Genomic DNA, 144,179 nt, shown 5'->3' with positions numbered 1-144,179 from the left:
AGCTGGAAACTGAATGATCAATCGTAACTGGAAAGCATTTTCTTAAAACACTACCAAATGTTATCACAGAAACTGATGTTACATGAATGACCTGAACGTATGCAAAGTCATCTACCTGACATGAGGAAATTTTTGAAAAAACAAATCAACAAAGTATTACAGTTTCACTGGAACAATGAATATCAGAACTAGAGTTTGACATTGTTTTACAGAAGGTGTATTGCTTTTGGTAAGGATATGTAACAATGTAAAATGTTCATATAATCAGATAATAAAGATGTGATCAGAACAAAACTTTATAAATGTTGTTGTAGCTGTGTTCAATGGTTTATTTCAGTTGTTAGATAGCACTATGTAACACAAATTTTGTTCCTGGATAGCATGTGTTATTTCTTAATTGCTTGTATTGTAAAAGTACAGAAAATGATCATTATTCCCTTCAAACGTTGCTTTTGTGACCTGGATAATGAAATTTAGAAATTAAACTATTTTCTATGTAAAAACGGGCAAATTTGCACGTTTTCAGTTACATAAGGTCTGAATAAAACAATACATGAATCAAGATTTACATGTATTTCAACTAAAGCTATACAAAAACGTTTAGAAGTGAGTAGTTTATCGAGATTTGCGACTGTAATGTAAATCACATTCTCGTACCAACCCCTAAATATAGTCTCCCATCATGTTTTTGTTACACACTCCTTGGTAGAGGCGTTCAAAGTCCAGTATATCTTGGTGGAAGCGCTCGCCTTGCTCCTACGAGTATGCTCCCATTTTCTTCTTGAATTTATTAAGACGAACGTCAAGAATATGGACTTTCATGGACATCCTGCAGCCCATTTTGCCGTAGTTCTTCACCAAAGTCTCAATCAGTTCCACATAATTTTCGGCCTTGTGATTGCCCAAGAAACCCCGAACCACTGCAACAAAGCTGTCCCAAGCTTTTCTATCCTTCCTACTGAGCTTCTTGGGGAATTTTGTGCACTCCAGGATCTTCTTTATTTATGGTCCAACGAAGACACCAGCCTTGACCTTTTCCTCAGACAGCTTAGGGAAGACTCCTTATCAAGAGCTGTGACAAATTGTTTCATAAGACCCAATTTTATGTACATTGGTGGGAATAACACCTTCTGGAGATCACACTTGGCATTGTGCCTCCCCACAGAGAACTCTGTCCGTTGTGGCCAGTGCTTCTTGTTGTAGTGTGCTGCTGTATCCCTGCTGCTCTAAAGGCAAAGATAACAGGGGGAATCTTGGTAAAGCCTCCTTGGAGACCCATCAGGAATGCTACCATTTTGAAATCTCCTATAATCTCCCAGCTATACTCATCATACTTCAAGACCTCTAGCAAGGTCTTGACGCTGTTGTATTCCTTTTTGAGGTGCACAGAATGAGCCAGGGGAAGAGACAGATACTTATTCCCGTTATGGAACTGCACAGCTTTGAGGATTCTGCAACATTCTAGAAAGTTCTTGAAAATTCTCTATCAGCTATTCAGCACTGAATCTTCCTGAAATGTTCTGAAAAATGGGAAAATTTGAAAATTTCGTTATTCTGGCCAAAAAAGAAAAGTTTGAAGAGAAAAATAGCTCTTTTCCATTTACTTTAGGCATAATCAGTTTGGAAATAACACTTTCTGTCCAGGAACGAGAAAAAGTAAACATTTTGTTACATAGTGTAGTTCAAACTGTTTCTTTTACTCAGGCTTCTTCAAAGTAAAAAGATTGCACCAGTTTTACTTACCTGGAAAAATCTGTTTTAGTTAACATAATTACAGCATTGAACACATCATCAATTGAAAGCAACTGCTGTAACGGATTTTGCTGTTGTACATTTATTTAATGCCTTCACTTGTTTCTGCATAGTTTTCTTTTTGTATGTGACGTATATTCTCGATTGTTCTCGACGTTTGTAGAACACTAGTGTGCGTAAGAATAAACAGTGTACTAAATGTGTATATGATACTAGCCGTTGCAAGCGAACTTTGGTGAAGGCTCTATAAACTCGCTTGATTCGTATAAAAATAATGCGCCAAGAGAAAGAGTATATTATTGGACGGCTAGTCAGTGTACTATAGACCTATGAAGTTATAACTGTGGTTAGGCTAGTCAGTGTACTATAGACCTAGGAAGTTATAACTGTGGTTAGGCTAGTCAGTGTACTATAGGCCTATGAAGTTATAACTGTGGTTAGGCTAGTCAGTGTACTATAGACCTAGGAAGTTATAACTGTGGTTAGGCTAGTCAGTGTACTATAGACCTAGGAAGTTATAATTGTGGTTAGGCTAGTCAGTGTACTATAGACCTAGGAAGTTATAACTGTGGTTAGGCTAGTCAGTGTACTATAGACCTATGAAGTTATAACTGTGGTTAGGCTAGTCAGTGTACTATAGACCTAGGAAGTTATAACTGTGGTTAGGCTAGTCAGTGTACTATAGACCTAGGAAGTTATAATTGTGGTTAGCGTTTCATAATCGCGAAACTACAGGCTTGGACCAGGAACGTTTATAGATTTTGAACATTACAAACCGCGTTACTCCAATAAATATGGTTACTGCGACAAACAGAGTACTATATAATGACAAACTTTCAAACAAATCACTATGGTTACTCCGACACACGAAAATAACGAAAACCTTTGAAAGATAACAGATATGTTACTCCATTGATTATGGTTACTTCGGAAGAAGGGCTATTACACAATAAAAACTTTTCAAACACCACAGATAAGTTCCTATAACCCCTACGTTTACTCCCACATACGAACTGTTATATAGTGAATATGTAAATTTAAAACAAAAAAAAAGCAAAGTACATGCAATTAGGTAGTTGTAATTGTCTTATATTAGTAGACTCGTTTAATTATTATATATAAGACCAGAGAATTGAAAGCATAGAATATAACAATCCAAGAGTAGATGGTATTTTTGTATGATTAAAGAATTACAACAGTAACACATGTTAAAGAAAGATACATTAAACACAGATATGTAGCTATTATAATATTAACCTATTATAATCTTTATGACCAATCACAAATGTTCTAAACAGCATATTGTCTGATTTTGATGGATGTCACATTTAAAATATTCGGGTCTCAGCCTAACGTGTATTAACAATTCTATGGATTACGCGAGAATTACATGAACGCAATGCACAGTACTCATCCCTAAACTTTGAAGTGACAGTCTATAGGGAAGGCAGTTAGTCCAGACCGTCCAACTCCAACTAATGGGCTACTTTTATCAGACCAAATATTGGAATTTAAACGCTTGTCTTATGACGCGCTCACTGCTTTGAAGTACGAAGTACAAAAATTGTTGGCGGTAACGGGTCGCGAAATTCTCCACTGTAGTCCAGTAACTAACCACTGACCAGTCAAAGTATAGCGATAATTACATGTAATCTGACAACTGTAAGTATCATATAAAATCACATCATGGTTTTTGTTTTAATAGTTTTTATATTTAATCAGAAACATTTCAAACATTATGTGTATATTCCAAACTCCATCATACACTTAGGCTAAAGTAAACATGATTTTATCTAAGGATCCAAAATAATTACTTTATTGGGAAAATCATCTGTGTGATCCAAAATAATTACTTTATTGGGAAAAGTATCTGTGTAATCTAGGTATTAAAATACTATACAAGTATATAAAATCAACCATCATTACGTACAATGTAATGGATATGCTAACAACTATAAACAACACAAATAAAAATAAACTGCTACGAGAAGTGACCGCTATTCTACTATAATCATCAAGATAGTCTGGTTATCAAAAACAAAGTTTTATGGAATTAAATATAATATCTTCATTTCACCAGTGTTTTAGAACATTCACATCAAAAGCACTCCACTTCTGTTCTCAAACAATACATATTGTTATTTTTAATATAAGGACAACAGAAAAGGCTAAATTCACTAACCTGGGCCCTTTGAAACCATGCATTTTATATTATAAACGTACTATAAGCACTTAATAACCAGATTCAGTGTTGTGTACCTTATATTTTCTTTCTTTCTTCTTTATATGCTTTATGTTTGTTATAAAACTACCATAAAAAACAATGTTTTGCCAATTTCATTGTGCACCATACATTTTACTTTTTTATTGTAAAGTTTCCATAAAAACACGTTATATCTTATGTATTTCTGTTTTTTGTTTCTCTTCCTTTCCAGATTGTTTGCAAAACTCATACCAACGACTTTCTGTATTCAGGTTAACAACAATGTTTACGCCTGGAATGGCCGGGTGGATTAAGGCGTTCAATTCGTCACCTGAGGGTCGCGGGTTGGAATCCCCCTCGCGCAAAACATGCTCGCCCTTTCAGCCGTGGGGACGTTATAACGTGATGGCCAATCCCATTATTCGTTGGTAAAAGAGTAGCCTAAGAGTTGGCGGTGGGTGGTGGTGATTAGCTGCTTTCCCTCTAGTCTTACACTACTAAATCAGGGACAGCTAGCGCAGATAGATCTCGTGTAGATTTGCGCGAAATTCAAACAACAAAACAAACAAACAAGACTTTCTGTACTGTCTTTCTCAACTAGAGGTTTTGTTTTTGTACGTAGTGAAATTATTTTAGTGTTACGTTAACATGTGAAAATAATACGATAAGAAAATGTCGACAAACTGTTAACTTCAATTGTTAAAAATACATCCATTCTTTGCTTTTGAATTCTGACAAGTTGCCACATTTGTATTGATATATAGCGAAATTTCTAATTCAATCTATCTATATATATATGTATACATATTGTCAAGTTTAAAACTGTCCATATTATTACATTAATACTAATCATATCTAATTATTATATTGAGTACGATTTTTAAAATTTATAAACGTGATAAATTTTCGCACAATATTAAAATATTTCTTATCGTGTTACACGTTCCTAATTATTTATGTGTATTTTATAATCATCATGAATCTTATTTGTTATTTCCCCTTTCAAAGAGAAAATAGGTCTAACTGTTAAATGTTAAATCTTCTAAGAACAAAGTAAGTTCAGAGGAGGCCATCTACCTATACTTTTATTTTATTTCATCTATGATAGAATGAACTGTGTAAAAAAGTGTCTGATATTTTTCCGTTTCAGACTTTCTAATCCCTTACAAATGGCCCGTCATGGTCAGGTGGGTTAAGGCGTTAGACTCGTAATCTGAGGGTCGCGGATTCGAATCCTCGTCATACCAAACATGCTCGCCCTTTCAGCTGTGGGGGCGTTATAATGTGACGTTCAATCCCACTATTCATTGGTAAAAGAGTAGCCCAAAAGTTGGCGGTGGGTGGTGATGACTAACTACCTTCCCTCTAGTCTTACACTGCTAAATCAGGGACGGCTAGCGCAGATAAGCCTTGAGTAGCTTTGCGTGAAATTCAAACAAACAAACCCTTATAAATATATTTATATCATAGTTTGCTTAAAATAAATACATGAATGATTTGTATTGAATCTGTGAGGTACTCATAAAATAAGTAAAATAATTAAATTTAAAAGCCTTAGTCTCCCATTTGGCTAAACAAAGAGGCTTTGAGTTTTTAACTAAAAACATATTTTTTTTCTAACGGCACTTTAACTTGTGATATATATCTTAATCTACTTTACCAGCTGTATATCTACTCTGAATCCAATGTTTTGAGAAAGAGGAGTTTATTAACAGGTGGGTTTCCCGGTACAAGAAATATTATGTTCGATTTACTTAGAAAATTACATGTAGAACATTCCATTCCCGTTGCTTTCTTCTAATAAAATGCTAATCTCTAGGTAGAAAAATGGTCTTTCTTGGTTTTTGTAATCCATGAATTCTTCGATCTCGGTTTGGGAAAATCCCTAGAGCATACGAACTTATATGACGTGAACCAAGGAATGTCTTGCCTTTGGGATGGGAGCCCGAACTTCACAAACGTGGTGATGTTGACATCTTTAAGGGTTTGTTCTTTTCCGTGAATTGTTTTTGTAAGAAGTCAGAAAACAAACCTGTTTACGACACAACTGGCCGAATATATAAAGATTGATATCTCAGAAAGAAAGAACTTAATCAAGAAATACCCAAGTACATTTTGGAATATATTAAGATGTTGCATATTGAAACATTGCTTTGTTATCAGTGAAATCAACAGTACTTTGAAGTGTAGCATTTGAATAGAATATGACACATTGTACTTGGTATTTTCTACCTAAATCGTATGTGCATATGCACTAAACGGCCAGGTTAGACTTGTGGTTCAGATATAGCCATCTTTGATTTTGAACTACTGAACAGAGGGAAGATAACCACTTAATAGCACCTATCAACACAATTAATATGTATGACATTGAACTGAATAAGAGGACTGAATATCAGTGCAGAGTATGTTCAGTAGTATACCACGGTTTGAACCGTGAACGTTTAAATTCACAGCTACAAGGCCGTGCTTGGCCTTAATTCTTTTAAGAATTCCAACTATTCATGAGTTGGTGAGTTAATAAAGTTAATGTGTTGTAAGGCATTGAAGGTACTCGCACGAACTTATTTATTGCTAGTGAAAATGTGAATGTATTCATAAAACCATTTTTCTTTTTGTGGTTTCTATTCGCATTATCTATCTGTGTGTGTATATATATATATATAGTAGAATTACTCACCTGTCTTGTGCCTTGACGTAAAATGTTAATGTGAAAAAATGACCAAATCAATTTTGATAAAAGTAGGTAATGGAACTTGGTTAATCGTCCAAACATCGAGGTTAAATTGAAACGTTAGTAACGTTAAGGACGCACGTAACAACGGAACCACGGTTAATCGAGCGTATTCGTTAAACATGCACGGCGAATGAAGCACACGTGCGTCACACGTCATACCTCATAAGGCGATGAATTAAATGGCACTGGAGCATTTATTCATTTCTTATTTTCTGTAACATCAAAAACTGTACTTAATCTTCGCATGTGAATCTCTAGATCTCGATTTCGTAAAACTCTATATTCGTGGTGTGAGCGATATTAAAATAAAATTTTGAGTTGCCTTCTCATACATACAGTTCATGCTCACAGGCTTATGAGCGAAAAGTTATTTAAAAATTCTATGACTAACAAAAATATCGTATCATTAATAAAAGTAAACGAAAACCTGAATTGAGAAACGAGTATAGAATTGTCAGAACAATCATGTAATTAATTAAGCGTTTGAATGAGACATCTGGTACGAAACGCGAAAGAAACCGCAAAACGCAAAATGAAAATTTATATGTATCGTTGAATAGCTCTAATGAACATTCAAAGCAATATTGATGAAGATCCATTTACACACTGCGAAGTAGTCATGCGAAATTACAATAAACAGTATTATTATATTTATATAGATCCACAGCAATAATTAACGTGAATGGAGGCAAGATAGGTTAGAAATAAAATAAAACAAAGCATGTATTTTGAAATGAAATCACATATAGGAAAAAAATGGTATACAGACAGTTTCTCAGTAGTTCAGTTAAAAATGAAACAGACTTGTAAGTTACAACAAACTATAGGTGTTCGTTAAATACTACAAGTATGTTTTACCTTCAACTTTAGAAAAAAATATCTATTCAAGCTATTACGTTCATCAGAATCATTGACACAACTTTAATAATGCTTTTCAAAGAATACATAAAAACATGTTCAAACAACTTTACAAATAAATATAAAAATATTTTACTCTCTTCCCCTAAGAAAAAAACACCGTCGCAGATAAAATACTTTAAAAATCACGCATGGATTTTTTTGTTTTTTTGAATTTCGTGCAAAGTGACACGAGGGCTCTTTGCGCTAGCCGTCCCTAATTCAGCAGCGTAAGACTAGAGGGAAAGGAGCTAGTCATCGCCACCTATCACCAGCTCTTGGGCTACTCCTTTACCAACGAATTGTGGGATTTACCGTCCCATTATAACGCCCTTATGGTGAAAGGGCAAGCATGTTTGGTACGATGGGGATTCGAATCCTCGACCATCAGTTTACGACTCGAACGTCTTGACCCACCTGGCCATGCCGGGCCACATAGATTTTTCAACACCTGATGTATGACCGAACCTATTCGTGTTTGAAAAAAATATTTAATCTTGATTGTTATTTTCTGGAGCAATAAATTTTATTATCTTGATATTAAGAATCGTGTGAAAATACTGTAGAGAATGTTTGGTACTTTACAAAAATAACTTAAAAATTTATGTAGAAAATAAGATTTTCAATAGTACAGATTCTTTTAAGGAACAATTAGATTTATCTTTCTTAATTTTTAAACTTTGAGGTTGTCCATATAAATGTATATGTTGACAACTTCGGTGTGTTGTTATGTGTTCTAATGCACTGTTTAGTAGAAGCGTGTTTTATAAAAACGAATTTTATCGCTCATCATTTTGTTTTGAATAATTTATACTCACTATAAAGATATTAAATTCGTAGATAAACGTATGAAATCGGTAAATGTGCAGCAAAATTGTACACAAAAACCATTTCAATAGAAACTGATTACATTATATTTTGAGTGCCATTATCTGATAGCATAGAATAATCTGTGCTCACTGGATGGGATACTTATTTTTCTTTATTCCACGAATAACATATACGGGAGGAGGATGGGTGGTGGTAACTCACTGCATAATTTGTTCCAGTAAAAATTCATCAAAAGTAGAAACTATTCCCAGGATAAATAGGAGAATGTATCAAATTCAATCCAGAACTCAATAACTTCCATGGTCGTAAGGCAAGCTCTGAATCTTGGCTGTAATGGTCACCTGTGGCGCACATTCTGTTGCATCGATTGGTCAAATCAACTTTACTCCATCTCAACTCTAATTTCCTTCATGTATCTTTGATATAACAGTATACTTTTTCTCTGGTGGTGGTGAAGATTTTTCATTGTTTGTTGTTAAATACAAAAAACAAAACGGGTTATATATCAAACAACTTAATATCTGGAATAGGTAATGGTTATTTTATCTCAACGTTTATTAGTTTGGTAGAGCTAGGACAAAATACGTTGTTTTTATGTTTAATATCCGAGCGTCCCACAGTTTTGGAAGACCTGGAATAGAGAATGGTTATTTCATAACAACGTTTATTGGATGGTAGATTTACAATAAAGTTATTTCTAATTTTGAACTGATAGACAAGAGTGAAGGTAGCTTGTCAATAACATCTGCCTCCAACTCTTGGGCTATATAAGGGGATTATATAATTATTTTTACAGCGCATTTACAAACTCAGTTACGGAGTGCATTTTTGTGACAACAGAGTTCGAACCATGAATTCTAAGATTCATAGTCCAATATGTCAGCCACGAGCAACGCCCGACCATGTTTACCTTTATCTAACTGAATCGTGCAATCTCGTGACATCTTTAACTCTTCTCTAAGGGACTTCAATGTGTAAACATACTAGTATAGAAGACCATGTGTGGTTGTGTGTGTTTGTGTGTTTTTCTTATAACAAAGCCACATCGGGCTATCTGCTCAGCTCACCAAGGGGAATCGAACCCCTGATTTTAGCGTTGTAAATCCGGAGACACACAGCTGTACATAGAAGACCAAAATTATGTTGCTCATTTTAAGTAAGTATTTTAAAATGATGCCTTGCAGTTTTAAACATCTTTGAGGAGTATCGTTTGTTGAGTAGATAATCATAAAATACCTGTGCTTTTCTGTGGGGTTCGCAGACACCACAATGCACCAATCAAGTTCATGCACTATCCCCAATTACTTCTATAACTGCTCCAAGAAGTTGAGTTTCGTACCTGAAAAAAACAGAGGAAATACATGTTTTCTTTCCTGAACATGTGTGCCACGTTTGATCCCGCTGGATAGGGTTATGAACATTGTTTCAAATATGGGGTCTCGAAGATCCGAGGTGAGTCAGGAATACAAAATACGATGCCACATTAGGGTTCAATAACCCTGAAAACCTACTTGTAGGTCTCCATCGTACCTTGGTGAACTTCCGGGTGCATTTTACCTCCCTTTGGTAGAAATGTCACAATATATACATAAGGACCCTCCTAGCCTGCATGCAAAGTTTAGTCCTACTAGTTCCAAAATTATTGCAGGAATTCACGGACAAATAAATTCACAAAAATACAACGTGGATTATTTTACAGAAAAGCAAATCATAATTTTTTTAGAATTTCCACATTGGCGCTCATAACTTTGAATTTATGTACTAGATGAATGGTAACTAGTCGTCAACGCGAACCGCCAGCTCTTGGACCGCTCTTGCGTGATCGAATAGCGCAGCGTACACTATTATTACGCACCTAATAATGCGAGTACTTGCGGCAACTTGACACAAACCATGAACCCTCGACTTCGCAGTCTGGATATGCTGACCATTAAGCCACGCCCTATCTTCAATGCAATAAACGCTATATTAATTTTACTTGGCTTACACATTTTTTTCATTTTAGCAACAAATAGTAGTATTGGCCACACATTATAACGTCCCCACGGCTGAAAGGGTGCGCATGTTTAGTGCGACGGGGATTTGAACCCGTGACTCTCAGATTACGAGTCGGACGCCTTCACCCACCTGGCCATGCTGGGTCCCGCCCCTAAAAGATAAAATGACAAAAAATACATGATGTCAGAAGTCAGTAGAAACGAAAAGTAAGCGAATTATGAGACGCATTAGCTCACCAATCGGTTATTAACGAAAAACTTAGTCATTATTCTTGTATTATTTCACGGATTTCATCAGGTTAGATGATTAATTTAGTCCTATGTTTATGCAAAAACATTGATAACATAATTAGTTATAGCAATAATGATTAAAATTATTCTAGATATTTTTACTTATAAGTTAAACGAAACTGATTTTAAAGATAAATGGAGCGTATCAATACTTTTAAGAAAGAGTTAAAAACAATTGTTTGTTCACGGGATCGATGCAGTTCATAAATGCACAGGTCCTTAAAACACATTTAAACATTCGTATGTTTGTAGTTGCGCATATCCAATAGCAAACGCTGATAGAAAATTAAAATATGGCTTAAAAATCATGAACGATAGAAGGTTAGTAATTATTTCCCTTATAAAATGAACGAAACAAGTATAAACAAATCCCGATGTAATATTCACAAATTACAGAAAATAGCTAATAAAAACCGATTTCTCAGCCTCTGTGCATAAACGTGAACGATAAATGTGCATAACCAGTTTTTAAGACGCAATATGTCCTGCGCTGGGCCAGCTGTAAGTCTAGGGATTTACAACGCTAAAATCACGGGTTCGGTCACCCTTGGTGGACATAGCAGACAGCCCGATGTCGCTTTGTTATAAGAAAAAACATAAACACGAGGCACAATACATATTTCCCACACACATTTTGTAAAGATAAGTGATGGACAGCCGGATGTGAAGAATAAAAAATAAGAGGGAGTCCTCAATAGCCGCTGCATTTGAAATCAGTTTAGGCAGGATTGAAGTTAATTAATCGGTGATACTTCTTTTTTTTCCTTCTTATTAACTATATTTTTTTAATTAGGAGTACTGAGCGTTAGCACACGTATACACAATTCAATTTTATTATTAATTAGAATTTCTGTTAGCTTATCTTTAAATTGAAATTATTTTAGGCTTGGTTAGAGCAAATTAATCTATGAGACCTCGGGCGTGGTTAAATACATCAATCAAAAGGGTTTGATCTCCTGAATCTAAAACCGTAGCTAGATCTCAATTCGATCAAGATATGAAAGAACTATGAGCTAAATATTTGTATTTGAAAAATTCAGAGCCATTCTACAAGCCGCCATGCGGCGGCTGAAAATAGAAATCAGACTCTAACAACTAGCTGTAAAATATATTTAGGTATATAAATTACCACATCTAATAAGATGAATTATAAAGTAGTGAACTATCAACGATGAAAAATAAGAGTGTGTATGTGAATGTTTGTTTGTTTTTAATTTCGCGCAAAGCTACTCGAGGGCTATCTGTGTTAGCCGTCCCTAATTTAGCAGTGTAAGACTAGAGGGAAAGCAGCTAGTCATCACTATCCACTGCCAACTCTTGTGTTACTCTTTTACCAACAAATAGTGGGATTGACCGTCACATTATAACGCTCCCACGGCTGAAAGGGCGAGAACGTCTGTTGCGACAGGGATTCGAACCCGTGATCCTCAGATTACGAGTCGAGTGGCTGAACCACCTGGTCATGCCGGGCCATTGAAAAATGAACCTGTGCCTGCTACTACGTGACTGAAATCTCGCATTGTTGAACACATTTTAATATAAAAAAATCTGGGAGAAAATGTATAACATTTTTTTTTTTATAAACTTGTTTCAGAAAATCTAAAATTTGTAACTTCGACATTAAGTGTCTGTTTGCCCCAAGTAATTTTGGAATAAGTCTGAAGTTTTATTACGCTAAAATTCTGGTTCGATATCGCACGATGATCAGAACCCTTATGTAGCTTAATGCTTTGTAAAAAATACAAACAAACAAGTGTTTGTTTTATTAGGTTTTTGTTTTTTTAAGTTGAACGTTTTATAGGAACACTTAATAATTAGCTGGAGTATCCGTCCTCAGAACAGAAATCATGTAAACGTATGAGAAGTGAAAAGATATCTTTGGACTTAAAATGTTGAATTTCCTTTTCGTCATTGTGAAAAAAACAACAACACGAAAAACGTTCATAAAAACTGCAAAGCATAAAATCCGAAACCGCAAACTGTATGTATCTCTGCATGGACCCAATAAACCTTCATCAACAGGAGACAGAGAAGCGGTGAAAAGTGGCAAATTATGCCCCGAGAAACGGAAAATACAAAACTGTAAGTTTATATGTATGTTACCATTGCCCAATGAAATACCATATCTATGTACTTGTACTAAGAGTATGTCATAAATGTTCTGTTTGAATGAACATACTGATCAAATGTAAAGTCTGAAATAATTGATACCCCAAACAATGTCTTAACTATATAGAAAGAAGCTAGCGTTTCACATGCTGGAAGAAATAAATTTAATAGCACTTTACAGATAAACCCTCATAAAAACAGTGTCTAACACTTTATATTAAGTTTTGTTGTCATGTTAAAAAGCTCAAAGGATTGTCCGTAAAGCGGAGAGTTCCCGTAAAAGCTAATGGTGGTTGGACTCTCCAACAAATTGCTGCAGACTTTAAATGCTTTCCTAACACTGTCAAATACACCACAGATCATGAGACTGAAACAGGTATATTTGAAAGTAGGAAAGGAAGAGGCAGAACACCTAAACTCAATGATACTGATGTTAAGTATCTTCGTCGATCGAGCCTTCGAGATAAGACTGCCACTGATCTCAAGCATGAGATAAACATTCATGTTCCAAACGATAGAAAAGTGTTCAGATCTATAGTATCAAGAAAACTCAATGAGAATGGAATATTTGGTCGTGCAGCAATTAAAAACTTTTAATTCGACCTCTAAATGTTGTCAAAAATCCTAAAATTTGCTAGAAAGTACAAAAACTGGACGATTGATGATTGTAAAATAGTATTACAGACTGATGAGTCCAAGTGTGAAAAATTTGGGTTCAAAGCGTTGGTTGTATGTTCGGCAGAAGGAAGATGAATGATATTTACGTTAATTCATATCACTTACCCAAAGGGGGAAGGCAGCGTGAACTCGAGCACTTCCACTGAGTTTCTGTTGTACCAAATTTGAAGATGATGTAAAATGATTGATGTTTCACCCATGATTTATCTTCCACTGTTCTTTGAAATTGGCCTAAAATCTTTATTTGTTTTGAATATTCGCGCAAAGATGCACGGGTGCTATCTGCTCTAGCTGTCTCTAATTTAGAATTGTGAGGGAAGGTAACTAGTTATCATCACCCACCGCCAGCTCTTGGTATACTCATTTACCAACCAACAGTGGTATTGCCCATTACATTATAATATCCAACGACTGAAGGAGCAAGTACGTTTGTTATAATAAGGATTCGAACCCCCGACCCTCAGATTACGAGTCGAGCGCTCTAACCACCTGGTCATGTCAGCTGGAAAAATAACTTTTGACGTGTCCTAACATTTTGTACATATACTGAATATATATTTTTATTATAATACCTACTCTTGTTGAATATAAGGTAAACAAACCCTCATGCCGTAAACTGTATTATTTAATTTGAATGTTTTATAAAGTGATATGCTTAATTCATTACTATGCAATTCATACAACCTATCAATAATCCTTGGACCATAACCTATTTTACTAGCTACATGTTTTAAGAAATTTAAATCCATTTTAAGTTGTAGATGTATGTTTAAAATAGAAAAATTTAAATCATTTTCAGATGTTTGCTTCAACTATAGTTTTATTTGAAATAGATAAGATGCCAGCTAATCTGCACATGTTTATTTTAAGCATGGAGCTTTTAAAGAAACAAATACAGGTTTATGTTATAGGTTTGTGTTAAGTTTCGAAACATTTTATGTTGTGTGGGTCTGTTTAGAGCTGTTGTATCTGTTTAAAAATATAATTTGACAACATTTATGCGTCTTTTTCAAGAACCCTTTAGTTTGAGAAAAGAACTTAATACCACATGCATACGTTTAATTTCAGACAATGGGCTGTTAAATAAGATGGCCCGACATGGTCAGGTGTTAATGTTGTCGGCTCATACTCTGCGGGTCGCGGGTTTGAATCCCCGTCACACTAAACATGCTCGTACTTTCAGTCGTGGGGGCGTTATAATGTGACGAGTAATCTCACTATCCGTTGGTAAAAGAGTAGCCCAAGAGTTGGCGGCAGGTGGTGATGACTACCTGCCTTTCTTCTAGTGTTACACTGAAAAATTAGGGACGGCTAGCGCAGATATTGCTCGTGTAGCGTTGCGCGAAATTCAAAACAAACCAAACTCTTAAATAATAGAATCTGTTATCACTTGAACATACAAGTTACACCAAATTTTTTTTTTTCCAAAAGAAAATTGCAGTGTGTGAATCTGCTTTAAACAAAGAATTTCAAAAACATTTATATATGTTTGTTTCAAGCATAATATGTTTGAAAACAGAACGTGACAATAAGGGTAAGCGTTTTATCAAAAATGTTCTGTTTGGAAAGCAAAACTTCAAAACATTTGAATGTTATTGTTTTCTGTATTGGTTTATTTCAAGAAGACTGTCTGACAGCTTCAGGATATGTTTGTTTCAATAATGGGCCCGTTTAAAAAGAAAACTTGAAAACGTTGTATAGGCTTACTTTAAAGAGAGAAGTTGATAAATATCAGGTTTTATATATCGACCGGATTCTTTATAGTAAGTATCTGTGACTTGTTGGCAATGTAATTGAACAACAAACAAACAGCTCACAGATATCTTGTTTTAGAATAAAATATTAAGACAAGTCAAATGTGTATACGTGTTGATTATCACAGTTGTATCTAGAAGTTTAGATAGTTTTCTCTTTCCGTCAAAATCCACATTGACTGGTTCAATTACTTTAGAACACAATTTGCAAAATGAATTCTTCTTCTTAATATGCTACTACAATACAATCTTTGATAAGTCAACTTTAAAAATTGCCACTATACGGCCTTCATAAGTAAACTCACAATCAGCCAAGGTCTACTTTTCGAAGCAACTTTTCGACGCGTATTTATACATCGACAGAGGTCGAGTACGTTCCACATACTATTAGATTTGCGATGATTGTTTGTTTGTTCGTTTTAGAATTAAGCACAAAGCTGCACAAAAAGCTATCTGTACCCTGCTCGCTACAGGTATCGAAACTCTGTTTTTAGTGGTAAGAGTCTGCAGACATATCACTGTGCTAGTGGTGGGCAGCTTGCGATGAAATATCGCTTCTAAAAATAACTAAATTTAACACTCGCATTAAATCCACTTTGAAACAATAGCATATATCTGACAATAAAACTACATCTTCATTTCAAGCAAGAGCATGATTGGAAATAGAACTTGATAAAATGTTGTATATGTCTTTTTCAAATGTGAGTCTCTTGCAACTGTTTATAAACGTCTATTTCAAACATAAGATTTAAACATCTGTCTGTTTTCAAAAGAAAACTTCACGATATTTGCATAATTTTGTATCAAGCATGGCTCCTTTCGAAAACAAGATGTTGAAAACATTTTATGTTTTTTTTTTAAAGCATGGGTCTTTGTTTAAGACAGAACCTGACAACACTTGTATATATTTGTTTCAATAGAGCGTTTCTTTGGAAAATAGAATTTACCAGCTCTACTTGTTTCTTGAATGAACATGTTTGAAAAAAAAAAAGAACTTCAGTAGAGTTTCACACGTCTTTTAGGCTTAAGGGTATGTTTCGAAGGATATTCGACGATTCTTGTATATGCTTTTTCTCAAACATTAGTCTGTTTGTGAAAAATAACTTAAACAATTAAAAAGTGTTTTTCTCAAACATCGTTTTGAAACGTAAATAAAACTTGATAATCCTTCAACAATTTTTGTTTGAAGCACGAATCTACTTCAAACAGACTTAGCAGCAAATTTCTGTGGGCTTGTTTAAAGTATACCTATTTATCAATGGTCAGCTACGGGTGATCGTGTAGCTGTAACATTTTCAGTTATTTACATGTATATGATAAAAAGATAAGCCTTACAACACTGATATAAGAAAACGCATAAAAATTCAGATATACAGAGGAATATTTGGAATTTGGTATGACTCTATGTAATTAATTACTTTTCTACGATTTCCTCAATAACTTTCACCCTACTATAAAATTCACTATTACACACTACAAATAATTAAACACTTTATCCTTAATTTTCAGATTATTCTAAAGGATGGGAAACCTGAAACAAAAATACACTGTAAGCTTTGTGAGAAACATTACCACTTACATCACCCAATATGTATTAAAAGTGCGACTATTATTGGAAAATTAAACCGTATCAGTATCCATAAATATTCATTTCTAAGATTTTACGAAGCTATGAAATCAGAGTCCACAGTAACAATCCAGGAACATTACCAAGTGAAAAAACAAAACCAAAAATGATTCCACGTGATTTTTTTACATACATACGTTAACCCTAAAAATGCAGCTCGCATTAAACAGACATGTGTACAATCGGGTCTTGACATCAGAGTTACAGAGAAACCAGATAGAACTTTGTATAATATGTTAGTAAGATCAGCTTTACAACCTAAAATATGCAATAGACTCGCAGACAAATGTACAGGTTGTAAATCAGGTTTAAGAGGAAACCGTAACCACAAGAATGTATAAATACAGTTTGACAGCTAGAATTTGTGGTTCTATGTACATCGGTAAAACAGACAAAACTATTTGGGATACAACTAACGATCATCTATGAGTTCTTCACATTAGTCAATGAAGCCAATGGTTGATAATTTGTTGGCAAACACTTTATAACTGATATTTAATATCTCACAACAAAAAACAAACATTCTTACCAACTGCGAAAGCTTTTTAGAGTAAAGAAGCCCTGTTATTTCAGAGTATAAGTGACAGTTAAACAAAATAATTCATTTTGGAAGTGTTATTTATTACTTTTTGTACTTGATTTGTGCAATAAAATGTTTTATATGAGTTTTATATAGCTTAAATTCGTTTGTTTGCATTAATTTCTGTTTCATATTGTACAACAACATAATTTTACAAGAATTATGCTGGAATATTTTCGCGTGAAGTCCACCTCATTGCAGTTTCGAATTATTTTGAAATCATACAAACAATTGTGTTTTCTAGAGTAATATTTCACGTTTTATTTGCCTTTCTAACAATGAATACAACTCCTCAGTTTACACTGCAAACTTTAAACTCAACTTCTACAACTTGTTGTAAGCATGGGTGTGTCTAGAAACAAAACTTGACAACTCTTGAATGCATATTTTCCTATGCTTAGAAATATGAAGTTAAACATAATTCTTCATGTATGTATGAAACATGGGCGTATTTCAAACTAGAATTTGACAAGGCTTCTACAAGTTTGATTCTCGTATGGGTATATTTTATGATGATAATTTGATATCATTTATATATTTCGGCATCAAGCATGCACATGTGTGAAAATAAAAAGTTAAGAAGTTTTGTTTTAAGCATGGATTGTTTTAGATAATATTGTATACTTTTAAAAATAAGAGAACTTGACAATGTTTGTGGATCTTTGTTTTAAAGATGGATATGTTTAAAGAATGGAATTTGACAATAGTTTTACTTATTTCTTCCCTCTATGAGTCTGTTTAAAAAATTGAATTTGAAACAATTGTATACGTTTATTTCAAACATGGATCTGTTTGAAAATAAGAATTTTATAATAGTCATATATACTACACTCAACTATAGATCCGTATCAAAAATACAGTTTGGCAACACTACCACATGTTTGTTTGAAAACAAACAATTTCAAACGTGTGTATTAAGGTTTTGAGGAGCATGGGACTGTTTGAGAGAGAGAGAGAGACCTTCGTCGAGGCAATAAATTGTTTCAAGTATGGCTATTTTCAAAAACGGCCCGGCATGGCCAGGTGGGTTAAGGCGTTCGATTCGTAACCTGAGGGTTGCGGGTTCGAATCACGGTTGCACCAAACATGCTCGCTCTTCCAGCCGTGGGGGCATTATAATGTTATGGTCAATTCCAATATTTGTTGGTAAAAGAGTAGCTCAAAAGTTGACAGTGGATGATGATGACTAGCTGCCTTCCCTCTAGTCTTACACTGCTAAATTAAGGACGGCTAACACAGATAGCCCTCGAGTAGCTTTGCTCGAAATTTCAAAACAAACAAACACTTTTCAAAAAGACATCTTGACCACATTTTAAAATCATTTATTTTCAAACATTGGTCTTTTAGATAAAATAACTTAAAAACAATTGTTCGTTTTTTGAAGCATAAGTGCGTATCAAAATTGAAACTTAACATTTCCTCACGTTTATTACAATCGTGACTTGTTTCTGAAAGATAACAAAGCGGCTATACAAGTAATAGTCATAAAAGTTTTATCAGAAAAAGGCCTGTTTCAAAAAACGAACTTCAGCATACTTTACATGTTGTTTCAAGTATATATATATGTATGTGTAAGAGAACTTGACAACCTTTAAACGTATTTGTTTCAAGTGTGGTTGTTTTTGTTTTGTTTTTTAAATTCGCGCAAAGCTACACGAGAGCCATCTGCGCTAGTCGTCCATAATTTTGCAGTGTAAGGCTAGAGGGAAGGCAGATAGTCATCATCACCCACCGCCAACTCTTGGGCTACTCATTTACCAACGAATAGTGGGATTGCCCGTCAGATTATTACGCCTCCACAGCTGAAAGGGCGAGCATTTTTGGTATGACGGGGATTCGAACCCGCGACCCTCGGAATACGAGTCGAACGCCTTAACCCATCTGGCCATGCCTGGCCAAGCGTGATTGTGTTTGAAAACAAACACTTGGCAATATTCATTCATGTTTGTTTCAAGCATGGGGTTTGTTTCGAAATAAAACTTCATAACACTTGTACATGTTTAATTAAAGTTTTGTTTAAGAATTAAACAACCAGTACGTTTTTGTGACCTGATTAGTTATAAACTACATTTTGCCAGGTTTATTCACAATCATTACTTGAATACATTGAACGTTGGTGCGAAACATTTACGTATGTTGAATTATACACGGACTTTTCTCAACGTTAAAATACTTTTATTTGCGGACTTTAGGAATTCTTTCCGGAGTCTTCATCGGGCAACAATATAACGAGAGATAAAAATTTATTAAATTGTGGAACTATATATAATTCTGCATCTTAATTTACCTATGTTATGAGGCCGTTACGTGTTATATATAGTAACAAGAGCGACACCACATCGTTAGGCATTATAGCATACAGACGCACAAAAAATGTTCAATATGTGAACAATTAAAATAAATATAATTTTACGCCTGAATTCAGATTAATGTTATGCCTTCGTAATAAAGAGAGCTTTTTTTTATTTTTCTTCTGTTTGCACCAGAACATGATTTTATCGGAAAACGAAACATAATTTTTATGTTACAAGTTCTTCCTTTAATTCAATTCAAAGGCCCGGCATGGCCAGGTGGGTTAAGGCCTTTGATTCCTAATCTGAGGGTCGCATGTTCAAATTCCGGTCGCACCAAACATACTCGCCCTTTACACGTGTTTAATATCAACATTGTCATATTTCAAAAACAGAACATAAGATTATTTGTAAACGTTTGATTACAGCATGAACCTCTTTGACAAAGAGAGCTTGACAACAGTCATACATATTTATTTTAAGCATGTTTATAAGATCAAAATGAATTAATAACTTTGAGTGCGAGTTCATGAAGTAAGAAGGTGACTTTGTGAAGAAAGACCTTCAGAAACTTTACCCTTTAAATTGCAAACAGTCATTTCAGTTGGAAAAAACAGTGAAGAAAGTATTGCCATGTTTTAAATATCATATACGTATTTCTATTGTAATGTATTTTTCGTACTGCTAGATATTATTTACGTAGTTGGGGTTCTAAGATCACATAGTAAGAATATTATCGATTATTTCTTATTACTCGTATAAGGACATAACTGATTGAGAAACGCCTCACTGTAGTAGAATTAAGATGACTCTACACGTAACTAAAGAGCACTCGGAATGTTTTGGGAATACTTTCATAAAGGAATTAAATATTCCATAAACATTACAAGTGCTGCCCTCCCTCCAAGCAGGTGTATGCACGTATGTGCTACCGTTCCATACCAGCCTTGAGTTACTGAGAAGGTGGAATCCTTAAAACCGGTTTAATTCAAAGAAGGGAACCAAAACATACTACAGAACAAGTATTCAAAACATTTATTTTTTCAGAAAATGGCGAAAAAAATGTTAACAGAAATTTACTTAATTTTATTGAAGTTAAAAAACAAAATTTCTTTTTACTACAAAAAACCACCAATTAAGACATTCTTTCTACATAAAGATGATAGTGTTACAGACATAACAAAAGTTACATTTAGTAAATCCACTTCTAAATGCAAAAAAAATCTTGCTTTTCGTCATTTTCTTTCTTGTTTTTTTGAGAAAAAACAACAACTTATTGTTCATACCATCAACAGTTACTACTCCATAGAGGGAGATTTTTATTTTAATTCATATGTCATGCAGATTCACAATGAATTATTTTAGATTCTCATGACGTGTTCCGTTATGGCTTAATTTCGAGGTTAGATTTTATAAAACTCAAAACCCTTACTTTTTTAGGAAATCATGCGAAGTTCTATTTTATAACATGAAAAATATATGTTTATAATTGAAAATAATGTGTTTATTTGTGCTAATTTATTTACCTATAAAATATATTGTTAGTTCCATATTTTCTATAAGTGAATACCAATAATTTGATTAAATAACAATTTACGACGCAACATTTTCTCTTCCTATTTTTCTAACATCAGTTATTCAAGCTAAATAACTTAAGAATCGTCTGGTCATATTTTATTGAAGTTAGTTATCTCGTTTCTTTCAAATACAGATGATAAGTTTTAACTTTTTCAGCAACGACTTCTTTAATTCGATAAGAATAATCGTTTGGAGTTCTCTCTTCATTTGAAATTCTGTCATTCTTTTGAACTTAGACCAAATCCTTTAATAAAGTAATTCTATCAGTTGATAATTTAATTAAATACTATTATAAAGGACACAAATATTTGTAAACAAAGATTTCGTCTTCATACATTTAAAGAATATTGAATTAACTTTTTAACTCATATTTGTATTTTCTATTTATGGCAAAGCTGCTAACTCCATCTGTTTCAGTTCCTAATTTGGTACTGTTGAAAATGGGTAAGGCAGAAGTAGTACCCTACCACACACGTCACTGAACTGACTGCCACTCTTGTAATGCACTCAAAGCTTAAAATATAAAGGGGTCTTTGAAGTGTTCAAGAGATTCGAACCCGACACCCACATAAGTGTCTTGTAGGATAACTGGTACCAAGACCACTGTGTTTGTTTATCTAGGATATGTGTTATTCAAGAAACAAAAAAGAAGCAAACTGGCTGATGCCAGAAAAGGATTTGAGCGTCACTTATCCACACCTATTCTCTTTCCTATGATATTATTGGACTTCATGACTTTATGTGTTTTTCTACTCTATTGTTTTTCACGATTTGATCATTTTCATGAATTAAACTAATTAGAACGATTTCAGTTGTGATGAATTTTCTTTAACGCGATTTACTTGTTTGGGTATACGACATTCGTTTTTGCTTAAATGAAACAACCGTGTCGAGGGTTTGAATCTCCGTCACACCAAACATGTTCGCCTTTTGAACTGTGGAGGCATTATAATGTTACAACCAATCGCACCATTCGTTGGTAAATGAAGTAGCCCAAGAGTTGGCGGTGGGTGATGATGACTATCTGCGTTCTCTCTTGTCTTACACTGCTAAATAAGGGACAGCTAGTTCAATAGTCCTCGTGTGGTTTTGCACGAAATTTAGAAACAAACAAACAAAAATTGTTAACCGTTTTGAAGCAGTTGGATGTAATCCTTATCCCTCGCGAATCAGTACCTTATATTTTGATAAACACGTTTACACATATTCATATTTTGTCACAAGTAGTGTATTAGACTATTCAGTAATTTTTATTATTAAACAAATATCCCTCCCAGAAAAAAACAACAACATTTGATACATGTTTTACGAAATTCTCTTGCCCTGGATATAAGCGACGTTAATTTGAATTTGATAATTATAACAACTATCCATTCATCATGAACCTAGAGATACGTACTTTAATAGGTGCTTCGTGTAAAACAGTGGAAAATTTATTTCGTATGGTTAGGATATAGAAATATTGACTTCTGTTGCTCTCTAACAATCAATACAACATTATTAGATGGGTAACAGTATGCTTGAACAAAACTAATTTAGGCTATTAACTCTTACCGTGTGGGAGTATCTAGTATTGTGAATTGTTATAGGTTTATGCGTACATTGAAGATTCGTGGTTTTGATACTACATTTTTTAACATGTAACAATGCTTGGTACATCGAATATGAACCTTACATTAAATCTATATTTATATCGTCTTGTTTCTGAGCCACTTCAAACAACAACAAAAAAGACATTTTGAAACTTCTCATGATGTACTTTCTAATCATGATATACTAGGTTTGTGACCAAATCAATAGTTTCATGGAAAGGAATTTTGAAATAAATCTAAAAGTTTTCTATAAAAATAGGCCTGAGCACACTAACAATTTAATTCGCTTTTTAATAGAAATGGTGAAACTCTCCTTAAGAGTACATCCAGAAGAAATAAATTATTTTAGAGAAAAAGATTAAAAACAATTCAGTTTACGACTGGAGGTATTAATGAACCTCAAGGGTTCATCAGCTTTATGTGTTTTTAGTAACAAAGAAAGAATGGCATGAGGACGGTTAGGCTACAAATCATCGGAACCTTCTTTCAACTGTGTATTTTATTAATCTATAAACCTTTGATCCTCTTCCAGTGGTGGGACTTTAAAAAATATTTAGTTCGATATTATAGAATATATTCACTTTCATTTATATAATCAACTTCATTAAATACGACCACTATATATATCCTATATTAGGCTTAGCGATAACAACACTTTTAAGAGCTAACATTTCATTCAGGGTTAAGTAAAGTTCTTATTTTTTACGATGGTTGTATTTGTTAAAAATGTCAAGTGGAATACATCTCCGAATATTAACAAAGGCTAGACCACTTTCAACCTAGATACGTTTCCCTTTTAATTGATATAGAAGCCTTTGAAAAAAACAACAACATAAAATTAAATGAATTGAGACCTTGTTCACTAATATTCTTCGAAATGCAACTGTTAATTTGATCATAAACCTAGAATATCATGATCAAAAAAACGTTAAAGATATTCCAAAACCATTTTAAATATTGAAGTTCGGTATTAAGTAACCGCACTTCAATTTCAATAATAATGAAAACAAAGGGATGCCTTTCTAAAATAATATTGAAAATTTAGGAACTTGCAGGCATAGCATGGCTGGGTGGCTCGGGCGCTCAATTCGCAATTTGCGAGTCACGGGTTTAAATCCCCGTCTCATCGAATATGCTCGCCTTTTTAGCTGTGGGGATGTTATAATGCGACTGTCAATCCCATTATTCATTGATAGAAGAGTAGCTCAAGAGTTGGTGGAAAGTGGTGTTGACTAACTGCCTTTCCTCTAGTCTATCACTGCTAAGTTAGGACGATTAGCGAAAATAGTCCTCATGCAGCTTATAAAGTTGCACTTGATAAGCATGTCTTTCAAGTTATCCTACAGAAACCTTTAAGGCACATGTGAAATTGCAGGCTATAACTTTTGAATGAATTAGTTGCTAAATAATTTTCTTGATTATAAATTTATATTAAAATCTGTCTAAGTATCAATTCTATCGACATTTGAAAAATTTGACTCTAAGCGCAATTTGAGTGGTGGTGGTATATGACAACTCAAATATCATTATGTAAATTATGGAAGTTTACTTTATAAGTTTTAATAGATTTGTTAATTAAATTTCTGTTTTAATTTGGTAAGATAGTTGTTTCGCATAACGGGCTATTTATATTTTACCCCCATGGATACCGACATCCAAGTTTTTGTATCCTTGCTGCTGAACCACTAGAAGGGAGAAAATTCCGTCTTAGATAACATTAGTGTTAAAATATTACTGTGATGAACATTCACTTTGTGAAGCACGTAACAAACAATTTGTTTGTATGTAATTGAGCACAAAACGAGGACAGACAGTTGTCCACTAGTTGTTTGATCAAGCATGTCCTTGTGATTATGTAACACAAACTGTCTAACTTTGGGGCGTGGATATGCTAAGAAAAAAAGGCCAGACCTCACTATTCGGTCAAACAAGAGTATTACAATAGACAGCGATAATTTATATCGAGTCCTTGCCTTTCCCTTAGAATATCAGTTTAAAAATTAAGGACGGCGGTGGACAGATGAGATTACTAAAATATTTACTGGACTTATGTATTTCAGTAATCTGATCTTGAGAATAAATTCTATTCCAAACAGTAACATCAATAGTAATCTCACGTTTCATACAATACATGTCTTATTATAATAACATCAACAGCAACCTTGTGTTTCATACAGTACATGTCTTATTATAATAACATCAACAGCAACCTTGTGTTTCATACAATATATGTCTTATTATTATAACATCAATAGTAACCTTGTGTTTCATACAATATATGTCTTATTATTATAATATCAATAGTAACCTTGTGTTTCATACAGTATATGTCTTATTCTAGTAATATCAATAGTAACCTTGTGTTTCATACAATATATGTCTTATTCTAGTAATATCAATAGTAACCTTGTGTTTTATACAATATATGTCTTATTCTAGTAATATGAATAGTAACCTTGTGTTTCATACAATATATGTCTTATTCTAGTAATATGAATAGTAACCTTGTGTTTCATACAGTATATGTCTTATTCTAGTAATATCAATAGTAACCTTGTGTTTTATACAATATATGTCTTATTCTAGTGATATCAATAGTAACCTTGTGTTTCATACAATATATGTCTTATTCTAGTGATATCAATAGTAACCTTGTGTTTCATACAATATGTCTTATTCTAGTGATATGAATAGTAACCTTGTTTTTCATACAATATGTCTTATTCTAGTAATATCAATAGTAACCTTGTGTTTTATACAATATATGTCTTATTCTAGTGATATCAATAGTAACCTTGTGTTTCATACAATATATGTCTTATTCTAGTGATATCAATAGTAACCTTGTGTTTCATACAATATGTCTTATTCTAGTGATATCAATAGTAACCTTGTGTTTCATACAATATGTCTTATTCTAGTAATATGAATAGTAACCTTGTGTTTTATACAATATATGTCTTATTCTAGTAATATGAATAGTAACCTTGTGTTTTATACAATATATGTCTTATTCTAGTGATATCAATAGTAACCTTGTGTTTCATACAATATATGTCTTATTCTAGTGATATCAATAGTAACCTTGTGTTTCATACATTATGTCTTATTCTTTGAATCGCGATGACATTTTGCGTATTTTTGTTTCTCAACAAGTGTGGACACACAACCCTCATCTACTTCAATTGTTGTTGGTTTTTGCGATCTTATGTGTTTTGATTTGACTAATTTACTTCGTTGTACCTAAGTTTTATGTCAAGTAATTTTGGTGGTCGTAGTTAATTCTTTCTTTAATTTTAAGATTATATACCATGATTCCATCATTCTGACAAAGACGTTATAACAGGATAAAATGATTGATTACCACTACGATTAAACTCCTAAGAATAATAGCATGTTAAACAAAGCAAGTAGTTCGACGCCAGCGTGTTTTTTATTTGTTTTCTGCAGATGGGCCACCAACAACGAAACTACAGCTTGAAACAATCACACCAACAACGAAACTACAGCTTGAAACAATCAAGACGATAACTTAATTTCAAACGTTTTTCAAGTAGACACGTCATCTCAGTAGACTGGTCTATAATAAGTTCTCAATGAAGGTCTCTCTCGTTTTCTTTTTTTATGCATTACCAAATACGTTTCTTTAGCCAACTGAAGTTACGTCTGTAGGTGACTTTCAACTTCTCGATCTTGACTTCAAACAGGATCTCAATAATTTATTAGTAATATATCATTTCTGCAGCCCCGAGACGAGAACTTCTTCGCTGGAGGTCCGAGACTGGTGGGAACTGATAGATTTGGTTTGGCCCCACCCTTCATTACGCCAATAGCAACGCTGTCAAAGCTCTAAAGAACGGCTACACAAACCGTGACTTACGTAGATGTAAACTTGCTTGTAAATCGCTATGCTGAATACGAAATGCGCCACCTCCTTCCTTCATCTGGCCTGTCTGCAAGCCAAAAACTCATAGAAACCTTCGTAGCAGAATGGAAAATAAGGAGACAGACATCAGACAGCAGGCTGGTTTTGTCAGTCAATTTGGAACGGGAGTTACTCCAGCGAAGACCTAGGTCAGACCTCCCGCCGTAGTCCAAGTCCCTGCAGTGTGGCGACAGACACATTCTTTTCTTATTCATTAATCACTCGGTTGCTGACACAATTTCTATGTATCACGAAGCTGCCATTTCTCAGGAGTAATCTTTAAAAAGCACCTGTTGTTGCAAACCTTTCAGTAATTAGAGTTTCAGAGGGTAAAAAAAGAATAACGTTCACACGAATTTTACAATAATATTTAAATCACACACACTGATAATATTCGAAAGGTTAAAAGTTTATTTGTATCAAATTAACAACTTACAAAATTTGAATAAAATTTTATATGGTTATACGTGACGAAAATAATTAAATTACGTTTTTGTTTTGAAGCATAAAGATATCGTACAATATTTATTTGGTTTTATGAGCCATAGCGATATTACTGGATGCTGGAAAATTATTTAGTTTGGTACTATTTGCACAAAATAAAAATCACGTGTTATTTGCAAATTAAAACTGTGTGCAAAACCATTCATAAAATACTGCTCTGTTTTTTGCTTTTCTCGCACGAATCAGTTCATGGATTAAGTAGTAGTAAAACGTATTAGGCCCGGCATGACCAGGTAGGTTCGACTCGTAATCCGAGGGTCGCGAGTTCGAATCCCGGTCGCACCAAACATGCTCGCCCTTTTAGCCATAAGGGGCGTTATAATGTGACGGTCATTCCCACTATTCGTTGGTAAAAGAGTTGGCGGTGTGTGGTGATGACTAGCTGCCTTCCCTCTAGTCTTACACTGCTAAATTAGGGACGGCTAGCGTAGATAGCTCTCGAGTAACTTTGCGCGAAATCCCAAAAATAAACAAAGAAACATACAACTTATTAATTAGTTTATGAGTTGGGTACTTACACTGAACGTAACGGTGGCGTTTTCAATCTCATATTGTAAATTAGCTTACAGCACTGCTATTAAAAACGAAACAAAACAAAAACGTGGCTTGAGTAATAAACTCCGCACATCCCAAACTGTCCAGACTCAAAATATTAATTTAAATAAAATAAGTCTTCTTTTCTTCAGTGCTTTGTGTACAATGTGTGAGCGTGTCTTATTCATAAACTTAACACTACCATTACAACACCAGTCAGCTTTCCTCCACATTTACCTCACCTCACGATTTGCCTCAGACACCTTAATTGACGATAATTTTTCACGGCATAATTGCCCAAAATGACATGGTGTGCTTCTCGTGATTTACAACCTTGGCAAGTTGCGCACGGCGACACCCTTCATTACCCGCCACGATGCCCGATAATTTCCACAAGCTGGGTGGTACCTTTTGCAACCCTTTCTTTTCGTACAACTGTCAGCTGGAAGATGAAAAGAAGACGATGAGACATATTATTTATTGAAGAATCGATTTATTTTTTTGTTAAGAAAATACAATTGTTTTTGAACGTTTACTGGTAAATGCATCGGATCATAATTGGAAAATTTTTTTCAGTAACGTAATGTTTCCATGAGAACATCTGACCATGCTTTTCAAAAATACCTATATTACCGAAGTTTATAAATTAATATTTCAATTTAAAATACACATGCAGCTAGTAAATGAAATATCTAACGTTAAATAGAAATTAAAGAGCCTCACAGAGAATTTTTCGTATTTTTACGCTATAGTATAGTTCAACTAAGGAGCAGAGATTTTTCAGTATTTTGTGGAATTCAAGAGAATAATTTACATTAAATATTTTGTTGGCACAGAGGAGTTGAATCTCCAGCAAATGATTATTTATTCGAGACTAGAGTATCAATCGCAATACGCATGAAACTGTGCTTAAAGAGAAGTTACAAATGGGTGTAATTGTGTGAATAGAAGAATTACAAATGGGTGTAATTGTGTGAATAGAAGAACTACAAACGGGTGTAATTGTGTGAATAGAAGAATTACAAACGGGTGTAATTATGTGAATAGAAGAATTACAAATGGGTGTAATTGCGTGAATAGAAGAATTACAAATGGGTGTAATTGTGTGAATAGAAGAATTACAAATGGGTGTAATTGTGTGAATAGAAGAATTACAAATGGGTGTAATTGTGTGAATAGAAGAATTACAAACGGGTGTAATTATGTGAATAGAAGAATTACAAACGGGTGTAATTGTGTGAATAGAAGAATTACAAACGGGTGTAATTGTGTAAATAGAAGAATTACAAACGGGTGTAATTGTGTGAATAGAAGAATTACAAACGGGTGTAATTGTGTGAATAGAAGAATTACAAACGGGTGTAATTGTGTGAATAGAAGAATTCCTGATTTTAACATTGTAAATCCGAAGGCTTACTGCTCTCTCAGCGGAGAAAACTTACAAATGGACTTTTAAATATCATGAGAACTGTACAGAGAAAGATCTTACTATTATAAGCATAGCTATAAAACACGTAAAATTTATATCCTGGCTTCCAGAGAAAACTTTACAAATTCTATCAGTAATGTCGCAAAAGACATATGAAATAATTAAACCAAAATTAATGGAAATTCCAAATGAACCACAATGCTTTTGTGATTAGAATTGCTTGGCTCTTTTACTTAAATATATTTCAAGGCACATATTACACTATTTCTTTTGAACTGACTGCCTGGATCACATTCTTCAACATTACTCAAAACTTATGTGAGGGTAATGGAGAAGTGGAAGCAGTTTCTAGATAGAAATCGAACCACATTTTACAGAGCCTCCAAATCTTCTGTTGATAAATGAAACAACTTTGAGCAGAACAACGTGCAAGTTGGACACATAAGATAAGATTTTTTCTTTTGTATCAGACAGGACATTTATGGAATATTTGAACTGAAATGTCATATACCATATTACCATATTTGTTCTAGAAAAATTCTTACTTTACCTAACATATTCATAAATTAGATATTTGCAGAATTATTTTTCCTTGGAAAATTCCTTATAAAGAAAAAAAATTACGATCGAAGCCCAGAAAATCACAATCAGTTAAGAACTTAATAGATTTTATTTGCTAATTGAAAACAATTTTAGAAGCCCAAAGAAAAGCTTATAAACACAAAGTAGTGATTTTTTATTTTGCAGAAATAACAGTGAAGCTCAAAGCAAATCCTAGGAGTATCGTGAGTTTTGTTCCTATGTCAAGATTATAAAATGGTGAGAAAAGAATGATTTTTTCTTGAATAATAAATTATTTAAATCTTTACAAGAAAGTGACCAGTTTAAACAGATATTAACCTTTTATATGGTTTTTATCATAGCAAGGTCAAATAGAAACAAAACATTGAAAATAATTTCGATGAGTTATCTGTAAATGGGCGTGACATAAGTTAAATATCTGTATAATCATTATAAACTATGTAAACGACCCAAATATCGATTCACGACTCAGACTGTGTCACTTTAAACAGTTTGACACATCACACACGCCTCAGGTGTTCTTGGGTTATGGGGCGAAAACATCGCTAGCAGCAGGTGTATCCGACTGATGACCTAGAGTAGAGTAGTCATACAAGCTTGTTGTATTAAAATTATCTATTATTAACTGTATTTATTATTATAAAATTTTAGCAGCTCTTGTTGTAGAAGTTGTTAAATAAATTTTAATGTTAAGCAACAGAATCGATAACAAGAAAATATCGAAAAAAAACTTGTTGTATATGTGAGATTGCTCGGTTTAAGAGTTATTTAAATATATTTTAAATATATACACAAATTCCTTGAATTTTAATTTTTTTAATATTAAGTTATTATTTGGTCTATTTAGTGACTTAACATGTAATGGATATTTAGTTTTCGTAAAAAGACTGACATAAGTTAATTATTTTAAAAACAATTTCGTTACGTAATTCTCTACGAGTTGTACGTTGTTTATTCATTTTAATGTCGTACTAGGGTCTTTTGTAATATTGTTGGTATCATCTTACTCGAAGCTTCTGAGTTTTTCTCAATATGTTTAATATTGTTGTTTCTTGATAATTAGACGTTTCTTTTTTGTCGCGTATTATAAATACTTGTAGATACAGAGTGTAAGTAAGAAGAAAAGAAGGTTAGTAAAAGTTATGTTAGTTATAATGAAGTTAGACGGTGTGATTGTCAGCTTACCAGTAACACGCGATTATTAAAGTGAGTTTCACAGTTTGTATTGTAACATCCGGTATAAAGAAGAATAATTTATCTTGTCAAAAGGTGTTCTGAAGTGATTCAATCTGCGTGTGTAGACTTTGATGAAAAGGAGACAATAATTTAAAGCTCTGGATACAACTGTAGTAACGAGCAGTGATAATGGTAATTTTGAAGTTTCACAGCTGTATTGTAATAACAGAGATAGATAAGAATAATTCGTGCTGTTAGTGGGTTTTAAAATAAATAAACTAGACGATGCGGATTTTTGACTTAAAAGATAATTATTTGAATCTCTGGATATAACTGTGGTAACGCACTGGGTGACGTAAATGAATTTATTACTGATTATATTGTGATAACAGATTATAGAAGAAATATTTCGTCTTGTTCATTAGATGCTAAGGTAATCAAACCAGACTGTGTGGGCATTTTATGAAAAATATAATTATTTAAGCTCTATATTACAAGTGTAGTAAACGAAATTGTAATGCATTTTTGTGCATAATTTTGACTTGTTTTGAATAAATAAGTGAATTGTGTGCTCTCCGTTCATTGTTGAAATTTATGTCTAACAGATCACAAACATTTACTGTACAGAATCCGACCCTATGTAAAAGCTTGAAAAAGTGTGAAAACGTGTACAACATAAAAATTATATAAATATATATATATTTACATACTATCTCAACACATTACTAAGTACAAAAATTACACTTAATTTCATAATTTGTTGTAATATTCAGAAGTAAAGACTTGTACAAACAAGGTGTTAAACGCGAATGCTTCTATTCCCCCATTCCCACATACATGAAGTAAAGATGGGGATCTGTCACCTTTGCAGTCCGATAAAATGATTTCAGAGATACCATTTTAGAGAAATATTTCTAATGACTCATTGTTTTTTAGTTTTGAAAATACGTAAAGTCGTATCGTGAAGGGCGTGATACTGATACTTTGAGTGACTTCATAGGTGCTTAAATACAAGAAACTTTGTGAAAACCATGTTCCTCTGACAAGAAGTGTTAAAATTGTTCTGTACTAGTAATGAAAATTCAGATGATTTTCTTTGTCTATCTTGGAACTGTGCGTGCATCTTACTATTTAAATAAAATTCAGGCCGCATTTAATGAAGGCTTAACTAATGTTAAGCCTAAGACAAGTGCATTTATAGATTTCGGAGTTTGTGATCAGAATCTTCTGTGTTATTCCAGCAATCCTGTATTCAGATGAGCGCTATTGTATTAAAGTTACTAATTTGACCGCTAGTAACTTAAAAATAACAGGTACGAAGTAAAAAATATTGGAACCTGCTATGCTATTACTTTAAACCAAGTAAACTTGTGCACAATTGTTCGTTAAAGAGTTTTCACAAACTTAACGATTTTTTTACATAGAATCGTTTAAAACATTTTTTTCTATTCCAAACTAGAAAAAAAATTGTCGGTATAATTTGTTGATGTTCCTAATTCTCAAGACAAAACTTTTAAAATTTGAACAGTTTTCATACATATATAACAGACGAGATAAGAAAGTATTTTTTTATATATCTAGAACTATGAAAGATTTAGTTCGTCTTTGATAAACATATATATGAATATTGAGAATACGGTTCGTATAAAACTATCTTTAGTTTCCAAATAATAATAATATAGAAACAACCTTTCTTTTTTAGTGAACGTTTCATCATTGTGGTTCTTTAGGGTTAGCATATGTATTACTGACTTGTTATGACTCTAATGGTTTACAGAAATTACAAAATATGTTTTGTTCTGAGTTTCGCGCAAAGCTACTCGAGAGCTATCTGCGCTAGCCATCCCTAATAGCAGTTAGCAGGGTGTGTGTGTGTTTTCTTATAGCAAAGCCACATTGGGCTATCTGCTGAGCCCACCGAGGGGAATCGAACCCCTACTTTTAGCGTTGTAAATCCGGAGACATCCGCTGTACTAGCGGGGGGAGGGCAAGACTAAAGGGAAGGTTATTAGTCAACACCACTCACTGCCAACTCTTGAGCTACTATTTTACCAACGAATAGTGGGATTGACCGTCACCTTATAACGCCCCCACGGTTGAAAGGTATGACGGGGATTCGAACCTGCAACCCTCAGATTAAGATTCAAGTGCCTTAACCACCTAGTCATTCCGGGCCTAATTTAAAAGAATCTGACAACAACAGAACAGCCTTACAGTATGAGTGTATGGAATGAAATATTTTAGTAACAATGATATAGAATATTTGAGATGGAACTTCAGCTGCTGAAGATGATGGTAAAATAATGAGGTTCTATAGTTACCTGAAATGATTAAATTACAAAGACAATATCAGGAGGAATGAGACAAAAAAATATAAAGATAAATTAAAAGAAGACCAGAAACTAACAGAAAATTAAAAGTAAAAAAAAAAAGTTTATTGTTTGAAATTAATCACAAAGTTACACAATGAGTTATCTGTGCTTTGTCTCATCGGGTATCGAAATCCGTTTTCTAGTATTGTTAATCCACAGACATACAGTTGTTACCCTTGGGAGGTAGAAAAAAAAGAAGAAGTGATGGAAAGTCAAGAAAGATGTTAGAAGAAAAAGAATTACCCTGCAAAAAAAGAATTAAAATCAAAAAATAAGTCTGATGGAAGAGAAGATGAGTGAAACTATTGGAGTGATTACAACAATAAGATTGAAGAAGTACTGTAATGATAAAATTGAAGATGTACAGCAAGACTGTAATAACTGAATTAGTAAATGTGAAATTATTCAGCCACACTTTCTGGATGGCTTTGAAGTTCCAACATAAAATATTATACACAACTAGATGTGAAATACGAGAATTTATATGGTCTACACCTATTACCACTGATGCTGCGCCAGCTGCTCTTGAAGAACCTTCCAGTTTGACACTACCATACCAAGTTTTTGAATTTAGCTGGTAAGTTCAACTATAGCCTACCAAGAAAACCAACAAATTATGATGTAAAATACAATAAGAGTCACATAAACCACTGTTAGTAATAATTCCAGGATGCGTAAAATAATGAACAACCGACTATCAGGCTTACTGTTCATTTAAAAGGACCAGCTTTCTTAACAAAATCCAACCTTCCAGTTGAGTATTGATAGCCACCTAAACAAACAGGATTGGAGTGCCACACCAGAAAGAAGTATCCAGAATAAGTTCTTGTATAAGATACAGAGAAAAAAACACCTTTATCCAAAGATGCAAAAGATCTGAAACGCTTGCCCAGTTATTTCACCTGTAAGCTCCTTTTGAGATGGTGAATTACTTGTTACGTTACAAATTTATAGACGTGTAACAGCAAAAGATATAAAGACCAGTCTGAAGCATAGCAAATGTACATCTTTACAGAAACGCTTTCATGCTAAAAAAACTATTAACGGGTTGATATAGAAGTAAGTAGAATAGTAGATCCAGCAGTAATGAAATATTAAGTTCCCCTAACAATAATATAAAAGAACTGTTTAGATAGATAATTAAACCGAACTGAGGAAATAAACCACAAGATAACAGATCTTTCTAGTGTAATAAGAAATGACATATTACTAGGAACTGCAGACTTTGTGGAATATTAACTTTCAAAAGATACTAGAAAATGGAACTGTTATCATTTTGGGAACTTTGCATTACAGCCAATAAGGTAAGAAATTAAAAACTGTTGTCAAGACAAGGAAATAGATCCCTACAGTATCAAAGAAACAACATAGAGCTAAGAAGAATTTATGAAAACAGGAATCAGTTCGACTTATAATGTAAAATTCAGCAGAAAATAATCCATCTACCACAAATGAGAAAATAACTTTATTATTTAAGGAAAATCGTCACAGTCTTACTGATAGAAAATTGTTCAGTATGTTGATTGAGTTTATTTCCATAATTTCCTCTCTCAATTTGTTACTGAAAGATGGAAAATTCACTCTAGGAATAAAGACAAAAGATGGATTGATGTGAAAAGCAGGTGGACATAAATTTCTCTATGCCTCCTGATATTCGGGTGATTAACATCAGAGAAGAGTGAATTCTGAGAACTGAATTCATGCGAAAACATGGATGAAAGGTCAAGCTAGGTTCAAATACTTTTATGAAGTATGATCAGAAAAATCTTTGTGCACTACACGGCGTTACTGCACTTGAGGTTGAACATCCAGAAGGAAAATAGACATTGATCATAATACTACTAAGAAGTGAGGTATTCATATAAGAAGCTGATAACAATAATACTTCATCTAGTGAAACCAAATACTGATAAACTAATTAGTTATCGTTATGTTAGGATTTGGCTTTATATTCGTAAACTAATTAGTTATCGTTATGTGAGGATTTGGCTTTATATTCGCTAAAAACATTTAAGGAACCAAACCGACGATAGAACACGTTCCAACAATGTTATCTACCAATAAACTTGTAAACCTTGCTGAAGAATTATAAAGTTCATCGTATTTCGGTTTATTTTAAACATTAGTTTAATCATAGCCTGCTAATAGAAAGCTTCTCATGTACGTAAAATCACACCAAACAAAATCTAAGGCCACACTCTAATATACAAAGCATTGTTATTTTATTTAGCCTAAAGAGGAATTCCAGTTGATTTACTGAAAGTGCCTGATAATTATAAAGTAAAATGCATTTAAAATTACACACCAGTTTCTCGAGACGAAACTTAAGTTCAGCTATATATTAGTTCCGTTGATGTTCTATTCATTTTTTGGGATAAGGTAAATATGGTGTAGAGGAAAATTGTAAAGAGTTTTAAATTGTGGTGTTCTTACCTTGAGTGCCGATAAATAAATATCAAAAAGCAATAGTAATCAGTGATGACGAGAAAACCCACTTGTAGAGAAAAATATGTATGTTAAAAACGTCTGGTTTGGGTTGAGAAATTTTTTATGTAGAAGGTCAAAACGTTGTTCGCTCCTCTACATAAAAAATTTTCTCAACCCAAACCAGCCTTTTTTACATATATAAAATGTAATAGTGTGTTTAATTTCCAAATTTCGCTAGCCTTTTGCAAGACTTTCCTATGAAGGAGTAAAATTGCCTATATGAAATAAAAGAAAACTTCTTATGAAAAGGAAAACTCAGCCATAAACTGCTTTACATTTTTCGCTGATGAAACGGAAGTAAAAGTCTTAGCGCGTAGAGCAACCCACCTAGTTATGTTAGTCTTAATCTTTGGTCTTCGATCTACCTTGTCTTAAGTTTTCCTTTGTTTGAATAACATTTCGAGTATACCAACACAATCCATACAAGATCCATAGCATATAGTATGGTTTAATTTCTATTTGATTTTCTAAAGTTAGAATATTTTGAAATACGTACACGCCAAACTTCAGCAAGGAGGGGAATATAAGATTAAGATGTTTATTTCAATGTTGTTCTGTGATTCAAGACAGCGTATTTTCAAATGATTGACATTTTTAGCACCCTTAAACTTTATATTCATAGTTTCAGGCTTAAGCATGACATTAATAAAAAGAAACACATTAAGTGTTTACTTAGTAATCTGTTAGATATTTGTGAAACTAAAGCTCTTAGAATTTTATTTATTGCCTTATTAGGGTTATCGGCTAAAACGTTACATTTAATTAATTTAACTTAAATAATGATGTCAAACATAATCAAAACATCTAGCATGCAAAAATATCATGCTAAAGAGTGAAAAAGTTTTTAGTAGCATTTGTTGCGCCCTTGTAGCATATTTTGAACATCTAATCTGTGACAAAACTTTGTTATAATGTTTCTCTGAACTATACTAACGTTACACACTTAAAACAAAAACAACGATAACTAAAACGTCCAAAAATTTAGAGACAAGAACAGGTAAAATCAAGTTTAGTTTTGGTAACTTCTTGGGTGGCTCAGCTGTAAGCTTCAGGGCTTTCAACGTTAAAAATCTGCATTCGATACTCGCGGTGGTTATAGCGCGGGTAATCAATTATACAGCAACAAACAAGTCTCAAAACACTGGTGCAGTTTTGAACTTATTTTACTTTATGATTTTCAGGGTCTTTTATTTGATTAATTAGGATTTCCCATGAAGTCAAAGATTAAATCATAGTAAAAAAAATGGAAAAAAGCTTTGGGTATTTGTGTGTGGCCTTCGAGCTTATTTAATAGTTATCATACGGTGTTATGTACTTCAGGTGTTTTACGCTGGCAGGTTTATGATTAAGCTAGTGAATAACATGAAATGTAAATTTAATCGGTTATATATTCTTCAGCAAGCTTCAGTTCGTCGCTAGATGACATCTTTTATGAACATGTTTTGTTAATTAGGCAGGTCGAGGAAAGTAAATATATAAAGATACAAATTAAATTTCAGAATATCATTTTTATTATTCAATAAATGTTGAACTCCTAGGCCCAAAGTATTTAATATGTCAAACTGACAAGAGTATATCTCCGACATGAAATAATTAAGGTTAGTTTTAAGTAACTGATTGATAACCGACCGAGTTTATAATGAGTTATACTTGCTAATTTACTGATGTTATATCACACCTTAGACAGTGATGGTACTAATCAAATTTGTAAAATAACAATTGACGGATAAAATCCATCGAAAGGACTTCCTCACAACTTGTTTATTCTTAGTGATTCATTTACTTTCTTGAAGTTGCATTATTTTATTATTTTAAATGTAAACCCGTAAGAGAATAATAATTTAACTAACTTAGAAATTAAGCGCCATTCTATTGTTTGAGGCTATCACAGATTTATTGGCTCAGCAAACAATCTATTTCGATCAAAGGTGAAGTTAAATAAAGATATAACTCAAACAAGTTTCGTTTTAAAGTATATCATGACCAGGCAGACATTTCGTTGATATCACTAAGTTATCACGTAACAACATATTAGTTGCTAAGGTGGAGCCACAACAGTTAAAAAAAGTTCGAATTACTTGGCTCTTATTTCTGCCCAGTTCTCCAGGATATAATGTACATGTAAATATGTGGTTCCATATCCTCCAGGTTATAATGTACATATAAATATGTGGTTGGATTGGTACAACAATATTAGTCAAAAATATGCGATACAGCAGCATAAAACTAGAGTAGCTGGAAGAGCAATAGATTCAGCTTACTTTCGTGGATGGTGTACAGTTGTTGATTCATTTACCCAATTCAGGTTCAAAATGTAGGGTTATTTTATCTTTTCTAAGTTTTCCACATTTTGCCCTTTAGTATGCTCAGGGAAAAGAGGAAATTTGAAGATTACAAACATGTATAATAATATAAATATTCCTAAAGGCTATACTGTATATGCAGATCGATTTCTCAAGAATGTGCTTTGAATATTTAAACTGAATCGATTCTGTTAAGTAATAAAATGAAGTAGAATTCAATTTAATGTTCCCCGCCAGTACACCGCTAAGTCTACGGATTTACAACCCTAAAATCAGGGGTTTGATTCCCGTCGGTGGACTCAGCAGATAGCCCGATGTGGCTTTGTTATAAGAAAACACACACACATGTAAGTTAAAAAAGTATTATTCTATCTTATTTTTGAAAGTCTTTCGTCTGGTATTATATATATTTATTCTCAACAAAGTATCATAAATATGAGATACGCAACTAGAAACTAAATTCAGCTATAGAATTAAAGATTTGAAGAAATATTTTAGTACTAAGACTAAATACTTAAACCATTTGATTATCCCTTCTACTCATAGATGTTGAAAATCTTCGTGACGTTAATGTAAGTCTTAGTGAAATAACAGCATATGCTTAGTTTCAATCTTGGTAAGTTAGAAACTAGTTTAACCAGATATTTTCTAAAATAATAGCTCTTTATTAATTTATTTTTGTTTTATTTATGTAGAAAAAGTGTAAGTTTAGGTGGCAATGTGTTTTGTAGTACTTGTAGTAATTCTCGCGTAATACATTTATTCAAAATAATTATCTTTTTTTCTCCTCATTTAATCTTAATGAGATTCAACATGGAAACCGTGGTTAATAATTAAAGGTTGCAGTTTATGCAAGCAAAAATGTAGAAATGAATGTTTTATATATATATATATATATACGTATCAAATCATTTTTCTGGGCTACCAAATTAGTGTTAAGTTGACCTAAAAGTTACTTATCTTAGAAATTGATTTTTATTACATATGTTACGAATATTACCAAAAAGAAAATAATGGACATAAGACACTTTTTCCAAGAGAAGTAGTGCTGTTTAATTCTTGATTGAATTTATTTTGATGTGTGTGTGCGTGTTTTCTTATAACAAAGCCACATCAGGCTATCTGATGAGTCCACCGAGGGAAATTGAACCTTTGATTTTAGCGTTGTAAATGCGTAGACTTAAGGCTGTACTAGCAGGAGACGAATTTATTTCGATAAGATAAACTTGTAGTCACAGCAAGAAATGTGAGTTCATTGCCATTCCATTCAACAGTGTTAAACATACTAGATACTTGTGCTTATATTTTTAATAAAATATAATAAACTTTTTTCTTTAGCAGTTATTATTTTACATTGTGTCCACATCTTTCATGAGAAAACATTATTTAACCTAGGTAACAGTATCTTAATTTCGAAAAATTTGTTAAACTATTTTAATTAAAGAAGCATCCACCCTTTTTCTTTCAGAGGATATTCAATTTATGCCCCAGTTGAAAGAATGTTCTCTTACCCAACGTTTAAAACAAAAATTTTTTACCCTGATAAGAAGTACAGTAAATCCTCTTATATTTGATGGTACAATAATTTTTCAAGTGCAACTTTCGTTTCGAATGTTGCCTCAGTACCTGTTATCTTCTGACGTAATCATTGTTGTCACTACCTCGTCAATGGAAGTCGAGAAAAGAACCACAACGAAATTATATAAACAAAAGTCTCAACTCCTGTCATATATCCTTTAAGCTTCAAGTAATACATGCATGACAGGTTTGTTTTGCCAATCATAAGAACTGTAATGTTTATTATTTCCAAATAATAATCAGTCAAAATATAATCGGGTAAAACCTTTTCAATTTTTGGGAACAATTTGAGCATTATTGCTAACTCTTAGGCTGTTCTTATTTTATCGAATAGCAGTATTTATCTATCACTTTCTACAAATGATAAATATTGTTATGTTACATTTTTTAATAAAAATTATATTTTGGTTAGCCAAATTAAGTGATTACTGGGGAAAGATATTGTTGCCAAAATATAATATTTATTTTCTAAATTATTTTTAGTTACAGTTAACAGTATTTACAAACGTCACCTATACCATACAAAATAAAAATTAGTAAATCAGTTGAAAGATAGTTGGCCTTTTTTTCAAGATCGGATTAACACACGAGCCTACAGGGCCCATAGGTTCTTCATACCTTGGGCCTAGGAAAAAAAGCTATATCAATTGAAAAATAGTAATAATTAAAATACAATAAGCGCACGTTTTCTCAAACACTCACAGTTTGTTCTGTACGAATCTTATTACAACCCTTATAGCTTGAGAAGTGGTTTGATCACAAAAAATTCAACCTTATGAGATAGTAACATACATCGTAGACAGAAAGTGACGATGTGATGAATTTGTAATATTTAATGACGGAGGAAGCAAACAAGATGCTACACTCTAGCGCTCTAGGAATTATTAATAAGGTCCCGCTTTTTTTTTTTCACATGTTGAAATTCCAATACTGATGGTTGAATCGTATATAGCTGGTTAGAAGAGGTGAATTGTACAGAATGAATTAAAAACCTGATTAAACGTATAAAACTGGGTAAAAATACGACAATGAATTTGAGCATGTTTGCATTGAAATTGACATAAGCTTCTTCTCTTAGCGGTGAAGTACATATACTAATGTTGTGTAAGATTAGGCAAATTATGTAGTGATGTGAGAGATAAACTCATGCTCTAACTATTAAATAAAAAACCCTTCCTTGATCTTAAACCAGTTAGTTCATGAGATATAGTTATAACAAATTATTGGTGATTATTGCCCGATATTGTTATTTTTATTGAAAAAATTTTAATTTAAGAAAATTGTGTTTTTTCAGAATTAGTTTTTTTATTCTTTTGCTCTATTTTCTAGTTTCTTTAGTTATTGAAATTAATAACATTAATATATGTGTTGTATTGTTTTTAACGTTTGTATCACGTTCTGCCCAAATACGGATTTATTAACTGTTTTTCCTTTTTTTAAAAAAATAAAACTTGTATTCCAGTTGCTTAATTTTCTTTTTAGATTTTTGTTGTTGTTACACTTTAATAAATTGGTTTTTGGTCTACTCTCATTGTAGCAGCAATTTGTTCTAGTGTGTTACATGTTTAAAATAAAATCATTAACGTGTGTATTTTAAATTTATTCTGTAAAGTTATAAAACCTCAAATATCGGTTATTCTCTGAACTGAACTTTTTGATAATTTGAATAAAACGTCCAGACAATAATATGAATTTCTGAAACAGCTATTATTTGGATACTAGATTTATTTCTATACAACGCTACGTTTCTAACAATGAAACATTATGACGTAAAACATTTATGTTGCAAATAATTTCATATTCCGAATACATCCAATCAAGTAATTTGGTTTTTGATACCAGTTCAAATCTAGTTTTATACGTAATTAACTTAATATAAATATGATGGCACTCGTGACATTTTGTTAATGTCAGGTTAACTGTTTGTTTTCAGTGCTTTCACGTTTTTTTAACTTTGATTTTTCTCTGTATTTAATATTTAACTATTTTTGAAGTTTATTTCTTGTACTATTTCTTTAATGTATTTATTTAATTTGATTCTTTTCATTTTACATGTCTCTTACATTTGGTCATTATTTTCCTACCTGTTTGTCCAAATATAGAAACTTTCGCAGTCTAAACATTCTACTTTATAAGTGTGTAATTACCACAGCTTTTGTTATTATATAACTAGTTTATTTGCGTTTTTACTTTTTACATGCAATTTGTGCTTTTTGTTTAATTTTACCTCAATGTTTACAATTTTTCTCCAATAACCACAGTAAATAGTATTGATCCAGAAAAACATTTCTTGTCTTTATCTTCTTGTGTATTTTGGTCAGTTCTGTTGTTATTATTGTATGTGTTAATGTTTTCTTCAGTTCGTTGTTTTTTATTATGTCATCTATTACACTTACAAAGTACTAAATTTATTTTAAAACATTTTCTGATGTTGATGTGTTTCATGTTTTCATAGGTGTATAGTCTCATCTTATTGTACATTCCTCCAATGTTCCAATTTTTACTTTTGATCATGATTTATCCATCGTGATTCTTCTGTTAAGGAATTTTTCAAACTAAACGATTCTTCTTTTTAATGTCCACGTTTAAAATGTTTAAACAACTATTAGAAATTCCTCGTCTTCTGGTATGAAGTTTAAGATCTTATGTTGTTTGTTAATGTGTTTAGAAAACTACGTCATTTCGTCTTCTTCGTTAAAGCCACATAACAGGTGGTCACCAGAAAAGTGGTAGAAACAGTTATATGAACAGTCTCTGTCTCCATGGTGATGAGGATTTACGTTGGTAACACTGGAAATAGTGGTTGACATCCCATTTATAGACTTTCTCTTTACACAAATATTTTTTCAAACGTAAAACAGTTACTAGTTTATAATTCCAGTAGTTCTTTTCTATATTTTCTAAGTTTATTTTTATATCATGTTTTCATCACTGTCTACTTTGTTTAGTGCTAGTGCATTGGCTTCACCCATTGATATTTAAGTGTGCATTGATTCTGTGTAAAAGATACATTTTTTGCAACTAGAGTTTTCTTTTTCACTGTTTGTTGCATTAAAAGAATTGGACACGATACTTTTCTCAGTTTTGTGTATGTCGTTTAAGGATTTATAACTGAGCCTATCAAACGTTGATACGATTACTCTCACTGCGAAATATTTTTAACGTATCTTTGATGTTTCACATAACTGTAATACTCTTTCATCTGTATTTAAAAATAAATAAATAAGGGACATCTTTGATTAATTTCTTGTCTATCAGATGTTTCAAACATGCGCTTAGATTTCTTTCTCGTGTATCATGAAGGTTGTTGTACTTTTTCAAATTTTGTAACGCTTTCAATCATTTCATATTTTGCTTCGTATTTTGTTTCTGATATTATCACAACAGTGCTGCCTTTATCAGTTTTTATGATTAATAATTCTTCATTTTTTTATGGTTGTACATTCTTTAAATTCGCCTCCCCCAGTAGTACAGTAGTATGTCTACGGACGTAGAACGCTAGAAATCGAGTACTGATACCCGTGGTGGGAAGAGAACAGATAATAAACGGTTTGTACTCGGTGGGAAGAGAACAGATAATAAACGGTTTGTACTCAATTACAAACCTTTAATTTCTTTCTTTCATTTTTATTTATATTTCGTTTTAATTTGTTCTTGTTTTTCATTAGAGACTCTGATTTTACCGAAAATTCCCTTAAAAATTAATTCATTGTTACTATTTTCGTTTTCTTTGGAAAGTAGCTCGTAATTTTAGATCAGTTTATTTTATACTAATGTTGTTTAGTTTCTTCTAGTGTGTGATTTATTTCCTTAATAGTTGTTGTTTTTTTTTTTCCTTATCCGTTTATTTGTTTATCACGATTAACTTCCGCTTAATTTTCGAACACACTTATTATTTTTTGAACTGGTAATTTTCTTGGCATTACGACGAATTTTAAACCTTACTTGTGTTATGTACGGAGCATCAAATGATTATATGAACATCAAAGATACATAAAGAATCTTTCTCAATAAAACCAGTCTTATCAGCGTGTTATATTTTTAGTTAAAAATTATGTAAATTACAAATAAAAGGAAAAACGTGAAAGCGAAAAAAATCAGAGTTAAAATCTAACATTAATAATACACCAGAGCATCATTATATTTGTATTAAGCTAATTATATCTAAAACCAGAGGGAACAAGTATTAAAAACCGAATTATTTAATTGGATGTATTTGCAGTTGAATCTACTTCTACATAAACAACCTCGTACAGAAACTGAAAGAGAAAACAAACCTTTCGAGGCCAAACAAGCTCATATTGAAGCCGAAAGAGAAATTAGGTTGAAAGAGATGGAAATTAGACTCAACTCCGAATGACCAAGGCAAAATGACAACTCTGAACTTAATCAAATATTAAAGTACCACAATTTAATGAAAATTAAGTTGACAAATATTTTCAATATTTTAATAAGTTTGCCTAAACAATGAAATGACCCACTGAAAAATGGTCATTATTGTATATCAAGTGATTTAATTGGAAAAGCACAAGAAGCTTATTCCGCTCTCTATCTAGAAGATTGTATAGATTGTGATGTGATTAAAGCAATTATTCTCAATGCATACGAGCTAGTGTCAGAGATTTATCGCCAAAAGTTTCGAGGTTATCGCAAGCAGGATAGTCAAACTTATATGGAATTCGCTTAACAGTTTTGACAAATTAAGACAATTAATTATTTCTAATTAAAGAATTCAAACGTTGTGCAAGTGACGACTTCAAAATATACTTGAAACACTGAAGGAAGCAGATACTCTTTCTGATTATTATACTTGAAACACTGCAGGAAGCAGATGCTCTTTCTGATGATTATACTTTAACAAATAAAACAGGTTTACATTAAAACAAATTCCTTTCATTTCAAAAAAACAAACAAACTTGTATCTGTTCAATCCACTAAAGTTGAGGATTCATTTAAAAATATACCTCCTTAGTTCATAACATTTATGCAGTCGGGATAAAGGCACGTGTTTGTAAAAAAAAATCTGGTCATATTATAACCAATTTTTGGTGTTTGAAAAGGAAAAGGAGGAAAACTCTCAGTTCATTGGTGTTCACAGATGGACGTAATTTAAAAAATTAAGACAAAAAGGAATGATAGACACATATTCAGAGGATAACATTATGGATTTCTATCAGAATTTGTTTGGATCCGACAGGGATCTTGTGAATAGCTGTCCTACTGACAATTTCTTGGTTAGTTATAATAATAGACGTGAGAAATCTGGTCCAACTGGTAAAGTTATGTTGGACAGAAGTTAACTGATCACCGTGCAGGAAAACTATCTGCAGATATCTTCACTATTTAAATATGCACTCCCAAATAATAAAATGGCGAAAGTTCCAAATGGTTAGTTCTTCCAAAATGGTATGCTTATGAGGAAAAGGAAACCACTAGGTGTGCCAGTCTCAGAGGACTATAGTTTAGCAAATAATTATATCCAAAGCATATGATTCTGAAATGGCCCAGTATGGTCAGATGGTGAAGATGGTTAATCTGAGGCTCGCGAGCTAGAATCCTCGTCACACTAAATATGCTAGCCCTTTTAGCCATGTGGTCTTTACAGTGTTTGGGTATTCCAACTATTCGTTGGTAAAAGAATAGCTCAAAAGTTGGTGGTGGTTTGTGATGACTAGCTGCCTTTCCTCTGGTCTTACATTACCTATTTAAGGATAACTAGCGCAGATAGCCCATGAAATTCAAAATAAACAATCATTCTGAAATATTGAAAGTTGTCCATGAACTCCTCATAGCAAGTCACTAAGGTAACAACAAGACATGTGACAAAATTATGAGACATTTCTAGCGGCCAAAAATTAAGCAAAATGTTTCTCAGTTTTGTAAAACTTATCACGTTCGTCAATTGTTGAGAAAACGTAACTATAAATTCTTGTTACTCCTTTAAAATTTATCTTTCGAAGAACCCCTCAGTCATGTGATTGTTGATTGTATTGGGTCTTTACCAAACAGATAACATTTTTATTTAAGCATTTTCACGTGTGTATTTAGAAATGCCTATAAGTTGTATTGTTAAATGTGTATTGCTATATTCCCGCTATTCACTAAATTTATAGTAGATTTTCAACTGTAAGAATAAACAATATACTATTTGTGTTTGTAGATATCAGTGATTTCCAGTATTGTTGCCAATTGAAATTTCGAGAACTTCGCTTAACGTTTGTAAACCGACACACCAAAATACAGTATATATTGTTAGCGTACTATACTATAAACCTCTCTAGCTGTATATGTGATTAACGATTATTAATCAGGAAGCTATTATTTAACTCCAGCATTAAACGCTAGTATTTCTACGAAACATTATATAAATAACTTCAGCAGTAAAAAAAATCCCGTGTGATAGGTGAAAAGCTAGCTAGCTACCCATTAATTGAACTGTACCGATATCACCTGAAAATTAATTCTCGCATCGTGAACCTTCGATAAAGTATTTATTTACAGACCAGATAGAAGTCTCAATATTGTTTGTAAGTTTGTATAAGTTTTGTACATAAATCATTATTTTTCATAACTATTTGAAGCAACCGTTATTATAAATTGTATTATTATTTGAATATTAAAACTGTATTGAGATAGAAAGCTGTGTGTATCATACTTGTTGGTAAATACCATAAATTTGATCTCTACATTTAATTAACTTCGGTTTCAGGGTATCTGAAATCTTAATACATAAGATAATAAATTCATAGCAAGTTGTTTTTAAATTTTTGTTAAAGCATTGAGTAATGTTGTAAACATTTTACCAAGAGTAGGTCTGGAAGAAAAACTGACACATCAGGAAAGTCTATCAGGGAGTTCGAGGTTTTCCACTTGAGAGAATTACCATAGATATAGTTGGTCGTCTGTTCAAGACTGAGAAAGGTAATTAGGGCGTGTTGATTATTATAAGTTAATTCATTTAGTAGGCAGAAGCTCATCTATTAGTCAACTTGCTTCGAACTGGTCATTACTGATATGTTAGCTGAACAATAGGTAATATGATTTTATTCATCTGTTAGGATCTAGAGAATTTATGAGCTCACTTCAATAACCAGTTCCTCCTATTGTTATGGGGAGAAAATTCATACTCCAGCGTCTTATTCTGAATCATATTGTTTATAATAATAGGTGTGTAGACTATCAAGTATGCGACTAAATTGATTGGGAAGAGCAACTACTGTACCTTACGAAAGTGTGCTGTGAAACCGAACAACAGTCGACTGAATTTCTTGATGCTTGGATGAGACATATTTTCTGTTGTATCTGATATACAGTTCCTTGCAAAAGTGTTCACCACCTACCAATAATGTCACGTTTTGATGAAATACAAAAAATGTAAACAACTGTTTTTAATGAATTTTGTTTTGTTCAAAACTGTATTGATGAAACCTAACACTATTATGTGTGAAAGAGATGAAATATTAGCAAAACCTGCAAATAAAGGATATATATTAAAATTTCCTGATTGCATAAGAATTCAGCTTCCTAATTAATTATTGGTGGAAACACATCTGGCAACAATATTTTGATAGGTTTTCACCAATTTTGCACAGTGAAATACTGTAATTTCTGTTTATTCTTCCTGGTAAACTTGATCCAATTCAGAAATATTCGTTGAGAATCATTGATGCACTGCAATCTCGAATACTATAATTTAAAAGAAATTTCTGCAGTTATTGGAGCAAAAAGGAGACACACAAACTATTTCCTGAACTGAAGCGATAAATATCAGAATGAATAAAATTTTGATGATTCTCCTCTAATTTACTTTCCACTGTTTTTTTGAAAGTATTAACTTTCAAACTTACTGACTTTGTATTAACACAGTACTGTATGTTTCGAAAACTATGTCTGTTTTAGTGTATGCTTTTAAAGCATAAACGATGTTGATATGAGCAACTATGGTTATAGGATTTGTTGCTGAATATTTATTTTACATATTACAAATATGCAGCAATGGACTAAACCACAAATAAACATGCACCATAACTAGAGTTAAAACACAAACAACGAACTTATTAAACCTTAAGTCACAAGTCAAAAATAAAAACTTTCAAACAATTAAAGTACAAAATTTACGTGTCCCTAAAACACAGTTAATATGTACAGGACCTGATACTAACAAAAAACACCATAAATGTCAGAGTTAATAACTCAACAAAGAATGGAAGAAAAAGAAGAACCAGCTGAAGAAACAACGTAATTTCAAAACATTAACAATATCAAGTAATATCTTTCAACTATTAACTATATCTCGTAAACTAATTTATCAAAACACATGACAGGGATCTTATTCAGTTGTTATATCACGAGATGATATTTGATGTAACCATGAATTTACATAGCATTTTGCAACATTAATATTACTTATACTTTGCCTCTAGCGCAGTGGTTCTTAACCTTGTTGGAGGTACTGAACCCCGGAAGTTTCGTACTTGCATTCACTGAACTCTTCGTAATTGGAAAAATAAAATATGATTTTTTAAATTTCGAAACATAAGTAGATATTTTATTAGTGCACAAAATGAACCATGCATCAGTTGCACACAATATCACTGTGTTCAAAGAACAAAACCAACAAAACATGAATTTCACACAAAAACAAAAACATAACTCAATGAATATTTACTGCAAATCAATGTGACTTTTGTTGTTGCCTTTCAGAGACAAGTTCAGAAATGTGCAGCTTCACCTTGGCAAGTGCCACTCTCATATCATTTTCGCAACAAAATCCGTTCCTTTTCTTCGTTTTATGTCTACCATCCTCGAAAAGGATTACTCGCAAAGATACGTTGTAACAAACGGTATGAGTATATCTCAAGGGCTTTCTTAGCAATAAGAGGGTACGTTATGATCTGGTGACACCAAAACGTTGAAAGCGTTGTTGTTCTGAAAAGTTTCTGTTGAACCTGGCTCTGCTGAAGTTCAATGATTTCGTCGAGGTATTCATCATTGACATCTGCTGTCGCAACACTAAACGTGAATGGCTGTCTCACCCATGCTGGATATGACTCTCTGGTGGGGAATATCCGTCGAGAGACCTTACGAGCTCATCTAATTTATGGTGTTTTTTGTTAGTATCAGGTCCTGTACATATTAACTGTGTTTTAGGGACACGTAAATTTAGTGCATAGCAATTGCTTACTTCAATTCCCCGTGTACAGAAATGTCTCCGATTTCAGACACATTTTCAATCTTACTTACACAGTCGTCCAGCAGGGGAATGTTTGCGAAGTTATCATTCTCTGTTCGTCGTTTCCATAACGGTAGCTTTTTTGGAAAGCCTTCAGGTTTTCTTCTGCTTCGATAACGTTGACTCCACCGACCTGCATCTGTTGATTGAGATGATTGGGAGCATTGAAGATATCGGCTATGTACGCCAAAATGAGAATGAACTCAGATTTTTCGAAGCAATCTGCATGACAATGTTGATGCTCTCACAATAAACAGGGCTAATTCCACACTATGGCAAAAACACGATTCAGCACTTTTCCCGGGATAACCACCGAACATTAGAATGGTACAGAAGTACCTCGAATTCATTGCCCATTTTATTACATATCTCTTTGAAAATGCGGTGCTTCAGGGCACTATTTTGCACAAAGGTCACACATTTTACTACAATTTTTAATACTTGTGCCAGTTTTGAAGGCAAGGTTTTTGTTGCCAACGCATGCCTGTGCAGAACACAGTGCATCACAATGATGTGTGATGCATCGGCTTTCACCAGCGCACCAAAACCATTGTTTCGTCCAAGCATGACTGGAGCTCAGTCCAAACAAACTGCAGAAACCAAATCCCACGAAAGATCGTTGTCTCTGAAGAAGTCATCCACAAGTTTCTTCACGTTGGCTGCCTTAGTTGTTGTTGTAAGAGGCAACAAAATAAAAAAAAAATCATCTTTTATCTCGTTGTTCTTCACATAGCGCACGAATACAACAAGCTGGCTTAGATTGGAAACGTCGGTGGTCTTGTCGAGATGAAGGCTGAATTTTGCTGGGCTTGAAATTAGATCTGCAACTTCTTGAGCCAAGATATTACCGCTCATGTCATATATTCTGCTGCTGATGGTGTCATTTGAAAGAGGAATTTGGGATAAATTATTTTCAGCAGCTTTTCCCAGATTGATATTCGCCATCTTCAATGCAGCTGATTTTACGAGTCCTTCACCAATGGTGTGCTGTTTGCTCTGTTTTGCGATCAAGTACACAACTTCGTACGATGCTGTGAGGATCGGTTTGTCGATGGGTACAAAGCCGAAAATGATGGCCAAGTGGAGCATCACGTCACGAATCATACGAGTTGGATGAACGGAACGGACACACCCACAGTGTGCGTGTATTGACCTCCGCCAAACCCCTGAGACTGACTCACTGAACCCCTGGGGTTCGCTCGAACCCGGGTTAAGAACCAGTGCTCTAGAGGAACTGGTGTCAGGTTCTTAATTCATACAAACTTAAAATTCACCTGATCAGCTGAAAGGCAAGTTAGGGCTTAAATGTAATTGAACATTTACAGCTTAACTAAACGATAGAAGGAATAATAAAGGAATAGAAACACACCCACAACGAGATAGGAATATAATTCCCTACTTCACAATGCATTAGTTAATATATGGCATTCAGATATATAAACATGTATGTTTATACATATATGTCTTACATTATATATGAACTAGTTAATGTGCATTTAGATTTCATATGAACCTAATTGCATAGAATAATTCTATTTTTCATGCAAACGTAAAATCTGATTTGAGTATTAAGATATGTGTTTGGTAAATTCCACACAAAGTAGCTCATTTCTCAGGGAGAAATAAATATACAGTGCGTATTGTGTTTTCTCAATGGTAGTAATATTTTAAAGATTATTCGTGTGATTTTGTTCCATTGAAAGATAAACACACAAGTACTGAAAAATCCACATTTAGCAGCTGGTTGTTTGGCGTTTCATGGAGCAAAGCAACTGGATTATCTGCGCCAAACAACCAGTAAAAAATAAAAATTAAAGTAAAATTATTAAGACACGTGAAAAGGAATCATGTTGAAAAATAAAATGTTTGAATTAAAAACTTAAAAAACATAAAAATTAAAACATTTGTAAGGTAGACAGTGTCCAGTATCAGGGGTAAACCTGTGGACAAAACATGTCTAAAACGGTGCCCTTGCTCCCCGCTAGTTCAGCGGTATGTCTCCGGATTTACAACGCTAAAACCAGGGGTTCGATTCCCCTCGGTGGGCTGAGCAGATAGCCCGATGTGGCTTTGTTATAAGAAAAAACACACACACATGGTGCCCTCGTTACGACTCTGAACGATGGCACGACAGTAAAATGTGGACTATTGTAACTTGAGTGTCACATAGACCACATAATGATTTAAAAACTGTGACCAATAAGTAGTCTAGTTAGAACAACTTCCTTTTTTCAATCCTTACTGAAATAAGACGGTCAAAGTCCAACGGAAAGCTTTATCTAGAAAAACTTGTTATCTCGTTGCTCACTCCAGACTGACTGGTACGTCGCCATGTTTTGAATACAGTACCATTGTCCATGTACGGAACAGGTATGGCAGTAACAGCGCCAGAGCAGACAGATTTGTGTCGGCGAGCTTGTTCTCGCAAATACCAACGTGGCATGGTACCCAGAAAAATTGGATAGAAGTAGATATTAAAGAAAAATGGGTCAATCGGTTTTAAATATCGGAGAGAACGGGGTGAGAACTAATGTGAACCATTCCAAGGCCAGTAGAGAGCAAAGGAAGTTTCTGTGTTCACTACCAAATCACAACAAACCATGACAGAGTTTATAGATTCACCTGATTTCGAACCATCCATATAAATGGAAATGGAAGAATGGTTTGAAAGATGTTCTGAAAATACAAGACGGTATTTCCAATCGATAGTATCTGCCTTCCTCAGGCGACTCAAAGAAAGGTCACACTTAGGAATGGTAAAAAGCCATGGTGAAATGGGCTGACCAGTGGATATAGCAATGTCATTAAAAGACAGAACCAATATGAAGGTTAAAAAAAAACTATGGCAAACCGTCTGTTTTGATAAAGTATGACCCACTGAAGAAAGAAAACATAACTCCAAATGGAATGCTGTGGTAAGGATTGAAGCTTTGAAGCATATAGTAACAAAATTGAAAATGATGGAGATGTAGAGGAAATTCATGAGACTCTGTACAAACTCTGGACTGGAGAAGTGCGTAAAGCCTACGTGCAGAGCCGAAGCCAATGATGAATGGGGTTCAACATCTTCAAGGCCGAGGTCCTGATAGAGCCGTAGACGAGAGACACATAGTTCAGTTTTGATCGAATGAGGACACGATAGATCTTTAACTAGAACAATGATCTGCTCACCAAGAGGTGGAAGAGAAGATACAGAGGATATACAGTGCCCTTATACACTTGACTTGTAGCTGCTTGATATGTGGTATAAAGGACAGTTTACGGTCAAAGATAAGCCCCAAGAACATTGCCTCAGGTACTACAGAAAGCAAAATTTCACCAACATGGAGTTCAGGATTAGGATAAATACTCGGTTGACGGCAAAAGTGCATGCAAACAGTTTTAGAGAGAGAAAGATTAAAATCGTTTGCAATCGAATGAGGGCAGTCTGTAGCTGCCACTCAATAAATCTTATGTTCGACGACTGACACGAAATGTGGAAGTCGACGACATACAGCCCATTTGTAATGGTAGGAGGGAGTTGTTCACTGATGACATTAATCTTTATCCTGAATAGTGTGACACTCGAGGCACAGCTCTGAAGGACTCCAAGTTCTTATAGGAAAGAACGGGAAAGTGTCGACCCCACATTGAGTTGAAATCGCTGGCCCATTAACAAATGTTTAATAAAAATGGGCAAGTGGCTACACAACCCATATGAATGGAAGTCTCACAAAATGCAATACCTTTGCATGGCATTGTAAGCTTTTTCAATGTAAAAGAATACTGACACAAGAAAGGCTTCTATGATCAACGTTTCAAGTCAAATAAGGTGGTTCACAATGGAACGCTGTCGAAAGAACCCACGCTGGGTAGGCGACAGGAGATTCTTTTATTTGAGGAACCAAACAATACGAGCATTAACCATCCTCTCTAAGGTTTTACTGAGAGAGCTCGTTAAAGGAATTGGACAGAAGTTTGGAGGAATCTGAGGATTATTCCCACTGTGAACGGGCAATTATAATTTTCGGTTTGAAGTTCGTGCAAAGCAACACGAGGGCTATCTGCGCCAGCCGTCTCTTGTTTAGCAGTGTAAGACTAGAGGGGTGTGTGTTCTCTTATAGCAAAGCCACATCGAGCTATATGTTGAGTCCATCAAGTGGAATCGAGCCCCTGATTTTAGCGTTGTAAATCTGGGGGATAAGACTAGAGGGAAAGCATCTAGTCATCACCATCCAGCACCAACTCTTGGGTTACTCTTTTACCAATGAATAATTGGATTGATCATCATATCATAACGGCCCCACGGCTGAAAGACGAGCATATTTGGTGTGACGGGGATTCGAATCCGCGACCCTCAGATTACAAGTCGAATGCCTTAACGACCTGGCCATGCCGGGTCAGTCTGAAAGGAAAGAGGCGATCACTCTACCCAACTCTTAATGGCTAAGAAGATGGAAGATGAAATAGAAGTGCTAGTTACCTGTCAAAAGCTTTTGCCAAAAACATCAAAGATGCTCTGAGCATCAGCAACTTTCTGGCCATTACAGAGCAAGATCGAGAGGAGGACAGAATTATACTGCCCACTGACCTCCCGAATCCTGTCTTATATGATTGAAAATAGTGATAGAAGGGATACTGGTTGAGAATTTAATCCAAGATCCCTTCTGTCCCTTTCCTACAGTTTGCAATGTTGGAAATCTATAAACGTTCGCGGTCAAATATCCGTACTTTTCCGATTAGTAAGCTGTAACGGATTTACCATTGCACATTCATTCTAGTGCCTGCGCTTGTTTTTGCATAGTTATCTTTTTCGCGTGCGCCGTATATTATTGGCTGAGTATTGCGCAAGTACCACCTGTTCCCGAAATTTGTAGAGGGTTTTTGAAAGTGAAAATCAACACTACTTGGCGCGAAAATATTGTCAAAATTTCTAGAAACTCGCGTGATTTTTATAAAGAAGAGATTATTATTTGTCAGCTACATTCAGTACGCTGTAGGCCTAGGAAGCTATATTTGTAATTAACGTCTATTAATCAGAAAAATACAGAATTTCACCAGGAACGTTATACACTTTGAACAATATAAACCATTCAGGTTCAGTGAATTACTTCGAACGTTATTGTTTCTATGATTACATTAAATATCTTCTTCAATAAGAACTGAATTTGTAACCAGTGTGAGGCTAGCCAAGAAAGGCGTCGTTAACTTAAGTGAGGTGCAACAGTATCAACGAAGAATTAATTTGCTCATCGCGAACTTAGATCATCAATAAAATATCCAATTGTATACTGTCTATAAGATTCAGTATTGTCTGTAAGTTTGTAAAACTATTGTATGTAAACCATCATTTCTATTAACTATTAGTAGTAAATGTTTTTTTATAAATTGTATTGTTTTTGTTTTTATATTAAAATGTATTAGTGTCAAAAAAGAAATTTGTGTGTATTAATCTTGTCAAATAACATAAACTCAATACATATTGATATTTAATTAACTACTAAGCTCAAATTCAAGTTCCCTGCTGGTACAGCGGTAAGTCTACGGATTTACAACGCTAAAATCAGGCGCTCGATCTCCCTCAGTGCACACAGCAGATAGCTCGATTTGGCTTTGCTCTAGGAAAACACACACCCTCAAATTCTAATTGCTGGTTATTTGAGATAATAATACATTATAAACTGAAGACTCGCCCAAAATAAATAATAATACATAACAAAGTGTACATCACAATTATAGCTTCCGAGAAAAAGATTTCTCTTACTATCTCTCGGTTAGCTTTTATACCAATTAGGCAAGATTCTTGAACGTTCAAAAATATTTGAAGATACACTAGTGTTTTTGTAAAACATATATTGCTCATTCCTATTGTCGAGAATCTTCTAGAAATTTAGAAAATAGGTGGGACCTGCGAAATACACATCCACCAATGTATGCCACATCAAACTGAAATAAACACAAATACCAAAAGATATAACAGTAAATCCATTACACATTATAACCTCAGTTGACGAAATACAAATACTGTGGAACATCTAAATTGCTTGAGTTGTTACAGAGCGTCTTATCGACTTCAGATAGAGTAAGTCCTATATCCGACCATGATGCTTCGACGACTAAACAAGCCACTGGACAATTTAACCAAGCTATAGAATCAACAAAACGAGAGTTACTACCACCACCATTCTACAACAAAAGGTGTCAAATTTAGACCTTTTAGACATTAAATAAATCTAACTGGTGCTAAAGACGAGCCGCTTCGTGATGACGTTAACGTGAAAATGACCTAAGAAGAAGGTCGAAACGTTGTTCACTGCTTTATTATTAAAAGTGTTAACACCCATACCAGCCGTTCTGAGATACACTGGAGCCGTTTCGTTTTTGCGCGAGAGTGTTTCAAGGTGAAGAATAAAACGTTAGGCTACAAGAGTTGAAATTCGACATTCTTGAAAATATTTTGTCATGTCAAAATGAAAGAAATTTTCTGTTATTTTATTGCAAATATGTAACGTCTTTTTATGTTAAATCTCACTTTATCACTACAGTTTTTCATTTAAGTAATTGAACTTCATTTTTAAATATGTTTTCTCAACTTAAATGATTGTATTGGAAATATGCAATTTTTTTTTCTAATATAACCTGCGGCAAGTTATTTTCCAAATAAAATACTATTTTGTGTTTGTTCATTTATTTTCAATAATAAAAAGTAAACACATTTTCAATAAACCGGAGAACTGTTGTTTCATTTGTACTATTGGGAGTACAATTTTAACACATTTTAACAGTTTTGTATCATACATAGTAATAAAAATCAACATGAATGATTCACAATTGTTACCCTAGAACACACGATAATAGTAAAAAGAAATGACTGGATTTTTTTTTCAGTTTTCTTTACTTCCTTATCTTTGTCTAACGACAGCGAATTTAATTTTATTTTCGAAATTGTGTCATTTTCTCTGTAAGTTTTTATGCCATTGTCGTTGTTGTCTGATAGCTCTTATATCTCAGGTAAGAGGACGACCTTTCGCAGATATGTAAAATTAGACACTCACAGATAAATAATTTGGATTATTCTTCTGGACCCCTAGAGTAGACACTCTCCAGAATTGTGAATCTCATTCTAAGATCCAAAGTATCTTGTGAAAATGTTTCTTCCTCTCATTGTACCGTTTCGGTGTTCTGCTTGAATGACACGATAAAACATATCAAAATATATGATTTAGAGCAGACCAATAGATCAATAGCAGTAAAAGACTAACTAGTTGCTTGAAAATAATTATAAACACCAGTATTGAAGAGAGAAAGGTTGTGATCCGAGAGCGACCCCTCCTATTAATATCAGTACTTACCCAGAGGGGATTATGTTTAGTAAATTCCACCAGGATTTAAAAGGGAGACGGCAACTGTTCAAGGTCTGGTTGATCATAGGTCTCTCCAGGATACAGGTAGAGAGAACAGACAGTGATGGTATGACCAAATAAAACATGGATGGCTACAGCTTGCAAGGGGGTAGAGTGGTAGAGATAGAGTGGGCACACACTTCCGTGCATCGTCCACCACACAATCTGTTATTGTGGTACAAAGAAAAATATCCAAACTTCTGGCACTGAAATCATCAGAGAGGGTTTGGAATTATGTCCCAACTTTACAATTTAAGTATCTTGATCTGATAATGGAAGGTGGACGTGGGGATGTGAACGTTAAAGTAATTACATTTGTAGGTATCATTATTACGTCTTTGCGAGTGGAGATTCGGCGCACTGCATAAATGTCTTGGAGGGGGGAATCAGCGAGAATCTTCGACTCGGGAATTTTCCTTAAATCCCTCTCAAATATAACTTGTTCAGAAGAATTCAAAGTTGCGTGGAAAGTAATCTCAATGGGAATATCTCTGCTGCTCTTTGAATTCAGGAAGAATTTAGTACGTTGTGATGAAGATGTTTCAACCAAAATATCTCCAGATCGTAACTTCCTTACTGACTTGGGAGAGCCAGCAAGATCATTTAACCCCTTTTGAATAAAAAAAGGGAGACATTTGTCCTAAAGATTTTTCGAATAAGGAATACATAATTAGAAATCTGACTGTGACAGTGAATGTACAACAGTCTTCCATGAGTGGCCGTTTTCCAATAATCTGTCTTTCTTCTCAATTTCTTCATTTTTATTTTCATTGTTTAAAGGGAATACATCTTAGTGTTCACTGTCTCCATCCATCATGGAGCCCTACAAGGGGCATATTACAATGCCAAACAAGTACATTGCAACAATGCCAGAGTTTCGTGAGCACTATACCCAAACACCAGCATCAGCCAAAATGTTCATAACACCCGTTGAGAACGTCCAAAACTGGCACTCGGTTGGCCCTAGCTCAAATGGACCAGGCAATTGACCCTATGAGGCTCACCCCAAAGCTATTCGTATAGAGGAATTCAAGGTCAAAGTGGTGTGTTAGAGTTGACCCTTGAACCAGCAGGATTCTTTCCTTCCCTTCACTGTTCGCCACGCACAGCAAATACATGAGTGGATGTTTAGATCGCAGAGAAGGTAAACTGAAAGTACAGAACCTTCTCTGGGAGGCCCCATCATCACGTAACGGAATCCACATCGAGAGGCTACATTTAGCGAGAAACGTGAAGAACAAACTTTATCGTGTTGGTGAAGATGTATTTTACACTTGGGGATATTTATATATTTTATAGTTTAATGAAATCGCGAAGACGTTTTCCTTCAAAATGAAAGAAAACGTAGCTTACTTATTGCTTTCCAGTAATTTTCATTTACAAAATGTTTGCTTTACCAAACTGACGTGTTTCTGGCTTTGTAGACATTACTAATTTTTGTCTCTATAATATTTTTGAACTATTAATATAGTTCTTATGAATGAAAACTTTTTTAATATAATGTTAAGAAATTTTGTGTGTTCACTATGTAAATATTACCAGGTTCATTCCTTAATTCAGGCATAATTTTACTAAGTTATATGAATTATATTTAATATGCCAGAAGGTAAGACAGAGTTGTGACAGACAGGTTATAAAACGTTTTTTGTTATATGCTTTAGCCACTGCCTTCGAAATAGTTGGCTTAATTCCACTTATTGTGGTAAGATGTTGGTTTGAATCTTTACTCACCACTGCTTTCCACACTGGACATTGATATCTGTCTTTTACGAGATCAGGTAATGGTGAAAGAACTTATCAGTAATTCTATTGGAATGTAGTGGGAAGATTAGGACTTATGTAGCTGTATGTACATTTTTCCATATAATTTATGTTGATTGCAAATTTTACAATGCTTCAGATAAGCAGATTATTACAGTACTTTTACTATCAACTATAACTCTTCTGGAAGAATTCAAAGTTGCATGGGGAGTTTGGTATGTTGTGATGATGTTTCCACCAAAGTGTTTCCAGACCGTAACTTCCTTACAAACTTGGGGGAGCCAGCAAACCCCTCTAATCCGTTTTGAATAAGAAAGAGAGGCGCTTGCCCTAAGGATATCTCGGATAATGAATACGTAATTAAAAATCGTGGTACAAAATCTAACAATGACAGTAACTGTACAACAAACTCGTCCATGCGTGCTCGTTTTCCGATAAATTGTTTTTATCAGTTTCTTCATTTCTATTATTTCATTGTCTTATGGATGGGGTATCCATAATAAAGGGAATACATTTCAGTGCTCACTTACTTATAATAACAGTTATTATAATAGTTGTTACAAGTAACTGTTTATATACACCAGTTCTAAAATTTTTACAGACAATACTGAATCTTATATCAAGTCTAGAACTAAATATTTCACCGAATATCCAGGTTCACGATGAGCAGATTAATTCTGAGTAGATATTGGCACACCTCGCTGAAGCTAGCTAGCTTGATTGGCTTCATGCGGCTGACTTTTACGGATGATGATATTTAATGTTCTCGTGGAAATTGTAACAGCTGAAATAATTCACTGAATTTGAACGGTTGGTAATGTTCGAAATATATAAACGTTCCTGGTCAAATTCTGTAGTTTTTCGATTAATAGGTAATAATGACAGTTATAACTTTCTAGGCCTATATCACACTGACTGTAATCTTTCAATAATAATAATAGTACTTGCCTCTCGGCGCGTCTATTTTTACATACCAATCACGCGAGTTTCTAGAATTTTCAACAATGATCGAGCACACCAGCGTTTCCATAAAACAAGTATTGTTGCATTTTTATACTCACAAACTTTCTACACATTTCGAGAACAGGCGGGACTTCCGCAGTACACAGGCTACATTATACGTCACAGGCAAAAAAGAAAACTATACTGAAACAAACGTAAGCCCTAAAATAAATATATAGCAGTAAATTTGTTATACCATGTTATGTTAAAATTGTTTTTGACATTTTATGATATTACTGAAAATATTTAATCACTTTATTAAGATATGATCCTTCTACGACACAAAATGTAATTAACTGACGAACTAGCGTCAAGCATCCTTTTCATGGCGAATTAATTACGATTGTAAAATTAGCTAATAATTTAGTATGAAAATCTTTAAACAACAAGTTTTAATTGTTGTAACGTCTTTTTTAGAATCAATTAATTATTGTTAAGTATCCTTTTAGGACGAAATAATTATAAATGAATTAGTGTTAAGCGTCCTCTTTACAATGACTTAATGAATTAATTATCAACATAATGAGATATGTGTTGTGTGATTGATTCATGGTCGCCTGCCATGGCGGCCTAACAACGTATCCCTACCATGTGGCATATTTTGGAACTATGACTTTGCCATATTTTATTGCATCACCTCCTTCCTCTACCTCCATATGCATGAGGCGCCCTCTTGTCGTGCATCTGAAGTAAGACCTTAACTACTAACACTAAAACCAAGTTGAGAGAAGTTGAAAATCATCTTACTATATGTGATGCATTTGAAATATCTTTTGTGAGCAGCATATATAACTAAAACAAAATATTACTTTACTCAATTAAAAGAAATACGCCAAGATTACACAGCATTCAAATTAAACTTAAAATGGATTTTCCAAACGCTAGTTGATCTTGAAATTATTCTATTTTTTTAGTTACGGAAATTAAGCTCATGCTTAATTCTGTATTAATGTCGTATTAGTTTGTTTTCGGCTAGTAACTAGCTTTGTCTTAATACAATGGTGATTAGATAATCACTTCGTTGGTATATTTTACACATCTTGATAAGATACAGAATAACGGTTTTATGTCACGAACAGATGCAGAGTATAAGTTGCTTTCATATGAAACTGTAGCACACTTTTCATGGATTAAAGTCCTTGTACTTGCTTCTAAAAGGTTTGTATACATCTCAAGGCAGCCACAAGCACTTATACGACAAGAAGTCCAAGAACTGAAATTTCAAAGTGGACAGCAGTTTTTGGTTCTGCTACCTTCAGTGAACAACAAACTCACCTTCCAGTGAATAGGACCTTTGAAGTTCAAGAAGTGGTCAATAGAAAGGACTATAACTATGAAAGAGGACGAGACGACTAAGATCTACCACGCCAAACTGTTGAAGTATTTCAAGAGAAAAGAAAACCTAATGGATGCAAGTACTGAGGCAGAGATGGATATTGCAGGTGTGACTGTCATAGAAGAGAAAGACTTATTAGACCTAAGGTTGCTAACTGGAGATGAGAATACATAGTCAGCAACAACAGTAAGACACTTACTGACAAGTATAATAAAGAGCTACAAGATCTATAGTGCGAGTATTAAGGTGTCTTCACAGATAAAGCAATGCAGACATTGTGGACTTCAACAGAGTTATATATATATATAAAAGAGTCGGTACCAAAATACACAATCAAAATCTTTATTCAACTAAATGCAGACAAAGAACAAAAACAAAGCACGGACAAGTGCCTTCCATAAATGTGTTGAGCGGAAGAAAGAGTGTGTGAGAGAAAACAGTTATTAGTTATTTCTCATTAGTTATCATATGCAAAAAAATAAAAACTGAAACCTCCTTTAAAAAGAAAAATAATATTAAGGGTTAAATCTCTTAAAATCAAGAAATAAAAGTGAGAAATTGGACAAATTCTGAATGGAGTTTAAATTCTGCCTAAAGTTTCAGTAATAGGGAAAAACCTAGCATTTAAAACAAAACAATTTATACATAAACAAAGTCAGGCAGCTCACGGATTGCATCTTACTCACGTCATCCAAGACCACTTTCACCTAAACAAGGCAATTTGGAAACCATTTCCCGATTCACTGAACAAAAGTAAGTTATCTATTTTGAAAACCACTTATCAAGTTAAGCCATTTTTCTTGCCAGAAAGCATGCTTAATGACCAATCTGAGTAATCCTGTTTCCATGCACTCTGCAGTGACGATAACTTAGGTGCTTTCTTTATTAACAAGAGTCGAAGAAAAACATTTTACATATCAACTGAGCATATTTATGGTACCGTCCTGTACAACAAGGTTCTTTTTTCAGTACATTACAAGGAAAAAATTAAACTACTTTTTTCATAGCTTAAGTTTCACTAAAACCTTTAATGACTAGTTATTTTATTAGCAAGCATCGTTTAAAAAATCATTACAATATTCACTTAATTAAATTTAATTCAATATGTACAAATGTTACATAAATTCTATTAACCTAAATCCCTATTTTCCATGTTACATTATTCGTCACCTTGATTCGGAAGTTAAACTTGGAAATGGACAAACACTACGTGCATTCCTTATCTATAACAAAATGAAATATTTGATTTTTTCAACCTGAACGGCACAATATATGATTCATGGGTCAAGCAACCTGATCCAAAAACCCAAGCTTCATTCATAATTTCCTTAAACTATAATTGAAGATGAGGAAGAAGGCAAGCAGGTCACTAATATCAACTGCTCTGCACCGGAAAGCGGGACTAAATGTCATATCTTTATAACCAATCCACGTGAAATATATTCAGCAGCATATCGTGGACTGTAATCTTGAATGTTTCAATATAATGCTGGGTATGCTAACCAATCAACCACGGCATTCAATAATTTGTTTAAAAGATAATCTAAAGTATTGACTGCCTGGGAATAACTCAACATTTCGTTGTGAACGTTTCAAATTGCTACTTCCTCTGTTCTTTTTTACCTCTCAGGAGAAACATATGAGATAAAATGAACTTAAATATTTTAACAATATTGTTATACTGTTTCTCCTGTATTATAATACTTTGTATACACGTATGTCAAAATAAACATGATATATAGAAAAACACACTGAAACTCTTAGAAAATTCTTATCAGTTACTTTATCAACGTATATGTTGATAAAAACGATATATTTTATCTTACATGAGATCATAACAACTATTCTTTAACGGCATATATTACACTCGTTGGCCCAAGTGGCACAGTTGTACGTCCACAGACATATCAAAAATAAAATAAAATATACATATACGGGCATTATTGTGTTGAAACGGGTAAGTGACAACAACGTTTGGATAGTGAATCTTCGTTAGGTCGTGTGACTCCATATTGTAGCAGTAGTAGGTTGTTTGGAAAACCAAAACTGGTCCTCAGATATCCTATGACCCATCTTCGTTCCGGACGTGGTAATAATTTATTGAAACAAGAAATTATATGGATGTGCAAGTTTTATCGTGGGTGCATGTGTAAGTTTACACACACCAAAAAAGGTCATCTGAAACCGTTAGTTAAAGCTGAAAAATCCCTGAATGTGGGAGATCCACTTAATCTCACTCCCTAAACAATCGGACTCTGTCTGATGGATGGTCGTTCAGGAATCTGTAAATCCAGTGTCTGGACTGGGATAATATATCTAATACTCGAGAATTTGCTCTCGGCGGAAACGAGTGTGCACGAAAAAAAAACACACTTCCACGGTTTTGGCGAGGGTTTCAGTGTGTTATATATAAATCAGAAAAGTCAAGTAAACAGATTTTTTTCACCCCTGAACTTCTGAACCAATCACGCTACTGGATCAAAGACCCAGTGAGGAACACACACATATATACTACAGAGCTTCCACTTTACAGCTTAATCACCTTTCGCGAGCGGGGTGAAGAGAACCCGAAGTTTCTGACAACCCCGTAGGGGCTTGAAAGTTTTTAAACTATAATTACTACCAAGATGTTGGCGTCTTTTATCTAAGTTGCATCTTCCTGTTTTATACATAATACACTAAATAGTCACAACCGTCTCTGAACGCCCGAAGGAATACCCCAGATATCTGTAAAAGAAAGTGGAAGTCACAGAACCTGTCAGAGATTCCCGTTAGTGCTACAAATGTCTTTTGCTACTTATTGTTTTAACAATAGTCTGTTCATATACAAATATTGTTTGTAAATCAATAATGTTTTCTTAACTTATTCGGTGAATAGGACTCCATTTACTCACATAAAGATTTCTTCAAACATGAAAATGATTCGTATTTAACGAACAAGTAATCACGAAGAAAATCATTCAGGTTTTCAAAATACATTATAACAGATTATAATAAATTGTGAGTTTATTTTGTTAGTTTCAGCTTCATGTAAATATTTTATTTGAATTTTTAGGAGAATATTTAAAAAATAGTTGACTGGACAGATTTCTCATATTATATGCACTTCTAAATACTAAATCTTCTATTGTCACAAAGGCTAGAAAAAGCAAAAGAAGTGTGTTTGTAACTAATGTGAACAAAACTTATGGAAAGACGGGAAAATTTGCACGTTTTTCAAATTAGACTTTTTGTTTTTAGATATTTTTATTCAAAATAGTTTTTATCCAAATTTTTGACTTTATAAGTATAATTGACAAGTGTATTTTTATGTACTGTTAAGCACATATATTTCGAAGTAGATGTTTTCTTAATATTTACAATTCGTTATCACAAAACAGAAAATCATTTTTCTTGAAAAATTACTCTTTAGTTCAATGGGTAGAATTCATTTAGGATCTAATGGATTGTAAGCAGTAAACGCTAACTTAATTGACATAATTAATTAGGCATATAAAATTCTGTTAGGGTTGACCGGCATGTAATCAATTGAAGTCGAACTTAATTAAAGACATTTTTACTCATATTTGTTATGAAACGTTGTTTACAAATATCAACAGCTTAGCATGTCGCAAAATAATTTTTCCATCTTATTTTGAATATAAGAAGTAAGATTGAAACCGTGATTCAATATACTGTAAATGAAGTTCATTGTAACATTGCTTGTTTTCAGTTAGATTTTGTATAATCTATTTTTAGTTTTATTTTTCTTATGTTGCTATGATGGAAATAAAATAGTTTGATGACTAGTTAACGAATAACTCCTAAAGCCCAAATGGTTTGGGAGACCCATATATGCTTTCAATTGAAAGATATATTTATCTCTCCCTATTACAGACTTCACTAGATTTTAATGAAATAAACCACAGTATCGTATCCACCTGGTTCATTTGAATTTAGAGAAAGTGAAATTAGTCTGCTCTTTACGTGACATTCAATCCTTTGGGTAACAATACGTGAAATCTAGCTTATAATAAGAGAGTAACTTGTGACATGCTCAATACGTGATTCCTGAAATTCTTTCTCAGTTACTTGATCTCTTGGAATATTTATAATCGTCTGACACTCAACAAATTAACTAATCAAATGGAGCTTTTCAGTTATAACATAAGCAGAAATAAAGTAACTGCAGGTTCTGTGAAGAACACACAATAGTTAAAGATTGGGACCAATCTGCTACTACGAGAGAGGTCCATAGATCTCTAAAGCATCATTCTATATTACTAAGATAACAGCAGTATTATCAAACCATACACATATTTTGGGTACAGTAGAGGGTCTGGTACTGACCTATCCTCAGCAAGATCTTCTTTTTATCCTGGATATTGATGCCAGTAAAAGTAACCAGTGGAGCGTTGTTGCAAGAACAGAAGGATCTGACATGTTTTATTACACACATTGTCAGTGGATCCTGAACTGACAAAATAAGAACCATATGATTTAAGAATTGTAACAAATTCTACTACTCCTACCTGTACGGTTGGACGTTTATCATTTCTGTGGCTATAAAAGACTGAAATGGCTTATGACCTTAACAATTTTACTAGGTAAGATTATGTTACACTATGTTAAGAATGTTAAACTATGTGCACTATGAAGCTGTGTAGGTACCAAAACAATGACCCCACATCACATAAACCTGGATGATTTTAATAGTGGCTAGAAATTAGGAGCTCTGTAAGAAGCAGGAAAAGGACCCAGGTCTAGATTGGGTACTACTTGCTGGACAGCTAGGTGAATTCTGACTTATTTAGTTTGGTGCAAACAGCATACATAGATACACGCAAATGCTTGCGTGAGCAGTTAAAAGAGCAGTATATGTTGATGCTATAAAATCGCATAAATATGATGGTCAGCATTTGAACTAGCTAATAGTTCAAAGTCAGGAGGCGCTTCAGACTTTGCATGATGAAAACTATTTAAGTACATAAAGTTGTCACTTTGACACTGTTTGTAGCTTATGTGTTATCTAAACAATGGATATCAAAATATGAATAGAGGTTCGTGTGAATCTAGAGACTATCCTCTAGAACCAGATAAATGTTTTCCTTGGATGTTTGGTTTGGTTAAAACATATTTTACCATACCATTGTCAGATTAATTGTTTGGATGAATTGGTTATCTAGTACAACCACATGCATGCGAAGGCTATGAAACTTGAATGTACTGATTAGGTTGAAGTCCTGCCATGTGTCTCGTTAGTATTTAGGGAGACAAAACCAAAACAACACTTATTGATATTTAAGTAAGAGGCACTGTTTTTCTACATAATATATATAGTTCACATTCCAGTTCAGATATACCAATGTCTCTAGGAATGCGTCAAGTGGCTGCAGAATATATTGGTAAATCCGATGATAGGTAAATTGGCCACACGTCAAAAAGCTATGCCAAACACGACAACGAAGAAATTCTGGACACTGAATGTGCATTTGGCATGTATAAGCAGTGCATAACAATTTTGATTCTGGATCAGTTGTTATCTCGTCCTTAGATATGAAAGTCTATCAAATTATGAATCGAAGCAGTTACATGATAAACAAAAGCATGAGAACATATTCATAAGATAAGCCATTTCTTCTTAATAAACGTTTCTCACAAGAGTTAGACCAGGAATCAGAGATTGGGAATACTTAGTGATCAGAAGGCATTAAGGCCATTGTTTTGTATAATCCAAATACAGCTGATAAAGATAGCCTAGACTTGTATATGCCAATGTATAATGAAGTAAGCTGTTAAGAAAATTGACAACAGTATCACGAATGGTCTCAAAATCAGCTGATGAAAATATAACAACATTTAGAATGGTATTAGGAGTCAGACGGTACTTGTTAGATTAATGTTCAAAGGATGTTATAGCTTTTAACTTCTTGGTTACCGAGTAAATTTGATGGTAAAATATCTATCGATGTGTAAAGTTGGAAAGGCAGGTGACTACGTAATGAACAGATAAACAGCTGAGAAGATGATGTAATATTTACTTTCGTAATGATTGCTAGGCACTCTGGTTCAATAAAACGCTAAAAGGATTGTGAAATCCGTGATTTACGTGCACTTAATAGGATTTTATTGTGAACGTTGACAGATATGTACTTGAAAAGCTCTCAAGGGTATTTCATGTGTGATGTGCACAACTTTACTTTGCACTTACATACATAACCATACCTTTAGGTTTAATAGGACTGTAATAATCTTCCAAAAGTGCAGTAAGGCAGCTATGATCTTAAACAGAATCAGAAGTAACTCGAACTGTAGTAACTCGTGTAGAAAATACTCTTAAGTGTTGGTATATTTTACGTCAAATAAGTGTTTTCTTTGCAGTTTCCTTACATTACCTGTATATTTCACATACTGTAATTTACAACACAAACTGTGACCGAAGGATTATGGATTGCAGTAAATTTCTACTGAATTTTGCCTATAAATGTAATATTTTCATGGAGTATCAATTACATCATATTTGTGGCTCATAAATGATGGTAGGTGGCATTGCAAGAATAGTAAGTAGTTGGCATAACAGTGAGTATTGTCTACTGTATGTGTATCATTGCTTATCTATAAAATGCTATAGTTATGTTTAATGTATTTAATATGTACTGTTGTTTAATATATGGGTAAGTAGTGCATATGTATTACATTTGACATGTCTGTTCGATTACAAACATGTAAATATAGTTTGTTTGTAATTAAGCACAAAGTTGCACAATGCCCATCACGGATATTCGAAACCCAGATTCTAGCGTGTAAGTCCGCAGATATACCGCTGTGCTACTGGAGGGTATAAATATATGGAAAACACAATATGCAGACAATGAACCTCTCGTTTGACTCAGCAGATAGCCCGATATGGCTTTGGTATGAGAAAACACTCACTCACTCACTCAGACAATGAATGATTACAGCCTGGATAATATAACTTATTGTGTTTAGTAAACACCGTCACGAGTATTTAAGACTACATTGGAAGAATACCATTTTGTGCTTATATGGTATAGAAGTATGTTTGGTTAAATTTCAACTATTTGTAAGCATGTGGTTTTTTATTAAAAGTTTGAAAATTGCTATTGAGTTTACACTATGGCAAGTATAAAACATGGTATACCTGGTATTTATATTCGTGATGGAAGGGAATATGATTGTTTAGATGATTGAATACGCTAAATTTGTGCCAGTGAAGTGTATTTCCTATTACAATATTGTTTCCATTCGTTTTCATCCAGAAAAAACTGTTTTGTAGAAATGAATCATTTTCGAGTTTTGTGGATAATATTGAATACCTTCTAAGTTCTTAATCTGCACTTTCATTACATATTGGTTTGGTTTCATGAATGTCATTTTACACAAGTAAATCAGTTCTAGTGGTTCTTTGTTTTTGCTTTAGCTTTATTTAATCATGTAACACAGGAAATTTGGAGCTTGATGTAGCCTTGCATTTTCTATTTATCCTCTAGAGACTAGAAGATGTGACTTGTGCTACTATACTTAGTAATCAGGTTTCAGTAAGAAAAATAAGAACAATCCAAGTAGTTTTAACTATTTGTCCATGAGCCCTGGAACCCCATTCTAGCAACCAGGAAATGATAAGAGTTCTATTATGCAAGCAGAAGCATGCTACCTACGGCTATGAATATTGTGCTTCAGTTCCACTATGAATTCTCAATAAAGAATAAAAAGACATCTCGTTACTCACATATAAGTGTGCATTCTGAGTTTGGAGAAATATTAGATATAATATCTGAGACAGACCGATTTATGGCCTATTCTTGCAAAAACTCTGTATGGCCAACTTTAACACTATGCCATTCGTCTAATTCCTGACCAGTTATGACTGGTTAAAGATTGAAATGACTTCATATTATATATCCTGACTTTTGTTATAAAGTCTTATTCTTGGCTACTGGCTTTCTTCATTTTTATCCTGATCTACTGGCTTGTTTCCACTATGGAAGATTACCTACTACTGACCATTAAAGAGTTCGAGAACATTGATTCCTCAGTATCCATGAGTTCACTAAATAAACTGCTAATCACCCAGCAACTGATCATGAAATGACACCCTGCTTTCCTCTTGAGGTAAATCCCCGTACATGGTGAGGGGATCTCCTAGAGAGGTTCTGTACTTTCTGTTTACTTTATCTGTGATCTAAACATTTACTCACTTGTTTGCCGTACGTGGCGAATCTCTGGTGGTTGATAACTTCAACCTCAACACACCACTTTCGTCTTGAATTCCTGTAGACGGTTGACCTTGGGGTGGTCTCCCATGGTCAGTGGGATGGTCCTGTTGGGCATGGATCAACTGAGTACCAGTGTTGGACGTAATCAATGGGTGTCGGGTGTCGCGGACATTGTGTCTGATGTGAGTGTTTGGGTAAAGTGTTCACAAAACCATGGTGTTGCTGCACTTTCTCTCTTAGGGTTTCACAGTGGCAGAGTTAAGTGGGCGCTAAATCTCTCTCTCTTATTTTGTTATGGATCTCCAAGTATAAATAAAAATAAAATAAATACAGCTCATTGGTAAACGATCACGTCTTGACGATTCTGAGCAGCAGTTTTCACCTTCTTCTACACCTGTACCTCAGTTTCTTATACTACATTCTTTATCAGACTGAAGAGGCTTGTTGGCTCTACTAAGTCAGTCCAGAAGCTACGTTTGGGGGAAATCTTGGTAGAAATATTCACACGAAATACAATGAACACCTCTTGCATTTGAAAGCCATTGAGGATATACCCATTGAGGACACTTCTCAAGCTACTTGGAATTACTCACGAGAAGTTATTGCTGAGAGGGATTTGAAGAAGATTCCCAAGTCAGACATCCTCGTTGGTTTCTCCACCAAAAGAGTTTCTGCAGTGAGGCCTATCTTCACTTGAAAGGATGGAATTATGCTGCCTACCAATATTCTAATTTTGACGTTTATATCACCATGGTCACCTGTCACCGTCAAAGAGGATTATCTGAACTCTAAGGTACATCAATATATTCCATGTTTCAAGTTTCAACAGTTCGGTGACTTGAAGACATCATGCCATAATTCTTTGACATTTTACCATTGTAGTGGCAAAGGCCATAATGCTTACGAGTGCCAACTATCTTTCACTTTTCTTGGAGGGTTGACAGTGATCCATGGGGTAATGATCATTTTCCTATCATTTTAAGTGAGACTAGCCTTGGTCGATGCCACCCGACCAGCATGCCTTGATGGAAGATGGACCAGACAAACAGGACATTTTTAGAACTTGATCCTGCTATCGTCTGTATGACATTGATAGACGACTGTGCAGCAGTAGTGATTGACTTTATTGTCCAAGTAGCTGCTGGATCTATTCCTAAGACCTTGAAAAGTTTCCGTGGTATCTTTATACATGGTGAAGTAATACCTGCCAAAAGGCATGGAGGGCTCAAAAACGGGCCTGGGATACCTACAAAAAGTATTCAACACTTTCAAATCAAATTACTAATAATAAATTCACAAATAAATTCTGTTCTACTACCAGTTTAAAAATCATGTGGGACAATAATTGATACGTCAGTGGAAAGTAGTTCTCTCCACTCTTTGATACTACCCTCCAATGGCCAAGAAGTTGTTGGTACACAGAGCATCGCCAGTACTCTCAGCGAAAACTTTTCGTGTACGTCTACCACTTCTATTTCATCTCCACCTTCATAGTCATCTCTTTCGTTTTGGACTGGTCATCTCTATAACTAAAATCGCTGTTTTATACTAGTGCAGGGGTTCCCAACCTTTTGGCACTCGCGACCCCTTACCTAAAAGTTTAAAACCCATGTGACCCCCTACTTAGGGCTTACTATCAGCAGCTTAATTTTTATTTTATTTTCTGTGAAGGAGAGGGAAAGAAACATCTAAAAATATTTAAAAATTCTGTAATTATTTATTAGCAAATTAAATCACATTGGTTCAACCTGAATTCACAAAAAAAACATATATTTCTTAAAATAATATTAACATAGGTTTGAACAGCTATCCAACCCAGCTAGTGAGATGCTTGATGTTGCATTTCAGCAGCAAGCTTTGAAATTCGTTGCCGAGCGTTTGTTAGAGCCAGTCTCATGTCATCTCCAACATCCAATCTGTTCCTATTCTTTGTTTTTATATTGACAAGAGTGGAAAATCCTGCCTCACACAAGTAGGTAGAAGCAAATGGAACAAGGACACGTAAAGCTATCATGCTGACTTTGGAGTATGACTGATACATAGCGCACCAGAACTGAGTCACGGATTTCACCTTGAAGAGATCACGAGCTAAAGAGTCGTTCCTTAGATCCAGAAATCCATCTTGGATATCATCTGGGATGCTGGGTACATCAAGTTCAGTACAAAATGGGTTCCTTACCAGGGTCTCCTGTTCCTGTGATAGCTCAGGGAAGTAACGCTTGACTTCCTTTTCTAGAGACTGAAGATGTTCGGTAATCTCATCCTTGAGGAACTGATCTAGTTGGATCTGAGACTGATCCGTCACTCCACAAAGTTTTTCAAACATAGCGATGTTTCCAAGATTGGTTTTCCGACGCCAGTTCTGCAGTTTAGAGACAAAGAACAGAGACTACCTTAAAAAAAAGGAGAACATGTGTTTCCCTTCCTTGAAGCTTCAAATTGAGCTTGTTCAGCTGGTCAAAAGTGTCGGCTAGGTACGCAACACTTTTATTCCATGCTTCATCTTCGAAGTGAGCTACAAGATCTTTCCTTTCTTGAGTCTCCAGGAATAGCTTTATTTCATCTTTCATTTCAAAGACAAGATTAATAACGTTTCCTTTCGACAACCAACGTACTGCTGTGTAGAAGAGAAGGACTTCGTGGTCAGCATTCATGTCTTTGCATAGTTCTTTGAATAGGCGAGTGTTGAGTGCTTGAGTCTTCACATAATTTACAATTTTGATTACAGATTCAAGCACTTCTTGCAGAGAGGCAGGGAGAGTCTTATTGACGAGAGCATATCGGTGAATCATGCAGTGGATGCCCTTTGCTTGAGGTGCTAGCTTCTTCACTCTCGACTGGAATCCTGATTTCGATCCCAGCATAGCCGGTGCCCCATCCGTACAAACCCCAGACACGTTTTCCCATTGAAGATCTTCGTCTTGAAAAAAAGTTGAAACTTTTCCATGACATCATCAGCTTTTGTTGTGGTTTCAAGTGCACTGCATAATAAGAATTCGTCTTTGATGTCACCTGATTTAATGTATCTCACGAAGACAAGCAACTGAGAACATGAACTTACATCTGTTGATTCGTCGAGCTGAAAGGAGAACAAAGGGGAACCCTTGATTTCAGTCAAACCCTGTTCCTTCACATCCATAGACATTTTAGAAATGCGCCTCTGTATAGTATTATTTGACAGGGATACTTGCTGCATCTTCTTTGCACTGGCTTCTCCAAGAATAAGATTTACTGCTTTCATCATGCAGGATTTAAGAAGTGTTTCTCCAATCGTTTGAGGCTTTTTTTGTTTAGCAGTTTTGGAAGGCAATATCATATGAAAGCTTCCACTACGACTGCACTCTGCTGCTGAAACGACCCACTTCTATCGATTCTTTGGACTTTTAAGACACCGTTCAATCCGTTTGAAGAAATCCAAACCCTTCTTTGCGTGTTCTGGATGTTTCGTCTCAAGATGACGCTTGAGTTTTGATGGTTTCATTGACTCTGCACTCAGGACAGCATGGCACAAAACACACTGTGGTTTCTCGATGCCGTCGTTGGCGAGCACAGTGGTGAAGCCAATGTTGAGGTAGCATTCTGAGTATCTGTGCCGTTTAGCCATGGTCACAACTCACCTCTACTGCTTACTTATCTCCTTGTTAAAATAAAATAAAAATGTTGAATAATGAACGCTTTGGCAACTGTAGATCTTACACTGACTACTTGTGGTGGGTGCAGGTAGAGTAATGATGGGGTAAGTATTGGAAGGGAAGGGAGCGTGGCCAGTCGCGCGATTCGTCATCCATCAATCAGCAACGGACATATGACTCACGTGTCGACAGCGAGCACACACACACTTAATCACAGCTAAACAGACACACAAGCATACGTACATGAGCGTGCACTCACATACTCGCTACTCACTAGTACACACATACATACAGTTGCAGACACATACACATTCACACAGGCACATTCACTCGCAGACACGCATACATACACCCATAATATCACCTAATGACATTGAACTAACGTAGCACACGTTTTGCTTTGCACCGAAAAAAAAAATGTAAGAGCATGAAAATGTAATTGATGAAATAAAATTAATGTTATCCCAAGCTACTTCTAACAAGGCTACGCGACTCCCCTGCCAAGGCTTTGCGACCCCCCTGCCAAGGCTTTGCGACCCCCTGCCAAGGCTTCGCAACCCACCGGTTGGGAACCCCTGCACTAGTGAAACTCAATCTGGCAACACATCAGTTTGGCCTTATGATATTCACTACGAGATGCTGTACCATTTTCTCCTGCATCTCTTGTTATTCTTCTAGTTGTTTTAAACCAGATGTGGCAAGATAATGCTTTTCCTCTTGCTTGACATTGATCTATTATTCTGCTTTATCTAAGCTTGAGAAGGATCCCAAGATTCTTTCTAATTATCATTCAATTGCTTTTATGAGCTGTCTCTTAAAGATCTTAGAGAGAATGGTTTATCTCGTTTTGTTTGGTTTCTCGAATCAAATAACCTACTCTTACCCAGCCAGTGTGGGTTACAACGACAGCACTTCACCGTGGACCACCAGATTTGTCTTCAAACGTCGATCAGAGAAGCCTTTCTCAAGTGACAAGATCTTGTTTCTGTATTCTTTGACCTTGAGAAGATTATGATACTTCATGGAGGTACAGGATTTTGCGAGACCTCCACTATATAAGATGTGTGGCCATTTATTAACTTTTGTTCAAAACGTTTTAATGGACTGGTGATTTCAAGTCCATGTAGGCTCAATGCTTTTCTCTCTCTCCTACAGGAACTTGGAGTTCCTCAGGGCCGTATTTTTAGTGTCACACTTTTCAGTGTAAAGGTTAATGCAAGCACTACACAATTTCGTTCTACTACTGCAAACTAGCTCTTGGCCGACGATTGAGCATAAGGTTTATTGAGCAGCACCTTCACACTGTTGTTTTTTATTGTCACTGAGGAAAACATCCTGGGATTTATTTTAAAACAAAACTGACTTTCATTCCACAAATCAAGCAGGAATTTGAAAGTATACAAGGGCACTGAACATACTCCATATCCTCTATTCCACCTCTTAGGGAGTGCATTGATGTTCTATTCTAAATATCTATCGTACTAGTATTCGATCCAATGTGAACTATACGTTTATGATCTATATTTCTGCCAGGACCTCAACCCTGAAGATATTGGACCCCATTCACCATAATGGGTTTTTGTTCTGCACAGAGGTTTTCTGCACCTCTCCAGTATATAGTTTGTACACCAAGTCTCACGAACCTCCTCTTCGTCTCTACTGCTTGCAACTTTCTTTAGTGTATGCATCAAAAATTCGATTATTACAACAGCAACCCACCTGGAGTTGTTTCTTCCTTCCTTAGTTGGTTGTGCTTTTCAGAATAGACAGCCTGCTACGCTTAATTTTGTTCTTTGTGTCCAGGCACATCTGGTTGAATTAGGTCTGTCCTTGGATGACTTTGCTCTCTTCACTGGACAGCCCATTCTGCCATGGCTTATTACCATCCCTACCTGTGACCTTTATTTGAGTCACCTGAGAAAAGTGGATCTTCCCAATTGGAAGTACCAGCTTATATTTTTTGAACATCTTTTGAACCATCCTCCCATTCCCATTTAAACAAATAGTTCAAAATAAGGTGATTCTGTGGACTCAGTCACAGTTTGTTTTGGTTTAGTGGTTGCACACAGGATTCCCTCTACAAGTTTGGTTCAAGATAAGTATTATTCCATTTCTCTTGCTTTAGGTCACGTAGAAGCTATACAATACACCAACTGTACTATTTATACCGATCTTTTTAACTCTCTACTGGTCCTGGAATTGCTTCACGTTTGTTCTCACCCAGTTATTGTCGATATTCAAAACGGGCTGGCCTGTTTTTCGTCTTCTGTTCCTATCTAGTTTTTCTGGATGTCATGTCACGTCAGTATTCGCGGGATCGAGCTCGCTGACATTGCAGCTATGTTCATCTGCTTTGGTGCTATCTTATCTGTGCCTGTCTTATATACGAAATGGCATGGCTGTGCGCCAGGTGGCAGTTGACATGGAGAGAGCAATGTGATAACAAACTTTTTCAAATCGAATCTTCTATTGCCCTTTGACCATTATGTTTCCATACGGATTGAAAGGAGGAAGTTGTCCTGCCAAGACTATGCATTAGTCAGGTTTTAATTCATTGTTCTCTTTTATCTGGGACTAATGCACCAATGTGTAGCCTTTGTGACACTCAAGTCACAATAGCCCAAGTTTTACTGTTGTGCCATCGTTACACCTCTGAACGACGGCATCATTTTAGACATGTGTTTTCAATGGGCTTACCTATATTTGCTGGACAGTTGGAGATGGAGACCTATCCACCTTACTCGTGTTTTTAAATGTTTAAGGGTCGTTGGTCTTTTTTCTATTTACGTTTTTACCTGCATTTTGAAGTTTTTAGTTTTACCTTGATTAAGTTTTACATTTTACAACGATTTTACTTTACGTCTTTTTTACTGGTTGTTTAGCACAGATAGCCTAGTTGTTTTGTGCCAATAAGTGCTAAACAACAGATACCCATTTTTAGTAATATTCTCTTTCATAACACCGCTAATTCCTTTCAGTGTAATTTTGGTAAGTAAGGTTTGGATAAAATGCTAGTTTTTTTTTTTTTACTTTGATGTGGCAGTTGTAGGTGGAGTTTCCACTTCATAAAATACTAACTGCAAAATTACAGCCTTCTTGGAGAGAACCACCATCTGGTGTTTGGCAGGTATTGGATAGAACACATCAACTTTCACTGGTTGAAAACTTGTCTACTGCTTTTATTATTGACAACTATCTTTGGAAGATGATGTTCTTCATATATAGTGGTGTCTGTTAGATAGTAGTCACTTTTACACCCAAAAGCAAAACAGGCAGAAATCATAGAAATCTGCTCTTTTATTGAGAAAGTTAGAGGTAGTTAAAACTCTTTAGTTTATTCTATAATAGGTAAAATGTCCATTGGGTTAATGAGAAAAGTTTACCTATCTACTTTGACTAGTTTAAACAATACCCCATAGGTTGATTCCCTTAGCAGTGTACCATTTTTCTGAAGTATTAGGTGACACTTCAAGCATGATACGCTTAAAGGGGTTTCTGGGATAATCCTTCATCTTCTGATTTTTCTAGCTACAGTATATGTTATTTTGTTAATCAGTAGTCTCATTATATCTGAATGTCAATGAAGACCTGATACTGACCCCTTAATTAAGATAAAAACTGCTTACTATTGACAGCCATCTACAAGTTAAAAGAAATTCCAATTCTGTATGTGAAACAAAGTGAAACCATGGGTACCCCATTGTAGTTTGCTTCATCTAAAATTGTTTCTCAAACTAGTTGAGCATACAACTTATTATTATAGATCTGGAAGAAGTGTACAGTTCTGTAATAATTATCAGGTTAACAATCAAGTTCAGTATGGAATACTACCTTTTTCATCATTGAAATGGTATTGTTATCCTTGTGATTATAGATACTAACACTCGTCATACTGGTATATTTCATCGATCATTCCACTTACTGAGTGGTGTTATTCTTAAACATAATTATATGTACTACGACCTTAATGAACTAAGAAAGTTAATGCAGTGGTTGCTTTGCAAGATATAGATTTTTGATATTTATTTGTTACATGTTAGATATATCATTTTCAGATGGCTAACTTGAGTCAATAAGCACATTGATAAAGTCTGTCAGCAGTCACTGACTTCTTGCTGCGTTTTTTCACATGCTCTTTATTCAAATGTTTGATAAAGTTCTCGATCAGCAGCCTCAGACGCTTCTCAAGCCAAGTGTTTGTGCAAGGATGCAGTGCAACAAAAGTAATAATAGTTATACAGATATTTTCCATTATTCCTTAACACATTATATTAACCAACATTTTAACTGATAACTTCACAGCCATCTCTACTTACAAACATGCACCAGAATAAACTATGCATTATAAAAGTAATTATTTATGCAAAAATAATTTAGTTTGGAAGAAGAAAAAGAGATTGTGTTTGATTTATCAATAGATGAAACAGTATTGGAATCCATTTACAGCATTCCAAGGAAAATTAATAGTATATTAGAAAACAATATGACATCTATATGCACTCGTACAATTCATTGTTCCTGAATATTTATTATTTGGTTAGTACAGAAGAATCTTGCTGGTATTATCGAGGAAGACATTTCTATACCATGCAGTCGTTTTAGGATAATATTCCCAAAAAATCAATACAGTTCATCTGCATGTGTGTCCAAGTTCTTAACAGGTCACAGTTTTTTCTTGCATACGTGTTCTATATAACCTAGAACTATATGAAAGGTTTCAAAACGTCCATTCACCTGCTGGAAAAATGATTCGAGCTGGTGGATAATATTTCCCAGCTACAACCCCCTCTTCTCATTACCATTCTAATCATCCAGTAATATGGCTCTAAAGTGCTGGATGAGATATAGTTTAGAAATTTCCACATAAGGTTTCGCAGCACTCAGGCTTAGCTGTTTATAATTGAATTTATCGACTTTGCTAGAATCATCAGTTAAAATAGTTTGATGCTAAATGGCAATATCTCAGATGGTTTCCAGTGTATTAAAAGAGAGCTTTCAAGGATCTGAAGTTTTATAGCCTTGTCTTTACTTCAGGAGTTATTTCCTGTTCCTAGCCATAAGTTTCTCTACATTGAAAACCCATGTGGTGATCATTAGCTGCTTTCCTTCTAGTCTTAGCACTACTAAATTAGGAATGGCTGGTGCTGATAGTCCTCATGTAGCTTTGCACGAAATTAAAAAACCAAACAAACAAATAAATAGAAAGAAAAACGTTCAAACAGAATGAACATGTAGGACAAAAACATTTCACTTAATAAATGTAGAACAAGACTGGAATGAAAACAGAACGTGAACAGTATAACTAAAATTATATATTTTCACATACATATACAACACTCCTCACTCTTAGGGTCAGCTCTGCAGTCTGCTGAACGAGGATTTCAATGAGCACTTAGGTGTTTCTCCACAAAATTACCTTCGTTGAAAACTTTCTACGATATTGAAGTCTGACAAGTAGGTGAAAAAACTCAATATCATGAATCGAACACGCTCAAGAAGCAAAGATTTCTAACATTTCTGTCTTCCCACGTGATCGTCAGATCGGTAATCAACTAAAGTTACAGTGTTACTAGACCTAGCAACTGCATATAGAGCTAGAAATATTCTCTACTTATTCGAGAAGTATCAGCAGCACAAAATTAAAAATATGCATATTACTGGCTGGGATTCAATGTAACCTTGAGACTAGACACATCCACCTAAACTAAAAGTATAACAATTACGGAAAAAAAAAGGTTGATGGACTTCAGCTGCAACAACATTACTAGCGCCAAATAAAAGGTTTAAACTTCAACATGATGTTAATTTAAAATTGTCTCGATGTCGTTTATCAATATTGTTTTTACGAAAGTCCTTTTCAAAAAAAATCGTGAGATATGAGAACTGGTCCATCTGTCTAATATATACTATAATAAAACTTAGTTTTTGTCTGTTCTGAAAAGACACGTGTACCTTACCATCTAAATTCACATATCAATGGACGTAAACAAAAGGCATATATGTAAATATACTTTAGTAGATATTTTGAACAACAATATATTAAAAAAAATTAAAGTTTTTTAAAAGCCTAAGTTTAATCGTAGAATAGCATTATAAGTTTATTTATTGATAATATTAAGGGTGTTGAAGTTTAACAATAAGTAAACCAAAGCAAAAAGGAACCCTAATTATTGTGTTAATTTATCACTTTATCGATGCAGCATCCATGCAGCAGTTATTAACATTAGGCTTAAAAGAAGTGATGTATAAATTTCAATGTCTACGATTAGAAATATTTGCATATCCTGGAAATGCTTAGTTGAAAGTACTGTTAAAATAAAGATACTAACTTTATCGCAAGTGCTTTGTGGATCTCTACTAGTAATCGATCAACAACATCTGAGAACAATACGTTTTTAAATATATAAATGGAGTTTCGATGGAGTTCGAAGAAAACACTTACATATTTATAACGCAATTGCTTATGGAATTTAACGTTTTCTACATGGTCTAGATATTTTATAGTCTAGAAGTTTTTTTTTTCGCTTGAAATAGTCGCATTTTCTTATAGATGTTTCTGAGGCCATCCCCCCTGGCCCTCGTAACATTGTGCTTGATACATTATGTTTTGACTTCTAATATCACAAATTAGAATCCATTTTCAAATATTCCTTGCGTATTTAACCTATTTATAACATAAAACAAACCTTGTTTGAAACGCTGTAAAACCAAACTAAGTCACCAGGGGTTTAAAATGTGGTTTGTATTTTATAAGAGGTGACTGTGAAAGTAGGGTCTACATACCGGTAGTGATAAACTGTCTATCAATCTTAACTTCCATTCTCAAAGCCTCATGTAAAAAGTAATAATAAAAGAAAAATAAGAGAACAAGGTATAGATGCTAAAATCCATAACGTTCTACGCCTATATTACCCTAGTTGCTTGTAGACAATCGTTTGAAAATGTCTCCCTCAGAAGAAAAGAAGTGAAAAATAAATAACAAAAATAGATAAATTATTTGTGTTATAAAAATATTTAAATTAATATAGCAATTAAGTATTTTAATTTCAATTTCTAAATAATGTGTTTCTAATACAGAAATTGAATTATTTTTAATTCCACTGGGTAAATAGTGTTTATACAATGAATTATTTTTGGGTTAATTATGTTATTTAATCTAATAACACATCTTCAATTTTTATATTAAAAGCATATTATTTAAATCTGTAAATTAAAATACTTAATGTTAATTTGAATTTTGGAATAAAAGACATTCCCTTTCGTAATATGTTATTATATAATAAGCATTATAAATTTGCATCTGCATAGAGTTTTCTAGTATTTCTAAGAGATTGTATTATTTTACTGACAATGCAAAAATATTGATACAATAATTAGTACCTACAGGATTAGATAAACAAGCATTAGATAAATTTATTAAAATATTTCGTAAGAGATACAAAAATGCATTACATAAATATCAACTTGTAATTCAGTTAAACAAAAACTCTTGGTACTATTTTCATGCGTACGTTAACATCATTAACACGTATGAATACACAAACTCTTATAAAAGTTATGTAAAGATCAGTAATTACAGCACACTTCATGGGTGTCATAACAGTTTACATAAGGCGGTAGGTATTTTACTGTAGTATAATTTGTCTATTATGCTATTAATATTACTGTACTAAGTTGAGCTTTTACCACTATATTGGTTGCTGAAACGCCAAACAACTAGAGGTCTCCCTTCTCTGTAAGAGTGAGTGAATGATTCTTGCGAAATGATGAACATTTTGGTTTTGAAAATAGTACCTGTTAGTTTCAAAAGGTAAAGGGATGTAAAACCCTTTCAATAATTTTATATATTAGGTATCGTATCTATTGATTTAAGTCGTCATAACGGTAACAATCATGTGATAATTATGCAATTTAGTAAATGAACTGGGTGACTTAAAGATAAGAGTCGTTACATCAATTCAGTCGATAATATTTTGATCACTTGACCAAGTTCTGTTCTGGTCTGGCCCGGCATGGCGAGGTGGGTTAAGGCCTTCGACTCGTAATCTGAAGGGCGCGAGTTCGAGTCCCCGTCGCACCTAACATGCTCGCCCATTCAGCCGGGGAGGCGTTATGAGTGACGGTCAATCCCACTATTCGTTGGTAAAAGAGTTGCCCAAGATTTGGCGGGGGGTGATTATGACTAGCTGCCTTCCCTCTAGTCTTACACTGCTAAATTAGGGACGGCTAGCACAGATAGCCCTCGAGTAGCTTTGTGCGAAATTCCAAAACAAACAAACAAACAAACAAACAAACAAATTTAAGGAAGACAATTGTTTGTATCAATATTGTTGGCAAATATCATAAACTTGATACATGTTGACACCCAATTAAGGCCTAAATTCAAATTCAAGTTTCAGGCTATTTGAAATCGTAGTACGTTAACATACATACGTAACATATTAAATCGGAAACTCGTCCGAGATAAATTATAATATGTAACAGTATTTACTTAAAGTAATCGAGTTGGAGAATTTCAATACATTGGCGTTGATGTCATTATTGGTGTAAAAATAATTTATTTATAAACAATTTATTAATCTGGACATCTCTTTTAACACCCAACATTTAAATTCTTTGTGTATGTTTAAACTCTTCTTCAACATTTGGAAACTTACACAAGGATCATAAATGATTCTCTAAAGTATTCATTGACTCAAAGTATACAAAACGTGCTGAGTTTGAATTTCTGTCTATCTATCTTGCGAAATGAAAGACGTTGAAATATCTTAAACATGCAGATCTGGTAGTATACGATGTATACGACACTTCTTACAGTTTAAAACTATTGACATTGTCAATTCATTGCTCATGTGTTTATAGCGCCCTCTATAGGTTTGCAGGAGATTTATTTTAATTGGAAGCTCTTAATTTACCCATTTAATGTGTAAAATCTCAAGAAATGTGAGTACTTAAGTGGAGATATTCGGAGGATCTCACGTGTTATTAATATTCAATCACATGTGTCACGTATAGATTAAAACACTAAGTACCTATATGGTATTACATAATCATATTGAATGAATGTGTATATTGATCGGTTCATTTATTAATTTTATGTACATCAAAATTATATTTAAATCAGCTTTAAGACACGCTGAATTGAAATGATATATCCATGTCAGAAAGTAAAGGGACCTAAAAAACGAGATTTGTTATTGTCTCCTTGTTGCATAACATATCCTGTACAAATACTGTAATTTCTATTTTACATTATCTTTTCGCTGAAAAAGTGGGTGTGGTGAGAAATATTTTTTATATATTGTATTTATTAAACCTATGAATTTGGATTTAGTGAAAACACATGGAACATCCAAACGAACATAGAATATTTGTCATTTTATGCAAATTTCAGTTGCCATGAACCAGTTCTTAATGCAAATCTTAATATACTGTTAACCAGATGTTTTATGTGTTCAAAAATATAATTTGGGGTAAATAAATGTAGTAACATTCAGGAGCAGACTAGCCATAACGGTGGTATATACAATCACATTCTGAAAGGTTCAACTGAGTGCCTGCTCGTTAGACTACCAATATAAATTGAAAAGTTGTTGGTTACTTTAATATAAAGTTCTGTTTACACTTTTTACTGAATGTGCTTTAATTATTGTTCCTTTTGAACCCCCACGAGGCTAGAGCTGATCCAATTGTAAGATCATCAAGTTGCCCCTACTCCCTCTAAACCTCCCCAGTCTGCCTCTGGTATCCTTTGTGACTGTTATATATATAATGGTGTCTGGTTAATGATATTTTAAGGTATTCCCATTGTTAGCGTCGACATAATTTTTAGTTTTGAAAAGTAATTCAAAGACTATTATAATGAGACATTTCTAAAAATGGTAACAATATTAATCTTTGAATTTGTTCACCTGACTCGAGATCTTGATTTATCGTAGATAGACAAGGAAAGTGCAGAGTTCGAGACAGTCATTGCACTAAAACAGTTATAAAATTTTAGCAATAAATTGTAATTCATTAAATGTGATCTTATATCTGCTTTATTCCACATTAAAAAGTACCATTCTTCTCTTCGGATAATCGCCAATCTTCTTCTTGAATTTTGTACGTAACTTAAAGAGTTAATGTTGCAAAATATTTATGATTGTATTTTTATATCAAAATAATTAATAAACGTGCTTAAACTAGACCGCACATCAATTTTTAATCACTTCTATAACAATACAATTTCAGAAAGTAATAATTAACTTTTCCTGTCGTTACTTTAAAGCTTTCTGATGTTTCTATAAATATTTTTCACGTTGTTCCTGTGGGTCTTATTTAACTGCTTCTAACGCAAATAACTTGTTACTATACCTTTCAGCATGACTTTATTTAACAAAGGTATACCTCTGTATACGTCGGTGACTGAAGCTCTGGCTGTTAGCGTTTCAAGTACACTATCCGCACCGAGGGACGTTTAAATAGGTCGAAGGCGAACAACTTAGGTCCGGCATAGCCAAGCGTGTTAAGGCGTGCGACTCGAAATCTGAGGGTCGCGGGTTCGCATCTCCGTCGCGCAAAAGATGCTCGCCCTTTCAGCCGTGGGGGGTTATAATGCTACGATCAATCCCACTATTCGTTGGTAAAAGAGTAGCCCAACAGTTGGCGGTGGGTGCTGATGACTAGCTGCCTTCCCTCTAGTCTTACACTGCTAAATTAGGGACGGCTAGCACAGATAGCCCTCGAGTAGCTTTGTGCGAAATTCAAAACAAACAAACAAAGCGAACAACTTTCTTCTACCGAGTAATAAAATTTGATATATTTTAATTTTAGCTGTTTTATTTTTTATTGTAAAAATGTTAAAGCGTAATTATTTCAAACAATTAGCATTTGAGTATAAGTATATTAAACGCTTCATAAGATACACGAAGTTATCATATGATTGTGTTTGAGGATATTTGGACTAAAGCCTTGTTTTAACTAATTACTAAACACTTGTAGATTTAAAGCATGTTTCTCCAAACATTATCAATAGAATGTAACTCTGTCATTCTACATTAAAAATGGTACACCAAGTGAAAAAAAAATCGATACATAAGCCAATATCTGTGAAAGGAAAGAAAATATCTGTGAAGACGATCGAACATCTTTTGATTCATTTAACAATTTACATCATTACGAGTAAAAAATAATAACAAAAGTATTTACAGTATTTTTGTACTTTTGCTTGAAAGTTTAGTACACGCGTGTGGTAAAAGCACCATGATAGTTTACTTTTCTCTGCTTTTGTATCTTTAATAATAATAATAAATAAAAAAAACGTTTTGAAAACTTGTTGGCTTCGGTTTTGTATACTTCAGCAAATTTCTCATTGGACAAGTAAAATTGTAGTGAAAATATAGCAAAAGCGACGTCTCTAGATTGTTAAACTCGTATCGGAATAGTTAAATGCATCACTGAGTTTACTGTAAAATAATTGTTATTGTAAGCTAAGAATCGCAACACTTATCATTTGTTACATTTGTTAAAGTAATTATTAATTTTTCTACTTCACGTTGAAAAGTATCTCACTAAAATATCGAATAGTCGATTAATCATAAAAACAAATATATTATTATTAGTATTAGATTTAATATTCAAGTTTAAGTGAAACACTGAAAGCTGAATTAAGTAATTTAAAGACGCATAATCTTCCAGTTTTTAAATAATATAAACAAAATATTCTTAATAGATTATTTGGTATCTTTGCTTTAAAAGATTGGTGAAATTTTCCACAAGGTATCTCCTTACTGTTCCGAACTGATAGATTAGAAGAAAATAAACAGATTAGCAACATACACAACCAGTTTTGAACTAGTCTTGTCTGATCGGACAGTGGGATTTGACTACGGGTCGGAAGATTTTGTGGCAACGAACCACGAACCCTCGCGATCTCAGTCCGAGCACGCTAACTACAAGTTAGAAATTAACTAATTAAAACATGAAGTTTAGTTACTAAATGTACTTATCAAGCAAAAAGTACTTGTCTCCGTGTATGAAAACAAAATGCGTAGTTTGTTTATAGCTGCTGGGGCAAACTGTATTGTTAGTGCTGTTGTGTTGGAGTTTCATTTCGGCCTTAAGTGACCATGATTACCGACATCTTGGTTACTTTGCGAAGTAAAGCTGAAATTTTTATGTGAGTGTTTTTAGATATTTTCTACTACAAATGTATAGGTGTTATTCTAACATATAATATAAAAAAAAACTGTCCACAAAACATGCAAATACGATAGGAACGGTTATAATATACGAAATTTAATAAACGAAGTTTTCTCTCTTTCCTCCTAGTACCGTATGTATATTTTTGTTTTGTTTAGAATTAAGCACAAAGCTACACAATTGGCTATCTGAGCTCTGCCCACCACGGATATCGAAACCCGGATTTTAACGTGTAAGTCCGCAGACTTAACTAATATTTACATATGAGGCTCAACGAGAGGAAGTTAAGACCGACACTGTGCCACTAGTGCTGTATATTCAACAACGAGTGCATATGAAACAAGAATGTTGAAAAACAACTAATAAAATTATTCTTGATTTCTGCTCACTTTTATTGACAAATTACTATTAAAGTTTATGTATCGCTGTTTATTGTTTTTACGACAAATATTTGAATGTGAAAGTAAGAAATAAGACGTAAACCGAGATGTAATTAATGCACGGAAAGATATTACAATTTTAACCTAACAAATTTGAAATAATAATAACGACAAAATAATTTAAAATGCATTCATGTTGGGCCGCTCATCGCATAATAGCTATTGTGCTCGGTATGCGAATCCGAGAATTCATGGTTTGCGTCCTATTGTCACAAAGAGTTATTCCGCGTTACAAGAGTGACAATAAAATCTCATTATTCATTTAAAAAGAGTTTGTGACAAGTACTATAGACTAGTAGCCTTTATTCTAGTCTATTCTTTAGAGGTAGGTAACACTTGTATAGCTATGAGAAGAAAAAATCATTGGAATTATATGGTCTCTATTGTAACTTTTGTTGCTATTGTAAAGTGATTAAAATGTTTAATCAAATTCACGAAAAATATTCATAATTAGAAGTGTAAATATTTAATTATTTACTTATTTCACGTGCAAAGATACAGTAATAAGAAGGATTTATTATGTAGACAGAACTATTTCAACAGGTAGATACAAATTTAACACAATAACACACATTATCTGTAGGTAATGCAATGCAATAATGAGATACCAGTTTCTTCTTCTTAATCTGGTATCGTTAAAAATACCTAGACTTCGTTCAACTTCAGTAGACTTAAGTTACTGAGCGAAAAGTGCAAGACACTATATACGCAAACGCGAGTGAGGTAATAATAACCATTATATCCTTTGTTTGTTCAGCTATGAAAATGTTAATTTCACTGAGCAAGATTCTTACCATAAAGATATAGCACAGTTTTTTTTTTATTGTTTTCCATGTTGTTATTTTGAATATATCTGGCCTGGCATTACCTGTTGGGTTTTGGCGAGTGACTCACAACCGGCAGGTAACCGAATATCCTCTCAACTTCAGCCATCAGGTGTTATAAAGTGATGGTCAAACTCATTCTTCTTTCGTAAAGAATGCCCGAAAGATAACACTGGGTGGTGTGAGTAGCTGTTTCACTCTAGTTTATCACTTTTAAATTAGGGACGAGTATTGCAGGTGGCCTTCGAGTAGCTTTGTTCCAAACTAAACAAAGAAACTTGAATTTTGGATGGTAGATAAGTATTTCTATGATTGTACAGTTAAACTTTCAGAAATCATCTTTAGATTTGAACTTCATTTTGTACTTACAGGTCTTCAGTGTTAAATAATAATTTGTGACTTAGTTCGACTGGGAATGCAGGAAATATTGCATCATGGTGATCTTTTATGACGAGTAAAGGTATATTTAAAAACTTCTAACTGGCCTATGTTATTTTTGCATACATATACAACATAATTGTAAACTAATTTTACACGTGGTGAAACAAGAAGCAGCTACCCCACCCGCCCGTGGTGAAAGGACATTTTTTTTTTTTTTCTGAGCCTTAACAAAGAGACAAAATTTCGAGAAGTCAATAGATGCCCTAAGTCTGTGTGGCACCATGCACACAGTACTTAGCCTCATGTTGCTTTATCTCCCATTGGTTTCTATTCAATATCAGAGAGGAACATCAGCGTCTCAGTAGGTTCAAGAATGTAACTAACATTTGTCAACAAGCTGAAGACATCTATTACAAGTTGGGGATCATGTACTTCCCAGTAACTCTCTTCAGTCGATACCCGCCAGTCTTTGTAGTCGGCACTGGCACAGTCACTTTCCTTACCTGGCCACGAAAGAAATTATCGTGTGCTTAGGCACACAAAGTAGGGTGGGGGGAAACGAGTTTGAAGTGCCAAGCCAAACACATTGTCGATGGGCAGAAAAGCTTGGGTTGCGACCAATGAAGGCCCCACACCGCGCTCTGTGGCGCGCTAGGGGTCATTGTTAGCCCGTGCCGAGCTCCGCGTCCCTGATTCGTCACACTCCAGTCACGCGAACAAAGGTGGATGATGAATGTTAGCTTGGTGGTTGAAACACGTATTTCGTCCCGCTAACATCATGATGCGGGTTTAGGCCTGGCTAACCAGCAGAATGCAGAACGTAGCATGACAGTGGCGTGATAAAGATATCTAGGTGGCAATCGTGAACAACAAGATTTCTTTAACACGGTCACTTGCTGCTACTTACGAAGATCGGGACAAAGGTACAAACATTCCTTCTGCATTAAGCACCTGCATAAGAAGAAACCAAATAAAGCATGGTTTGATAATAAACGTATAATTAATTTTGTAACAAATGTTTGGAAATTAATTATAATGAAACAAATGTAGCAAGTAAAATTCACTCATGGTCTCAAAGTAACTTAAACACCTTTTGTTGTTGTAAGATGTCCGAGAGTTCTTAATTTGCACAATTAGTTCCTAAATATAGTGACCACCTTAGTTTTCTCATAAACTTGTGTTTAATATTTGTGATCTAGTTATTAGTGTAGTTAGAAGACGTATCTGAAAGCCCAATATTCGAGTTGCGTCGCCGCTGAGCTAACTCCACATTTTCAGCTTTCGATATGCTATAAAAATAAGAACAAATCCGTTTATTTGGTTCTTGTGGCGGCTGGCGTTACTGATTGGCTTCCTTTTCTTTGAACATTATTCCAAAATTAGGGACAGCTACACTTGAATCCTGAAAATTTGTATTTTAATATATCTTAAATTTATATTTTAAAAGAAAACATGTAAATAATTTAAATGAATCTCACTTTAGATTTAAAGAGCATTATAATAATTAAAGCGAATATTTTGGTAATTAAGAATAACAACCGCGTCTAATTTAATTTAACTTTACAATGCTAATTTACAACACAGTTGCTCTAGTTTTCTTTGAAGACAGGAAGAATTATTGGTACTTATGACGCGGTATCTGAAGCCGAGGGAGGTGTAAATATAACCATATCTAAATGAATTACTATTTCTACTGCTTTGTGAGTATTACCTCTTATGAATTAAAGATAATTTACTTTATACAACACCAGAAACAGATTATCTGGCTTACTTAAAATCTCACCCTACCCATTTTTAGAGGGGGTAGACATTTTAAAATATGACAAATGTATACGTAAGACTTCTTACAAGTAAAATAATTGATAATTCGATGTTTATCTTGTAATATCTTCAGACTGTTATCACAATTTCACGTACACACAACGATAATGACTCAGGATTAGGCATAATCATCGAATTTAACAGCTCTAAAAATTTTCATTTTTTGAAAAGAAAATAATAACATAACATACAGTTAAATACATATAGTGAATAGTACTGCAATGATTATATCAGATATCCTTGTAATATTGTAGTATCTTTCCACCATTTAACTTAGCTTCAGCCAGTGGTTCTCAAACATTTTAGGCCCGCTTACCACTATTTGTTTGATTTAAAAAAAAAAAACCCATCAAAAACCAGGTCCAAGTAAAAAGAAGATAAAAAATTGAGAAACAAAAAAAATCATATTTTTAACAGTTACACATTACGGTGAAGGATGCGATTGCTTTTTCTGGCACAATTGAAGAATATGTGGTACCATTTTCATCAGTTTGAAGAAAAGAAAATATGTAAGTACAGAGTGAGTCTATTGGTGAAGAAAGCAGTATGTAAGAGTACGCGAAATGATCAGACAGGTTTTATAAGATACTTTATGATTTTTTATTAACTGTGTCATGTACCATTATCGATACGCGTAGCAGTTTGAGAATCGCTGAGCTAGACCGAGATTAAGTTTGTTTGTTTGTTTTTTTGGAATTTCGCACAAAGCTTCTCGAGGGCTATCTGTGCTAGCCGTCCCTAATTTAGCAGTGTAAGACTAGAGGGAAGGCAGCTAGTCATCACCACCCACCGCCAGCTCTTGGGCTACTCTTTTACCAACGAATAGTGGGATTGACCGTAACATTATAACGCCCCCACGGCTGGGAGGGCGAACATGTTTAGCGCGACGCGGGCGCGAACCCGCGACCCTCGGATTACGAGTCGCACGCCTTACGCGCTTGGCCATGCCGAGCCCCGAGATTAAGAACCAGCACGTAAATATTGTAACGCAAAATAGTATGAGTTACAACAATTCTCTGAGAGAAGATGGTCGTACAAAATACAATAAACAGTTTATTTACATTAAAACATTAACTATATCTTATAGAATAAAATAATTCTAAACTTCCATGTACAAGTTTTGTTTGAGAAAATTAAAAAAATGTGTTAAACTATAACAAAAATGAGAAATTTACTCAATTTTATGGATTAGTTTGAAAAGTATATAAAATGTGAAAGTTAACTAGTTTTAACTGTCAGAGTTTTATAACATGTTTATATATTCTGTTAAACCTGATGGATGTGTAGTTAGGAAAAGTAACACTGTTTTAATATATTATATCTTTGTCTAGATCAGCCTCGATCTAATCTAGCTTCAATCCAAGAATACAGAATGAGATATTTGTGGTGTTGACCAAAATTAAGGCTGTTTTTTGTTTGTCTTCATTTCTACATTCTGTATTCTGTCTTGGGTAAACTTAGTTGTTAATAGTAATCCAGTTAATACGACAAGAGTAGCCAAAGGAGAGCTTACTGAAAGACAAAATGAGCGATTTTTCCTAAAGAAATATGTCTGTGAACTTTAATGTTTCAATTTTCTGTCATAGAGCAAATTTTTCCAGCCTCTTTGACGATCTTTCTTTCTCTTAATCCGTATTTTTACCGCCAAAATTAAATAATTTAATCCTCCGTTATTTGTTATATTCATGTACGTGTGTGATTTTCATCCTTAGTAATGCAAAAGTATCTTAACTACCTGCTGTGTAGAACTAATATAATAGATTTTACATTAAGTGATAACAAATTAATTCAGATAACATTATCACTTATTAGTTGCTAAACTTAACACTAATGAGGATTTATAGTATTCATAAACAAATGAAAAGAGCAATTGTGATTAAATTATGTTTATGTTTTATGTTAAATACCATTATAGCTCAGGTTAACACAATCTTTAGTATATATATATATATATACTGTGAATACGAGATTACTTAAATTAAAAGACAGCTTCGGGTTTTTTGTATGGTATTCTACTAAGTTAGTACGTTAAAAGGAGTGTTTTGTTTAATGTACGAGTACTGTATTTACCGTAGTGAAGTGTGTGTGTTTTTCATATAGCAAAGCCACAAAGGGCTATCTGCTCAGCCCACCGAGGGGAATCGAACCCCTGATTTTAGCGTTGTAAATCCGTACCGTAGTGGAAAGATTTATTACGTCACTCAATTTTTGCACACTTTTCTTTAGAATTATCATATTTCTTTGAGGTCCTAATGCATGCAGGTGCAAATGTGTTTCATGGTTGATGGAATACTGTCTAATTATTACATCAGCAGCTTTATATGTTGTCTGGGTATTGAATCAACCAGTTTTTGGCTATAAATATAGGTTCTTAGAGAGAGTCAGTTTAGAAGCCTGACTGCTACAACAGCATGTGGTGCTACCATGGCCAAGGGTTTAGAGTTAAATTAACGGAAAAAGTAGTTATTGTTTCCTTGAGTGCAGAAGGAGTTTTGATAAGGAGTTGGTTGGAAGAATTAAATGTAACCAGTCTATTGTGAGCCGCTAGGTGTAGAGATGTATATATATAGAGACTGTCTGTGTGGGGCAAGTGAAGGGAAGGAGAAAGCTTTCACAGCAGCTGTCAGTCCTGTTCTGAGTTTGTAGAGTCGTTGGTTGTCATCCACAGATCTCAAAAAGGCATGGCAGAAAACGTAGATGGTCACTGTGTGCACTATCTGGTCTCTCCTGGTTACAGTAAATAAAGAAACCCCTACTCACCAACAAATCTAGAAAGGTATGTGTCAACTAGAATAGAGAGCATGCTGACTGAATTATAGCAATTTGTAGCAAAGGAATCTTCTCAGACAAATTAAAGTTCAACCTACATTGGTCTGATCAGAAATACTTTGTACAACGTCGATGTTTAGTGTGTTTGAATGCAACTATGGGTCAGATGGTGTAGCCAGAATGTTGAACGCCCGCATTTTCTAGAAAGCACTGTCAATGGCAACAATCACATCGAGATTCACGAGTCCCATTTAAAGCCAACACTTCAAAGTCACCTTGATAGAGCTGATCAGTGAACATTCCAGGATAACTCTGCTCCATGTACACGGCTAAAAAAGGTTAATAAAACTCACGTATTCTATGCAGTAAACGTGAAATAAAGAGGCTATCTTGCTATAGACGTATTGAAAAGGCACCTTAGATTTTATTTCATTGCTTCAGGTAAAGGACTATCTTCAAATGAAAGGACCAATGATCAGGTAAAGGACTATCTTCAAAGGAAAGGGCCCAGAACTCAAATTTATAGAAAACTGCCTGAAGGTAAAAGGTAACAAAGTAAAAAATAAAAACACTAAAAAACATCCTGGTACTGCAGAAAGCCTTAATCTGGATGTGACATAATAAACTCACTTCTATCTTCATTCAGTCTCTCGTGCACTTTATGTCACGGTGATGTCAAGCAGTTATCAGGGTTAGGAGAGCACGAACAAATATTAAAACAATAATAACAAACGACAACAAAACAAAAGCCGACTCTGTGACAACTTTTTGTCAATTACATTAGTGGCGCTTTCTTTAAATCCAGGTTTACTTACTCAAAGTAGATTTCCGTAATTGCTAAATATTTTACATCATGTGCTGTAATACATTTGTCACAGTTAGTTTGTTCATAAATATGTATATATCATATATACATATATGTATAACAAAAACAAATCAACTGACACTACGCAATGTCTGTAACAGTTTCATAAGTATACTTCTGATACTTAAACTATACGTAATATTGTACAAAAGTAAAAGAATCGAAAAAGTGTAGCAACAATTGGGTGATGCAACAATTTTTTACACTATTGTATATATACAATATATATATAATATTCAACCGATTTTGCTAATGCATTTAATCCGCACTAAAATATTTCATTGTAATATATAAAAAAAAAACATGTCTTCATTGTGCAAAATTAACCCTGTTTTGAAAATGACATTTGAGTGAGCTTGGTGAATATTATACTTTTGTAAATTAATACAGATCTAGTCTTGGATTGTTGTAAAAACAGTAATATTTAGTAACATGAGATAAGTCATGAAATGATAGATCATTTAGAGCATTTCTCAAGCATGATGTATGTGTTTGTCATTGTAATATGAAGATGATAACATATCAAATAAAAAAAATAATATCAATTGTGAGTGAAGAATCTAGATTTAAATTTGGGTACCTAAAAGGGTGTATAACACACATAAATGAAAGTTATGAATGATATAACCTAGAATATTATCTTAAATTATTTTAACAAAAGTTTCATGAGATGGGCACACAGAATTTCATTCCACGCTCCATAGATCATATTCTATACGTATTTTTCAATTAATTTTTAATTTTCTCCTAAATTATGCAACTAATAGGGCGAAAGTTTAGAAAACGGCTCTCAAACACCAAAGCTAATCACCAGTTTGTATCGTGGCTCTTTTGTGCTTGTAATATCTAAAATGACACATAACGACATATTGTTATAAGGTTATATTTCAGTGAATAAAGACAGACATTTTTAGCTAGTATGTTAGCATTATCGTCTTTAGTAGTGATAAAATATATCATTACTGTTCTAAGCAACGACTTCCATTCAAGACAAATTCAATGAGTGTTGCAGTAACCAATCAATAAGTTCAATTTAATTTTTCCAACTGCAACAAATGTTGCGAGGTTCTATTAAAACAGAGGCGCTTCAACTTATTAGCTCTTAACGTAATAGTGTTGCTTTTCTTATAAATATAATAACTTATTTTAGAATTTTAGAAATTAAACTTGGAAACAAGCTTTAATATTTTATTTGGGTAAGTATTTGTTTATGAATTTTCAACTTGTAACTGCAAATTTACTCAGAACCTGTTTGAAAGCATGTTTTTTATGTGTTTATATGTTGTTGTTCGTAGAAAATTCGACCAATTAAAGTTGATATTTTAAAAACCGGTTCACCGCTGGAGGCAAAGTTTGGATCGTCCTGATTGTAATTGTAGTGGAAGGAATTTTTCTTCTATAAATTAAATTCTTCCACGTTGGTGAGAAAGAAAGTCTTTTACATACTTAATCAGTTGAAAGTGGAAGACGTTCTAGACGTTATTGGACACTTTCATTCTGGCCCGCCAAGGCCAAGTAGTTAAAGCTCTCGATTCCTAATCTGAGGGTCGCGGGTTCGAATCCCCGTCGCACCAAACATGCTCGCCCTCTCAGCCGTGGGGGAGTTATAATGTTACGGTCAATCCCTCTATTCGTTGGTAAAAGAGTAGCCCAAGAGTTGGCGGTGGGTAGTGATTAGTAGTTGCTTTCCCGCTAGTCTTACACTTCTAAATTAGAGATGACTAGCGCAGATAACCCTCGTGTAGCGGAAAGGGTGAGCATGTTGGTGTGACAGGGATTCGAACTCACGAACCTCAGATTTAGAGTTATTTGCAAGTGAAGACGTGGTACAGAAGTCTGTCGGTGCACGTATTGTAGCTTGAAAAGATTTGTTTGTTTTTTGAATTTCACGCAAAACTACTCAAGGCTTATCTGTGCTAGCCGTCCCTAATTTAGCAGTGTAAGACTAGAGGGAAGGCAGCTAGTCATCGCCACCCACCGCCAACTCTTGAGTTACTCTTTTACCAACAAATAGTGGGATTTAATGTCACATTATAACGCCCCCACGACTGAAAGGGCGGGCATGTTTGGTGTGACCGCAATTCGAATCCGCGACTCTCGGATTACGAGTCGAACGCCTTAACACGCTTAGCCATGCCGGGCCTAGCTTAAAAAGAACTGCTGATTTCACCTTTCTAGAAATCTTATGTTTTCATTTATGTTATACCAAAATAAAATTGTAATTAGCAAAATATTTGTAAATTGGATATAAAAGTGTTGTAAATTTTCAGTAATTATCCAGATTAGACAACTTATTTTAAGGCTTATTATTGCCTGCCACTGTTTCTGCTTCGTATATTATTGACGATAAATCATTATCGTTTCAAGGAATAGGCCTAGCATCGCGGGGTGGTTAGGAATAGGCCTGGCATCGCGGGGTGGTTAGGAATAGGCCTGGCATCGCGGGGTGGTTAGGAATAGGCCTGGCATCGCGGGGTGGTTAGGAATAGGCCTAGCATTGTGGGGTGGTTAGGGCACTCAAATCGCAATCCTAGTCCCACCAAACATGCTCGCTATCTGAGCCGTGGAAGCGTAATAATGAGATGGTCAATCCAACTATTCGTTGGTAAAAGAGTAGCTCAGGAGTTGGCAGTGGGTGTTGATGACTAGCTGCCTTCCCTCTAGTCTTCCACTTCTAAATTAGAGACGGCTATCGCAGATAGCCCTCGTGTAGCTTTGCGTGAATTTTCTAACAAAACCAGATCAGTTTCAAGAAATGTTAATGGTACTTGTTCAAGTTATCATATTTGTTTTGAATATTTTCTGCAAAGCTTCCTAAGGGGTACAGCGTCTTGAAAAAATATTCATCTTAATGAAACGTTTCCACATTTTGTTGGCGTCAGAGTTTGTAATGATGAAACTTTCAAATTCTTTATATTCATAGTTTATACAATCTATTCCAAAATGAAAAGGCAGAAAAAACACTGACATTATACAAGTAATTAGATGTTCAATGAAAAATAGAATATTCTCAATTACATAGGTGTAAAAGATTAGTTTGGAAGGCCACGCAATTTGTGTCATGGTCTCAGCGTTTGTGTATAATTAAAATAGTGTAACTTGACTTTAAATTAAATGCATCTGTTCCAGCCCCGATGCACATAATGGTATAATAAACCAACTATGAAGACCAAGGAGTTTTTCAAACAGGTCAGAGATAAAGTGGTAGAAAACAAGAGATGAGGAAAAGGTTACAAGAGAATTTCAAAGTGGCTGATTATTTCTCTGAGTATAGCGAAGTCCACCATTAAGATATGGAATGTGCTTCCTAATATCCAGTCGCTATCGAAATCAAGCCTCACTTTCGAACTAAGCAGCTTGGGAAGCATAATTTGATTAGTGATGCTACTGTGAAGCTAACAGTGACTTTGAAAGACTTGTAAAGTTCCATGTCTGAGATGGGAGTCAGTGTTCATACATTGATATATCTGATCCCTACACAAAGCTGAGTCAGTGTTCATACATCGACATATCCTGATCCCTACACAAAGCTGGTCCGTATGAGTGAGTGACAAAAAGGAATCAACTTGACTCTAGTATGAAGTTTGCGATAAAACATGTAAATAATATTGCAAACATGTATTAAAATGTTTTTGTTGTCAGATGAGGCAAAACCTGAGTGTTTTTTTTTTTTGTCTAAATTATAAGCGTTAAATCTGGCGCAAGCCCAACATAGCATATCACCCAGCCAATACCACTCTAACTGTCAAACATAGTGGTCCTTCTCATCAGACAGCACTGGGAATCTTACCAGGATTCAGGGAGAAATGGATTGTACAAAATATAGCCGAATCCTAGAGGAAAACCTGATTAACTTATCCGATAATTTAAAATTTAGGTCGAAAATTCTCATTTCAACAGCATAATGACACGAAGCAAAAGGCTACAGTCACACTGGAGTGGCCTAGTCAAATCCTGACTTGAATTCAATAGCAAATTTATGTCAAGACTTTAAGATTGTAATCCATCAACGATCCCCAAACAACTTGTCAGAATTGAAGCAATTTTGCTAAGAAGAATGGGCAAATATTACGCCATATAATTCTGCAAAGTTGACGGAGACCGATCCAAAACACTCACAGAAGTAATTGCTGCCCAAGGTGCTTTCATCAAAAGAACTTAGGAGGTTGAATACTTATGCAATCACTAAATTGAAATTAATATATTTTATTTTCAGGTGTTGATGATCCTCAACCTCCTTTACACATATTTGTTAGAGTATTAAATAAAAACAAGTTAATTAAAAAAGAACTGTTTACATTATTTATATTTTATCAAAATGAGATATTATTGTTAGGGGTGAATACTTTTGCAAGGTACTTAAAAATAGTATAAATGATTGTTAACGTATGTAAACTATGAACTATTAACAGTTTGATCCATTACTTTTCATTTTCGGTCTTCATCTCTTGCAGACGTTATCTCCAGTTCTGGTATCCAGTTAATTTAATAACGTAAAGAGAGGCAAGGTAAAATCTTAGCATAGTTTATCATTATATGAGTTAGGTGTTTTGTTTGTGCTTTCCTGCACCTACTTTTTTGTTCATGCTCTTTCGATTATTTGAATGTTCTTAATTTTGAATACGCATTACATTCTAACAAAAATCATTGTACTTGAATTCAAAAGTTCGTTTTATTTAAATGTATTAGAAATTATCACAGACGGAGGTTAGATAATTTGTTTCGGAAAGACCACACTAAGCCCTTAATATTTTTCAACAAACCAATAGTTAGCCAAAGTAACACTGGAGCTAGCCAGCTACCAAACAACAAGTTGATATTGAATTACGGTACAATTTGTTTCATAATCAATAAATACTATTTTTGTTGTTTTACAACTCTGTTTAATTTTTCTTTCTTGATACCCATATTAATTTTTTTTTTAACTCAACTAACTTTTAACTCCCACATTTGAAATAACTTAATAGTTAGTTTGGTTTGACGTATGACACAGATTAAATTAGATACGAACAGTTTGACCTCTTGTACAATGACTTGGTCTTGCAGAGATTATTTTGAATTTACTTTTAATTTCCGTTCGACATTATATTGATATGTATGTAAATCATAACTATGAAAAGTTATTTACTGTGAACTGCGTTCAGCATGCGATGGAAAAGATAAAGCCGCAGCTAAGATGAAGACACTATCTGTGAATATGGCATTAGAATGTCATACAGACAGATTTTGTTGAATGCGAATACAAAATTCAAAAAGAAACTTGTCATGTTAAGCCAGCTGTTTCTAATACAGGTATGTATAATAATGAAATGACTGGTTTATTGCTTAGGTGTTTGAAACAGCCCAATGCAATAAATACACCATAAAACTAAATTTTGCTTTTTTACAATGAAATAAAAAATTTAAGGTTTGTTAGAATTGTCTATGTTAATTATTCCTTTAGAAAATACTTTACATTCATTGCTGACCAAGTTTATAAAAATGAAAATGAGAGATTTTAAAAACCTTGTTAAATTTGTCACTAAAGAGTCACATTCTCTTTGGAAAAGTATCATATAGGATGAGATTAATGGTGGAGCATTTCGTGCAATGTCTCAATAATTGACATGATGTTTTAAAATTTACCTTAGAATATTAGAAGAATCATCCACATATCTTGTTTAATGTGTCTAAACAATCAAATTATAATGATCCAAAACAAGCTTTGTCAATGATATTTCCATATACATACATTATTACTTGAAAAGAAGACCATGTAAGTTTTATTGCAGAGCGTGTTACTTGTCCACAGAGCTGTTGTTTTCAAACTCTCATGTATATTACACAATCTCGTCAGGTTTAAATATAAAATGTATAACAAATAATGTTATTTATAAAATTATATGTTCTTGTTGCAATCCTTAGTTTATTGGATCCACCACCAAATAAACAGCAGAGAAATGAACAGCGTTTATGATTCTTTCAAAATGCAATTACAAATGCAATGATTACAAGAGAAGTCCACATAAACTAGTGTTGTGATCAACATTTTACTGAAACTTCAGAAGTTGAGACGAATGAATTTTCTTGTAGGCAGACGGATAACAAATCATACATGAGAATATATTTTACATTCATAAAGTAGCAAATTTAAATAGTGAGTGATGTGGCTATGGTCTATAGCTGTCGTGCATAAGCAACTCAGACATAGGTTGGAAGGTCTTTATCTTCTATATCAAAAGTTCAATGAGAGAAACTAGGTGATGTAGTGTTGATATGATTCAGACAAGTTAAGGTCCGGCATTGCCAAGTGTGTTAAGGTGTTCGACTCGTAATCTGAGGGTCGCGGATTCGAATCCCGGTCACACAAACATGCTCGCCTTTTCAGCCGTAGGGGCGTTATAATGTGACGGTCAATCCCACTATTCCTTAGTAAAAGAGTATCCCAAGAATTGGCGGTGGGTGGTGATGACTAGCTGCCTTCCCTCTGGTCTTACACTGCCAAATTAGGGACGGCTAGCGCAGATAGCCCTCGAGTAGCTTTGCGCAAAATTCAAAACAAAACCAAACAAATCAGACAAGTTTAATTCCATACAATGCAGATATGTGTAGTGAATATGCCAAGAAGTTAAAGTACACAAGTTGCAAATAAGTTAAACGTCAACAAGCTAAAGTTCACACAGTGCAGATAGTGTAATATACATGACAACAAAATAAACTGCTAACTTCTTGACAGTCTTGACAATAAAAAGTATGTTGTCGCATATCTTGACTCACTTGATAAGAAGCAAGATGCCGGCAATTTATGTCTGACAGACCGTGAATAGAACGCAAGGAGAATATAAACAGTGGTTTATGTATACTCATGATCAGTAAAAATGCAGACAGTGCTTTCTAATCATTAAGACAGTCATGACATATAATTAGTCAATGAATAAATAATCGTAAGGAAACAGTTCTTTATGTTCCAAGCTATTTATGGTAAATTGTGATGCTCTGATTAACTCTTCAGTCTATTTAGGTAAGTGGAATTACCAGTTCTATGTTGCAGACTCATTATAAATATAATAGATGCAGTTGTCAGATAAGATGATGGAACAATATCTATTAATTGTTGTTGTTTGTGAATCTCTGATATACTAATCACCTGAAAGAATTTTAGTTTAAAAGCCACATTAAATTTTGGTAGAAGGTATTGACTTACATGACTTTTTATTGTGTTATAAATTAAGATCATATCGTGGCTGTAGTAGGCTAATATCAATCGTTTTTTAAGTGCAAAAGAAGGTTTTTTTTCCTCCAATACAGTACGATATATTGATATAAACCATATAAATGCGGCATATTGGATTATATTTAATATAGGTTTTTTATGTGATATTTTCTTATTTATCTAATATGTAATGTGTTTTCTGACCTCTAGATGGTAGGCTAGTGTGGAAAGCATAATGAGTCAGGCTAGTTACTACGTTATTTTAACAAAAGTAATTTTTCATTAATTCCTAATCTCTTTACAACATCAGAGTGTATTTCTATGAGCATATTTGCAGCTAACAAAACAAGGCATGATATGAATGGCAAATTACGGTAGATTTGAGCATTTTTTTAAGGTCTTTGGGTGATTACTTTTTGTTTGTTTGTGATATTGTTAGGATTAGCGTTATCCTGAGTCAACAAATGGTGTCCAAAAGTGGAATACAAAATCTGGGTGTTATGGCTATTAGATGTTGTAAAATGGTGCCGTCGTTTACTGAAGGTATACACTGGTTAATTTTAACATTAAACTGTTTAAATACGTTGGTACTTGTGAATCTTATGTTATATTAAACAGATTTCGAATCTAGTATCACCATGTTGTTACGTTTGTTTATGCTGAATCTCGCGACAAGACGCCACACTTTTTATACCATGCTTGAAGTAGAGCTTGCTCCAGGTTTCTTTCTGGGTGGTACTGGTACCCCTAATTGATCCATATTGCTTCCTTTTTTAATGTTCTTCTATATTCCGTTCTTCGGCAAGTGAACCTGTTTTTACCTATCATATTCTGTAATCTTTAAAATTACCAGTTGGTTATAGATATAACTGTGAATATCACATGTTTAATAAATCATTAATAAACACATAAATGTACCGATGAACATGCTTTTCAAACCAGTTGATATTACTAATCAACCCACAATTACACAAGTTTCTGGACAATTGTGTAAGTGTATTTCATATGAGGCTCTCCAATTAACATTTGAAACACTAATGTTGTCCGGTTAAAAAGCAAGTGTATGAATAATCACCATTATTAAGCTCTAGAGCTAATTATTTAAAGCGCTTGTTTATCTTTTTCAATCTGTTGATGTGTCAAAAATAAGTTCCCGTAAGTAAAACGCTAAAATCTGAGGATCGATTCCCAGCGACAAACAGAGTGCAAATAGCCCAATTTATATTTTCATGTTAAACCATAAAACGAACAGACAAATAAACAAGTACTTGTATAAATCATAGCCTTTATCAAGCTCCATGACTGAGTCAACAAATATCACTATAATCAATTCGATATTGAACTGTATTAATGTGATATTTCTCAGTCACTGGTATTAACTGTGTATTGAATTGTACTAATGAAGTATTTATCAATTGTATATTGCTAACGGCAGCTTAGCTCTAGATTTTCTTAACTGTGAGAGTAGAGGACGGGATAATGAGACATGTAATGAAGTGAATTACAAAATAGATCTAAAAATTAACTTTATGGGCGGAATTATCATGAGAGACTTCCTCCATTCCTATTAGTTGACTAATTCTATATGAAATTGTATTAATGTAATACTTCTCAATCGCTGTTGTTAATATATGAATATTAATTTTAGTGTCCTTTTACTGAGTTAGCTCATTTGACCAGTTTGACCAGCCGTTCACACTCTGACTATAAAAAAGTTTAAAACATACCTATCCAGAAAAGAAAGACTGTTATTGAATTTATGTTTTTAAACACATGCCCAGTAAAGAAAGATTGTTCTTGAGATTTAAAGGTTTTTAGAAACATATGTCAAGGAAAGAAAGATTGTTCTTGAGATTTAAAGGTTTTTAGAAACATATGTCAAGGAAAGAAAGACTGTTCTTGAGATTTAAAAAGTTTTGTTTTAAAAAAACAACAACAGATGCCCAGGAAAGAAAGATTGTTCTTGAATTTTGAATTTCAAATATCTTCCTTAATGCACTAAGACATGTTTAAATAGTGAAAAGTTGAATAGTTTACCAAGACAGTTTGCCGAAGATACGTAACTGCAAATCAAATTCGTACTTAACATTTTTATTAACGTTATATATAGATGGAAAAACACAGAAATAAACCAGGAAGTGCTGGATGTCTGTGTATTATAAAAATGTACTTATGTAATTGTATATTTTATATCTTGCTAACCATGTCAAAACAACTCTAGCACTGTAGCCTTCTTTTCTCTATTTGAACTCAGGGTAGCTGCTTTTCTCTTAATTTAGCCGTTTGAACATGTGTTGATTTTTGATAAAATAAACCAAGTGTGTAAAAAAAAATTGACTTTTCTAATGTCATCTTTGCTACGTAAATTGTTTTATAGGAGGCAACTAATTATACACTCTGCGCACTCAGGAAGCATTCCTATGCTATTAAGGTAGACATTTTCGTGGAGTGTTTTATTATGGTGCCACTTGGATTTAGAAACTAGGCTGAAATCAAAGAGTTTTTTTTCTGCGTTCTACCAATTAATACAGGTATAAAAAAAAGGAATGGCAAATATTAGAGCCCTCAGTAGTTCAACGGAAAGTCTGAAGGCTTATAACGCTAAAGACCGGGTTTCGATACCTGTGCTAAACACAGCACATTGTGTAACTTTGTGCTTAACAACAAACAAACAACATATTGGATTATTACTTTATACTGTAGAAAGTTCGAGAACAAACAACATTCGACCTATAAAAAACAACAGAAATGATGAATAGTGAAGTACCCACTACATAAGTTTTAAATGTAAAGACACTGTGTATAACTATTGATAACGGAAATATGTGATGAAAACATATGAAACATATTTTACTTATCAAGGCCCGGCATGGTCAGGTGGGTTAAGGCGTTCGACTCGTAATTCGAGGATCGCGGGTTCGAATTCCCATCGCATGCTTGCTCTTTCAGCCGTGGGGGGCGTTATAATGTGACATTAAATCCCACTATTCGTTGGTAAAAGAGCAGCCCAAGAGATGGCGGTGGGTGATGATGACTAGCTGCCTTCCCTCTAGTCTTACACTGCTAAATTAAAGACGGCTAGCGCAGATAGCCTTCGTGTAGCTTTGCGCGAAACTTAAAAAACAAGCAAATTATTTCCTTTAACTACTTTCAAACAAATAAAATGCGAAAGGACAACACCTTTTGCTGTACTAAGAATTTCACTTAATGCTGTGGAAATATCGTTTTTGAAATAAGTTTCACGACCATGATTAGGTTCTTTTAAATGTCTGATCAAAATATCACAATCTTCTGCGATTAGGAGAGCTACATTAGGACTGCCTATTCTGTAACCCTCACTTTAGTCTACTTTTTGATACCATTGGCTCTATATTGTAAATTTTATAGCCTGATAATTACGGAAAAGATTAAAAATAGTTGTATAGTTATGCCATATGTTTTATAAAACATGTACGCTACAAAATTGATAATATTGAGGATGACTTCTCAAATACAATACAAAATACGGTTTAAAAAACAACAACAAAAAAAACATACGCTTTTGTTCTAGATAAGGCTTAGTCCAAAGCTGATTTTTATGATTGGCTTTTAAATTTTAATGACACCTAGCAAAGCTTCAAGATGCTTGTTTCTTTTGTTACATTGGAAAACAACGAAAGAACAAAGAACCGCTGATACAAAGGTATTATATTCTGTAAGTGTACTCAGACGATGACGCTTAATGTTGTTAAGCAGTGACAGCAATAAATGTGAAAACATTGCCTTTCAAAACGATATAGTCAGAGGTGTGGCGTACTGTTTAGTCGCCATATTCAGGAGGGCCTAAGCCCAGGTGGACCCTTAGGTAGGAAGTGTGGTCACTGAGTCTGGTCGAGGAAGCTCTGTGGCGCCATTAGCAAGTTGCGGCGATTCCATGAGCTGTGGTAGAAGAACGTGTGTTGGTTGTAAACAGAACAACCGTGAAGGTTGTAACCATTAGACGAAGAATGACACGTGGGCAGGTTGTAAACAGAACAACTGTGAAAGCTGTAAGCATTAGACGATGAATGGCTAACTTTAACTTTGCTTTCTGTGTGAAGTAGTGAGCCGTTACAATAAATGTCAGATTCAACGTGTCTTCTCTGCTTTACAAGGAACCAAAAGCCTATAAGGTTTATATTCTAAACTTCAAACATTACATAGTATGTTCATTTAAGCCAACATGCTGTTCACTTCTTAGTTAGAAAATCAATTTTCTTCAATCAATCTAAGAAAAAAAATTAAAATTGTTGAAGCTAAAAACCACCAAGAAGTTAACTACAGATATATATATGTATATTCAATATATATATATACATACCTGCAGTTAACTTCTTGTTGATTCTACCTTCAACATTTTTCTTTTATCTCTTTTTACAACCACTACGTGTAATTTCCTACACAGTTTTAAACCTTCTTCAGCCAATCTGTCAATAACTGGGAATTTATAAAATAATACCCAATATTATCTGTTACTGCTGAAGGTGTATATTATGTAGAATATAAGAAACTGATTCCTATGTTTAAAAGTAATAATTCAGGTGGCACATTTCACTTAGTCTGTAATAAAACAAAACATAGTAGAGAGAAAGGCATTGGAGAAATAAATTAACTTTTATGGCATCCGAAAATTGTTACTCTTAGAAAATCGAAATAGTTTTTATAATTTTCCCGAATTTTAGCCACTTCATGCCAACCCAAAAAAATTAAGAATCGTAGTATGGTAGTTGATTTTTACTACTGCAATATCTACTATCAATTCTTAAACTTATGAAAGAATAAATATGGTTATACGGGAAACATTTTCTCAAATCCAAAACCAATTGTGTGCATACGTATATATGACTTCAAAAGAAACAGATTCCATTAAACATTAAAATAGGGTAAAGAGACTTTATAAGCCAATACTAGAAACACAAAGTTACATTAATTTATGCGAAAGGACATTATTGTTTTTTGTGATTGTAAAAAAACTGAAAGTGCCCAGAAACTTTCAAACTGTCTCCAGATACAATGTTGCATTACTGAAGTACTTTCAAGTAAGACTGATTTTATCCAGAACGTCATTATAGGTACACTTATAACAGGAAATTCGCTATTTACCGTAGAATAATTCTATTTACTTTGACTACTGAAACTGTGATGAAAAAATGAAGGCTGAACACAAATGTAAAAAAAAAAGTCTTTATTTAAGATAAATAATATAGTGGAAATGTATACTTAACTTTGTTTCTATTAATAGCTGCTTTTACTGGAAAGTTAGTACTAACTAGGTGGACTCGAGTTCCGAACTGTTCTTCTCAAGGACTCAATCTCCTACTTAAAATATTAATGTTAGGCTTACTCAAAAAACTAACACTTAACAGGTCATTTCCCAATTAAATACAAGAGAGGTTGTTTCCTCCAGAGAATACCTTATCACAAATGGAAGGATATCTGTTTAACATCACACACCATGAATAAACCTACAACTATCTTTCCTTTGGAAGATCACAACTCTGGTAATGTCCTTTGAAGATGTTGTACATAACTACCACACTGGGAGTTTAGTCACATTTATTAATGTTTTGTGGTAGTGCATTCTCTAACAGTGAATCTTGGTGTATTGATCGTTCCCCTATTAATATTTCTGTCACTGTTCCCTTCATGATTGATTACCACAGTCACATTTTAAGTAGTGACCCTGAAATTGTTAGTCTTGGTGGTTAGGCTGTTCAGTAGTGAGTGGTGATGAAGTGGGTCCTGTAATGTCAAGATTCACCCTTGATGGCTCCAACTTGTTAAGATAAGCGGTAATCATTGGTGGCTGATTAGTTCTTGAAGCTTCAAAGGCTAGTTCAACAAAGGTAATACCTGTTACCCAACAACACATCCTTTTCCACTGGCTTCACTGAACTAAGAACCAGGCTTGCCTCACATATTTTTTTGTGGATGGACATTAAGTCCAATTCCTCTCCATCACTCAACAAGAACTATTTATAATATTTTGCTGGAATGCAGAATTTTCTGTCATCTTTGCTGATTCAAGCATATAATTGTCTAGTTGAGAAAATAATACAGCTAGAAGGGTTAAGAGTTTCAAATAACAAAAGTAAGGATTAAAAATGTAAGATGAAATGAATTCTGATTGGTCAGAAGTTCAAGTATAGTATCCAGGGTAATAAAACTGATGCCCGACCAAGCAACATTGCTGTAGGCTGTGTGTTTTCACACCTTTTAAAACGTGTAGAACATGCTATCCTGCTTCAGCAACACTTATAGTTGTTTTGTTACTATTTCCATGGCAACAGCTCATAAAGCTTGCTCTCCAACCCATTCCCATAACTCCTGCTACTCTGCGGTTTTACATAAACAGAGCTCGGAATTACAGTAGGGAATGGGTGGTGTAAAAACTACAGAAACCAGTCTTTTTACTGACATAAGCTGACCTGAGTTAGTTGAGGCTAACTTACACCTTCTGAGAAGAACCAGGTAACATTTACATCATATCTCCTTAAGAATTTATATCAGGTACAAGTTAAGTCCTATCCAGATGCAATTAAGTATTATCCCAAACTGCGTCACTTTCTGTTAACATATTCACAGTCTACATATTATACATATTTGACTGTATTATGTATTGAAACTATGTTAAGAAAGTGTTCAATAAAACTGTGTGCTTATCAAATATTTTACTCACCAATCAAGACATTAAAAAGTAGAACACTGGGTGCACCAATCTTACATCTAATATTGTATCAAAGCCACTTTCGGTGAATTTCATTTTCTGTTTATAGTTTCACAAACTAATGAATATTTTCACTCAATCCAGTGAAAACATCTTGCACAACTCTTGTCAAAAACACTATTGATAAAACTTTGTATTCCTTCGTGGATATACATATATAGTGAAGGTACAAGCGTAAGTGATCCATTTGTGATATGCAACACTCAAGACTTTATGTGGCGTTCATATCCATTTTTGAAACCACACACAGATGCAACAGACTGCCTCTACCATGCACACACATTACATCGGTAGTTATCTCAGGTTACCTTCTCAAATTAAATAGCAAAACAATGATTTGTGAAGTACTGTATTCTAGAGACATTATACTTTCATAATTTTATTTTTAGGCATCATGAATTGAAAAATTACTAGCATAATTCTAATAAACTAAGATATTTCAGCTAAGATTCTCAGAGCCACAATTAATGTTCAAATTGTTACTATGGTATAAACATCAATATACACTTAGAGGAAATATTCTGTTAAACATCATATGGGGAAATTATATATATATATACACAAGAAGTTGTGCTAAGACAGATCTAGAGAGCGTCATTAGGTAGGCTACATATAACTTTCGCCACTCAGCTATGTTAAGCAAGCGATTATCTCAAAAACCTCACAAAACATTTTACCTTATAAAATTACTTAGTATCTTGCGATTCAAGTGCTATAACACCCCTTCATCGGAATTTTTGATCAGCTAGCACCTAATATGAGCTTCAGTTATGCAAACTGTTGACGTACTGGGTATTTTATCTAATAACTACAGCTGTCTTAACTTGTAATCCTTGAGTAGTAGAAATAAAAATGCTGTCCATAAGTTTTGTTGGACTGTATCGCTGAATTACACAATAAGAAAGGAATGATTATTTATTCCACTCATGCAACAAGTTTATGATAATTAATCAGTCTTCACTTAATATCTGGAGGACATATTTCAAAGCAATGCTGCTAAGTAGCTTAGAAAGCAAGTAAGGTACTTCCTTTCAGTTGAGTTTGCACTTTCAGTCTTCAAGCTGTCAGTTATATTTTCTGAGGTTGCTAACTGTGATAACAACATAACATATAGACTACAAGATGAACATCACTTCATAGTTGAGAAGCTTAGCAAAGATTCCAGTGGTATATTCCATAGAGGTCTCCCTTCTCTGTAAGAGTAAGTGAATGATTCTTGCGAAATGATGAACATTTTGGTTTGGAAAATAGTACCTGTTAGTTTCAAAAAGTAAAGGGATGTAAAACCCTTTCAATAATTTTATATATTAGGTATCGTATCTATTGATTTAAGTCGTCATAACGGTAACAATCATGTGATAATTATGCAATTTAGTAAATGAACTGGGTGACTTAAAGATAAGAGTCGTTACATCAATTCAGTCGATAATATTTTGATCACTTGACCAAGTTCTGTTCTGGTCTGGCCCGGCATGGCGAGGTGGGTTAAGGCCTTCGACTCGTAATCTGAGGGGCGCGAGTTCGAGTCCCCGTCGCACCTAACATGCTCGCCCATTCAGCCGGGGAGGCGTTATGAGTGACGGTCAATCCCACTATTCGTTGGTAAAAGAGTAGCCCAAGATTTGGCGGGGGGTGATGATGACTAGCTGCCTTTTCTCTACTCTTACACTGCAAAATTAGGGACGGCTAGAGCAGATAGCCCTTGAGTAGCTTTGCGCGAAATTCAAAACAAACAAACAAACAGTTCTGGTCTCAATAATTTGGAGGTTGACGTCAACATATTGGTCATCACTTGGAGCTATAATTTAACTTTAGATCTAACACATCCTTATCGGTTTCATTACGAAGAGACAGATTAGTGTGCTTAGATTTACGCCTCAATTGCCGGGTACATGAGGAACAAAACAGTACCCACAATAATCTCTGACTCAGCAGTTTTTTCTCTTAACCTTAGATCGAGCTTGGGTACTAGAGGTTCACCAATAAGCACCCAAACCTGATCATTTTTCCTTCATTGTTTTACAATAGCACATTTTTTGTCATGTGGCAGTCTTTCCTACTCATTGATATCAGTAGCCATGCACATAAGCTAATACATATCTCAGCTGCTCCACATATTCTTGGAGTGTGGAACATCTTCTCTAAGGATAGGCCCATATCTCAAATCCACAGGAAGTGATATTTTCCTCCAAAATTAATACATTCAGAAAACAACCTGTTGACTTCTGTTTATTTGATCTATTTGCCATTGTAACGTACAGAACATCTTTATCCCCGTTCGTTTAAACAGGATAAACAAACTTTGCAAACATAAACTTGGCAGTCTGGATTATTCATTCCGCTAGAACGTCAGACTGAGGTTAATATATATTAGGTGAAGTACTTGTATACACCACACCTAATGCTTTAAACAATTCAGTGAACAGCTGTATTTAAAAGCTAGGTCTCTGACCCATGTGGACCTCTTTAAGTGCTCTGAAATACGTTATCCAATGCGTCAGCTACAAACTTTGCTGATAGTCAACCAGTGAATAATCTTCAGCTAATTTGTGAAGTAGCTTTATGTGATGCTGATTGGAATTTTCGATAAATTGCTGCACATTTGAAATGCTCTCCAAACACTGTAAAGCACATTATACTGTAAAACACATTATAGATTGTGAGACCGAGAGAAGTAATCTGAAAAATAGGAAAGAAAGAGACAGAATACTTAAACTCAATAATATTGAGGTTAAGTTTATGCAACCTTCAGAACAGAAGGAAGACTGCCACTGATCTCAAGCATGAGATAAACAACCATAAACCAAATGAGAGAGAAAGTGTCCAGATCTACAGTATTAAGAAGACTCAACAAGATTGGAATATTTGGCCATGTAGCAGCTTTACTTCGATTTTCCATATATATTTACATTTGACAAGTAAACCTGCAACAATCCTTCTCACTGAAGACTAAATGTGTGACTATGCGAATGACACAGAAAATTGTGCGAAGAAAGCAAAAAATAACAAATAACATTTTTTTTTTATTTATGTCGGGAGGCAGAAAACCCATGTTATACCTACGTACGACGTAACAAGAGCGCAAAGTGGTTTTTGGTGACATAACTAGTAGTATATTACTTTTACCGGGCATTGGTACGTTAATATGCACTTTAGAAAATAATTAAAGAATAATAAAAAACAGGTATATTTGAGCTATGCTGAGGGGGGTTACTACTATAAAAACAGTTACTCCCCGAGTTCGTTTTTATGTAAATTACGGATACACTAATCAGTCATCTTACTTAAAATGTAGATAACTTGTTCTTTAACCTACTTATATATATATCAATCTCACAAAACCTTATCCCGGTAGTTCACATTCAAGTGAATCACAGTCTAAAGATTTTCTAAATGTTTAAAACTTAAGGCTTATCAAAGAGAACATTAGAGACGTTTCATTCGTGTGGGCCCGGCATGGCCAAGCGCGTAAGGCGTGCGACTCGTAATCCGAGGGTCGCTGGTTCGCGCCCGCGTCGCGCTAAACATGCTCGCCCTCCCAGCCGTGGGGGCGTATGATGTGACGGTCAATCCCACTATTCGTTGGTAAAAGAGTAGCCCAAGAGTTGGCGGTGGGTGGTGATGACTAGCTGCCTTCCCTCTAGTCTTACACTGCAAAATTAGGGACGGCTAGCACAGATAGCCCTCGAGTAGCTTTGTGCGAAATTCCAAAACAAACAAACAATCATTCGTGTGAAGAACCATCGGACAATAAATCACAACGAACTGGTTACAAGTGTCATTAGCAAAATGTGGAAACACTTTCGTATTAGTGGTATAGTTGTTTGAACTCCTTCTGATTATCACCAGTGTTGATATAGGTATGCAACAAATAAAAGATAATAATTGAAAAGCTATTTTTGATCCAACAATTTGAATTCAATAGCATATAGACATTTCTGGTGTTTTTTCCATTACTCGGACTTAAAAGGTATCTGTATCATGTCGAGTACAATTATAAGTTTGGTTTTAGACTCCTCTTTGTAACTTTATCAGCTATTTGATTACAGTAGCTTAGAACTAACGATGTTCGACTGTTAATACGTATTTAAAATACAGAAGAAACGTATCGTACTGAATTATAAAACATCAATGAAATTTAACATTCTCTTAGTTGATTGACCTGAGTATGTTTATGTGTCAATTCGTTGTTTTATATAAATTTTTGTGGAAAATTAAATAGTTATGTTTACTGAAGAAGCAAAGTATATTTGCACAAAGATTTTGCTAAACTTTAAACACAGAAATTAATTTTAACGATTCAAAAACCGTTTGAAACCAATGCGGAACATTTCTATTATAAAACTTATCGTGAAGTTAAATAATGTTCTTATCTGTACAGTTCACTATTTTAGGTATATTTTGCAATAAACTAATTATAAATATTAAATGAAACTAAACTATTTTTTTACTAAGCAGAGCTTAAATGGAAGAAAATATTACACATTTTATATTAATTAATCGCAACTAATTAAAGACAAGAAAATTAAGTATTATAGTTTGTTTGATGTCCAGCACAAAGCTATACAATGGGCTATCTATACTGTGCCCACTGCGAGTGTCGAAACCAAGATTTTAGCCAATAAAGTTAGCAAATGCACACTAACATTTACACGTCTTGTTTTGAACGATTATCCAAACATTCTTGTCAGTTTTCACATATGGTGGCTAATATTAGTGTTTTGAACTGTGACATCGAAATGTTGTAGTTCAAGTCGCATGTCTTCAAAAACACGTTCCATACCCATGGCTGAAATAAGAATAAATGAAATACACATACAAACTTGCATATATTTCAAATAATATGTCAGTATGTGTGCGTTTTTCTAATAGCAAAGGCACATGAGGCTATCTGCTGAGCCAACCGAGGGGAATCGAACCGCTGATTTTAGCGTTGTAAAGCCATTGACTTACCGCTGTACTAGCAGGAGCTGTAATTTGGTAAACAGTATAGAAGCAAAGTATGAAGCAGTTCAACATTCAGCTTTTAACGTAATTCAGTTTTGTCTGAGTACTGAATTTTAACAACTGACATATAGCCTGTGTAGTTAGTGTTTTTCAGTATTTAGAAAAAAAATTAATCTGAGATTATTATGCATTACATACATTTTCTTAGTATTTATTCCATCCTATGTCCCTGACACATTTGGGCGTCCACTGACGATACTTTATTTCCTCCAGAACCATCTTTTTCCATTTCTTCCCAAGTGACAATTCTTTTGCTGATGTCTTTTTCAATACATTTTTTTCCATGTAAACTTTAGTGATCCAATGACTTTTCTACTTCCACCTTTAACCTTCCAACTCGTTAGTTGCTTCACAATTCTTCCATTTTAAAATTATTTTAATGCTACCTATCCGTCTTAATCTTCTTCGTCTCTAAGTTCATCAGGTTATAGTCTGTGCATTTCAGCACTTCGGTTTTTGATTCTTTATCCTTCCATGAATTTCAGTATACAATTATAGAGTCTAACTCTCATATTTATATTCATATTTCTACAGTTTTCTGAGTCTTTCAAACGAGGAATTGGTTTTACCAGTTCTGGTAACTATTTCTCATGGTTATCTCCATCTCTTCGTATTTTGCTTCCAGGGTAGTTGAAACTCATAATTTGCTCTAATAGTCTCTCCATCGTATATTATATTATGGTTTCCATTCTCAGTTGATGTTGTATTAAATTTTATTCACAGGCTGTCTTAGACCAATCTTTTAGACGTCTTTCTTCAACTTTTTAATGTATTTTTCAGTTAAATCCATAAAAACACAATTTTTAACGAAGTACAGAACCAATTATTTCTTAGCGTTTTGCTAGAGGGTTACATAAAAGACTACATTCTATGAAATTTTTATTAGTTGATTATAGTCGTTAAAGAAACGAACGATACAGTAAAAAACACACAAAAAAGGAGTTTCGTTAAACGAAAGGTTACGGAATTGACATAGAAAGCGAGTAACAACTGTTTGTTTGTTTCAAATATTGAGTAAAGCTACACGAGTGCTGTCTACTCTAGCCGTCCCTAATTTAACAGTAAAATATTAAAACAAAGGCAGCTAGTCATCACTACCCACCGCCAAATCTATGACTACTCTTTTAACAACGAATATCGGGACTGACCATCATATTATAACGCCCATAAAGCTGAAAAGTCAAGCATATTTTGCAGGGCTTGAATCAAAACCCGCAAGGAGCAAATTGCAAGTCGAATGATCTAACCACAGGCCATGCCGGGGAAAAACTGACCTGAGTTATTTCACATGTTGACCGTCATGGCCAGGTGGTTAAGACACTCGACTCGTAATCTGAGAGTCGCAAGTTTGAATCCTCGTTATACCAAACATGCTCGGCCTTTCAGCCGTGGGGGCGTTATAATGTGACGGTCAATTCCATTATTCGTTGGGTGAAAGAGTAACCCAAGAATGGGTGGTGATGAGTAGATGCTTTCCCTTTAGTCTCACACTGCAAAATTATGGACGGCTATCGCAGATAGCCCTCGTGTAGTTTTGCCGCGAAATTAAAAAACAAACCAAACATTGGGAATTTAGATTTAGTTGTTTAAACAAGTATCATAAATTCATAGATACGGTTATAATATCTCAATATCAGCAAACTAAAACTTTAATACACAGGAAAATAAATACAGGAAAATCGTGATTTGTGAAATTTTTCTTACCACAAGGCGAAACTACTGTTAAAACATCGTATTAGTCACACAGGTTAGTCTTTCAACGCACACACATATATATAACATGTGCAGATCTTTGTTGACACTTTTAAGTAAATCTCAGTTTTAAAATTCTCCATATAGTTCATAATTCATGGCTAAACTTAAAAATAAAGACCACTGGTTATTTTACTCACTCATATGGAGAGCCATCGAATGAATGAACGCCGGCCAATGACAGCAAGGTATTGCAAACTGAATAGAAATATAGTACAGTGTTGTTAGCAGAAGCGGCTATAAGCCAGTGATACAATACTCAAAGCTCCTCCAGAAACAAAAAACATACCAGTATCAAAAACACAAAGTGATCGATTGATACTTGTTGATTCCGTCTCGAAGTAGTCATAACATACTTATTTTAAGACTAATCAGATGTTCGCTGAAGTAAATATTGAAGCTATCAGTATGGAAACGTATTTCATAAGACTGATCTATTCATCTTACGCCCGTTATATTCAAAAGTAGGCAAAGAACCGTTTGGTGCAAAGAACTCCAGAAGAGGGGCACTATGATTTTCATAAATGACCTGCACCTCAGTTTATATCCAAATAACACAGTGAAACTTTTACGTTCTTTCCGAGAGAATTTGGAACCAGTTCAGTAGTTATAAACAATTGTTACATCAAACCTGAGAAGACAGAAACCTATACAATAAAATTAAACACATGATGACTGCAAAAGTATGTTGGGTGCTAGAATGATAAGAGTTATTCACACATTACACAAAATACACACTACAACCTTCTGTGATATCAAATAATAGTGATTGGTCCTGACTTCACACAATTGAATAGTAATAACATTCTTGCCATGCTAAATTGGTCCTTGAAAAAGAATACACCAACTTAACGAAGTGGTTTACATGACTATTCGACTTCAGTTTCATCAATTGGTCACATCATATCATGTGGCTTACTACATTAAAGATGCCATAGAAAGGCTTTAAAATGCAAAAATAACCAAACATATGAACAATTGTTTAATTAATTTTAAAAAAATTCTGATCGTTAAATACCTGATAAATTAAGCGTTAAATCTGTAAAACTTAACATTTTTCGTACAGAACGGGAAGTGTTTGTTGTAGGCTTGATCCTAAAACTCACGTTATCAAATATACACAAATATATATATGTATACATTTAATTTTAAAAGCATTTCCACGTCTTGGACCATAAGTTGAATTTAAAAATAACTCCTGGCCGGTAATATCGAATGTTTAAATATTAATCATGCATATCGCTCGCTCCATCTGTCTTTAGAACAGATTCATCGTATAGAACTTAGTCTGACAATTCTTTAGGCTTAAGTTCAGTAGTTATAAACAATCTTTACATCAAACTTGAGAAGACAGAAACCTATATGAAAAAGCCTTTAGATATAAGTAGTAAACTGACACACGTGCTTTACAATGACTTCTATAAAAAGTATTTTACATTCAAAACAAACTAAAATATATAAAAGTAATTACAACTGGTTTGATTTATCCTGAATTTCGAATAAATATACACGGGGGTTATTTGCGATAGTCGTCCCTAATTTAACTGTGAAAGACTAGAGAGAAGGCATTTATTTAAGACAATCCATTGTCAATTCTTGGGCTACTCTTTTACCAATGAATAGTAGGATTGATCATAAGGTTACAACGTCCCACAACTAAAAGAGTAAGCATGTTTGATTGACCTAACGCAATTAGAAATAAATTATATTTACACAATTAAACGATAAGCATTTGCAGACCTTGAAATCAATGTTCAATTAGGCTATGTAATTCTGCACAGTAATAAACAATTATACCTATTCCTGCTGAGTAAACTAAGTCTGCTTACGTCTTGAGTAACGGAATGTTGATGTGTTAAATGTGAAGACTTGAAAATTTAAAATGACATCGATATAATTTTATGCAGAATCAATCATATTTTATAAAACCCACTTAGAATAACTGTGTTATAACTGAAAATGTTTCAGCCCTAATCTAAAAACATTTTGTCAGTTAGATCCAAAGAAAGCTAAATAAAGTTTTGAAACTGAACGTGAAAAGCTAGATTTTGTAATAAAGCGACTATTTAGTATTTTTTCAGTTATGTTTAAAGATTAGACTATTATTTAACACTTCTGCATCACTTAACAACACTAAACCAAAAATTATGTTTCACAAAGCATAATTAACAAATATTAAACAAGAAAATGTGAAAAATAAAAAGTAGCAAACAATAATTACTGTAGGCGTTGCTGCATGGTAGATTTGATCAACCTTATTGATAACTTAGATAATCTAGTTTTCACTGAAACCTTCTCACAACAGTTTGCAAGTGATTACTCATACAGCTAATAAACAGCTCTTTATTAAGTGCATGTTTTGTCTGGTTACGTTTAAGGGAGAATTTTATCCCAGCTGATCTTCTTAGATGAGTAATTGGAAGCAGATAAAGAATATTCAGATGAGAAGGAATTAGTGGATTCCTTTGCCTAAAGCAATAAAGATAGCAATTAGTTAAGTAATCAATAGGTCAAAGGGAAATAAAATTGAGAGTAGAATCTCTGACGATGAAGTCTAATATATTTTTAATTCACTGCACCCTCTACAGTTTTGCTAGTTCAAGGTTTATTAACAGAATCTAGGGCAGCAATTAAAGAATATATTAAGCTTTTAGGCACAAATTATGCTTTCACTTTTACCTTTCGTAAAAAATTAGAATAACAAATAAATCTGAAAAAAAATATCATCAATGTGTAATATCGTTTGTTTTAGAGTTTCGCGCAAAGCTACACGAGGGCTATCTGTGCTAGTCTTCCCTAATTTAGCACTGTAAGACTAGAGGAAAGGCAGCTAGTCATTACCACTCACTGCTAACTCTTGGACTACTCTTTTACGAATGAATAGTGGGATTGACCGTCACTTTATAACGCCTCAACGGTTGAAAGAGCGAGCATGTTTGGCGCGACCGGGATTCGAACTCGCAACCCTCAGATTACGAACCGATCACCTTAACTACCTGACCATGACGGGCCTAGCGTAATATTGAATAATAAATTTGATTCCACTACTATAGTATTATTCACATATCTAAATGAATTTAGGTTAATAAATGGCAAGTTAAAAGGTCTTAAAACTTCATAAATTTCATATACACATTAGAATTATAAGAGGCTTTACCATATTTCGTTGTTAACGTAAGCTATGCTGTTGATCTTCGAAAGAAAGCAAAACTGCAGTACCCAGGAAAGTAAACGGTAAATCAAAAGATTTTAGGCTTTTATAGTAATCACACATTATATTTTAGTGCTCTGGAAAAGAGGCTGAGAAAATATCAGGTAGATTAAGATGAAAGAAAGCATCACTGATCACAAATGATAATAGAGAGGTGTGGTTCTGATCTATGTGAATGGTAAAAGAGAGCTGTGGTTCTGATCTGTGTGAATGATAATACGGAAAAGTAGCGTAAAACATTATGTACTTTGAAACTTGAAGGATGAAGGATTGTGATAAGTGTTCAGTCAGGCATGAGAAATAAGCTGAGTAATAACTGAATCAAAAGTAAAATAACAGAAAAACGTGTTTTTGAAAAGCTACAGATTTTGATTTGAAACACAATTATTTTAATTAGGAAATTAATCATTTCCATCAGAAAAATTTAGATGATTGAATTATATTTCTTGTATTTATGAGAAGTAAATAATTTACAGTAACATATCCTAAATGATAATGTTTCAGACTTCTTTTAGTATGTAATTAAAGACGTAGTATATGTTGATAGTAGATGTTTGTTATAAATTACAAAGCTACACAGTAGACTACGTATGCTGTGCACACCATGAGCATTAAAACCCGGTGCTTAGTGTTTTGTGTGTGTGTGTGTGTGTGGGATGAATGCTAATATAGTTCCTGTTCTTAAGTATATCACATATATATGCCTACCAATGGAACACTATAATTTCAGTCGAAAATATTAAAACTGAAACATTGAAACTTGATAAAGGGAAAAATCAAGGAAAAAGAAATGTTTGAAATTTAACATTTGATGCCATGTCTATAGTATGTTTCACAGCCATTTTCCAATAAAGAAATTCATGTGGAAAAATTATTAAAAAATATAGTGCCAAAGAACACAACATCTCACATAGTAGAGGTGGAAGGGCAGCAGTGGGTTCTAAAGCCAATCCTGCGCAAATTTTAGACTGAAAATTGCTATAATATGTGAGGTGAAATCGCCTTGCCATTATCAGTTCGACTGGCGGGCTTTGTAAGTTCAACACATAGCAAAGATAGTCGCTTACACATGCTGAAAATAATGTGGCTTATAATCATGTGTTATACCTATGAAAGTGGATCCTATGCTTTGTTAATACTTTAATAAAGAGTTAAAAAAGAGAATTGATATTATTTGGAATGAAAAACAAAAATAAGCAAAATAGCAACAAGTCGTTTTTTTTTTTTTTTAGAATTATAGACTCAAAAATGTAAAATAAAAGTAAGACAGTTGACACTTACATTTTTTTTGATTTCATGAATCTAAAATTTCCGTATTTTCTAATTATCATACTTTTCCAACTATTTCAATACAGACGCCTAAAAATGGACAAATAGGCTTAGAGTTTAAATGTGTTTTTGTGTGCAAATAATAAGTTTACACGTTATGGGAATAAAATATTACATCATTTGTTATTGGTGGCAATAAACCCGATGCTTTGTTAATACTTTAGGGAAGAACTTGAAAAGCAATTTCCTCTTTCCACGGAGGGGAATCGAACCTGTGATTTTAGCGTCTCAGCACGGTACAAGTTCGTCACGGAATAAAAATAAAAATAAGTAAAATAACGACAAACGAATAATGTTGATTTTAGTCGTCCCTAATTTAGTATTGTAAGACTAGAGGGAAGAGAGATAGTAATCATTACCCCTCCCACCAATTCTTGGGTTACTCGTTTGCAAACGAATTGTGGGATAGGCCATAACATTACAACGCCTCCACGGCTGAAAAGGTGAGCATGTTTGGTGTAACGGGGATTCGAACCCATAACCCTCAAATTAGGTCGAGCGCCCTAACCACCTTGCAATGGCGGACCCATGGAAAAAGTGACAAAGACAATTTATATTTAGACTTTTGATAATTTAAAAAAAAATAGTTAATTTATAACGTCGCTTTATTAAGATGACGACCACCCATAAAGACAAGGTATTTAGTCAAAATATGTTGTGTACGAGGACCTATTTTGATTTTAGTCATCTCACGTTTTTACATTTAATTTAGTTTAAATCGAAACACAACAAATCCGTAAGTTTTGTTTATTAGTTTATATTTATTATTTTATGTTTCATTCGCACCCAACTACATAATACAACAACAGCATTATTTACGGATTTACCAATTTAAAACACGTAGCCTTCTCATGTATATATTATTCTATTTAAAAATAATGCATATGTGAAAAAAAAATAAATACTTGGGTTCATTAGACACAGTACACACTTCGTATGCAGAAAATCGAGAATTTAGTTCTCTCACAGCAGATAGCCCGATGTGGCTTTGCTGTAAGAAAACACACACGCAATAATTCCCTCAACATTCACGCTTTATTTAGTTTATCCTAAACACTGTTTAAGTAGTCAAATGATACGCCAAACGAGAGTACTCCGTTTGTTATCGTATCGTATACTTTGTGTTTCTGTTTACGTTATTTAATGGTGTATACACATGTAACGGCTTTCTTAGTTTATACAAGGAAAAAATGATAAATATAACATTTTATTACGATTTTCTTCTCAGGCAGCCAGCCTATTTATATAATATGTTAAGTTCATAAAGATTGTAGCTATGTAAAAACTATTCTTTTTTAGCTTTGTCCCAGTTTTAAAGTGTACAGTAAGCACAAGAGTGCAAAATCTACACGGCGTGAAAAAATTATTTTACTAGTAATACATTTCACTGTTTCTCGTTTGTTTGACACATTTTGCTGTTTCTTGCTGACATCTGTGACCTTAAAACTATGGTCATTATTATATATAACTGACACTGTTGTATTTGGTTCAACAAACGGGATCTTAACAAAGAGTTTTGCGATTTTGTAACGAAAACAACGAAAAAAGTTTCTTCAAAGTTTAAATAATTTCTGTAAGGTGCATTTAGACTAAAAAGTTATTATATGCTAAAACAATTTGCTTTTTATTGTGCTATTTATGTTAAATTTGTGTGAGACCTTCAAGGATAAGCTATGGAAAGTGTGTGTCCTAACATATAAGATATTAAACAGTGTGTAGTATTTTATTTAAATTGATATAAATAACAACACACCAGATTTAACCTTACTAACAGCTCGAAGACCTGTGTTAACGTTAACAAAAGGATACAACCGGAAATTTTGATTATGAATGATTATAACTGGGTATTTGAAAACTCTAAAGCACAGACTTTATATATTCCGTACAGATGCTTCATTGTTTAATAACAATGTGATATGTCATAGGTATTAGGTATTTCAAGTATTGTAAATTAAAACAACAGGTAACTATTGTTGTTTCACAAACAATAGTTCAGTAGTTATCAATTCTGATGTAACATTTCGAAATTCAACAATTTTAAATTTTTATTTATGAAAAACTTTTTAACTCTGCATATAATATAAAAAATATATAGGTTGACAAAAGAAAGATTTTTACTAAGCTGTACGTAATTATCTACACAAAACACATTGTGTCACCCCATTAGACTGTGATCTGAGAAACTTTGTTTTAGGGCTTTTCCAAAAGAATGTAAATATTCATAAGGTAAGGTCATTCTATAGATTGGACTTTGAGGTAATGGGAACTAGTCCCTGCTTAACTGGTCAATGCTCAATCCGTTGTGAGATCAGTCAGTGGTCGTTTCTCGGTCTACTCACCGTGAAACACTCGGCGCTATGGGCACTGTTATTTATTACACACCGCTCACAGCTGCACTAACAGACTGAAAAACCGCAGATTCAAGAATCTAATGAAGACATCCCTTCAGGCTTGATTGCTTCCCTGGTCAATTAAGGGTAATTAGAAGGCTGGACTCCGCTCATGCTTGGCCACATTTGTTGTTATCGGAAAAAGTAGACAAAAGTGCTTGTCAGTTTTCCGTTGGAAGATAACAGAACACTCATTTTCGCGCCTAGTGATTTCGTGATGATTACTGATGAGTGAACTAGCTCCATTCTTAAGTGTTGGGAGTTCTTGCTAGAAACTCGCAGACGTGGAAAGTTTATATTAAATTTCAGTAAAGTTCGTGACAGTAACTTGTGATGCGTCGTCACTTAGTTTTTGGAAAATATACTTATATTCATTGTATTGTGATAGAAATACTCCCGTATTTTTTTCTTTTTCTTTATCTGTGCTAGTCTAATATTTAGTTCAAATGATTCACATAAAACAACGGAATCTAACTGTGTAAATACAATCATAAACATATAAGAACAAAAATCAACTATGCTCGAACTGTACGTGCCGAGATGAATCTAATTAGGAAAGTATAACAACAACAATTCACGTTTAAACAGTATTTGTTAAAGTGAATCTAATTAGTAAAGTATAACAACAACAATTCACGTTTAAACAGTATTTGTTAAAGTGAATCTAATTAGTAAAGTATAACAACAACAATAATGAATTTTATTTGAACAGTATATGATAACGTAAATGTAAGAAGGAACGTATTAACAATAACAATGTAAAACATGTTGGAATTACACCCATTGTTGTGAATGTAATCATGAACGTATAACAAGAACTACAAACAATGCTTGAATTCTACTCACGTAAATGTAGTAAGAAACACTTAACAGCACCAACAAACCATTTGAGAATTGTACATGCTAAAGTAATGTAAATAAGAAGTTATAACACAAACAATTGTACATACTCGAGTAAAAGTAATTGGTAATATAAAACAACAAGAAAAGAATTGCTGGTACATGTTTTAATGTAATAAGGGACGTAAGACAAATAATGCTTAAACCGCACGTTATCATGTGAACGTAATCAGAAATTACAAATCACAAAAATATATCATGCTTAAAATTACGTGCTGACATGAAGATCTTCGGATATCTATGTATAAGAAGAATAATGAACTACATTAGAATTGTACGAGTTGATGTGATTTTAATCAGGAACGTATAACATCACTATATCTTGTTTGAACTGTATATGTTTAAATTAATATAATAAATAACACATTACAAAAACAATAAAAAAACTCGAATTGTGTGTGCACATGTGAATGTTATAAGTTCCTTATAACAAAAACGATAATCATTTTTGAACTTTATGCATTGACGTAAATATAACTAGGGGCGCACAAGAATAATAATAAATCATGCTTGAACTGTACGTCCTAAGGTGAATGTAATCAGAGAGGTTTAAAAAGATTTAACCGTACTTAAACTGCATGTTAAAAAATAACAAAATCAGCAGCATATAGGAGCAACAATAAACTATGATTTAATTGTAAACGCTGGCGTAAATGAAATCGATAATATACAACAAGTGAAAAACTCTGGTTGAAATATACGTCCTGAAGTAAATGAATCAGAAACGTATATATAACAACAACAAATTCTGGTTGAAATATACGTAGTTACGTAAATATAATCAGAAACAGATATATAGCAACACCAATAAACCATTTTTGAACTATACATGCTAACATGAATATAATCGGAAACGTATAATAACAACATTGAATTGTTAGTACTTACGTGACTATAATCAGGAACGTATAATAACGTATTTACAGACTACACTTCGTAACAGAATTTTTACTTTATCTTGTTCCTGGGCACAAAGTATTATTTCCCAATTGCTTATGCCTAAAGTAAATGGAAAAGACCTGTTTTTTCTTTTCAAACTTTGCTTTTGTGACCTGAGTAATGAAATTTTCAAATTTACCCATTTTCCAGAACATTCCAGGTAGATTTAGTGCTGAATAGCTGCCCTCCGCTAGTACAGCGGTATGTCCCCGATTTTACAACGCTAAAATCAGGGGTTTGATTCCCCTCGGTGGGCCGAGCAGATAGCCCTTTGTGGCTTTGCTATACTTAAAACACACACAAACACACGCTGAATAACTGATAAAAAAATTTTCTCAAACTTACGAGAATTTTCTAGAATGTTGTAGAAATTCCGAGTATTTTCAAGAACATTAAAGAGGAATACAACAGCGTCAAGACCTTGCTAGGAGCCTTGAAGTATGATAAGTATGGCTGGTAGATTATCGGAGACTTAAAAATGGTGGTATTCCTGATGGATCTCCAAGGGGGCTTTACCAAGTTTTCCTGTTATCTTTGCCTTTGGGACAGCAGGGACATTGCAGCGCACTACAACAGAAGGCACAATGTCAAGTGTGAGCCACTACTAGTGGACTTCCAGAAGGTGTTATTCCCACCATTGTACATAAAATTGGGTCTTATGAAACAATTTGTCACAGCTTTTGATAAGGAGTCTTCCCTAAGCTGTCTGAGGAAAAGGTCAAGGCTGGTGTCTTCGCTGGACCACAAATAAAGAAGATCCTGGATGCACCGAATTCCCCCAAGAAGCTCAGTTGGAAGAATAGAAAAGCTTGGAGCAGCTTTGTAGTAGTGGTTCGGGGTTTCTTGGGCAACCACAAGGCCGAAAATTATGTGGAACTGGTTGAAGCTCTGGTGAAGAACTACGGCAAAATGGGCTGCAGGATGTCTCTGAAACTCCATATCCTTGACGCCCATCTTGATAACTTCAAGGATAACATGGGAGCATACTCAGAGGAGCAAGGCGAGCGCTTCCACCAATATATATTGGGCTCTGAACGTCGCTACCAAGGAGCGTATAACAAAAACATGATAAAAGACTATATTTGGGGACTGATACGTGGAAGTGGTTTACATTACAGTCGCAAATCTTGAAAAACTACTCACTTCTAGACATTTTTGTATAACTTTAGTATAAATACATGTAAATCTTGATTCATATATTGTTTTATTCAGACCTCATGAAAATGAAAATGTGCAAATTTGCCCGTTTTTACATAGAAAATAGGTTAATTTCTAATTTTCATTATCCAGGTCACAAAAGCAAAGTTTGAAGGGAATAATGGCCATTTTCTGTACTTTTACAACGTAAGCAATTAAGAAATAACATATACTATCCAGGAACAAAATGTGTGTTACATAGTGTTATAGTTGAAATGCACGTGCTGAGGTGAATGTAATCTAGGAGATAAGGAGTTTATAACAGCAACAAAATCCTGTTTTGAATGTGTAACCTGATGGGAATGAAGGAGAAACGTTTATATAGCAACAAAAATATATTATACTTGAACTTTACGTGTTAACGTGAAAGTAATACACAATGTATTACCACAAGAAAAAAATCCTTGAACGGTTCTTGTTGACACGGAAGTGATCAGGAACTTGTATCAATAACAATATACCATGCCTGAACTGAACGTTTTTACGTGAAAGTAATCGCGTACGTATAAGAATAACAATAAACCATGCTCTAACTGTTCGTGGTGAAGTGAATGTAATAACAAACGTATATATAACAACAAAAACCATGCTCTAACTGTACATGCTGACGTGAATATAATAATAAACGTGTACATAACAACAATAAACCATGCTCTAACTGTTCGTGGTGAAGTGAATATAATAATAAACGTATATATATAACAACAATAAACCACGCTCTAACTGTTCGTGGTGGAACTGTACATGCTGATATGAATTTAATCACAAACATATAGTTACAATAATAAACCATTCTTGAACTGTACGTGTTCACGTGAATATAATCATGAATGTATCCCATCATCAATAGGCCATGGTTGCAAGAATGTATTGAGGGACGAATAACAATACTCTAACTGCACGTGCTCACGTATATGTACTCAGAAACGTATAAAAAATAACAACTATAGCAATAAACCCTTAATGAACTGTACATGGGGACATAAATGTATTTAAAAAAATGTTAGAACAACAACAATAAACTATGCTTGAACTGTAAGTGTACTTCCTAACGAAATGTAATCAGAAACGTGCTGATGTGATTGTAATTAGGAACATATCACAATAAAGCTATGCTTCAAGTGTACGTTCTAACGTGAGGGTAATCAGACACGTATGTTTTAACAAGAATAATCCTGCCTGAACTGTTCGTGCTCACCTGAATGTAATTAGGGACGGATACCAACAATAAACCATACAGAACTGTACTTGCAGGCGTGAATATAAAATCGAATGTATAATAACAAGAATAAAAATGCTTAAACTGACCACGCTGACGTGAAGGTAATATCGGACATATTATAACCACAATAAACATAATTGAACTACATGCACTGATGTGAATGCAATCAAGAACCCAAAACAAGAACAATGAAACATGTTTGAACTCTATGTGCTAACGTTAATGTGATCAGAGAGTAACAAAAAACATAAATTATGGTTGAACTGTATTTGTGAAGGTAATAAAGGACGTATAACGTCAACAGTGAGTGAAAACGTGAATGTAATCTGGAACATACAAAACTGTACAAAAGTCTTAGGACAAGAGAACATCTTGCCATTCTTTCCATTTTATGAGGCTAATTCTTTCATCCCATTACAAAATGTAAATTTCAACATTATGGTAATGCTTCACCGATCCCTGTTGACAACTGAATGAGCCAGGGTGAGGATGCTTATCAGTCTTTAGAATTACCGTATATATATATATGTACTTATATCACAAGTATGTCATAAGTGTTCTGCTTGAATAAACATACTAATCAAATTTAGAGTCTGAAATAACTATCATGCAATGTCTTAACTATATAGAAAGAAGATAACATATAGAACCTTTATATGCTGGAATTAATAAATTTCATAGCACGCCACAAATAAATCTTCATAAAAACAGTATTTAATACATATATTAAGTTTTTGTCATGCTACAGCCCAAAAGGAGTAGAGAATTGTTGGTAGAGCAGAGAGTTCGCATAAAAGCTGATGGTGGTTGGACTCTCCATCAAATTGCTGCAGACTGTAAATGCTTTCCTAACACTGTCAAATACACCACAGATCATGAGACTGAGACAGATACATTTGAAAGTAGGAAAGAAAGAGGCAGAACATCTAAACTCAAGTATCTTCGTCTATCCAGCCTTCGAGATAAGACTGCCAATGATCTCAACCATGAGATAAACAATCATGTTTCAAACGATAGAAAAGTGTTCAGATCTATAGTATCAAGAAAACTCAATGAGAATGGAATATTTGATCGTTTAACGGTTGATAAGCCTTGATTTCAAGCTTCTGATATTGTTACGAGACTGAAATTTGCTACAAAGAACAAGAGTTGGACTGTTGATGAGTGGAAAAGGTCGTTATGAGTGGATGAGTACAAGTTTGAAATATGTGGTTTAAACCGCAGGTTTTACATCTGGATAAAAAATCATGAAATGTATTTATTTACCTTAATGCATTGCACCTACCATGAAGTATGGGGGAGACACTGTGATGGTTTGGGGGTGTTTTTTTCTGCTGAGGCGACAAAAAATTGCAAAATAGATGGAATAAAAGACCAGAGGAAGTACCATCAAATACTAATCCGTCACGTTATACACAGTAGTTTGCAAATTATAGGTAAAGGATTCTATTACCAGAAGATAATGACCCCAAACACTCAACTAACCTATACAAAAATTACTTAAGAAGGAAACTGCTAGAATGATTAAAACGATGCAGTAGCTTCCACAGATTCCTTACGTCATTCCAATTGAGCAAATCTGGGACTTGATACATCAAAAACTTGATAAATTAGAAGTTACTTCTGAAGAACTTTTACGAGACGGTATTAGAGACATTTGGCATAAACTCTCACAATACACTTTCATTACGTATATTGCAATAATGATGGAAAGACTGTTGGCAGTTATTAAAGCAAAAAGGGGACACACAAACTTTTTAATTATTTGCTGAACTTAAGCACTTCAACTAAGTTTATGCTGTATTAGAAATAGATAATAATAAAATGTTGATGTTCGCTTGTTCTTTACCTTCTATTGCTCTTTGAAATTAGTCTGAAGTCTATTTTTTACATTGTTTTAACATCTTTGCACAATGCTGTATAACAACAATATTAAACCACGCCTTAACTGTACCCTCCTTCATGAAAGCAATCAGGAAGATATAACAGCAACAATAAATCTTGCTTGAATTACTAGCATGCTGAAGTAAAAGTAAACAGAAATGATTACCAGAATTAACGGATAATTTTCGAGTATATATACTTACGTAACTGTTATGAAGAAAGTATAACAACACTAATAAACTATATATTAACTGTAGGTGCTGATATGAATGTAATCAAGAATGTAAAACAAAAACTACAAATCATGATAGAACTGCACGTGTTGACGTGAATGTAATATGTGATGTATAGCAACAACAATAAACAATGCTTGAAATGCACGTGTTGACTTAAGTGTAATCGGGAATATATAACAACAACAATAAATAATGGATGAAAAATACGTGCTGAGGAGAATATAATCAATGCTTTTAACAACATCAATAAACTAGATTTGACTGTAAGTGCTGACGTCAGGGTAATCGGGAATATATTACAACAACAATAAATTATGGTTGAACAGTACGTGCAGAGGAGAATATAATCAAAAACTTTTAAGAACATGATAAACAATCATTTTACCGTGTTTGCTGACGTGAGTGTAATCGAGAATGTATACAAACAACAATAAATTCTGTTTAAACATTATATGCTGAGGATAATATAATCAAAGACATTTAAAAACATCAATAAAAATGATTTTTCTGTACGTGCTGAAGTGAGTTTAATCGGGAATATATAACAACAAAAATAAATTATGGTTGAATAGTACGCGCTGAGGAGAATGTAATCAAAAACTTTTAACAACCTAAATAAACAAAGATTTTACTGTACGTGTTGACATAAGTGTAATCGGGAATATGAAACAAGAACAATAAACTATGGTTGAATAGTTTGTGATCAGGAAATATAATCGAAGACTTTTAATAACATCAATAACCAATGTTTTAGTGTACGTGTTGACGTGACGGGAATCGGGAATATATTACAACGACAATAAATTATGGTTGAACAGTACCTACTGAGGAGAATAAATCAATGACTCTTAACAACATCAATAAACAACTATTTTACTCTACGTGCTGATGTGAGGGTAATAAGAAACATATAACAACAACAATAAATTATGGTTGAACCGTACGTGCTGAGGAAATATAATCAAAGACTTTTAACGACATCAATAACCAATGATTTTACTGTATGTCTTGACGTCAGTGTAACCAGGAATATATAACAACAACAATAAATTATCAGTGAACAATACTTGCAGAGGAGAATATATTCATAGACTTTTAACAAAATGAATAAACAATCGTTTTATTGTACGTGCTGATGTGAGTGTAATCGGGAATATATAACAACAGCAATAAATTATGTTTGAACAGTACGTCCTGAAGAGAATATAATCAAAGACTTTTAAGAACATTATCAAAAAATGATTTTGCTGTACTTGCTGACGTGAGTGTAATCGAAAATGTATCACAACAACAATAAATTATGGTTAAGTAGTACTTGCAGATAAGAACATAAACAAAGACTTTTAACAACATCAATAAACAATAAGTTTAATGTACGTGCTGCCACGAGGGTAAACGGGAATATATAACAAAAACAATAAATTATGGTTGAACAGTACGTGCCTATACGTGTTGAAGTGAGTGCAATCGGAAATATACAACAACAATAATAAATTATGGTTCAAGAATTCATGTTGAAAAAATAAATCACAGTCTTTTAACAAAATCAATAAACAACATTTTTACTGTACGTTTGACATTAGTGGAATCGGGAATATATAACAAAAAACAATAAATTATGGTTGAATAGTACGCGTTGAGGAGAATTTAATCAAAAACATTTAACAACATGAATAAACAATGCTTTTACTGTACGTTTTGACGTGAGTGTAATCGGGAATATAACACAACAGCAATAAATTATGGTTGAATAGTTCGTGATTAGGAAATATAATCAAAGACTTTTAACAACATCAATAACCAATGTCTTACTGTACGTGTTGACGTGAGTGTAATCGGGAATATATAACAACAACAATAAATTATCAGTAAACAATACGTGCTGAGGAGAATGTAAACAAAGACTTTAAGCATCTCTAATGAACAATGATTTTACTCTACGGGAATATATAACAACAAGAATAAATTATGGTTGAACAGTTCGAGCTGAGGAGAATATAATCAAAGACTTTTAAGAACATCAATAAAGAATGATTTTTATGTACGTGCTGTCGTGATGGTAATTGGAAATATATAATATCAATAATAAATTATGGTTGAACAGAACGTGCTGAGGAGGATATAATAAAAGACTTTAAACATCATAAATGAACAACGATTTTACTGTATTTGCTTAAGTAAGTGTAATTAGGAGTATATAACAACAACAATTATTTATGGTTGGACAAGACGTGCTGAGGAAAATATAATCAAAGTCTTTTAAAAACATCGAAAAACTAATATTTTACTGCACTTGTTGACGTGAGGGTAATAGGGTAATATATAACAAAAACAATAAATTATGGTTCAACAGTACGTGCTATCGAGAATAGAATCAAAGAATTTAAAAAAAAACATCAATAAACAATGCTTTTACCGTACTTGTTGGCGTGAGGGTAATGGGGGAATATATAACAACAATAATAAATTATGTTTGAACAGTATGTGCTGAGGAGAATATAATCAAAGACTTTTAACAACATCAATAACCAATAATTTTACTCTACGTATTCAAGTGAGTGTTATGGGGATATATAACAACAACAATAAATTATGGTTGAAGAGTACGTGCTGGGAAGAATAAATCAAATACTTTAAGAACATCAGTAAGCAATGCTCTTACTGTACATGTTGACGTAAGTGTAATCGGGAATATATAAAAAAAACAAAATTATGGTTGAACAGTATGTGCTGAGGAGAATATATTAAAAGACTCTTAACAACATCGAGAAACAAATCTTTTACCGTACGTGTTGACGTGAGTGTAATCGGGAATATATAACAAAAACAATTAATTATGGTTGAACAATACGTTCTGAGGAGAATATAATCAAAGACTTTTTACAATATAAATAAAGATTGATTTTAGTGTACGTGCTGACGTGACTGTAATAGGGAATATTTTACAACAACAATAAATTATGGTTGAATAGTTTGCGCTGAGAAGAATATAATCAATCACTTTTAACAACATCAATAAAAATGATTTGTCTGTAATTGCTTACGTAAGTGTAATGGTGAGCATATAACAACAACAATTATTTATGGTTGGACAAGGCATGCTGAGGAGAATATAATCAAAGTCTTTTAAGAACATCGATAAACTAATATTTTACTGTACTTGTTGACGTGAGGGTAATAATGTAATATATAACAAAAACAATAAATTATGGTTCAACAGTACATGAAATCGTGAATAGAATCAAATAATTTTAACAACATCAATAAACAATGCTTTTACTGTCCTTGTTGACGTGAGGGTAATGGGAGAATATATAACAACAACTATAAATTATTGTTGAACAATACGTGCTATGGAGAGTATAATCAAAGACTTTTAACAACGTCAATGAACAATGATTTTACTGTACTGCTGACGTGAGTGTAATTAGGAACGTATAACAGCAACAATAAATTATGGTTGAACAGTTCGTGCTGAGGAGAAAATAATGTAAGACTTTTAACAACATCAATAACCAATAATTTTACTCCACGTGTTCAAGTGAGTGTTATAGGAATGCATAACAACAACAATAAATTATGGTTGAAGAGTACGTGCTGAGGAGAATAAATCATAGACTTTTTACAACATCAATAAGCAATGTTTTTACTGTACGTGCTGAAGTGAGGGCAACAGGGAATATATAACAACAACAATAAATTAAGGTTCAAGAGTACATGCTGAGGATAATAAATGAAAGACTTTTAAGAACATCAATAAGTAATTCTCATATGGCACATGTTGACGTGAGTGTAATCAAGAATATAAAAAAACAACAAAAATTATGGTTGAATAGTACGTGATGAGGAGAATATAATCAAAAAATATTAACAACATCAATAACAAATCATTTTACTATACGTGCTGACGTGAGTGTAATAGGGAATATATATCAATAACAATAAATTATGTTTGAATAGTACCTGCTGAAGAGAATAAATCAAAGACTTTTAACAACATCAATAAACAATGCTTTTACTGTACGTCCTGATGAGAGTGTAATAGGGAATATATATCAATAACAATAAATTATGTTTGAATAGTACCTGCTGAAGAGAATAAATCAAAGACTTTTAACAACATCAATAAACAATGCTTTTACTGTACGTCCTGATGAGAGTGTAATCGGGAATATATAACAAAAAGAATAAATTATGGTTGAGGAGTACGTGCTGAGGGGAATATAATAAAAGACTTTTAAGAACATCAACAAACAATGATTTTACAGTACGTGCTGACGTAAGGATAATCGGGAATATTGAACAACAACAATAAATTATGGTTGAACAGTACGTGCAGAAGAGAATATTATCAAAGACTTTTATCAACATGAAAAAACAATCATTTTACTGTACGAGGTGGCATGACTGTAATTGAAAATGACTAAACACAACAATAAATTATTGTTAAACAGTACGTGCTGAAGAAAATCACGTAGATTTAATCAAAGAATTTTTAACAACATCAATAACGAATAATTTTACTATACGTGTTGATGTGAGTGTAATAGGGGAGATATAACAACAATAATAAATTATGGTTGAAGAGTACGTGCTGATAAGAATATAATCAAAGTCTTTTGACAACATCAATAACCAATAATTTTACTTTACGTGTTAAAGTGAGTGCAATCGGGAATACATAACAACAATAATAAATTATGGTTCAAGAGTTCATGTTGAAAAAAATAAATCATAGTCTTTCAACAACATCAATAAGCAACATTTTTACTGTACGTGTTGACATTAGTGTAATCGGGAATATATAACAAGAACAATTATTATGATTGAATAGTACGCGCTGAGGAGAATGTAATCAAAAACTTTTAACAACATCAATAACCAATGTTTTAGTGTACGAGTTGACGTGAGGGTAATCGGGAATATATAACAACAACAATAAGTTATCAGTAAACAATACGTGCAGAGGAGAATATAATCAAAAAATATTAACAACATGAATAAACAATCATTTCACTGTACGTGCTGACGTGAGTGTAATCAAGAATGTATAACAGCAGCAATAAATTATGGTTGAAAAGTACGTGCTGAAGAGAATATAATCAAAACCTTTAACAACATAAATAAACAAAGCTTTTACTGTACGTGCTGACGTGAGTGTAATCGGGAATATATTACAACAACAATAAATTATGTTTCAACAATACGTGCTGAGGAGAGCATAATTTCAGAGTTTTTGAACCTTGATAAACAAATCTTTTACCGTACGTGTTGACGTGAGTGTAATTTTGAATATATAACAACAACAATAAATTACGGTTGAATAGTATGTGCTGAGGAGAATGGAATCAAAGACTTTTAAAACGTCAATAAACAACACTTACTGTACGTGTTGACGAGAGTGTAATGGGGAATATATAACAAAAACAATAAATTATGGTTGAAGAGTACGTGCTGAGGAAAATAAATCAAAGACTTTAAAGAATCAATAAGCAATGCTTTTACTGTATCAAGAATATTTAACAACAAGAATAAATCATGGTTGAATAGTACGTGCTGAGGAGAATATAATAAAAGAATTTTGACGTGAGTGTAATAGGGATATACAACAACTATAAATTATGGTTCAAGAGTACAGTACGTATTGAGGAGAATATAATCAAGAACTTTTAACAACATCAATAAACAATGATTTTACCGAACGTGCTGACGTTCGGTAATTAGGAACGTCTAACATCAACAAAAATTATGGTTTAATAGCACGTGCTGAGGAGAATGTAATCAAAGACTTTAAACATCATTAATAAACAATGATTTTACTGTACGTTCTGAAATGTGTGTAATCGGGAATATATAACAACAACAATTAATTACGGTTGAACAATACGTTCTGAGGAGAATGTAATCAAAGACTTTAAACATCATTAATAAACAACGATTTTACTGTACGTGTTGACATAGTGTAATCGGAAATATATAACAACAATAATAAATTATGGTTGAAAAGTACGTGCTGAGGAGAATATAATCAAAGACTTTTAAGAATATCAACAAACAATACTTTTACTGTACCTGCTGACGTGAGTGCAATGGAGAATATTTAATAACAACAATAAATTATAGTTGAGCAGCACGTGCTGAGGAGAATATAATCAAAGACTTTAAACAATATTAATGAACAATGATTTTTACTATACGAGTTGAGGTGAGTGTAATCGGGGAAATATAACAACAACAATAAATTATTGTTGAACAGTACGTGCTCAGAAGAATAAATCAAAGACTTTTAACAACATCAATAAACAATACTTTTACTGTTTCTGCTGACGTGAGTGTAATCGGGATATATATAAGAACAACAATAAAGTATGGTTGAACAGTACGTGCTGAGGAGAATATAATCAAAGACTTTTAACAACGTCAATAAACAATGATTTTACTGTACTGCTGACGTGAGTGTAATTAGGAACGTATAACAGCAACAATAAACCATGGTTGAACAGTTCGTACTGAGTAGAAAATATTTACAAACATATAACAAAAAACAAAACAATATTCCGTGCTTGAAATGTAAAATATTAAGTTAATTTAATCATGGACGTATAATAACGACAATAAACCATGCTTGAATATACTTTCTAACGTTAATGTAATCAAGAACGTAACAAAAAAACATACTTGACCTGTAAGTGCTGAGGGGAACTTATCAGAAACGAATAACAAAAAGAATAAACCTTGCTTGAATTGTACAAGCTTACGTGAATTGAATCAGAACATTTAACAGAGTCAGTAAAGCATGCATGAACTATATCTACTGACGTTTTTATTCTCAACGACTTAAAACAATAAAAATAAAGCGTGCTTGAATTGTATTTTTTATCGTTATGTGATCAAAAATGTATAACAACAACAACAAACGATGTTTATTTCCTCTTTTCAACATTTATGATTTCATAGTGTGAAAGCTAATAAAACATATTGGTTAAGCTGCTCTGATTGTTTGATGAATTACATACTAAAAGTGACATAAAAAGTGTAATTAAGGTGAGATCTAAGTTTCAACCTACTTCCCACTGCGCAAACTTAAACAAATAAACATGCAATTCATATGACCAATGTCGACCACATGTAAGCGGTGCACAAAAACTAATCAAATATAAAATGTCTAGAGTTAAAAATATTGCTACATCTTACTCGTGAGCTTACGTATTTGTCAGATCTGCTTATTGACTTCAATTATTGCTCGTTTTTAAGAATACAGTAATCTAATACAAATGATAAAGCTTTATGCGTGAGAAAGTTTCCAACCCAACACTCGGTGACTCAATAATAAGATTCAGGTTTATAACAGTATAGTTCGCACTTCAGTCCCTCCAAGGCCACAGTTAGTGTGGAAAACCTCTTGCAGCTCTGGGTGTGACTACAAAGAACGTGTAATATGGTTTCAGTTTTGTTCAAATTTTATTGATTTTTTTTCATTATATTAAGTTTTCACCAATCAATGACAGTGGAATCCCCACAAAATTTATACAGCCGATCAAATCACTTCTCACTTCAGAAAAAAAAAAAAATCTTAATTACATGCCACCGTAACAGTGTTTACACCGATACTTTGACATCCTTGATCAATTATACTTACGTACAGCAACTTACACGTACAAGAATACATAAAATTTTGAGTTAATGTACGAGTTTGTTCAATATAATCGACAGATATGTCCCAAATATAGGCCCGAGTTTTTCTAACGAAGCATATATAATATTGCGGTTGTATTTTTAGTTACTAAGTGGTAAATACAACTTCCCAAGTTGTTCAGTGATGTTTTATTAATGTTCTATAAATATAAATAGAAACATAGTAAACGATCAAACTATTTTAATTTAACAGATTGACCAATCATACAGCGATTCCTCCACAGTAGTATAGTGGTATGTCTGCGGACTCATACCGCTAGAAACCGGATTTCTATAACCATGGTGGGCAGAGCAGAGATAGCCCATTGTGTAACTTTGTGCTTAATTCCAAACAAACAAGCATAAAAGATTGCAACCATACTTCAGGTATCTGTATCTGAAAGAACATCTGGTACTACAAGAATTTGTGGAGAACAACCTGAATAAAAAATGTAAAGATTAGGCGCAAAGTGAAGTAGAAACGCTATTTCGGCATTATCTAAAGAACATGGTCGTTAATTTTCTGTCGTAATAGAAATAGATTATTTCTACACCAAAAGTAGTGACAGAGATGTTTAAAAATACGTCATAACACGTAACAACATCAAACTGCATACGGCAGAGGAAGTACTGAAGCTCCATTCCACCCAAAAGTAGCACAAAGATGAGACTAGAAGCTTTAAAACAACTTTTTCTCTATATAGCTAAAAGCAATGAATCAAAATAGACAGTGACACCAACATAATGTTTGTGTCTGACTCACAAGTCTAGTACCACGTAAAATTCAGTGCAGTTGGATTCCAGATAGATCGTAGAAAGGAATGTAACTGAAGTGGTAAATAAATCTAAAAAAGAGAAATTTCCAATAGAAGTCCCTTTTTAAGAACATCTTTACAGGCAATTTATCAATCTTATTTGCACCAGTAACAGAGAAGCAGCACATCTACACAGCCAGATTATCGATCTTATTTGCACTAGTAAGAGAGAAGCAGCACATCTATACAGGAAGGTTATCGATCTTATTTGCACTAGTAAGAGAGAAGCAGCACATCTATACAGGCAGGTTATCGATCTTATTTGTACTAGTAAGAGAGAAGCAAGCATATATATACAGGCAGGTTATCGATCTTATTTGCACTAGTAAGAGAGAAGCAGCACATCTATACAGACAGGTTATCGATCTTATTTGCACGAGTAAGAGAGAAGCAGCACATCTATACAGGCAGGTTATCGATCTTATTTGCACTACTAAGAGAAGCAGCACATCTATATAGGCAGGTTATCGATCTTATTTGCACTAGTAAGAGAGAAGCAGCACATCTATACAGGCAGGTTATCGATCTTATTTGCACTAGTAAGAGAAAAACAGCACATCTATACAGGGAGATTATCGATCTTATTTGCACGAAAAAGAGAGAAGCAGCACATCTATACAGGCAAATTATCGATCTTATTTGCACTAGTAAGAGAGAAGCAGCACATCTATAAAGGGAGGTTATCGATCTTATTTGCACTAATTAGAGAGAAGCAGCACATCTATAGAGGCAGGTTATCGATCTTATTTGCACAAGTAAAATAGAGAAGCAGCACATCTATACAGGCAGGTTATCTATCTTATTTGCACTAGTAAGAAAGAAAAAGTACATCTATACAGGCAGGTTATCGATCTTATTTGCAATAGTAGAGAGAAGCAGCACATCTATAAAGGCAGATTATCGATCTTATTTGCACTAGTTAAAGAGAAGCAGCACATCTATACAGGTATGTTATCGATCTTATTTGCACTAGTAAGAGAGAAGCAGCATATCTATACAGGCAGGTTATCGATCTTATTTGCACTAGTAAGAGAAAAGCAGCACATCTATACAGGCAGGTTATCTATCCTATTTGCACTAGTAAGAAAGAAAAAGTACATCTATACAGGCAGGTTATCGATCTTATTTGCAATAGTAAGAGAGATGCAGCACATCTATATAGGCATGTTATCGATCTTATTTGCGTTAGTAAGAGAGAAGCAGCACATCTATACAGGCAGGTTATCGATCTTATTTGCACTAGTAAGAGAGAAGCAGTACATCTATACAGGCAGGTTATCGATCTTATTTGCACTAGTAAGAGAGAAGCAGCATATCTATACAGGCAGGTTATCGATCTTTTTGCACTAGTAAGAGAGAAGCAGCACATCTATACAGACAGGTTATCGATCTTATTTGCAATAGTAAGAGAGAAGTAGCACATCTATAAAGGCAGATTATTGATCTTATTTACACTAATTAGAGAGAAGCAGCATATCTATACAGGTAGGTTATCTATCCTATTTGCACTAGTAAAAGAGAAGCAGCACATATATACAGGGAGATTATCGTTCTTATTTGCACTAGTCAGAGAAAAGCAGCACATCTATACAGGCAGGTTAGAGATCTTATTTGCGCTAGTAAGAGAGAAGCAGCACATCTATAAAGGCAGGTTATCGATTTTATTTGCACTAGTAAGAGAGAAGCAGCACATCTATACAGGCAGGTTATCGATCTTATTTGCACTAGTAAGAGAGCAGTAGCAGATCTATACAGGCAGTTTATCTATGTTATTTGCACTAGTCAGAGAGAAGCAGCACATCTATACAGGCAAGTTATCGATGTTACTTGCAGCAGTAAGAGAGAAGCAGCACATCTAAAAAGGCAGGTTATCGATCCTATTTGCACTAGTAAGAGAGAAGCAGCACATCTATACAGGCAGGTTATCAATCTTCTTTGCACTAGTAAGAGAGAAGCAGCAGAACTATACAGGCAGGTTATCTATGTTATTTGCACTAGTCAGAGAGAAGCAGCACATCTATACAGGCAGGTTATCGATCTTATTTGCACCAGTAAGAGAGAAGCAGCACATCTATAAAGGCAGGTTATCGATCTTATTTGCACTAATAAAAGAGAAGCAGCACATCTATACAGGCAGGTTATCGATCTTATTTGCACTAGTAAGAGAGAAGCAGCAGAACTATACAGGCAGGTTATCTATGTTATTTGCACTAGTCAGAGAGAAGAAGCACATATATACAAGCAGGTTATCGATCTTATTTGCACCAGTAAGAGAGAAGCAGCACATCTATAAAGGCAGGTTATCGATCTTATTTGCACTAGTAAGAGAGAAGCAGCACATCTATACAGGTAGGTTATCGATCTTATTTGCACTAGTAAGAGAGAAGTAGCAGAACTATACAGGCAGGTTATATATGTTATTTGCACTAGTAAGAGAGAAGCAGCATATATCTATACAGGCAGGTAGGTTATCGATCTTATTTACACAAGTAAGAGAGAAGCAGCACATCTATACAGGAAGGTTATCGATCTCATTTGTACTCGTGAGAGAGAAGCAGCATATCTATACAATCAGGTTATCTATTCTATTTGCACTAGTAAGAGAACAGGAGCACAACTATAAATGCAGGTTATCGATCTTATTTGCAATAGTAAGAGAGAAGCAGCACATCTATATAGGCAGGTTATCGATGTTATTTGCACCAGTAAGAGAGAAGCAGCACAGCTATACAGGCATGTTAACGATCTTATTTGCACTAGTAAGAAAGAAACAGTACATCTATACAGGTAGGTGATCGATCTTATTTGCACTAGTAAGAGAGAAGTAGCAGAACTATACAGGTATGTTATCTTTGCTACTTGCACTAGTAAGAGAGAAGCAGCATATCTATACAGGCAGGTTATCTATTTTATTTGTACTAGTAAGAGAGAAGCAGCACATCCATAAAGGCAGATTATTGATCTTATTTGCACTAGTTATAGAGAAGCAGCACATCTATACAGGAAGATTATCGATCTCATTTGCACTAGTCAGAGAGAAGCAGCACATCTATACAGGCAGGTTATCGATTTTATTTGCACTAGTAAGAAAGAAGCAGCATGTCTATACAAACAGATTATCGATCTTATTTGCACTAGTTAGAGAGAAGCTGCACATCTATATAGGCAGATTATATATTCTAATTGCACTAGTAAGAGAGAAGCAGCACATCTATACAGGCAGATTATCGATCTTATTTGCACTAGTTAGAGAGAAGCAGCACATCTATACAAACAGATTATCGATCTTATTTGCACTAGTTAGAGAGGTGCTGCACATCTATATAGGCAGGTTATCAATCCTATTTGCACTAATAAGACAGAAGCAGCACATCTATACAGGCAGATTATCGATCTTCTTTGCAATTGTAAGAGAGAAGCAGCACATCTATACAGGCAGATTATCGATCTTCTTTGCAATTGTAAGAGAGAAGCAGCACATCTATACAGGCAGATTATTGATCTTATTTGCACTAGTTAGAGAGAAGCAGCATATCTATACAGGCAGGTTATCTATTCTATTTGCACTAGTAAGAGAGAAGCAGTACATCTATATAGACAGGTTATCTATCTTATTTGCGCTAGTAAGAAAAAAACAGAACATCTATACAGGCAGGGAATCGATCTCATTTGCAATAGTAAGAGAGAAGCAGCACATCTATACAGGCAGATTATTGATCTTATTTGCACTAGTTAAAGAGAAGCAGCACATCTATACAGGCAGGTTATCGATCTTATTTGCACTAGTAAAGACAAGAAGCACATCTATACAGGGAGAATATCGATCTTATTTGCACTAATTAGAGAGAAGCAGCACATCTATAGAGGAAGGTTATCGATCTTATTTGCACTAGTAAGAAAGAAACAGCACATCTATACAGGCAGATTATCGATCTTATTAGGACTGCTAAGATAGAAGCAGCACATCTATACAGGTAGAATATCGATGTTATTTGCACTAGTAAGAGAAAAGCAGAACATCTATATAGGCAGGTTATAGATCTCATTTGCGCTAGTAAGAGAGAAGCAGCACATCTACATAGGCAGGTTATCGATCTTATTTGAACTAGTAAGAGAGAAGCAGCACATTTATACAGGCAGGTTATCGATTTTTTGCACAAATAATAGAGAAGCAGCACATCTATACAGGCTTGTTAACTATCTTAATTGCACTAGTAAGAAAGAAGCAGTACATCTATACAGGCAGGTTATCGATCTTATTTGCACTGGTTAAAGAGAAGCAGTACATCTATACAAGTAGGTTATCTTTGCTACTTGCTTTAGTAAGAGAGAAGCAGCACATCTATACAGGCAGGTTATCTATCTTATTTGCACTAGTAAGAGAGAAGCAGCACATCTATACAGGCAGGTTATCGATCTCATTTGCAATAGTAAGAGAGAAGCAGCACATCTATAAAGGCAGATTATCGATTTTATTTGCACTAGTAAGAAAGAAACAGCACATCTATACAGGCAGGTTATCGATCTTTTTGCACTAGTTAAAGAGAAGCAGCACATCTATACAGGTATGTTATCTTTGCTACTTGCACTAGTAAGAGAGAAGCAGCATATCTATACAGGCAGGTTATCTATTTTATTTGTACTAATAAGAGAGAAGTAGCACATCTATAAAGGCAGATTATTGATCTTATTTGCACTAGTTATAGAGAAGCAGCACATCTATACAGGAAGTTATCGATCTCATTTGCACTAGTTAGAGAGAAGCAGCACATCTATACAGGCAGGTTATCGATCTTATTTGCACTAGTAAGAGAGAAGTAGCACATCTATACAGGCAGATTATCGATCTTATTTGCACTAGTAAGAGAGAAGCAGCACATCTATACAGGCAGGTCATCGATCTTACTTGCACCAGTAAGAGAGAAGCAGCACATCTATAAAGGCAGGTTATCGATCTTATTTGCACTAGTGAGAGAGAAGCAGCACATTTATGCAGGCAGGTTATCGATGTTAATTGCACTAGTAAGAGAGAAACAGCACATATATACAGGCAGGTTATAGATTTTATTTGCACTAATAAGAGAGAAGCAGCACATCTATACAGGCATGTTAATGATCTTATTTGCACTAGTAAGAAAGTAACAGTACATCTATACAGGCAGGTTATCGATGTTTTTTGCACTAATAAGAGAGAAGCAGCACATCTATACAGGCATGTTAATGATCTTATTTGCACTAGTAAGAAAGTAACAGTACATCTATACAGGCAGGTTATCAATCTTATTTGCACTAGTTAAAGAGAAGCAGCACATCTATACAGGTATGTTATCTTTGTTACTTGCACTATTAAGAGAGAAGCAACACATCTATACAGGCAGATTATCGATCTTATTTGAACTAGTCAGAGAGAAGCAGCACATCTATAAGGGCAGGTTATCGATCTCATTTGCAATAGTAAGAGAGAAGTAGCACATCTATAAAGGCAGATTATTGATCTTATTTGCACTAGTTAGAGAGAAGCATCATATCTATACAGGCAGGTTATCTATTCTATTTACACTAGTAAGAGAGACTCAGCACATCTATACAGGCAGATTTTCGATCTTATTTGCACTAGTAAGAAAGAAATAGTACATCTATACAGGCAGGTTATCGATCTCATTTGCAATAGTAAGAGAGATGCAGCACATCTATAAAGGCAGGTTATCGATCTTATTTGTACTAGTGAGAGAGAAGCAGCACATCTATACAGGCAGGTTATCGATCTTATTTGCACCAGTAAGAGAGAAGCAGCGCATCTATACAGGCAGGTTATCGATCTTATTTGCACTAGTAAAAGAGAAGTAGCATATCTATACAGGCAGGTTATCGATCTTTTTGCACTAGTTAGACAGAAACAGTACATTTCTACAGGTAGGTTATCGATCTTCTTTGCACTAGTTATAGAGAAGCAGCACATCTATTCAGGTAGGTTATCTATCCTATTTGCACTAATAAGAGAGAAACAGTACATCTATACAGATAGGTTATCGATCATATTTGCCCTAGTAAAAGAGAAGCAGCATATCTATACACTCAGGTTATCGATCTTATTTGCACCAGTAAGAGAGAAGCAGCACATCTATACAGGCAGATTATGGTTCTTATTTGCACTAGTTAGAGACAAGCAGCACATCTATACAGGCAGATTATCGATCTAATTTGTACTAGTGAGAGAGTGTGTGTGTGTTTTTCGTATAGCAAAGCTACAAAGAGCTATCTGCTCAGCCCACTGAGGGGAATCGAACCCCTGATTGTAGCGTTGTAAATCCGGAGACATACCGCTGTACTAGCGGTGGGCACTAGTGAGAGAGATGCGGCAAATATATACAGGCATGGTTATCGATCTTATTTGCACAAGTAAGAGAGAAGTATCACATCTATACAAGCAGATTATCGATCTTATTTGCACTAGTTAGAGAGAAGCAGCACAACTATACAGGCAGGTTATCGATCTTATTTGCACTAGATGGAGAGAAGCAGCACATCTATTCATGTAGATTATCGATATTATTTGCACTAGTAAGAGAGAAGCAGCACATCTATACAGGCAGGTTATATCAATCTTATTTGCAATAGTAAGAGAGATGCAGCACATCTAAACAGGCAGGTTATCGATCTTATTTGTACTAGTGAGAGAGAAGCAGCACATCTATACAGGCAGGTTATCGATCTTATTTGCACCAGTAAGAGAGAAGCAGCGCATCTATACAGGCAGGTTATCGATCTTATTTGCACTATTAAAAGAGAAGTAGCATATCTATACAGGCAGGTTATCGATATTGTTTGCACTAGGAAGAGAGAAGCAGCACATCTATACAGGCAGGTTATCGATCTTATTTGCATTAATGAGACAGAAACAGAACATCTGTACAGGCAGGTTTTCGATCTTCTTTGCACTAGTTATAGAGAAGCAGCATATCTATACAGTCAGGTTATCGATCTTATTTGCACTAGTAAGAGAGAAGCAGGACATCTATACAGGCAGGTTATCGATTTTATTTGCACTAGTAAGAAAGAAGCAGCATGTCTATACAAACAGATTATCGATCTTATTTGCACTAGTTAGAGAGAAGCTGCACATCTATATAGGCAGATTATATATTCTAATTGCACTAGTAACAGAGAAGCAGCACATCTATACAGGCAGATTATCGATCTTATTTGCACTAGTTAGAGAGAAGCAGCACATCTATACAAACAGATTATCGATCTTATTTGCACTAGTTAGAGAGGTGCTGCACATCTATACAGGCAGGTTATCAATCCTATTTGCACTAATAAGACAGAAGCAGCACATCTATACAGGCAGATTATCGATCTTCTTTGCAATTGTAAGAGAGAAGCAGCACATCTATACAGGCAGATTATCGATCTTCTTTGCAATAGTAAGAGAGAAGCAGCACATCTATACAGGCAGATTATTGATCTTATTTGCACTAGTTAGAGAGAAGCAGCATATCTATACAGGCAGGTTATCGATTTTATTTGCACTAGTAAGAAAGAAGCAGCATGTCTATACAAACAGATTATCGATCTTATTTGCACTAGTTAGAGAGAAGCTGCACATCTATATAGGCAGATTATATATTCTAATTGCACTAGTAACAGAGAAGCAGCACATCTATACAGGCAGATTATCGATCTTATTTGCACTAGTTAGAGAGAAGCAGCACATCTATACAAACAGATTATCGATCTTATTTGCACTAGTTAGAGAGGTGCTGCACATCTATATAGGCAGGTTATCAATCCTATTTGCACTAATAAGACAGAAGCAGCACATCTATACAGGCAGATTATCGATCTTCTTTGCAATTGTAAGAGAGAAGCAGCACATCTATACAGGCAGATTATCGATCTTCTTTGCAATTGTAAGAGAGAAGCAGCACATCTATACAGGCAGATTATTGATCTTATTTGCACTAGTTAGTGAGAAGCAGCATATCTATACAGGCAGGTTATCTATTCTATTTGCACTAGTAAGAGAAGCAGTACATCTATATAGACAGGTTATCTATCTTATTTGCGCTAGTAAGAAAAAAACAGAACATCTATACAGGCAGGGAATCGATCTCATTTGCAATAGTAAGAGAGAAGTAGCACATCTATAAAGGCAGATTATTGATCTTATTTGCACTAGTTAAAGAGAAGCATCATATCTATAGAGGAAGGTTATCGATCTTATTTGCACTAGTAAAGACAAGAAGCACATCTATACAGGGAGAATATCGATCTTATTTGCACTAATTAGAGAGAAGCAGCACATCTATAGAGGAAGGTTATCGATCTTATTTGCACTAGTAAGAAAGAAACAGCACATCTATAGAGGCAGATTATCGATCTTATTAGGACTGCTAAGATAGAAGCAGCACATCTATACAGGTAGAATATCGATGTTATTTGCACTAGTAAGAGAAAAGCAGAACATCTATATAGGCAGGTTATAGATCTTATTTGCGCTAGTAAGAGAGAAGCAGCACATCTACATAGGCAGGTTATCGATCTTATTTGAACTAGTAAGAGAGAAGCAGCACATTTATACAGGCAGGTTATCGATTTTTTGCACAAATAATAGAGAAGCAGCACATCTATACAGGCTTGTTAACTATCTTAATTGCACTAGTAAGAAAGAAGCAGTACATCTATACAGGCAGGTTATCGATCTTATTTGCACTGGTTAAAGAGAAGCAGTACATCTATACAAGTAGGTTATCTTTGCTACTTGCTTTAGTAAGAGAGAAGCAGCTTATCTATACAGGCAGGTTATCTATCTTATTTGCACTAGTAAGAGAGAAGCAGCACATCTATACAGGCAGGTTATCGATCTTATTTGCAATAGTAAGAGAGAAGCAGCACATCTATAAAGGCAGATTATCGATTTTATTTGCACTAGTAAGAAAGAAACAGTACATCTATACAGGCAGGTTATCAATCTTTTTTGCACTAGTTAAAGAGAAGCAGCACATCTATACAGGTATGTTATCTTTGCTACTTGCACTAGTAAGAGAGAAGCAGCATATCTATACAGGCAGGTTATCTATTTTATTTGTACTAATAAGAGAGAAGTAGCACATCTATAAAGGCAGATTATTGATCTTATTTGCACTAGTTATAGAGAAGCAGCACATCTATACAGGAAGTTATCGATCTCATTTGCACTAGTCAGAGATAAGCAGCACATCTATACAGGCAGGTTATCGATTTTTTTTGCACTAGTAAGAAAGAAGCAGCACATCTATACAGGCAGATTATCGATCTTATTTGCACTAGTAAAGAGAAGCAGCACATCTATACAGGCAGGTCATCGATCTTATTTGCACCAGTAAGAGAAGCAGCACATCTGTAAAGGCAGGTTATCGATCTTATTTGCACTAGTGAGAGAGAAGCAGCACATCTATGCAGGCAGGTTATCGATGTTAATTGCACTAGTAAGAGAGAAACAGCACATATATACAGGCAGGTTATAGATTTTATTTGCACTAATAAGAGAGAAGCAGCACATCTATACAGGCATGTTAATGATCTTATTTGCACTAGTAAGAAAGTAACAGTACATCTATACAGGCAGGTTATCGATGTTTTTTGCACTAATAAGAGAGAAGCAGCACATCTATACAGGCATGTTAATGATCTTATTTGCACTAGTAAGAAAGTAACAGTACATCTATACAGGCAGGTTATCAATCTTATTTGCACTAGTTAAAGAGAAGCAGCACATCTATACAGGTATGTTATCTTTGTTACTTGCACTATTAAGAGAGAAGCAACACATCTATACAGGCAGATTATCGATCTTATTTGCACTAGTAAGAGAGAAGCAGCACATCTATACAGGCAGGTTATCGATCTTATTTGCAATAGTAAGAGAGAAGTAGCACATCTATACAGGCAGATTATTGATCTTATTTGCACTAGTTAGAGAGAAGCATCATATCTATACAGGCAGGTTATCTATTCTATTTGCACTAGTAAGAGAGAAGCAGCACATCTATA

This window comes from Tachypleus tridentatus, chromosome 3 (genome assembly GCF_004210375.1).
Source record: "Tachypleus tridentatus isolate NWPU-2018 chromosome 3, ASM421037v1, whole genome shotgun sequence".
Taxonomy (NCBI): Eukaryota; Metazoa; Arthropoda; class Merostomata; order Xiphosura; family Limulidae; genus Tachypleus; species Tachypleus tridentatus.
Note: the sequence above shows the minus strand (reverse complement) of the source record.